Raw genomic sequence first — 144,179 nt, 5'->3', positions numbered from 1 at the left:
TTGAAAGCAATTGTGACTCCCTTCATAAAAGAGGTCAATTTGATGCCCCCCTCATCCTCCTTGAGTAACACCAAATTTGAATAAAATTCCCTGACTAGTGTGGGGTAATAAAAATCTGGATGAGTCAGCATGCTACTCCAGTTCAGTTTGCTGAATCTGGCGCCCACCTTGTAAGCAAGTAATTCTTTCACCACCATGTCCCTCTCCACCAAGATTTTCCTGTTATACAGGTGCTCTCGAAAGATTCCCTCGGTCTTTGCTGATATGAACCTCCCCACATTGTAGGCGGTAGGAGCAGCTGTCACTATGGCTAGTTCTCTCTTTCTTTGTGGGGCCATGAGTATTTCCCTACACACAAGGCACCACCCAAGAAGAAAACAATAGTGAGTTAGATTGGATCAATTGAGATATGAGTGGCAAATGTAGTTATAAATGCAAATGCCTGTGGTGTGGAGATTGTTGGATGAAGAGATTACACAATGAGGAAAATAAGACATGATTACCATAGGAAACATGATTAACTTGGGGGAAAGGAAACAAGATATACAAAATCCATATGAAATTCCTAGATCATAAGCATGAAAGGATGAGATCAATATGAGCAATATATGCTTTTGGCTGCCCTACACCCCAATCTATACCAAACAAACAAGTGATTAAATGAAAAACCCCAACAAAAGACAAGAGATTATTTATTATAGAGAAAAAGGGGATAAATTTCAAGGATTGTACTAATAACCATATGAACAAGGAAATATGCTTGAGGATATGTCAATGAAAGTATTTTCTATGAAATTTTAGGGCATATAAAGAGGTAGACTTGCTTTTGAGAGCTTTCCCAAAGTATTGAAGATTTGAGAATTTTATCCCAATCAAAAATTTAGAAATAATTCATATAATTCAACTAGGCATGGCAAACATGACAACAATTTCTAAAATTCTTGTAAAGACTTTGGAATTCAATAAGAGATACAGTATTCATACAAGAATCCACTAATTTAGTGTCATGGGCTGATTAGGGCTTGATTCAAACCAAAAACCCTAGTCTTAATCGATTTTGGCATGATTTTGATATTTACATGGCTAGGAAAATACAACCTAAGGCAAAAATACAATCACAAACTTGTAATGTTTATCCCTAATCCATGGAAAAGGGGGAGAAGATAAAGAGACATCATCACAAACCCTAGAAATGGAATGGAAGAGAAAATGGAAGGGAGAAATAGGGAGAGAACCTTACCTTGGGAGAGTAAGAGATTGATCCTAGGGCTTTGGATTGCCAAAACCACCAAAGAGGGGCAAGGAATGCTTGAACGGAAGTCCCTTGGGGAAGTTTTTGCCCTACGGTTGTGTCCTTCTCTTTTGGAGCCAAAATGAGTTTGAAAACTCATGGCTCTATTTTTATAAAATTCTGCGAACAAATGCACGAACGGATCCACTTATCGTGATTCCACCCGTGAATCCACTCAACACAAGTTTGTAAATTTTCGCTCTTAAAGCTGCACAAACAACGAACAGACCCACTCTCATGAGCCCGTCCAAAGATCCAATCGCCTCAGTATTTTTATAAAACCTAGTCTTCTGAGAACAGATGAATGAACGGATTCACATTCCACATCCACCCGTTAGTCCGTCCTGCCTATCTTGCGGTGGAGCCATGAACGGACTCATAGCACTGATTCCGCTCGTGGGTCTGTCCATTTTCTTTTAGGATTTTAAGCCCAAATTTTTGAGACCTTTTGACCACATCTATATGTGATGATTATGTGCCTATACCCTAGCTTTAACACCCATGTTGTTTGGCCCATTAGTGATTATTGTTTGATCTAATGGTAAGCTACGATGTCTGACTATTAAGGCCTATGCCAGTCGGGCCAGACAATAAGAAATGGCAGGCATTAGTACATGCTGAGGCTCCCTTCCTGTGAGAGAGAAGGAGAGTTGCCCTTGAGGATGAAAATCCTTAAGCCTCGTGAACGATTGGACCCCCAAGGTAATTTATAGGACCAAATCAATATGAAGGCGAAACCTTAATAGGTGTACCAAATGTAAAATTTGTGTCCAGACTGAGTGAGGAGGGTGACAACCTAATGTCAAGCTTGTTACCCTAGACGACTTAGTTTGAATGACCAATGTAGACCTAGTCTAAATGAGAATCACTCACGACACCCCACAGGTAAGTAGCAATCCTAATTAGAATTTTACTTGGTATATCCAACTCTTTTACTTAGATCCATAGATGGAGTCTTGAGTCGTGTTTAAACTTTCAAAAAAACCTATTATACCGTACCTAAGACTTGCCTAACCTTGTGAATTTACCTAGGTGACAAGTACATCCTTAGGGATATGGGTATAATTATTGAACTTATACTTATGTATATGTGTGAATTAAAAAATAAATAAATAAATATACATTCCTTAAATCTTGAAGTGTGTGGCTAGACTAATTCCCCTACACTATAAATGTGACCTTGCCTTGACCTTACTATGTTCGCTAGTTTGAGCCCCGACCTTGGTCAAGCTGATTGTAGGTTAATGGGCAATGTAATCGATAATGACCGGGTAGGTTAATAAGTAAGGCCTACTTAAAGGAACTGGTGTAGACCGAAACTAGTAAAAGATTGTTTGGATTTCGAAAGAGGACCATTGTAGACTTTCCCTGATAAGTCAACCGGGTTGTAAAGTATAAGGTTGTGAAAGCTGAAACTGAAGGATGTAACAAGACCTTCTCCAACAACAGACATGGATGGGGTAATGGGTCATCAAATGTATTCCCTCCGTACTGGGAGTGAACAATAGGAGATTCCATCAATATTTCAAATCATTCTAAAGTTGGGTTAGGTAATGAGATAACCCGAAGTGAAAGCATTCAGAATATGAATCCTATGCTAGGGGCTAGATAAGGTTAGACCTTGTAACTCAAGAGTGATAGAGTGTAATCCCAACCTGATCTAGGAGATCTAAGGAACCTTTTGATCCTTGTGGCTTAACTTAGTAATTGAGATCCTATTTCCCTTGGGATATTATAACCATCGGCTCTTAACCCAATGGAGCCCAGGGTTACTGTGAACTGCACCCCCTGTGGTAATGCGATCCTAATAAAAATAGGAATGGTAAGTCCTGACTTGCCATGTCACATAGGCACTGCCCCACCTTAATCGGACCCTTGACTTAGTCCATGTAGTGGGTGATTAGAGGTGCTTTTAATTAACAATCCTCACCCATTGAGACCTCTAGGTGCGTCAAATTTCGGGGACGAAATTTTTAATAAGGTTGGGAGAATGTTACACCCGCACCCGAAATATACCCTAATACTCTGGATCAAATTAGACTTTACCAACGGATAATGCCACGGTGGCAATAGTCAATACCAGTGACCTTGAATTTAAAATATTATTATAAGTGTCCCCTCGAAGCCCTAAGAGTACGGGTCAAAGCCCCGTAACTTTCCTTAAGGTTTTGGGCCCTGACAGCAGCAATAGAGTCACGAACGGTCTTACTCGACTGGTTCCGCTAGTGGATCTACCCGTGCTGTTACTTGCCCTTTTGATTTATTTTCCTATGGGACCCACGTCCCCGTGTCCCGGACACCATGACCCAACCTTCGGACAATATGGGCCCTAAAGAGCACATTTATGTGTGAAATCTTAGGGCCATAAAGCATGCATTTTTATACTTGGAACGGAACTACTCGAGGTTTTTGTTTGTGTTTTCAGGTTTTAGATGAATTCTTGTGAAAATGGAGCAAATAACGCTAAAGATCCATTTTTAAGTTATTTAGTGGTGTTTGGCAGTAGCCGAAAGCGCCCAGGAGTCGAGAAAATAAAGTTTGGATTGAGCACTGAAAGAATCATGCCAATTAGTCAAATTTGAATGTGATTATAATGGGCCCCTCAGCATAATTTTGAGGTGTTAATAGTATGGATGCGTAGCCATCGAGTCAGCTTCGTAACAGTTCAAACGACACTTGATTCTAAGTTAAAACGAAGAAGTTGCGGCCGTTTTCATGACGACACGCGAAAATGGTCTATAGGGGTTTATTTGTAATTATTGAAAATCGAATGGGGACAAAGTAAAATGGAAGTTCGGATTCGAGGGGCTTTAGCGTAATTTATAGAAGTTATCTTTTCTGTTAGCTGAAAGATTCCATTTGGAAGGCTCTGGAGCAGTCTAACTTCAACTTGAGATATCTTGAGCTCCCAAACTCCGAATTGGACGAAATTTGGGTTTGTTTTGGGTGATTTTTTACAAGGAATGCAATAGTGAGGCTTATATAAGCACCCCATGCTCCACGTTTTTTGAAGGATAGAATGGGTATTTTATTTATTGTGAATGGAATCCTAGTCAACACCCTTATTCTCTCTCTCCTCCAACTTTCCAAGGGCACTTTTGGAATTGTACTATGGATAGATTTCTTTTGAAAAATATTCTCTTATCCATGGAAGGTTGAAAAGTCAAAGATGCCTTGATCTCATTGCTTGGAGAAGACACCTACAAGGAAAAAGAAGCACAAGTTAGAATTAGAAAATTACTTTTTGATAAATAAAAGGTCTATGTAGCTAGGATTTTTATCTCTTAGTTTCTATTTTTTTTCTTTTTCTTAGGATTCAAGGCATTGTAAAGGAGGAAGGAGAAGAGAATATTCTCTTTTCTTAGGGAATATTTCTCCTACCACTTTCCACTTCTCTCTTCTCCTCTCTTCCCCCTATAAATACTCCTACGCTCTCCTTTGTAATATTGTTCAATTCATTAGTAAAATTTCTTCTTTTCTTCTTCTAGTTTTTGGCTTTCGAAGTTCTAGTTTGATTTCATGCTTTCAATTCCATGATTGTAATGCTTTTGATTCATGCTTTAATTTTATATCTTCAATATGGTTGTAATAATTCTAGTTTAGTTTTAAGCTTCTAGTCTAGGCTTCTAGATTCTAGTGAGAAGATTTAGAAGACTTGGAAGAGGAAGCCATGGTAGGATTATTCAAGTGTTCAAGCTTCTTCAGCTACATTCATGCAAAACCTAATTAGTTCATGGAATTCAACTTTGGTAGAAAGGAGTATCAATTTCTTATTTTTATTTTTTTGTTGTTCTTCTTCTTAACCTCTTAATTCTTCTAGTTTCTAATTTATTCTTCTTATTCTCTACATCTTTCTTCTTCTAGTAGTTTTATTTTATTAGTATTTTCATCTCCATTAATCCCTCCATTCTATTAGAAATTTTCATTCTCCATTATTTTTATTTCCATTCTCATTCTCTATCTCTCTAATTCAATCATGTTTTTAGGACTTTTATTTTTTTTTATTCACTATTATCATCATGCATTGTGGTAGGATTTTAATTTAATTACTTTTTTTTATTTTTCAGATTTGGTAGCGCCATTTCAAGTGTGATATCAACTTCAATCTGGTTCAAGCTTCAATTAGTTAGTTCTATTTCTTTGATTTTTAGTTTTTGATTGTGTGGTTGTGACAATTTAATTCCTCCAATTTCGTCAATCCGTGTTAGATGCATAATAGGTTAGATGGATGTGTGTTAGACCGTAGATGCTTGTGAGTTAAGATCTATTAGTTTAATTGCCGTTAGTTTAATTCAATAATTTAATTAATTTGGTTCACTTTACATTACTTTTAAGTGAGTAAAACAGAGTGGCGTACATCTCCTTGAGTTCGACCCGTCCCTACGATTGATCTGTACGCTTGCGGTTATTATTTTGTGCAAACAAGTTTTTGGCGCCGTTGCCGGGGAGATTATTGTCCATTTTATTTTTTTGATTTTTAAGTAGTTCGAAGTGCTTTAATTTACTCTATTTCTCTTCCTCTTTTTCGAAGAAAAAAAAAAAGTTTTTGAAAACCTCTTCTTGTTTCTCTTTTGTTTCAAATAGTGTACGTCCAATCTAAAGTCCTTCATATGCTTCAACCCTCCATCTTTTGGTGTCCCTCATAAGATTAAGTTATCTATGATGCTACATCTTGACTTGGTTGGGTGGATTGGCATGTGACTTATCTTTGGAGGTGACCACTCATGATAACAGAAAAGCGACATAGTGAGTGATTTTGGAGACAAAAACGTATAGTAGTCCTCCACCCTACATTAGAATCCACTTGGAGTCGCAAGTAGGTGGCTATAGAAGACTATACGGGTTCTCTTGCTGTCAACCTATATGGCATCCTTACAGCTTTAGAACCATTATTTCGATTCTTGAGGGATAGATGCACTATCTACCTTGGACTCCCTCTTGTTTTTGGTGATTTTTTCTAAGTCTTTTATTTTTTCTTTAAATTTTCTAAAGGAGACCTCATATCTATTTAGGTGGCTTCGGTGTGGACTCGTGATTCAAGTAACCGTCTTATTAGAATACCACCTTCTCCACTACCTTTGACCCCACCTTTGACCATGGATGACCAACAACCCAAGACTCTTAAGGATAGGTTCTACCCTACTAGGGCTGCACAGCCTTCTTGCATCAACTTACCACCTATTACAGGAAATAATTATGAACTCAAGACCAACTCCATTAGCATGCTACCCCACTTCCATGGGATGGCCAATGAAGATGCATATCTCTTCCTTAGGGAATTTGAGGAGGTCTGTGTTCTAATTAAGGTCCAGAATTTGACTGATGATGCAGTTAGGCTTAGGTTTATACCCTTTGCCCTGAAAGATCAGGCCAAAAAGTGGCTCTATGGACTGCCTACTAATTCCATTTTCACATGGGATCAGTTTACCATTGTCTTCTTGAGAAAATTTTTACCTCTGTACAAGACCAATAAACTCAAGAGTGACATACTCTAGTTCAGGCAGAAACCACATGAGTCCTTTTCTAAATTCATGGAAAGATTCAAGGACCTCCTCTTAGAATGCCCTCACCATGGTTTTGACTTATGGCAGCTATGCCAAATTATTTATGAGGGTATTGACTTTCAGACCAAGCAACTTGTAGAATCCATGTGTCCTGCAGGCTTTACTTCTTTTTCTGAGAAAAATGATGCATGAACATTCTTAACCAACTTGGCTGAAAAGACTAGGGAGTGGGAATCTTCCCAAGTGGCTGAATGGACCACTAAGGGGTATCTTTTTTAGGGTACAACAGCGAAAGAGGCCAAACTTGATAGCCTCATAAAAAGGTTGGAGTCCATAGTTCTTAAAGAGTCTATACCGATTAACCAGGTCAACCATGTGTCAATATGCAGTTGGTGCCAAACCCCTGGACATCTTTTTGAGGAATGCCCCAACACCTTTGTAGGCAATTCCAACATTGAGAATGTAAGTGCCCTCTACCAAAACAATCTATATAGTAACACTTATAACCCAGGATGGAGAAATCACCCCAATTTCTCCTGGAATCAAGGAAACCAAGCAGGCCCATCCAACTTTCACAATCAAGGCCAGCTTGGCCTCCAAAGGCCCAACTTTGCACCACAGAGCCAAGGTATGTCTCCTCACCCCTTCCCCCCTCGTCCTCATTTAGGACTTTCTATTAATTCTGCTAGGCCTCCTCCCCTTGCACCCTATTAGCCACCCCCAGGGTTTATCAATACAGGAGAAGCAACAAGAATGAATGAGATGAAGAACAAGATAGCCCTTCTCATGACAGGCCACAATATATTGAGAGATAGCTCACCCAGCTTGTCACCATCATACATGAGAGGGAAACAGAAAAGTTACCTAGCCAACCTGAGCCAAATCCTAGGCATCAGGTTCATATTCAGCAAGGTACCCAAGACCCTCGACTTAATGTTGTACAAGGCCAACCGCATCAAGGGCCCTCCAATCAGGTAAATGCAATATACGCTTTACGGAGTGGCCATGAGTATCAATAGGTTAGTACACCTCAATCTCTACCATCTTATACTCCTGTTGATTCTCCTCCTTCTGATGAGGCCAATGAAGTGCCTATTATTCCTGGTTCGTCTGATAAACCTGAAGTAATTCAAGATGATTTGGTTGAGGAAACCAAAGACGATTCTGTTGAGAAAGTGAAAGAGACCACCTCTGAAAGAGTTTATACCCCACCTGCCCCTTTCCCAAATAGGTTGGTTAGCAAGAAGTCTCCTTCTGTGGAGAAAATATTGGATGTTTTTAAACAGGTTCAGGTGAATATTCCTCTACTGAATGCTATAGCTCAGGTCTCCACTTATGCTAAAGTCCTCAAAGACTTGTGCACCCAAAAGCGGACCACTAATGTGCCCAAAAAGGCATTCTTGGCTGCTAATATCAGTTCTCTTATCGCACAGCCGATAGCAGCCAAGCATAAGGACCCTGGAAGCCCCACCATATATCTCTTGCATTATAGGCAATACCACCATTGATCATACCTTATTGGACCTTGGTGCAAGTGTGAACCTGTTACCCTTTTATGTCTACCAACAGTTGGGATTGGGAGAACTGAAATCGACCAGAATTACTCTTCAACTTGCAGATAGGTCAGTTAAAGTTCCCAAGGGGATGGTTAAGGATGTCCTGCTAAAAGTTGAGGAATTTATCTTCCCTGTAGATTTTATTGTCTTGGATACCCAATCTACTAAAAATTTTAAGGACCAAATCCCAATTATTTTGGGTAGACCTTTCCTTGCTACCAGTAATGCTTTTATCAATTATAAGAATGGTCTCATGAAACTGTCTTTTGACAATACTTCTGTCGATTTTAATGTGTTTAGGTTGGGCAAGCAGCATGATATGGATGAAGAGGTACATATGCTTCAAGGATTTTCTGATGATGTTGATACTTTCTTTGAGATTGATTTTGATTCAGGATTTTAGGAATGTATGCAGGAATTGGAAGGTGTTGATGACACCACCTTGTCTGAGGTTTGGAGCATCCAACCACCATTGGAGCCCCTTGGACCCCTATCCACCTCTATTCCTAAACCCTCTATTATTGAGCCCCGCACATTAGAGTTAAAAGTGTTGCCATCCAACCTCAAGTATGCCTTCCTAGGGCAAGATGACACTCTCCCTGTAATTATTGCTTCTGATTTAACTTCTGTACAGGAAAAAGAGTTGATTAAGCTTCTACAGGAACATAAGGAAGCCATAGGTTGGACCATGCCAGACCTCAAAGGTATTAGCCCCTCCATTGTTCAACATCATATTCATCTGATGGAGAGTTCCAAACCTTCTAGGGAACCCCAAAGGAGGGCTAATCCTGTCATGAAAGAAGCAATTAAGAAAGGGATCCTAAAGTGCTTGGATCATGGCATAATTTATCTTATTTCTGATAGCCAATGGGTGAGTCCTGTGCAGGTTGTGCCAAAGAAAGGAGGAGTCACTGTAGTTGAGAATGCTAATAATGAATTGATTCTAACCCGTATCCAAACGGGATGGAGAGTGTGCATTGACCACAAGAAACTGAATGCAGCAACATGGAAGGACCACTTCCCCTTGCCTTTTATTGATCAGATGTTAGAGAGACTAGCTGGCCATGAATACTATTATTTTCTTAATGGATATGCAGGTTATAACCAAATCCCAATTGCTTTGGAGGACCAACATAAGACCACATTCACATGCCCTTATGGAACCTTTACTTACCGGCATACGCCTTTTGGGCTTTGCAATGGCCCTGCTACATTCTAAAGGTGCATGATGAGTATCTTTTCTGATATGATAGAGCACTTCTTAGAGGTGTTTATGGATGATTTTTCTATTCACGGCTCTACCTTTTCTAATTGCTTGCATCACCTTTCCTTAGTTCTCAAAAGATGCATAGAAAAGAACTTGGTCTTGAATTAGGAGAAGTGTCACTTCATGGTGAAGCAAGGCATTGTTCTTGATCACATTGTGTCCAAGGATGGGATAAAGGTTGATAGATCTAAGGTGGACCTCATTGTTAATTTACCACCATCCAAGAGTGTGAAGGACATTAGATCTTTTTTGGGCCATGCAGGTTTTTATAGAAGATTCATCAAGGATTTTAGCCAGATAGCTAGACCTCTCACTTCCCTTTTGGCAAAGGATTGCCCATTTGATATTTCTTCTGAGTGTCATAAGAGTTTTGAGCAATTGAAAAGAGCATTGACCTCAGCCCCCATTATTCAAGCTCCAAATTGGACAGTACCATTTGAGCTTATGTGTGATGCCTCTGATTTTGCTATAGGGGCTATTTTTGGAGAAAGAATCAATAAATTGCCCCATGTGATTTATTATGCAAGTAGGACCCTTGATGATGCACAACTCAATTATACCACCACTGAGAAAGAATTTTTAGCTGTTGTGTTTACTTTAGAGAAGTTTAGGCCTTACTTGATTGAATCACATGTGATTGTTTATATTGACCATGCAGCTATCAAATATCTTATGTAGAAGAAAGATGCTAAGGCTCACCTCATTAGGTGGGTCCTCTTATTGCAGGAATTTGATCTTAAAATTAGGGATAAAAAAGGCATTGAAAATTTGGTTGCAGACCATCTATCCCGACTGCCTAATTCCTTGACTGTTGATTCTCCAGTCAACAAGAACTTTCCTGATGAGTATCTGATGGCGGTGTCTAGTGAACCTTAGTTTGCTGACATTGTTAATTATCTGGTTACGGATGTAACACCTGTACATTGGTCCACCCAAGTTAAGAATCGTTTCTTTTCACAGGTTAAATATTTCTTTTGGGATGATCCTTATCTTTTTAAGACTTGTCTAGATCAGATAATCCAGAGATGTGTTCCTGATCATGAGCAACAATTTGTCTTATCTTTTTGCCATGATCAGGCTTGTGGAGGCCACTTTGGGCCCAATAAGACAGCGGCCAAGGTTTTACAGTGTAGATTTTATTGGCCTACTCTTTTTAGAGACGCTTTTACTTATTGCAAGGCGTGTCCTTCATGCCAATCTTTAGGGCGTCTCACCAGGAGGAATATGATGACCCTCAACCCAATTCTGGTGGTTGAGGTGTTTGATGTATAGGGCATAGATTTCATGGGGCCTTTCCCTAATTCTTTTGGTAACCTGTACATATTACTTGCTGTGGACTATGTGTCCAAATGGATTGAGGCAGTTACTTGTAAGACCAATGATCACAAGGTAGTTGTGAAATTTCTGAAGGAGAACATCTTCTCCCGTTTTGGTACTCTCCGTGCTATCATTAGCGATCGGGGCAAGCATTTTTGTAATTGTCCCTTTGAGGCTCTTATGAGGAAATATAGTGTCATTCACAAGTTGGCCACACCCTACCATCCCCAAACTAGTGGCCAGATTGAGGTTTCAAATAGGTAAATAAAGTAAATTCTTGAGAAAACCATCAATCCGAACCATAAGGATTGGTCTAATCGGTTGGTAGATGCGTTATGGGCCCATAGGACAGCCTTCAAGACCGATCTTGATCAATCTCTGTATCGTCTAGTGTATGGAAAGGTATGTCACTTACCTGTTGAGCTTGAGCACAATGCCTTTTGGGCTATTACAAAGCTTAACTTTGATCTACCCACTGCAGGTGCCCATAGGAAACTCCAACTATCTGAGTTGGAAGAGCGTAGGAATGAGACATATGAGAATGCCCAGATTTACAAAGCAAAAACCAAGGCTTTCCATGATAGGCACATTTTGAGAAAATATTTTGAGGTAGGTCAAAAAGTTTTGTTGTACAATTCTCGTTTGCACATCTTTTCAGGTAAGCTGTGTTCTAGATGGGATAACCCATATATTATTCAAAAAGTTTATCCTCATGGGGCTGTTGAGGTTGTCAATCCTAGTACAGGTGCTACTTTTAAGGTAAATGGTCAACGTTTGAAGTCATACATTGAGATACCTACTCCAGTTGAGGAAGAGGTCATGGATCTCCATGAGCCTCTTTACCTTGAAGACTAATCTCCTGGTATGTATCCCCACCCTATCCTTATTCCTTCTTTTCTCCATGCATAGAGGACATTGCATGAATTAAGTGTGTGGGGGGGGGTGTTGGACTTAATTGGTGAATTTTATGAATTTTGATTGTGACGGTAGTTTTGGTTTTGTGCATACGTCTCTTTGATTGCGAAGTGAGAGAAAGAGAGAATTAGGTGCCCTAGCATGCGAAAAAATAAAAAAAAATCCCTTTTCAAGGACGATAATTTTGTATCCGATGAGAGGGACTGAATTGGAAAATATGAGCGTTATTTTATTTGATGGCTAGATTCCTCTATGTATTTTATGGACCCCTTGATCTTTTGGCCAGTAGGTGAGACCTGTTTGTTTGTGGCAAGGCAAGGCATGAAAGTGAAAGTGAAAAAAAAAAAAAAAAAAAAAAAAAAAAAAAAAAAAAAAAAAAAAAAGAGAAAGGAAAGTAGAATTCCTTGGGACTAGACAGGGCACTGTTGCCTCAGGAAGCAGGGTGACTTGTTCGAAATTCCTTGGAAGGAAACTCAAAAAAAAAACTCTTGCATCAATGTCTCAAAGTCTCTATAGATATATGCAAAAAGCGAAGCTACTAAGTACTTGGGTGTCTGGTGTATGGTCCACCATGTCATTCAGAGAACAGTAGTGGAGTAGAAAGAGAGTTTACTGTTGTGAAAGAAAAGTGTTTTCTACCTTAATGCCTGAAAAGAAAGTATGGTAAAAAATACTCAAAGCCTAAGTTTTTTGTTCCATCGATGCTATGGGGGGGTTTACTTGAAGGTGAGTAGTGTTCAGAAAATATAAGGAGATCCCTTGACCTTGATGCATGCTTGTTACTTGAATTGATGTGGGGTGACAAAATTCAAGTTTGGGGGAACCTTTGGCTCCTTGATCTTTAATTGAGCATTTTTTGGGGATTATGTGCACTTTCCTACTTATGCCATGATTGAAATTTACAGCATTCTTTCTTATTGAATTTTGGGTGTACATTCACTGCAAACACCCATGATACAAAACTCGTCCACTAGGGGTAACCTAGGGGCTTAAAGGCTTGTTGCACATGCTAAGTGCAACCGTGATTCCTACGAAAGTGAGTTAGGATTTTTGCATTTTAGATTAGTTTTTCTTTTTTTTTACTTGAGGACAAGTAACATTCAAGTGTGGGGGAATCTGATGAGCACATTTATGTGTGAAATCTTAGGGCCATAAAGCATGCATTTTTATATTTGGAATGGAACTACTCAAGGTTTTTGTTTGTGCTTTCTGGTTTTAGGTGAATTCTTATGAAAATGGAGCAAATGACGCTAAGGATCCATTTTTAAGCTATTTAGTGGTGTTTGGCAGTAGTCGGAAGCGCCCAAGAGTCGAGAAAATCAAGTTTGGATTGAGCACTGAAAGAATCATGCCAATTAGTCAAATTTGAATGTGATTACAGTGGACCCCTTAGCATAATTTTAAGGTGTTAATAGTATGGATGCGTAGCCTATCGAGTCAGCTTCGTAACGGTTCAAACGGCACTTGATTCCGAGTTGAAACGAAGAAGTTACGGCCGTTTCCGTAACGATGCGCGAAAATGGTCTATAGGGGTTTGTTTATAATTATTGAAAATCGATCGGAGACAAAATAAAGCAGAAATTCGGATTCAAGGGGTTTTAGTGTAATTTATAGAAATTATCTTTTCTGTTAGCCGAAAGATTCCATTTGGAAGGCTCTAGAGCAGTCTAACTTCAACTTGAGATATCTTGGGCTCCCGAACTCCAAATTGGACGAAATTTGGATATATTTTGGGTGATTTTTCACAAAGATTGCAATAGTGAGGCCTATATAAGCACCCCATGCCCCACGTTTTTTGAAGGACAGAATGGTATTTTATTTATTGTGAGTGGAACCCTAGTCATCACCCTTATTCTCTCTCTCCTCCAACTTTCCAATGGCACTTTTGGAATTGTACTACGGATAGATTTCTTTTGAAAAATATTCTCTTATCCATGGAAGGTTGAAAAGTCAAAGATGCCTTGATCTCATTGCTTGGAGAAGACAGCTACAAGGAAAAGGAAACACAAGTTAGAATTAGAAAGTTACTTTTTGATAAATAGAAGATTTATGTAGCTAGGATTTTTATCTCTCTTAGTTTCTATTTTTTTTTATTTTTCTTAGGATTCAAGGCATTGTAAAAGAGGAAGGAGAAGAGAATATTCTCTTTTTTTAGGGAATATTTCTTCTACCACTTCCCTCTTCTCTCTTCTCCTCTCTTCCCCTTATAAATACCCCTACCCTCTCCTTTGTAATATTGTTCAATTCATTAGTGAAATTTCTTCTTTTCTTCTTTTAGTTTTTGGCTTTCTAAGTTCTAGTTTGATTTCATGCTTTCAATTCCATGGTTGTAATGCTTTTGATTCATGCTTTAATTTTATGTCTTCAATATGGTTGTAAATAATTCTAGTTTAGTTTCAAGTTTTCTAGTCTAGGCTTCTAAATTCTAGTGAGAAGATTTAGAAGACTTGAAAGAGGAAGCCATGGTAGGATTATTCAAGTGTTCAAGCTTCTTCAACTACATTCATGCAAAACCTAATTAGTTCATGCAATTCAACTTCGGTAGAAGGGAGTATCAATTTCTTATTTTTATTTGTGTGTTCTTCTTCTTCTTAACCTCTTAATTCTTCTAGTTTCTAATTTCTTCTTCTTATTCTCTACCTCTTTCTTCTTTTAGTAGTTTTATTTTATTAGTATTTTCATCTCCATTAATCCATTCATTCTATTAGGAATTTTTATTCTCCATTATTTTTATTTTCATTCTCATTCTCTATTTCTCTAAATCAATCATATTTTTAGGACTTTTATTTTTTTTTATTCACTATTATCATCATGCATTGTGGTAGGATTTTAATTTAATTACTTTTGTTTATTTTTCAGATTTGGTAGCACCATTTTAAGTGTGATATCAACTTCAATCTGGTTCAAGCTTCAATTAGTTAGTTCTATTTCTTTGATTTTTAGTTTTTGATTGTGTGGTTGTGGCAATTTAATTTCTCCAATTTCGTCAATCTGCATTAGATGCATAATAGGTTAGATGAATATGTGTTAGGCCGTAGATGCTTGTGAGTTAGGATCCGTTAGTTTAATTACTATTAGTTTAATTCAACAATTTAATTAATTTGGTTCACTTTGCATTACTTTTAAGTGAGTAAAATAGAGTGGCGTACATCTCCTTGAGTTCGACCCGTAACTACGATTGATCCGTACACTTGCGGTTATTATTTTGTGCAAACAGACCCCCACCCTTATCATTAATTGGTTAGTTGGGCCATGAAAGTGGGCCCATTAGGCTTAATTTAAATAAATAATGGGTCTTCTATTCTAGCTTAAACCAAACAAAGCCTAAGAACTAATGCACTTTGTAGGACTTAAGGTAGACCCAAACATGTCCTACCTAATTAGACTTAATAGGTTGTGACTTGGGCCAAATAGGTCCTAAAGCCCATTTAAATCTAAAAGACTATTTTGTGTCTTAGGGACACCTAGACAAACTGGCCCTAAGGCCTCTTTTGTCTTTAAAGGATAAAATATAACTTCATATTCCCTTATCTCTCCCCCTCCAAGCCAAACCGTGGAGGAGAAGAGACAAGGAAGAAGAAGAAGAAGAAGAAGTAGGAAGAGGAATGAGAGGGGAAGGGAAGAAGATGGAAGGCATGCCAAAGGGGATTAGTTGCCCTACCTCTCCTCCCCCTGTTGCTCGACCAAGGCTTGAAGAAAAGAAGAAAAAGGGAAGACGGAGAAGAAGAGAAGGAAGGAAAGGAAGAGGAGGTGGATCTTCAAGGCTGACTAGGACTCGGATTGGAGCTCCACTCACCAAGGTAAGCTCTATCTCTTGGTGCTTCTCTCTTTTCCATTCCCACTCTTGAATTTACGTAGATCCCTTGAGCTTGAACTAACCTAGGGTTCCATTTGGGACTTAAGGTGAGGCTTAATCCTTAAATTGAGCTCTAATGGTGATGATCGAACCCTGTTGGAGGTTCCATAAGTTGCCTTGCAGCCATTGCTGCTAATTCCTAGGTTTTAAACTATAAAACCCTACCCTTAGACCAAATGGAGCCAAACCCTTATGTGATCTTGGATCCATGAGGTAAGCCTAGGTTCTAGTGAAACCTAGAACGCCCCTCCATGACCCTGAGTGCCATGTGAACTCCAGACTCCAAGCTGGAGGAAAAACCCTCTGAAATCTCGAAAAAGATTTTCGACGAATGCACGAACAAAGTCACCGTCGTGGTTTCGTCCGTCAGTCCGTCCAGTGTAACCCCAATAACCCGACCTGAACAGATGAAGGAATGGAATGACTCTGTTGCCTCCGCCCGTGGGTCCATTCCCTCTCGGGAATGTCTCAGAGATCGAACCGATGCAGGGACGGATTAAGAAGGCGCTTCAGTCCGTGGATTCCCTCGCTCTCGGGTGTGTCTCAGAAATCGAACGAATGCAGGAATGGATCCAAGCAGAAGTTCTGTCCATGGATTCATCCCTTGTGTTTTGACCTATTGGCTGAACGGAGTCAGGGACGGACTCACCCTATTGCTTCCGTCCATGAGTCCGTCCGTGCTGTCTTGGCTGAGACATAGTTTTAACTTTGGGGGCATAACTTGGGACTCCTCTTTACATCTTTTAATGGTTGCTTTTGTATTCATAGGCTACCCAACTTGATGGATAGCTGGTGCACCAGTGAGATTCATGTCAACCACGCCGGGTGACACCCAATTTTGGTGAGTAGATTTTGGGTGATTTTGTTGGGCTTGAATATATATATATATTAAGCAATCATTAGCATTTTATTATATAAAATATAAGCATTGTGTGCATTGCATTATTTATCTCAAATGTGAACTGTTATGAATGTGATATGATATTACTCTCACTTTGTATTGGGTTACGGTGTCGGGTGTGCCGGTATCGGAACCCTAAAATTTAATTATGAAACCTACTATCTGTCATCATGATCTGTATGTGTCTTACCGTGCTGGTATACGGGTACTAGATGGAATGGGACGTTGATGCACCCAGAATACCTCTCGGGACGATAGGACTTGCATGTAGTATATCTGTGGCTAGGATTCTTGTTCCCTTATGCTACGACCCTTGCCAACAGGGATTTATGTGTTGGATAGTCTGAGCACCTATTGCCTGTGGAGGTGGGAGAGCCCAAGTCAGGGGTAGTGATGGCTATCGGGGTCTGCCACTGGGTGGTCTGATGGCTTCTATCGGCATAGGCTCCCGTGTGATAACTGAGGTTTCCCTGGGGCGATAAGTTAAGTAACCCTCAGCATCTCCCGAATTATCACAGTAACATACACTTGACTTAGAATTGTGTACTAGCTGGAAAATGAATCTAACATTAGCATGCATCATGAGCTGTTTGAAATTGTTTGTGTGTATGTATGTGCATTCCCCTTTGCTCTCTCACTAGCTTGTGGAGCTAACCCCGTTGCGCAACCCCTTTTTAGTTGATATGCAGATAATCTCTTGATGAGCACCTATAGATGCGAATCAAGTGGAGCCGGAGGCTGTGACTTGGATGTCGATGTACACCCAAGGATGGTGCCCTTGTGGCGTAATTTATTTATTTATTTCTGTATTCATCTTCATTCATGTATAAACTTTATGTTTATTTATAAGGAGAGAAATGAATGGTTACGAGATATTGAAATTATATTATGTGTACCATTAGAGAATCGATGCTCTATATTCACATGATTCAATTAAATTTCGATTCCGCTAACTCTGTAATTGAAACTATTTATTCTATTGGGTACGTTCCCTACTATTATCATGACTTGATGATAGGGTGGACTGTGGCTCGGGACACTGTATCTGTGATCCTGGTAGATATTGGGATGACACCTATTGTCCCAGTTAACCCCTATTTAATGTAAAATATATTCATCGACACTTTCTTCTGTTAGGCCTCCATTTAGGAAAGCCATTTTTAGATCCAATTGATTGACAATATAGTGCTCAATAGATGCTATGGAAAGAAGAATCTTTATCATTGCCAAATGGTAGACCGGGGAGTAGATGTCAAAATAATCTATCCCACTCACCTGGGTATAGCCCTTAGTTACTAACCATGCTTTATACCTAGCTATAGATCCGTCTGAATTAAGTTTCTTTTTCAGTACCCACTTACATCCTATTGGCGTAGCCCTTCTAGGCAGATCAACAAGGTGTCAGGTCTCATTCTGCATTAAAGAGCTCATTTCCTCATCAATGGCTTTTTTCCATAGCAGTGAATCCCAAGATCTCATCGCTTCCTTATAGGTGGATGGATCGGCCTCTAGATGGTAGGTCATAAAATTCTCACCAAAATCTGTGGGTACTCTATCTCTAGTAGATACTCTTCTAGACTCTGATTCAATAACCATTATGGATTGAGTGTCAGAAACAATTGGTTCAGTATCCATGGATGATTCTGTAACCATTTCTGTTAGACAATGCAAGGTCATGCCTTTATCTCTGAGGAATTTATCCTAAAAAAATATAACATCCCTAAATTCTATCACCACATTAGTTGATAGATCAAAAAATCGGTCTGCAGCATTGTCTTCTGCACAACCTAGATACACACAAGTGTTTGTTCTAGTTCTCACCTTAGGTTTTTTAGGGTCTTGTATCCTGACATAAGCTATATAACCCCAAATCTTAAAAGTGTCATATCTACAGGGATGGTTATGCCATAGTTTATAAGGTGTAGAAGACAGTTTTGAATGTGGTAGTCTATTTAGAATGTGATTTGCAGTCAACATTGCTTCTCCCCAATAGCAAGAGGGCATGCCAGCTGTTAATAACATGAAGTTTAACATTTCTATTAACATCCTGTTCTTTCTTTCAGCTATGTCATTTGATTGAGGTGAGTAAGGAGCAGTAGTTTCAAGGATTATGCCCGCAAAGGCACAAAATTTCTTGAACTCTGTCAATTTATATTCTCCTCCCCTATCACTTTTAAATCTTTTAGTTTTCAAGTTCAACTGATTTTCTACCATATTCTTGAAAATTTTAAAATTTCCAAATGCTTTATCTTTAGATTTTAACAGGTATAAATGACAATATCTAGAAAAATCGTCTATAAATGTTATCAAATACTTTTGATCTCCTCTAGTTGTGTAGCCTTTAAAGTCACAAATGTCAGAATGTATAAGTTCAAGAAGTTGAGTGCTCCTAGAAATCGGTCTAAAAGGTTTTCTAGTTATTTTGGTTTGAACACACACTTCACATCTGTTAAATCTAATTGAAGTATCTAATAGTAAATTATGAGTTTTGGCTAGTTTGAGCATTTTCTTATAGTTCACATGTCCTAACCTATAGTGTAGTACTTTGGGATCCAGTGAAATATGGTTAACCTGGTCTATTGTCTCATTAGCTATACTCAACCTAAACATACCATTCAAATTATAAGCACATCCAAAATAGAAAGAGTTAACAGACAGAGTTACTCTACCACTATTAAAAGTAATAGACATGCCAGCGTCATGCAAAATTTCAATTGAAATTAAGTTCTTTTCAAAATCAGGAAAGCCTTTAAAATTTTTTAAAGTAAGTATTTTACTTGATGATAGAACCAAGTTCATTATCCTTTATTGAGCCAGTTCCACGATGTCTCCATTTGCAACAGTGACAGTCTCTGCTACTTGAACAACACCAGTTAACAGGTTCTTGTTATTGCAAATATGACAAGTCGCTGCAGAGTCTAACTACCAATCTGAAGATGTACTAGCCAACCCCTTACCCTTGACAACCATGGTAACAAAGTTAGTAGGCCCAGTCTTGTCCATCATCATGCGAACTTTCTTTTTTGGTGTATCAGTGTTCCCTTTCTTAGGTCCCCTACACTCAGATGCATAGTGACTCCACTTTCCACAGTTGTGGCACTTGCTCTTCTTTTTATAGTTAGTCTTTTTGGTCTCCAACTCTTGGGGTTTTTTCTTAGGTGACTTGGATTTCCTAGAATTTTTCTTGGGTTGTGAAATGAAATTGACAGATGTCTGTTGTTGTTTCACCATCTCCAAGTTGTTCGTGGCTCTGTTCTCATCTTCGATTCTAATGAACCGTTTGAGATCATTCAGACCCACTTGTGCTTTCTTCCTATACATCTCAATTTTAAAGGAATACCAAGCAGATGGTAACTTGAAAATAATGACACCTACTAAGAATGCATCAACAGTAGGGATATTTTCTTGGTTTAATTTTGTTCTTAAGTTCTCAAAGTCTGTTACTTGAAGAGTTATTTCATTGTCTTCTTAAAACTTGAAATCTATGAACTTATCAACCAAGTGGGTCTTTGATAGTTGTTCCTCTTTCTTGAATTGAGCTTCTAGGTTTTTCCAAATCTCTTTTGCAGTATTATATTTACTGTAGGTCTCTGTCAACCTATCTGACAGACAGTTCAATAGGTAATCTTTGTAAAAGTCCTCATCACTTATCCATTAGGCTTCAGTTAAGTCTGTGCAATCCAAAAATTTATTTATCACAGTGTAGAAAATATTAAGGTTCTTCAATCCAAACTAAATCCTCATTTTTCAAGAACTAAACTTAAAATCACTAAAGTTTTTCAATTTGATCATCTCAATTTGAACAGTTTGTTTCTTCATTATTATGTGATTTATTTATATTTCTAAAAAAAAAATTTCAAATAAACAAAAATACTCCAAAAAAAACTCACACCTGATGAGAGAAGAGTCAGAAGATACAACATATCAAACGCTGCTGACAAATACCCGATGGATATCCACGGTGACGCTGGTAACAAAACAATAAAGAACTTTGACCTAAGCTTCCGTACAAACAAGTTCTGCAAACTTCTTTTCCAAAGTTTTCTACGAAGACTTGCTTTTGTACCTTATTTTTTTGTGTCAATCAATCAAATCAGAAAGAAGTTTTGTCAAAAGTTCTTTTTAAAACTTCTTTTGCTTTTTTCGTAATCAATCAAAAGGGGATGATGACCAAAACAAAACAGGTGCTAATCTCTTGTAAACCAGAAACGTGAGCGCTCGATCGATCGACCAAAAAAAAACAAGGAATTCTGCATATTCGTTTGACCGTGATTCCGTGAATGAATACGGACACCAAAATCGATCACTTTCAAATAAGAATTCTACATATTTGTTTGACCGTGATTCCGTGAGTAAATACGTGCGCTAAAATCGATCTCTTCCAAATCAAAACCGTGAATGACGATAGAATCGATCACGCAAAATTAGAACTGCATCGTACGATCAAAGACAAAACAAAACTAATACTTTAAGATTGTTAAGGTTTAGGGTTTTAAGCATTGGTTGCTTAAAACATTATATCGTGCGTATCAAGTTTGGAATACTCAGGCTGCTGTCTTCGGATAGTATTTTAAAAGAAACTAGGGTTTAGATTAGATGAACTAATTATTAAATTACCCCTTACAACATGAACCATAACACAAATAGGATTATATTAAAACATATAAAAAAAATATTATCATAATACCCTTACAAAACATACTTGAGAAGAAGAACTCATGTAAGATCATAGAGAGATGGAGTAAAGGGTGTGCTGGAATTTGGGGGGTGGGAGTAAGGTGAAACAAATAGGGTGTGCTGGAATTTGAAAGTTATTGTAGAGAAAAGGAGGATTCCTAGTAACATTGAATTGTCTAATGCAGACGCCATAGCCAAAAGTTTGGGTTCAGATGGGGAAGGTTTCTGCCCTATAACATCATTATGAGTATGAATTTGATTGATTGATAATTACCCTTTTAAGTTACTGTAGAAATGGAACGAGGAAGAAGGGAAGAAAACCCGTGTCACTGTAAGCCAAAAGGAATCAATAAAAACCAATTGACATCTTTCATACAGAGTAATTAACTTAGTTTCAAATGGCCTAGCTGGGGTATAGAAGAAGCCAGTACTATGTTCCATATATTATAAAATTCTACATCTACTACTGCAATTCCCTGATAGAGCATTACTTCTTCGAATTGGCTCCTTTGACCATGAAGTGTTTTCTGTGACACCAATTTACTTTTTCAGAAAGTGTTCATGTTTGGGGCACTGAAATTGTGATCAGCTTCGGAATCTTGATTGTTGAGTTTTGGAAGGCAGGGACAGTTGAACAATTTATTTTATTTTCTTATCATGTCTTCTCTATTGTATAGAGGAACTTCTCCAAAGTATCAACCCAACTCAAACCCAATTTAGGTTAAATTTCTCTATCCACCCCCCAGCCCCGCCCTTCTTATTTTTCTGGGGAGAAATTGGGTCGTGTACTCTATTAGCACCGCAAGGTGAGGGGCGGAAGAGAGGTGAAGGTGTAATACGAAACAGTAACCTTCCACTACTTTCGAGGGTAGGGAGCCCTCCTAAGAGAATCAACATGCCTTTCATTATCAGTAGGTCTCCTTTATATAGGAATAGGTACAACTATTGTAACCAACTTGTAGATAATATTACCTCCATGATATACCCTTACTATAATATTCCCTCACTACTCCACTCATGCATATAGTCACTCACTATAGGATTCCCTTACACATAATCACTCAGCCTAACGGTCCTCTTCCTCTGCCTCACTCTTTCGTAATGTGTCACTTGCGTTATCCATGTCAGCTCCTGGATTCATAACAAGGTGGAATTTGACCTCAGGTCACTAGAAACAATAGGCCAGTTACTTTACTAACTAAACTGGCCAGAACCTTCAACAAGTTCAAATCATCATCATTATCATTGTTCCTTTTCATCAACAAATACCTTCTGTTGTTTAACTGTAATCACTCTTGCCTTCTCTCAGTACTTCAAACCCTTTAAGGAATTACATTTCATATTTGGTACAGATTTAATTTGATCTGCTGTCTTAGTGAAGCTGAGTGGCAATAGCTTGTTTATGATATTCTATTTGAAACAAATTCATTATGCAGTACGTTTTGCAGTTTATAGCAGTTCATTAGGAGGTCATGTTATGTTGATCATGAGGTGGTAAAGTCGATCTAATTGTCTTTGATCACATATATATATACATATATACACGAATGGGAATGTTGTCCATTAGTTTCTAGCATGGTTGTAAATATCGGTATCGTTCGTATTGATATCACTGGAGATAAATACCGATACAGATCAGTTGTACCAGCCAAAACTTACGCTCCAATATTATCTTTGGCTATAATAAGATTAGTGACCTTTCGGGAATGAAATCTTGAATGCTCAAAGATGCCCATATTAATGGGTGATAGAAACCATGTTCCATATATTGTTAGGGGTATAAATGAATAGCCGAAATCCGTTTTCGTATCCGTGTCCATATCTGTTTAGCACTATCCAAATCCATCTGAAAGGTAAACGGATGTGGATACGGATAGGCTATAACTATCCGAAAAGCTATATTTACATGTAAACAGATAAAATATTCGATCCGTATCCGTTTAGCACTATCCGAATCCGTTCGATAGCTAATCGGATGCAGATGCGGACATAGCACTATCCGAGCCGAATCCGATCCATTTACAGCCCTATATATTGTTGCTTCAAGCATCAATTTGTTATTATTATATATTTTAAATTATGTCTTTGTGATTGAAATCATGTTCCAATTAATCAATTTAATATAGATGTGTATAAAATGACATTTTTGTAATTTATATGTCAAACACAATAAATAAAGCTAGTATTTTTACGCATAGCAATGGCATATTAGTAATTTAGGTTATATTAGGTTGGATGGTATTTGGATTTAATTAATTATTTGAGAACATTAATATGGTAATCGTATTATTTTTTTATTATTGGATAAAGTGTCTTGTACTTTTAAATTTAAGGTTTAATAATTGACAGAGACTCAAAGTAACCAAACAGTTTTTCAGATAGATTCTAGATGAATCCAACTGACTTACTCAAGGTAATCAAATAGTTTTTCAGATAGAATCTGGGTGAATCCAACTAACAAACTTAGGGTAACCAAACAATTTTTCATGAAGATTCCTGTCACAAAATCATGAAAATCAAACAGTTTATTTTCTAGAATAACGAATCCACTGATGGTAACTCAGTGGATGACCATCCAGAATCGATGGCGGCTCCAACAGATTTACACAACCAGACACACCTTAGAATTCCTCAATCCCATTCCCCAATGAAGTTTTGTAAACTTGACTACTGGTGTTGGTTTGGTTGGTTACATGACAAAAATCTAGACTAGTATCCAGCGCCCATTGAGATCCTAATGGAGATTTGCTTTCCCTCCCCTTCTTGGAGCATTAGCAAGATATATCTGCACCAATCAAAACTCAAGAAGCTGATGGATTTTGGCTTTGATAACATGAATTGAATTCACTTGGGGGAGTATTTGGGATTGAAGTGAAGGCTGTGGTAACTCGCTTGAACAAAGAGGATATTGCAATAGCGGTCATGGGATTGGGTTTCCTGTTTTTCTCAAGAGTATCAAAACAGGTGAGGTCTTTTATCTATCAAACCCACAACTCTGACTAGATTTAGAAATAGCAAGCAGAACCTCAGAGTGTTTAGACAAAATAGATTTGAAGCTCTGGAAAGTCAACCTCCATGTTGCAGAAAAACCCTGACAGAAGCATATCAGGGATGGCTCCAGATTTTAGACATGTTCAACCAGATCATCCTGATAAGCTACACAGGCTAAAAATCTATGTAGGCTCTGGAAAGTCAACCTCCATGTTGCAGAAAAACCCTGATAGAAGCATATCAGGCACGGCTCCAGATTTTAGACTTGTTCAACCAGATCATCCTGATAAGCTTATACACAGGCTAAAATTCTATGTAGTCATTATCGCTTTTAAAAAAAAATGTTATTATGTAGTCAATAATCAGCTATCCCAGAACGTATGTATATGTCAGGGTAAATATTAGACCCTGCAACATCTAAAAACAGAATTATAATCATAGAATAGTAAAAATGTTCTACATATAAAAATTCTTTTGTAACAAGGAGGAAACCCTTCCTGTCAGTAGATACAAAATTTGGATCAAATCGAAGAGAAGTGCATAGCGACAACCTCCCTAGAGCTCCAAGTGTTTAATGGCTGTTTGAACGTCCTTGTCACCTCTGCCACTGCAGTTCAGCACGACCTTGGTTCCATTTGGCAGCATGGGGCATAGTCTCTCCAAATAAGCCAATGCATGAGATGTCTCCAAAGCTGGTATTATGCCCTCTAGTCGAGATAATCTCTGGAAAGCTGCATTTGTGCAACAAGTGTAATAAATACGAAAAGCCCAAGACAATAAATATGCTTACTGACAAACACACAGACTCTTTTTACACATGCACAGAGTCTAAAATCAAAGCCCAACAGGAAAGGAAACTCACCTGTTGTATGGCAAGCCCTCATTAACAAAAGAGCTGCCTAAGGTCCTGGTGTAATGAAGCCTAGAGAACATAATGTAATTCTAATTTTTCCATGTTTATTCACTGCTTCCAGCATTAGCCAGTTGTCAAAAAGGATTCTGTAAGTCTTTATTTATTCAACCCACACCCATAATGCCATATATCCAGGTCATAGCTCGTGGCTTGCCAACATAAGCAGCAACTCACATGAGTCTAACATCTTTACAAATTCACGAGACAAAATTGCAAACCACAAAAGGAGGACACAGTAAAAAAAGCGAGTGTCAGTTTTTAAAGGATCCCGGTGAGATGGTAAACAATGCTATGTCAGAATTTAATCCAGCTATTACTACATTATACAGAAGAGGATGGAAAACCTCCTCTTTATGGTCCAGGCCCTCAATTCCCTGCATCTCACGCTCCAAAAGTTTACTGAGGCTGAACCAAGAGACTTGAGGTCATTGCATCATAACACCACCAGAAGTTTAGCTAGAAATTAGTTATGAAACAATTATCCTTTAAGCAATTTCCATCAGTAGTGAAGTACGGACAACAGATAGGGATCTTAATCCTGCTGAGGAAAAGTCATTTTATTGGTATCGGGATTAGGGATTAGCGCTAGTTACTAGTGCTAACCCCGATAGCTAGTAAGTCTTTTAGTTGTCTTTTTATTCTTCTTGTTTTCCCCTTATGTTTAGTTAGGGTTATTTCATTATAAATAATAAGTGTTAAATGGAGGAGGATCATATTGATCGACTCCAATTCTCCCGAGTTGACTCTTTTCTCTCCCTCTTTTCTTCAATCTTCATTCTCATTATCAGTTACATGGTACCAGAGCAAGATCCTTAAGTGTTGCTACATACTCACTCAGGATTCATTGTTCATATTTCTTCTTTGATTTAAATTAATATTGATTGAATCAATACAGTTCAAGTTTGCAGTTTCCCTAAATTTTTCGGCTTGAAGGAGGCAAGCACCCTATGCTACTATTTGGTTTCGTTTAGAGACTAGTTCATGAGGAACTAGGTTTTTTTATTATTATTATTATGGTGGTTACTGGTTTATGGAGTGAAGGTTGAAGTCAAATTTCAGAAGTTTCAGGATTTTTTACAGGATCAGCTTTTTCAGGGGTTCTTCACAGAATCGGTTTTGGTTCTTTTGTGGCTTCCTTTGCACTCCAATCTATATTATAATTTCTGGTTCTAGTTGCTTAGTTGCAGATGGGTGATACAAAGAATGTTGTGACTGCGGCGGTATCTTCATCCTCTAATCGAATTACTAAGAAGAAATTAGAAGGAGCTGCGAATTTTCAGCAATAGAAGATTGTTTAATTGGTGTTGACAGGCTGCGACCAACAAGATCACTTGACGAAGACAAAACCTGATGATGATACATCGTGGGACACTATTGATGCACGAATTTTGGGGTAGACGTTAAATTCTATGCAGAACTAGATTGTTGATCTGTGGTAACCATAGTTCAAACTCTCGTTTCGTTTCGGTCGAAATTTTGAATATTTCAAGTATTTCGGTCGAGTCGAAATGAAATGCAACATCGAATTGAAAAAATGCAATATTCAGAAATTTCGGTGAAATTTTGGAAATTTTGGACATCTCGTTTCGGAAATTTCGGTCTAAAAAATGCACTATTTTGTCAAAATTTTGATTATTTTGGCATTTTACACCCACAAATGGCCAAGCAAAACTCATGCAAAAAATACAATATTTCGACGAAATTTTGGTATCTCGGAAATTTCGGTCTAGCCGAAATGGCCTTCCGAAACGAAATATAATACTATGCTGGTAACATATGTTGATACTGTGAAGGAGTTGTGGGAATATGTGACTTTTTGTATTTTGGACAAAACAATCTGTCCCGTATTTATGAGCTGTCACAGGAGTTCTATCGGGTCGATAGAAAGGGTCGCACTTTGACCCAATATTTTGCTGATTTTAAGAGGATGTTTGAAGAGTTAAATCCTCTACTTCCGATCAGTTCTGATGTGAAGCAGATGCAAAACCAGTGGGAGCAACTTGCAGTTATGGGTTTTTTGGGTGGCCTTGGCAAAGAGTACAACTTTGTTCGCTCTCAGATTCTTGGGAGTGATAAGGTAGCCTCTATTGCAAATACCTTCTCACATGTTCTACGAGTATCTCGTGAGAATTATCATGATTATAGTACACCGGTTGATAGTTCAGCCCTTGCTTCTTATATCCCTAACCGTGGGGCTGGTGGTGGGAATGGTAGTGGTGATGGTAATCGTGCTCGTGGGGCTGGTAGTGGTTCTAATAAGGCACCAACTTCTGGTTATTCTGGTACACAAGCTATTTCTACTACTCCGGTTTCTATTAAAACCTGTCATCATTGTGGACGACCAAGTCATATCAAACATTTTTGTTGGAAACTTCATGGCAAACCATCTCAACCATAGTTTGCCAGTTGCTAGTATTGAGCCTGCAGCTACATCATCTCCACACTTCCACAGTCTGAGAATAAGAATGTGATGATGTCTGATGAGGATTATGCACGATATACCCAATTTCACAATTCTCAGTCTTCTCAGCCTCTCACTGCTACTTTTGTTCAAACAAGTAATGCCACTGCATGTTTTTCGTCTACTACCCGTCCTTGGATCATCAATTCAAGTGCGTTAGATCACATGTCTGGTGTTTCAGGTATATTTACCTCCTTTAATTCGTCGTCATCTAGTGTCACCTTAGCTGACAGTTCATTAGCAAAGGTTCATGGCACAGGCACTATTCGTCCCACCTCTTCGTTGTCTTTGTCTTCTGTGCTTTATTTACCATATTTTCCTTTCAACCTTTTATCTATCAACAAGCTTACCAAAGCATACAATTGTTCCATAACCTTTTCCCAAAAATGGAGGGGTATCGCCCCTAGTTTCGCCAGGCCACAAAACCGAGTTCTGCCAAGATCTTGTATTTTTACCCGTCTTAACTAGGTGGTGGGTTTTGATGTCCATATGACCAAGATAGGTCCTGAAACTTGACATCCACCCTATTTTAGGCCTTCTAAACACAATAAAAACATTAGTTTATACAAATTCAAACCCAAAATAGTACTTTGACTTCGGACCCTAAGTTGGTAGTCTACGGCGTACGTGAGGTCTACCCTAGGCTATTCCACACGATATTTAAAAGCAGATTAATAATTCCGCCTCCTTCAATCCATAGATCTGTAGACATTGTATTACATATAATAACTATATAGTCAACAAACAAGTATTGATCATGTTTTATAAAAAAATTTGTTTTTAGAAGTAATTTTTACCTAAAAATGTTCTTGAGATGCAATGCAACTCCCTCTCTTGATGTTGAAGCTTCAATGTTGAATCTACAAGCTTAATCTTCAATTAGAGGTAAGATTTGCCAAAAAGAAAAGCACTAACTATGTGTTTTCCTTTCACAACAGATTGAGAGAGGCGAGACAGAGCAAGATTTCAAGTTTGGGGTCGAAATCTCGTCAAGAGGGTGTATTTATGTTAAAGTTGGTTCGAGTTGAACCAAGACTAAGATAACTCACAAGATCTCAACGAGATACCAAGATCTCGACCGAAATATTGTTCTCGTCTCGAGTCCAGTCCTAGCGAAACCGAGATATTATCAAGATCTCGGTTTATTCAATAGCTTTCCAATCTAGCTCACATGTTTCCAACAATATTCACCGGACCATCCCTAATTGACAACGAGTAAGGAGGAACCCTCCCGGGAACCTCAGCCCAAAATCTCAAAGGGCTATGGTAGTACGCCCTCAGGACTATAGGCCACCAAGATGTGGCGGTACCAATGCCGATTAAACTTCGAATTCAAAGGAAGAGGAGGACACTTGGTGAGATCTCATCGAGATCTTGTACCATGTTCACTCCTAATCCAAACTCTTCCTTTGATGTTTCTGAGTTGGATGATGATCTTCCTATATATATTGTTCAAACTTTAGTTCTGCATGTTGTTTATGCTCCACCACTGCCGCCTCCTCTTCCAAAGGCAGCCATTCACACTGTTTATGATCGTCGTCCTCTTCCAAATGTTGCCCCCCCCCTCTTCAACGGTGTCTGCCTCACCTTCGTTGCTAGCTGATCCTGAGATAAGTATTCCTCCTTCTAACATTGATATTCCTATTGCTTTTTGTAAGGGTGTTCGGAGTTGTACCAACATCCCCTTTTGAATTTTGTATTCTGTTGTAGCTTGTCATCTTCATTTCATTCATTTTTGTCTACTGTTGAGAGTTATCATATTTTTAAGTCTGTTGTAGAGGCATTATCTAGTCCTGGTTGACAAGCGGCTATGACTGAGGAATTGTTGGCTTTGGAGGAGAATCGTACTTGCGATCCAGTGCCTTTATCTGCAGGTAAATTTGCTATTGGTTGTCGATGGGTGTTTGTGGTTATGGTGAACCCTAATGGTTCTTTGGCTTGTTTGAAGGCTAGACTTGTGGTGAACGGTTATGCCCAAGTATATGACATTGATTATTTATACACTTTTTCACCTATGTCTAAACTTGCATTTGTTTATATTTTGATTTCTCTTGCTGCCTCTCACCATTGGTCTTTATATGGATGTTAAAAATGCATTTAATGTAGTCCTAGATTGGTAGGAGACCAACTAGGAGCCAGTACACCAGGATCTGATATGAACTGGTAGTCCAATTGGGGCAGAATATGGTTTTAGGTCAAAATTAGGGTTAAGGTTTGAGGTGTTGGTTATGCTAGGCAGGTGTAGGGAAGTCTATCAGTATTGATCCAGTGATGTTTTGATGAGCGGAAGTGTGAGAAGTCAAAGAACAGCAAATTAGGGTTTCAAGTTTTTGAAAAGATGGAAGTGAGGGGATCTAGGGTTTAGAGATGGAATTAGGGCAGGGGGTTAAAGTCGAGTTCTCCATACGTAGGGAGAGTCTCACTCGGCTAGGGTATGGTGGTCTAATGATGGCTGGATGTAGCTGGGCAGGATTTTAAGGTTTCGGGTTTAATGAAGGTTAAGAGAAATTAGGGTTTTTAATGGTGGGATGGGACAGAAGCCAAGGTCGAGTAGAAGAGGTACTGTGAGGATGCTGTGGTTCAAAATTGGATGAATTCTGATGGTGGGTTATGGCTGTGACTGAATTAGGTTTAGGGAATTGAAGAAAATAAAAGGGGAAAGTTAGGGTTGGGCTGTAGAGGGTTTAGAAGAAGTAGGGGGATGGGGATGCTGTCACACTTACTTGCAGTAGCAGGGAGTAATCGGCAGCAACTTGTAATGGCAGTAGCTTGAAAAAAAAATGGATCTTGGAATTTGAACTTGAAACTAGAACTTGAAGAGAACCACTCGGGCTTCACACCATAGAGTGTCGATTGGATCAAACTCCAATCCCACTAACGAACCACCCGGGCTTCACACCGCAAGCAAGGTTTAAAATCTCGTTTTGTTTCGGCGTTTTGGTCTAACCGAAATTTAGTTGAAATATGGTATTTTTTCTGAGTTTAGCTTGGCCATTGTGGGTGTAAAATGCCAAAATGACCGAGATTTCCGAAATTTCAGCAAAGCAAGATGACCAAAATTACCGAGATTTCCGAAACGAGATGACCGAAAATTTTGAATTATTGCATTTTTTCAATTCGATGTTGCATTTCATTTTGACTCGACCGAAATACTCGAAATATTTTAAATTTTGACCGAAACGAAATGAGATTTTGAACTATGACCATAAGGTGTCGATTGGATCACACACCAATCCCACCTTGCTTTGATCATACACAAAACATATCTTCAGTAGAAGAACAGTTGCAGTAGCTTGCAAGAGAGAAATTTTATAAACAGTGAGGTAAAAAGGAGCCCCACGGTTTGCCTTTATTTATAATGGCCAAAGGCCTAAATTCCTATGCAGCCTAGGAATAATAAATCCCAGGCTGAGTCTAAATACAAAACACTCCCTCTAAAATTCGTGTAGAGGCGTGGACCCTAAAATATGACTTAAGTTAAAAAGTATCTATCCTAAGAGAATATTCTAAAATCACTCAAATTGGACCAGTGGTTTAAAACACAAAAACATGAAAATAAACTAAGTACAGGGCTAATCCCGTATGCAACTTATGTACCCATATTTTAGGCCCAATAAAGTGGCCTATTACATAGAAAACCTAAGGGATCAAAGGCCCAACATGCCCAGAACCCAACCCTAGACTTATTTCTAGAAAAAGAAGCCCAATTTGGTGATAAACCTGCATCAATGTTCCTCCATGGTGATCTCCATGAGGAAGTTTGTATGGAGCAACCTCCGGGTTTTGTTGCTTAGGGGGAGTCTAGTATGGTGTGCAAACTCAAGAAGTCTTTGTATGGGCTGAAGCAGTCCCCTCGAGCGTGGTTTGGCCGATTCACTAAAGTTATTCTAGAGTTTGGCTGACCAGGTATAGCAGTGACCATTCAGTGTTTTATCGGCAATCTAGTGCAGGGAGAATATTTCTTATAGTGCATGTTGATGATATTGTGATTACAGGAGATGAATCTACAGGAATTGAGAGTTTGAAACTACACTTGCAGCAAAAGTTTCAAACTAAAGATTTGGGCAAGTCGAAATATTTTTGGGGAGTTGAGGTGGCTCAGTCAAGGAAAGGCATTTCACTTTCACAGCAAAAGTATGTTCTTGATTTACTTTCAGAGACAGGAATGTTAGGATCCAAACCTTCAGATACTCCAATGGATCCTAATGTGAAACTTACAGTTGATGGTGGAGATGCTCTAGATTTGGTGGGGGTTCAGTTAAAAGAGGGAAGAAATTTGAGAAGGGAATATCAGAGTTACAAGGGAGAGGGTAAATCGTATAAGAAGAAGGGGGGAGGGGAGAAGAAGATCATTAGATCGCACAATCAGTCAAGCCACGTAGGCACTCATAAACACTTCAGTATTCCATTCTTCAAATCTGTCTTTCTCGGTTACTAGCTGGTATTTTAAAGAGGAAAATAAAAAGACTCCAAAGACTCCTAACATAACTCTAAAAGTAAAATAGAACTTGACTCTATCTTGGACTTCAAAAATAAAATCCTGACTCTAACTCTACCACAACTCCATCAACAACAATAAAATAACTTATAAAATAAATCAATGGACCCAAGTACAAGATATACCATAAAGTAAAATATCCTACTGAACCAAAACTCATAATGGACCGGTTCATCTCCATCTGGGTTCCCAAACGGGTTTGGGTTGGTCCAAGGTTGTGCACCTGCATCAAGATGATCCTGAGAAGTATTGAAGGTTAGTTGGAAATTGAACTATTTGACTATGACTCGATCTGATATTGCTTTTCCGGTCAATGTTGTGAGTTAGTTTTTGTCCTCACCTCGCACGTTTCATTGGGATGCAGTTATTCAAAAAGGCTCTAGGACGAGGTTTACTATATTCAAATCATGGACATGAAAGAATTAAGGAGTTCTCAGATGCCGATTGGGCTGGATCCCCTATTGAGTATTGACAGAAGATCCACTACGGGCTATTGTATTTTTGTTGAAGGGAATCTTGTGTTGTGGAAGAGCAAGAAACAGAGTGTAGTGGCGAGATCTAGTGCAAAATCCGAGTATCGGGCCATGGCACATGTCACATGCGAGCTGATGTGGGTAAAAAAGTTATTAGTTGAACTCAGATTTAAGGATCCGTCTCCCATGCAATTGTGGTATGATGACCAAGCAGTGGTTCACATTGCATCAAATCCTATGTTCAAGAGAGGACAAAACACATTCAGGTCAATTTCCATTTTGTTCGAGAGAAGCTACAAGAAGGGACTATTTCTATAGGCCATGTCAAAATAGGGGAACAGCTTGCAGATGTGTGTTCACTAAATCCTTCGGGTATGGAAGAATTGATTATATTTGTAATAAGCTAGGCTTGATTGATATATATGCTCTAGCTTGAGGGGGTGTTATCGGAATTAGGGATTAGTGCTAGTTACTAGCGCTAATCCCGATAGCTAGTAGATCGTTTTAGTAGTCGTTCTTATTCTTTTTATTTTTCCTGTTTTGCCCTTAAGTTTAGTTAGGGTTATTTCATTATAAATAATAAGCGTTAACTGAAGGAGGATCCTATTGATCGACTCCCATTCTCTTGGAGTTGACTGTTTTCTCTCCCTCTTTTCTTTGGTCTTCATTCTCATTTTTGTTTATAGAGATGACCTGCTAAAAACAGATTATGTATGTGGTTTCTTTGAAGGAGAGAAGACACATTGTGCAAACATTTTTACGAAGATGGACAAAGTAAATATTTCTAGCTATATGTTCAAGGGTTGCATTGCAGTTTTTACAGTTAGAAAATAACAACATTCCAATTTTCAAGCAACAAAGTAAAAGCTACAAAAATGATTAGGATTGTGAATTACTTGGTTGACCTCGGCTCATTCATCTACTCCACCCACTTAAGTCGAGCCTGTTAGAGTTGTTAGAATATTTTGTATAAGGGTAGTTCTGTCATTGTCTTGTTATAAGACATGACTAAGTTGTATTTTTTCCTTTCTTTTCTTATTTCCATTTACCTCCCTAGGGAGGTCTGTGTAATTCATAGAAGGTTATTAATGAAGTTAATATGTGTGTTGACAGATATTCTCAACACACAATCGATTCTCTCAACCTCTTCTTCTTCTTCCTCTCTTCTCTTCTCTCCTCCTTGCTGTAAATCTCTTCTCTCTTACTAAAATCGATCCATCCTAAAGTTCTAACTTGGTATCAGAGCCGAGTCCTCTAGTTTGAGAGTCGACCAAGCTCGGTTGTCTTTTCTTTCACCTCTCTTTGGAACCCTAAGAGGATAAAGGGTTTCACTAGAGGTTGTACTATGTGAAGCAATACTCATGCTACATTCTTTGGAGGTCTGCTCCTCAAACCAAGCTACAATGGAGGGAATCTAGAAGCTGTTGAAGGAGATTAAAGCCCTAGAAGCAACCCAGAAATTTCCACCAGCCCTTCCTTCTCAGTTCTGGTTCTGGTTTCGTTTCTGCTTGGTTTGCTATGACACCAAGCCTATTTGGATCGCCCAAGGGTCCCTTTTAAGTCCCCAAGAGCTCGGTTGATAAAGGGGACAGTTAGAGAGCATAGCTTTCTTCTATGCTGCTGCACAGATATCGTTAGCTGTTTTTTTTCTTCTCGGTTAGAAGTTTTTGGATGTTATGTGGTGAGTGGCTGCTGTGAGTTGTGGAGTTACACTACTTAAGTGACTTTGATTGTTATGGAATGAAGTTGGGATGCACATGAAGTGTTTGATTTAGCTTTTTATTAAGGATTTATCCTCGGTTTTTGCTTCTGTGACTGCTTGGAAAGTGTATTGCTCTTTGTTTGCTTGACTCCTTACTTGTGTTTCGGTAGAGTTTACTCCCCATTTGTGCAAGAAACTATTCTGATTTGTTGGATATTGTGGTACCATGTCAACTATGTCTGGGAATGATTCTGAGGTTAGTGGACCAATTTCGGCTAGTGGTCTCCCCACTACCTTTGATAACCTCAACACCCAAATCTCTGTTGTGAAGTTGGACAATACCAACTACTTGGACTGCTTTTGTTCTGTGAAGATGTCCCTAAGAAGTAGGGGGAAATTAGGGTATATTACTGGCTCTATTAAGGAGCCTGCTACTATTGATCCAGGATATTTGAAATGGGAGACTGAGAACTCCACAGTTATGACTTGGTGTTCTCCATGAAACATGAGATAAGTAGGAGATTTATGGACAAGGAGATTGCAAAGGATATGTGGGATAGTGTCGCCCGGACCTTTGATCGAGTTGGTAACTATGCGAAGGTGTAACAAATCCAATAAAAGGTCACCAATATGAAGCAGGGTGATGGGAGAATCTCTGATACTACAACACTATTATTAGCCTGTGGCAGGAATATGAGCACTATAGGTACCTTCGACTGTCTTACTCTGAACATGAAATTAAGGTCTACAAAAACCACGAAGTCAAAAGGATCCAGAGTATGAGCCCATTCGTCTGCAGATTTTAGGGAGGTCTCCCTTCATATCCTTGGATGAAGTGTGTAGTTATTTGCAAAGCGAGGAAACCAGGAGAGCAACCAGGGATATTGCACCATCAATGGAGCGGTCTGCTCTTGTTTCTAGTTCCCACCGAGACTGGAAAAGTGGGGGAAAGGCCAAGGGCCAACTCGTGGAGATCACCGTGAAAGATTTAAATGTGATCACTATGGAAAATTGGGGCAAACTAAGGACAGGTGTTGGGATCTTCATGGGCAGCCCCCTAGTATGCGTGATGCATCATTAGGTGCCCGTGGTGGTAGGGGAGGAGGAGCTAGGGCCCACTTTGTAACATCCGAGACTGAGACATCGGGGTCTTAGCCTACTCCTGACTCTCTTTCCCAAGATGATATTGTAGCTTTCCGCCGGTTGTTGTCACATCTTGGTCAGTCCTCTACTAGTTCTACCCTTGAGGGGTCAACTACTTCTGCCTCAGCTTTGCAGGTCTCTTCTGCACCCTCTACTGCTCCTACTTGGATCATTGACTCAGCCTCCGACCATATGACTGGTATGTCACAGTATTATGATTCCTATTCCATTTGCTCTGTGGCCGGGACAAGGTAATGGTTGCTGATGGTTCCCTTTCTTCTGTCTCTGATAAGGGTGATGTGAGGGTCACTCCTATTTCTCTTAGTCTATTCTTCATGTCCCTGATTTTGCTACTAACCTACTATCAGTGAGTCATCTAACCAAATCCTTAAATTGTCGTGTCATTTTCTTTCCTTCCTATTGTCTTTTTCAGGATTTGGAGACAAAAATGGCTATTGGCAGTGGGACTGAGAAAGGAGGACTTCATCTTCTTGAACCACAGTTACCTAGTTCATCTACTGTTGCAGCTTATGTTTGTGGTCGGAGTGACCGTAGTAATTTGGAGTCTGTAATGCTTTGGCATCAACGTTTGGGTCATCCCTCTTTTTTTTATGAGGAGACAGTTACCCCATTTGTTTACTTCTTTTCCTTCTTATGTTTTCAATGTGAATCATGTATATTTGCTAAACATTGTCGAACATCTTATCCTTATCATGGTAATAGATCTACTGTACAGTTTTCTCTTATTCATTTTGATATTTGAGGGCCTTCTCCCACTACTTCCTTGTCTGGATTCCGTTATTTTGTTTCGTTTGTTGATGACTATTCTAGGTCTACTTGGACTGTTTTGTTGAAACAAAAAAGTAATGTTTCTTATGCTTTTAAAATTTTTTATCAATTTTTCAGTACTCAGTTTGGTACTCGAATTCAAATTGTTAGGTCTGATAAGGGGGGCGGGGGTGAGTACATGTATGGGGGGCTCCAACAGTTCTTTACTGATAATGGCATCATCCATCAACTGGCATGTGTTGATACCACCCAACAAAATAGGGTGGCTAAAAGAAAAAACCGCCACTTGTTGGAAATCACCAGGAGTCTTATCTTTGATATGCATGTGCCTAAAACTCTTTCGTCTGATGCACTTCTTACTGCTGCCTTTCTTATTAACCGGATGCCATCTCCACTCCTTGGCTCCAAATCTCCCTTAGCACTTCTTTCTCCTCAATCCTCAGTCTTTTCTTTGCCTCCAAAAGTGTTTGGTTGTGTTTGTTATGTTCATGTCAACAAATCAGCCCGCACCAAGCTTGACCCCAGAGCCCTCAAGTGCATCTTCTTAGGCTACTCTGATTCAACAAAAGGGTATAAGTGCTATCACCCTCCTCCCTGAAGGCGACTTCTTTCAAAAGATGTCACCTTCTTTGAGTCTATTTCCTTTTTTTTTCTTCTCCTCAGCATCCTCTTCAAGGGGAGAGCATTACTAGAAGTGAATAGGATGCTGATGTCACTCCTTTTTTGTCTCCCTTGCCTACCTCCACTTCCCCATTCCTATTTGATATTGGAAAATACAAAGCGGTAGATGTTGTTCATATTGATGCTAGTGGTGGTGATGATGCTAGCAGGGAAAAAGAGCACAAGGAAAAAAAGTTGCTTGTATTCAGAAGAGGTGAATGCTTAAAGGGAAAAGGAAAGCAGCCCTGCCAAAAGTCCTCTTTGGATCCACATCCTCAGCCTCATCCTCCCCAGTCAGGTAACACTCCTTTTGAATTAGATCTTCCCATTACTATAAGAAAGGGGAAGAGAACCTGTACTAATCCCATAACCCAGTTTGTCTCTTATGACTCTATATCTCTTATAGATATTGTCTTCTCCACTGCCCTTGAGTCTTCTTCCATTCCCAAGAATGTCATAGAGGCCTTATCTAATGTGAATGCAAGCAATGTCTGAGGAAATGGTAGCTCTGGAGAAGAATAGTACTTGGTGTTATACCTGCACCCAAAGTACACCTTAATTCTTCGGGCCACGTCGAACTTTCATTGGTAGATGTTGCGGCGCTGCCAACGGTCAACACCTATGACTTTGGGTTGTGACAGTCAAGGAGATAACTGGAATAAAAGGGTGGAATTTCGATGTGATGGGTGATGTGACCGCGTGAAGGTGAGCATTTAATCCTTAAATATCATGTGTACGTGCTCCCTTCGTAACCCTCGAAAGGTGGACCAAAGCCCGGAGTTTGTTACCTTGGGTTTACCCTATTTCTGCAGGACTGGACCCTGAGTTGGACCCACGGGGGTGAGTCCACACTTGCCATAAGATTTATTGTAGGTAAGTGTCGTGGGCCCCACTATCTCTTTTGTAACTTAGTGATTGGGTCTTAAAATATCTTAGGGACCCACTAGAGACTAATTGAGGGTTTTGGAGTTTTGTGGATTAGTCTCATGATCCACTCAGTAAGCCTCTAATGTTAATCTATCCACTCACCTATTCACTAAGCACCCACTAACTAGCCATTACACTTGGGGTTATGACCATTAAGTGGTCATAACTCATCTAACCTAGCAATCCGTGGATGTGAGGGAGAAAGGAAAAGAAAGGAAAACGAGAAAGGAAAGAAGAAAGAAGAAAAGGGAGAAGAAGAAGAAAGGAAGGAAAGAGAAGGAAGGAAATTGGAAGAACCCTAGGGCTTGTGCAGCTCTCCCCTAGGAGTGTTTGTCTTGGTTGAGGTAGGTCCTTAAATTTATCTCTCTCTCTCTCTCTCTCTCTCTCTCTCTCTCTCTCTTCTTTAATTTCTTTTTGGGTTTGTAGATGAAGCCATTTAGGTTGGGGGTTTTAATCCTAGGGTTCCATTTGGAACCTAAGGATGCTTTTGGGTTAGTATCCTCCCTATTTAGAGGCTTAAAGCTAGCCTTGAGTCTATTCTCTTCCCTTTTCTGGATTTTAATTCTTGGATCTAGGGTTCTTGGTGGAGAAACCCTAGATTTGGGGTTTTGATGAAATTACCTTTTGAACCCAACAACCCTATGATAAGGGTAGGGTATTATGACCCTAGGTGGCTTATAGACCTTTTCCCCTAGTCCTTGTGGGCTGAAACCCAAGAGAAATCGAGTTTGGGAGCTTGCATGTGGTGAATTTCGGATTCAGCTGGACCCTGTGGTGGACTCAGGCCAGGATCCACCTAAGAGTCCAGTCTTGGGTTTTAGAGTATTTTGCCCGGGGTGGACCCAGGCACTGTGCCTCCACTCAAGAGTCCACCTAAACTCTATTGTGTTACCTTTAAGCCTAGACTTCGAGACCCCTCCTACCTTACCTATCTCGCTTTGTCACGCTTCTATAGGCACCATTACTCTTACAGTGAGGCTTATCATACGTTGATCGACAATGAACCCTAATAAACGAATCACGAACTAATAGGTGAGTGGGTGTGGATTTGACTTAATTTGGGAGTGTTTTGCATTATATTATGCTTGTATGCCATTTCTCATGCATACTCATTCTTGGATTATTATAATTATGTTTGTGAAAATTGCGAATGTATGCGTTATGAATATGGTTGTTAATGTCTTCATCATGTTTATAATTGGCCTGTCATGCACCGTGTCATACTGGTACCCAAGTGATAGATGGTATGGGACGTTGATGCACCCGGAACACCTCTCGATACGATAGTATCATATTGCATCATATGGTTAGTGCTATTATATGGTTTGTCATGCGCCGTGTCGTGCTGGTACCCGGGTACTAGATGGTATGGGACGTTGATGCACCCGGAATACCTCTCGACACGATAGTTCATATAGAATGGTTAGGATTACGTTCCCCTTACTACGACCCTTACCAACAGGGGTTTAGGTATTGGGTATCCAAGGCTCCCTGTGTGCCTGAGGAGTGATACGAGGCCAAGTCAAGGATGATCATTGGTTATCGGGGTTTGCCTCTGGGTAGCGAGTGGCTTCTACCGGCGCGAGCCCTAAGGTAACAATTGAGGTTGCATCGTGGTGATAAGATAAGTGATCCATGATGTTTCCCGAGTTGTTGTAGTAGCAAGAACCTAGTAACTTAGACATGTTTGCTAGGTGGCTAATATTGTTAATTAATTCATGCATCATGGATTATGTGTTATTGTTTGCATGTTCCCCATCCCCTTACTGGGCTCAATGGAGCTTACCCCTCTTTGCACAACGTTTTTAGATGTGTTACAAGTGATGTTTTAGTGGAAATCTCTGTGGCTCTTTCTCTTAGATATGTTTTGCTCGATGTTGTTGACGTACAATCGGTGACTTATATCTATGATATTGATTAGATCATGATGATTGTGCCAATGGGGCACTTGGATCGAGACACTTATTTCTTTATTCCTTTTAAGTTTCATCATTTGTATAGTATAAACTCTCTAAAAATTACTGTTGTTCTTAGTTTTATTTAACCTCTTGAGAAATGATGTAATATATTATTTGTCTATCACATAGACTTTTGAACGCTTTTATTATTGCAAACGCTTCCATTCTTTTGCATCTACATTTACTTTTATTGTAAATGTATTTCTTCCCGCACTCTGATGTACATATGAGTTGTATGGAGTTGACTGTGATTCGAGCCACTGCATCGAGATCCTGGCAGTGTGGGGTGACACGTGTCATCCTAATTATACCCCTTTTACTGTATTTTATCCGTTTTTGGGATGGGGGCTTGGACACAGGTTTATCTTTCCAGGGGGAAAGTTCTAGTTGGGTGCAAATGGGTTTATACCATCAAGTATAGATCGGATGGTACAATGGAAAGATATAAAGGTAGGTTGGTTGCAAAAGGGTATAATCAAGTGTATGGCATTGACTCCCAAGAGACTTTTGCCCCTGTAACCAAGCATAACTCAATCAGGGTTCTTCTTTTAGTGGCAGCTAATAAACATTGGCCAATTACCAATTAGGTGCGAAGAATGCATTTCTTCATGGAGATTTAGCACAAGAAGTGTACATGCAGGCCCCACCTAGTTTTAAGTGTCCCTCAGCTAAAGGGAAAGTGTGTCTTTTGAAGAAAGCTCTCTATGGCCTCAAGCAATCTCCCAAGTCCTGGTTTGAGAGATTTAGACAGCCATCCTGAAGAATGGGTATTCTCAAAGTCAAGCTGACCACACTTTGTTTATTAGGAGAGGAAATGGTACAGTCACAGCTCTCATTGTCTATGTTGACGACATTGTAGTAACTGGGAATTATGTTGCTGAGATAAACAGATTGAAGTCTTATCTGGCTAAACAGTTTGAGATCAAAGACCTTGGAGTCTTGAAATACTTCTTCGGTATTGAAGTACCTAGATCAAGGAAAGGAATCAACATCTGCCAGAGGAAATTAGTCTTGGACCTTCTGAAAGAGGACACCCTTGCCAGGTACAGGCTTTAGATATCTCAAGATTAAGGGTCATTCATGTACTGACCATAGTTGTCAAGGCGTCGCCTAGGCGTTCAGGCAACTTGATAGACTTGGTTGCCTAAGCGGTAGCCACGGACGGCTTGGTCGCCTTTTTTGTGCCAACTTGATTTTTTACCCTCTCCACCGCCTTGGGTCGCCTAGACGCCGTGACAACAATGGTACTGACTGACCACGTTAACAACAAAGGCGATATCTAGTCGAGTATGAGATAAATAGATGAGTCTTCCCACGAGCCTCAGGTAGCTACCGTTGTCAACAGGTTCACCATCCTTACTTCTAAGGTGGGAATTAGGCTCAACAGGAGTATCAGCTGGTTTACACCCTAGCATGCCTGTATCTATCAGGGGTGTATTTCCGTTGTAAGAGGGAAATCCCTTGAGTTGAATAGGCTACCTCTATGCCAAGAAAATATCTCAATTTTCCTAGGTCTTTAATCTCAAACTCCGTTCCCAGGAACTTCTTTAAGAAAGAGATCTCTTCAATGCTACTCCTAGTTATGAGACATCATCTACATAAACAATCAAGATAGTAATATGGTCAGCTGTCCTCTTTATGAACAAAGTATGATCTGCATTACTCTGTTTATAACCGATGGAAACCATAACTTTATGAAACCAACCAAACCAGGCCCTGGGTGATTGTTTCAATCCATTCAAAGCTCGGTTAAGCTTACATGATGAATTTTGGGGAATTGAACTTATGTCAATGGGACACAAGCGCTCTCTATTTGTAATGTATCATATGAAGTACAAGTTACAATTATACCCGTAGGGCAACACAAGCTAAACCCTAGTAGACAAATACACCCTTGTACTCATATTACAAGAAGGAGAAACTAGGATAAACAAAATCAGATGGTCGGGATGAACCAAAACTCCAGCCGAGTCTAGCAAAGGGGTAAAAGAATGATTGCTGAAAGTTTGAACCCAATCAGGTGGTCAAATCAGCAAGAATGGGGGTAATCCTAGAAAAAGTAGGAGTGGGGGTAAAATAGTAATTTAGCTAATGAAATTAGTGTTCAGAAATCAAGAAAGGTTAATGGAATCAATCAAGCACACAGACATATAATCAGCACTTAAACCAATTCAGAAATTCAAAATTGATTCAAGGATGAAATAGGTCTGTAATACAGAAGGGTAAAACAGAGATTTCACTATAACAGGCAATCGGCTGATCAGAACAGCCTAAGATTTGGATCAAGTTCCTCATTAGGGTTCTTGAAGTTCGATCAAAATATGAGCAGGTTTTGATGGTCTGTTTGGGTTATTCAGAATTCACTCCAAAAACATGTAACATATGATTTTCTAGAAACAGAGATTCTAGTTGCAGGAACTTCCAGATTTACTTACTTGTTAATGGCAAAAGAATATAGAAGAATAATCAACACAACCAGACCTAGTAGAGCATCATCAGCACAAGAACATTTAAGATTAGAATGATCCACCCAGGCTTCTCATTGTAAGGTGTCGATTGGATCAAACACCAACTCCTTTCCTTGATCACACACAAGGTTCTTCAATGGAGAAGAGATGCAGTGGTGGCAGCAAGTTAGGTTTGTTTCTAAACTCGTGGGCTGGGGAGTAGCCCATGGTTTAATTTTATTAACAATAAAATTCAACGTTAAGAGTATGATTAGGAAACCTCCAACTGACTCTAGCTTAGGAAATAGCTAAAACAGAGTTTGAATTGGAATGGGAGATCCCAAAACCGATTCAGCAAACTGATGTGGATGTTAAGAGTTGTTAGAATATTTGGTGTATAAGGGTAGTTCTGCCACAGTCTTGTTATAAGACATGACTAAGTTGTATTTCTTCTTTGTTTTTCTTATTTCCATTTTCCTCCCTAGGGAGGTCTGTGTAATTTATAGAAGTTTATTAATGAAGCTAATATGTGTGTTGAAAATCACTCAACACACATAATCGATTCTCTCAACCTCTCTTCTTCTTTCTCTCTTCTCTTCTCTTCTTCTTCTTCATCTTGCTGTAAATCTATTTTCTCTTACTAGATCCGATCCATCTTCAAGTTCTAACTGTGGATTCCACTAAGTAATAGCCAAGGAATTAAATAAAACAGTGTAACTTACATTGAACTGACATTGGACCAACATGGACCATGGTTCAATTGAAATTAAATCAAAACAAAAGACATCCAAAAAAAACCTGAGTATAAAAGCATCAAAACAACAAGGCTAGGCCACAGTTTGGCCTTCTTCCTATGGATGTAGGTCTTCAGATCTGCATCAGCATGCTAGTTGGGATTTCACCCAAACTCACTTATGGTAAATGTTTTAGTTATGCTTGCATACTTAGGTTGGAATTTTAGGTTGTGCATGCTAGCATAGGTTTTACATGCTTTCTTAATTTCTATTTTTATAGCATGTTAGCTTAGGTCTTTGTTTTCTTAACTTTATCTTTGCCTTCTCTTTTGTTGTTCATTCCTAATGCTTCATGAGGAATCACTTCACTCATGATTTGGGTTTGGACTTAGATGTATCTTAAATTAAAATAATCTTTGAACAAGTGCACATTTTCCCTCCAACTATGCATGTTAAGAGGTTTTATCTCATTAGTTGGATTGAGCTCCTTTGAGCTTAAAAACTTGGTCTAGATACATCTAGACTAATTTGGTTCCATGAGCCTCCTCAGTAGGTAAATAGCTTATGTCATTGATCTATCTGACATAAAGCTAATTGGTTCTTCGAGATATGCGTTTTTTTTTCTCAGACGTCTTTAATAACCGCCTCCCATAGTTTCATGGTATGACTCATTAGTTTATATGCTTTTAGAGTTGTTGCAGCACTGAATATCAGCTTTATTTTTGTAGATCGGAACTGCAATGCTTCTCCTCCATTCATCAGACATTTTCCTTGTATTAATTATCTTGTTAAACAACTTGGTTCACCAATATACCCCCACACACTCCTAGGGCCTTCCACACTTCTATTGGGATCTCATCTGGGCATGGAGTCTTGCCTATTTTTCATCTTTCTTAAGGCTTCCTTAACTTCAGCCACACCAACCTTTCGTACATAGCTATGACATGTGTTGTCTTGATGAATAGTACAATCATCCGGGATAAGTCTCCTACTAAATATTTCAGCAGCTATAAGGGGATTATTGAGGAGCTCCAGATTCACCAACCACTTAATACTGATCTAGAGCAATTAAAGCTTCAACAGGCTGTGTTCTATGTTGTAAAATTTCTAGCAGGTCTTCATCTTGACTATCAGGCTATCAAAAGTCAACTCCTTACCGGTGAAAGGTACCTTCACTCAATGAAACCTTATCTCATCTTCAACATTTGGTAACTACTCCCAAAATTGATTCGTTCCCCCACTCCTCAGGAAATTTCAGCTTTCACTGCCAACAGAGGACGAGGTAACTTTTTTCCTAGTAGAGGTCATGGCCAAGGGAGAGGCTGTGGTCGTGGATCTAATGGTCATAGTACCAATGGGCAGCAACTTGGTAAGTCTTCTTGCTACTGCACCTTCTGCAACAAACCGAATCATACTATTGACACATGTTGGGCCAAACATGGTCAACGTGATTGCGCTAATGAACTAGCCAATTCAACCATCACTAATAATTCTACCGAGCACGTGGCACATGCACACCAGTGACACCACATCTACTCCTGGGGCATCTACCACTACACCTGTTCCTTGTGATGACTATAATCAGCAACTGAAACGACTCCAACTACTTGAGTCATCAGCTTCTACTTCTACTTCTACCTTAGCACATACAGGTAAATCAGTCTTCTTTACTACCACTCCTTGGATTATTGATTCTGCTGCATCTTCTCATATAACAGGTAAGTTTCACTTATTTACTTCGTTATCTTCTATTTCACATTTTGCTCATGTTATTCTTGTTGATAGTTCCTCTACTCATATTGTTGGTCATGGTACAATATCCCCTGTTACATCCATGACCCTATCATCCGTTCTTTAAATACCTAAATTGCCCCTAAGTCTTTTATTTGTTAGTCAACTAACTAAATCTCTTAATTGTTCTATTACCTTCTATCCATCTTATTGTGTATTTCAGGACCTTCAGACAGGGAGGATAATTGGTGGCGGTCTTGAGCAGGTTGGATTATACAACTTGGATGGCACTGGACCTTCTATTGCAGCTACTACATCTACTGGTGGAACTTCTGCTCTTCAGTGGCATTTTCTTCTGGGTCATCTTTCCTTGTCCATGCTTCAATTGCTAATTCCGAGTTGCAAATCCATTTCTCGGCTTGAATGCGAAGCATGTGAACTTGGCAAACATCATTGATCGTCGTTTCCTCCTCGTTGTGTTCCTAAGAGTCTGTCTTTATTTTCTTTAGTTCATTCTGATATTTGGGAACCATGTCGTGTCAGTTATAGGTTAGGGTTTTCTTACTTCATTACGTTTGAGGACGATTATTCCCACTTGACATGGGTTCATTTGTTAAAAGATAATTCTGAGTTTCTTAATGTTTTTTAGAATTTTTGTCAAGAAATAAAGACTCAATTTGCTACTTCCATTAAGTTTTCAGATTTGATAAGGCCCTTGAATACACTGAATGGGAAATTTCTAAGTTTTGTTTAGAAAATGGAATGCTTCATCAAACGAGTTGTTCGTACACACCTCAACAAAATGGGGTGGCTGAACGAAAGAATAAACATTTTTATCATGATTCATATAAATGTCACTAAACAATATTGGTGTAATGCCGCCCTTACTGCATGTTACTTAATCAATCGGATGCCTTCTTTTTCCTTGATAACCAAGTGTTGTATTCTCTTTTATATCATGATGCACCTTTGTTTACTGTTCCTCCTTGGGTTTTTGATTGTGTGTGTTTTGTTCATATCTTATCATAGTTCGAAAACTCGTTTCATTTCGGTGTTTCGGGCTGACAGAAATATCCGAAATATCCAAAATTTCGGATATTTCGGTCGAAATTTTGCATTTTTCTATTATGTTTCAGTAGGTCATTTCGGTGGGTTTTAGGCCAAGTTAAGGCCTGAAACTTCATGGAAACCCTATTTTAGGCTATATAAACACATTTAAATGTTCAAATTGCAAAAATAGTCACCCAAAGTGGTATTTTGGATTTGCACCATTGATTGGAATGTATTGTTGAATCCTAATGTATAACTTAGTTAATTACACATACACATTGTTTAAGACTTTAAGTACTCGAGGACATAATAAATTAATGATTAATAAGCAATTTAAACAAGAAAATTGACTTGGAAGTTGGAAACATAAAGTAAATGACTTTTAAGTCATAACTTAAGTCATAATATTAAGTATAATAAGTAAATAACAAGTTAAGAATATGATATCAATATGACAATATCCCCAAAGTCCAATACAAGTCAAGTAGTCATCTAGTGACTCAAATGTTTACAAACATTCTAATAATAATTACTCCGATGTCCAGGATCGACCCCACTCATAGTCCGATGGAGCCGACGTGCATTGTTCTCCGACTGTAGGACAAATGAATGCCATGTCATAGTATGGGAGAAGTGAAAGGATGAAGATCAAGGAGAAAAAAATCCAAAAAACCAGAGCTTGTTAAGTCTCGGTCGAAATTTCGACCAAGACTAACGAGTTTAAGTATTTATAAAGCTACTTTTGAAAAAGGAATCTCGATATCTCACGAGAGTTTGATTTTGTCTCGAGATATTGCGAGATGGTCGAAATTTTGACCAAGTTTTTGCATTTTTTATATTCGAGCTGCTGTTTTGTTTCGGTGAGGTCGAGATACTCGAAATATTCGAGAACTCGACCGAGATTTCGCGAGATTTAGTACTATGTCTCTTACAACCTAATATTGATAAACTGTCTCCCTGGGCGGTTAAGTGTATCTTTCTTGGTTATTCTAGGACTCAAAAGGGGTACAAATGCTTTGATCTTACGACTCATAAGCAATTTGTTAGCTCTGATGTCGCCTTCTTTAAAAGTACTCTATTTTATTATAAGCCTTTTCTTCTCCTATTTCTATTGATAGTAATCCTCCTATTCTTGTTATTGTTCCTTTTGATACTACTCCACTGCAGATATATCAGCACTGTTGTACTAAGGCCGTGCCTTTTGCTTCATCTCCAGTTCCAGCTCCACCCGCCATAGAGTCTGATCCTATTCTACCGAATCCTTTAGATCTACCTGTAGCTATTTGCAAAGGTAGTCGCTCTTGTACTTAGAAATCTTTGATTGCCTATCCCATTGATAGTTACGTATCCCTGTCTCATCTTCCATCTCCTCTCATAGTTTTACCCTTTTATTGTCTACAAACTCTCTTTCCAAGAATCATCATGAAGGTCTTTCTCATCCGGGGTGGAAAGCTGCTATGGACATGAAAATTTAGATGCTCTTTTACCTCGCCAGACATGGACTCTGGCGAATTTACCCCAAGGAAAGGATCTTGTTGATTGTCGCCGGGTCTACACAGTTAAATATAATCCTGATGGATCTATTGAGAGCCTCAAGGCTCGGTTAGTTGCAAAGGGGTACACTCAGACATTTGGTGTCCATTACTTTGAAACCTTTTCTCCTGTTACTCGGTTGAACTATGTTCGAGTACTTATATCTTTGGTAGTAAATTTGGGTTGGCCCTTGTATTAGATGGATATCAAGAATGCTTTTCTCTACGGGGATTTACAGGAGGAGATTTATATGGAGCAATCTCCTGGGTATGTTGCTCACGGGGACGATTCTGCTCGTGTCTGCAGGTTACACAAGGCTATTTACGGGTAGAAACAGTCACCTAGAGCATGGTTAGACAAACTCAGCTCCATTGTTACTCGTGATTTTTTCCATGGCTATTCTGACCACTCTGTCTTTGTTCGGCGCCATGGCTCGAAAGTGGTTGTTCTTGTTGTTTATGTCAATGATATTATTATTTTTGGGAACGATACTTCAAGTATAGCATCAGTGTTAGATTTGCTAACTGAAACTAGTATGCTTTCATCGAAACCGATTGATACTCCCATGGACCCACATCAGAAATTGGAAGCTTCTAGCGGTTAGGATTTTGAAGATAAACACCGGTATAGACGCCTTGTTGGGAAACTTATTTATCTTACTGTGACATGGCCAACTATCTCCTTTGTTGTTGGTATTATTAGTTAGTTTATGCAATCTCCTCAAAAGACTCACTAGGAAGCTGCATGTCGTATCCTACGTTATTTGAAGGGAGCTCCAGGTAAACGACTCACGTATCATCCCCATCAAAGTATTGATCTGGTTGGATTCTCTGATGCTGACTGGACTGGATAATCTAATGATAGGCGATCAACCACGGCGTATTGCACATTTGTTGGTGGAAACTTAGTTACCTAGAGAAGTAAAAAGCAGACTACTGTAGCAAGATCCATTGATGAGGCTGAGTATCGAGCTATGGCTCATGCGACAGCTGAGTTGATGTGGTTAAAGTCATTACTTCAATTGTAGGGTTTCCTGTCTCGTCACCGATGAAGATGTTTTGTGATAACCAGATAGCTATCTTTATTGCTAGTAATCCAGTGTTCCACGAAAGAACTAAGCACATTGAATTTGGCTGTCACTTTGTGGGGAATGCCATCATGAACAAGATGACTGTTACTCCATTCATCTCTTCTGCAAATCAACTGGCTGATGTGTTCACTAAACCTCTATTTGGTCCTACTTTCCGACAAGTTTGTTCCAAGCTTGTATGCTCTAGCTTGAGGGGGACTGTTGGAAAGCTAGAGTGTACCTCCCTATCGTGGCTTAGTATTTTGTTGGTAGTTTACCTAGTTATATAGGATTCTAATTTTCCTTGTTTTCCTTATTTCTTAAGACAGGTTTCTAGTAATATTTTGTTTCTAGGATTCCTACTGGTACTCTGAGTATGGATTCCTAGTATGTCTCTACATTGTAAGCCTATTACATATTATAAATACCGGTGGGAGGGAGCTGCTGGACATACAGCCTGCATGCTATTCTCCGCAGTCTCACCCTCTTCTCTCAATCTTTTCTCTCTCTTTCTCTGTGGTTACTGGTATTCAGTTAATGATATTGTAACACTATGCATTTGCTATGTTCAAGTAATTCTTTGTGGTTCATACCTTGCTTATCAAATTTTGTTCAATGTTCCTAGAAAAGGTGCTTTGTGTATTGTTTGCCTTTTGGCTCTTTGCAGTGAAGTGTTTTCATCATCCCAGGTAGGGGGGGAGGAAGAAGAAAAAAAGTCACTAGCTTGCAGAAAATTATCCAGAGCTAAAGCATATGTACCTTCCAGTGCCTCTTCATCAGTAACGCTGTAGTATTCAGCACGCCCAATATCTTTCAAAAAACTATGCTCTGGTCCAACCCCAGGGTAATCCAACCTAATGTCACACAACAGTCATTTACATTCTCCATATGAATGAAAAGAAGAAAAAAGTACCATACAAGAAACAGTATGAATCAATGGCATGGATAGACAATAAGTTCTTATTTTTACCCGGCACTTATAGAATGCGGCTCAACTATTTGTCCATCATCATCCTGCAATAAATAGCTCATAGCTCCATGCAACACCCCTACCTCCCCTTTTGTCAAAGTAGCAGCATGCTTACCACTATCTATGCCAAAACCAGCAGCCTCCACACCAATCAACCTAACATCTGCATCATCAACAAACTCATGAAATAGCCCCATTGCATTTGAACCTCCACCAACACAGGCAACTAGTACATCCGGCCTGCCACCCCATTTCTCCATAGCCTGTTTCCTTGTTTCTTTCCCAATCACAGCATGGAAATCTCTGACCATCATAGGATATGGATGAGGGCCAGCAACAGAACCCAGAATGTAATGAGTCGACTCAACATTAGTTACCCAGTCCCGTATAGCCTCTGATGTGGCATCCTTCAGTGTGGCAGTCCCAGAATGAACAGCTCTAACCTACATTAAATTCCCCACCCCACCCCCCAAAAAAAAATATGAATAATTAAATTAATTTAAAAAAAGAACAGGCAAGAAAACCGTAAACAACTAAGCAATCAACTTGCACAATAAAGCAAAGAGACAGTATATTCACATCTCATCTTCTCAGGCTGAGCAAAGTAACAGAATTACATTAGGCACCCACAAGGAGGAAAACTACTGTGACTATGATTACCAAATTTAATTCATTTGTAACCAAAATATGTATTAAGTATTACACAATGAAGAATCAACCATAAAGGTCAAACATACAGTTCAAGGAGAAAAAAATATTGAAGAGATTATAATATCACTGAACAATAGTAATTTTCTGCGAAAAATTAACTTTAAAAGAAGGCAACAAAATGTGACAGGCAGAACATATCTAAAGCATCATAAACTTTACTGACACAGATTATCTTAACAAATTAGCCAACAGAAGGCATCTTTCGGATTAATATAATTATTGCAGTTATTATCATGGATTAAAGTATCGGTCTGTATCATATCGTATCGGCCGATATGTATCGGTATCGGTCGGTCGATACGATACTGACCAATACATCTCTTTTTTTTAATGTATTGTATCGAGTGTCTCGATATGTATCGACCAATACGTGTCGATACACTCGATACGTACTAATATTACCCTTTTTTGGGTTTTTAAATGTCTCGATACGTATCAATACATATCGGTACGTATCGATATGTATCGGTACGTATCAATATGTATCGGTCGATACATATCGATACGTACCGATATGTATATATCGATACACATGCCTTTTTTCACATTTTACACCAAACACGAACCAGAGAGCACCTGCTGCGGAAAACCCTGTTCCAGCCAAGGAGGAAGCCCAGAAAATTTGGATTTTAAGCCCTTTTTTCACCCAAATCTCTTGAGGGCTTCCACAGCATAGTAAAAAACGATTCAAATAGTGGTGGAACTACATCATTTGCAGCATCTAACAACCCAAAATCGAAGAATGAATGAGTTCTTGAAGGGAAAGGTAGGTTTTTTCAAAAAACTTGATCTTTTGCTTCAAATCTGGCATTCTAGTTCTTTTTTTTGCTATGATTCAAGGAGAAGAGGTTCAACTAACTATTAGATGCATGCATTGTATACATTTGCAAAGATTTGAACTCAAATCTACCAGTTTTGCACCCAAAAATGAAAATGGCTTCCATAAATGATTTTTGTTTTTGTTTTTTTCAAAATTAGAACCTATGCTTATGTGTATAATATATGTAGAACATTATGTACAAATCTATCACCATGAATGTAGTTTATATTTTTACTCTATAATCTGGATTTTTTTTTTCTTTGTTGCTATTTTCTAGAATTAAAAAGTATAGTATTTTTTTCATCTTTATTCTTTCATTATAGTTTGATTAAATGTCCCAATGGCTGAAATGCATGACAAGACTTGGATTGATATTATTTGTATCATAATTTACTATATTATGTCATTTTTTTATTTCTAAAAAATGAAAAAATTTGAAACTAATTGTGAAAAATAAAAAAATGATTAAAGTTTGTTTAATATACTTTGTTAAGTACTTGCAATGCATGAAATGCATCATATAGACATAACTTTACTTCTATAAGTCATTGATGTTTGGATTTTAATATACTTTAATACTTGTGCAGTTATCAACTGATCTTTGGTGTTTAGGACGATGCCGCGACAACAAGACATTGGGTGGTCTTATTGTACCATAATAAACAACAGATTGCATACAATGTGCAACTTCTGTGACACTCAGCATCTTAGAGGTGGGGTAACTCGGCAACCGCAACACATGGCAGGAGGATATGGAAATGTTGCCAAGTGTACAAAGTGCCCTGTAGAGTTAAGCAAGGCAATGCAACAACACCTTAGAGATGCAAAAAAGAAATCCACTAAAGCATAGGAGGATGAGGATGTTTTGGTAATGTAGTCCTAGATAGGTAGGAGACCTACTAGTAGCCAAACAACAAGATCAAATAACAAAAGGGGCTGCTGGTTCGAATGGACAGCACTAGGATTTAGGTCAATTCCTAGGGTTTGGGTTGGATATTGGGAAAGGGGTTTATAGGGTATTAATGGGCAAGTCTAGGGGGTTATTTTGGTATAAAGAAGTTAGGGTTTGGATGAGTTACGAAATTTTGCAATTTTGGGCATAATTGAATTTTAGGGTTTTGGGTTTGGGTTTTAATGGAGCAAGGAGATGAAGGGGTTAGAGTGGGAGTTTGGGGCTGAAACTTGGATCGAGTGTCAACAATGATGTAAGGGATGAATGATGAAAGTTTGGTCTCAAACTGATGGACAGATTCGAAGTTATGGAGGTTTCCTAGTAGAAGTAGGAGAAAGGGGTAAAACTGTAATTTCAGACAATCGGCTGGGTGGATAATGCTGAAATTTGAATCGAGTCTCTCTTAAGGTTTGAGGAAGACTCGAACAAATTTTTAGCAGGTTCTAATGGTTAGATTTGGCTGGGCAGAATTCTCACGAAAATCACCTTGTATGTGACCTTCTAGAAGGAAGAAGAATAGTTGCAGAATTTCTTACTTGTTGCAGGTCTTCAATGGCAGCAGCTTTGAAGATGAACAATGGGGTCTCCCGATCTTCACGATGCAAGGAGTCGATTGGAGATCCACCAATCCCTTCCACCTTGAGATCCACAACGATATACACTCACAAAGAGCAACAACAACAATGGCAGCAAGCATAAAGCTAATTTTTATTAATCAAATTCGTATTCAATGCTGGCCTCCCTTACAAACTTATATAGAAGACTCAAAAATAGACTTAGACACTAAAAAAGAATGGCCTAACCCAATCCTTAACCTATTAACTAACTTAAACTGACTAGGAAACTGAAATAGACTCAACATAGAGTCCTAATCCAGCCCCACTAAACAACTAAAAGAAAAACTAATAAAATCACTTAAATTGAACCATTGGTTGAACCGGTTCAATTTAAAACACCAAATAAAAAGCTAAGTATGGGAGCTAATCCCGTGTGCAACCTATTTACCCATATTTTAGGCCCATAAAAGTGGCCTATTACATTAGAAACACATGGGATCAAAGGCCCAACATGTATGTAATCCAACCCTAGACTTATTCCTAATAAAAGAAGCCCAGTTTGGTGATAAATTTGCATCATTTGGTAGAAAATTTGATGGAAGATTTCGAAGATTATGAAGGATCGGATATGGAAGCAGAGGAGGACCCAGAGTTGGCATGGGCGATGCAACAGTCAAGAAATGAAGCAAGAGAGAAACAATAGAGAGCTGAGCAATTGGTAAGAAGTCAATCAGCTCGACCCCAACGTCAGGGTCATGAAGAAGTTGGTGTTGGCTCCTCTTGTCGTCCATATGTAGGTAAGGGTAAGGAGTCTGCTGGCCTTAGTAGAGCAACTAGTGTCAAGGGAATGTTTGACCAGTTTACTAAGAGTGGTAAGGGAAAGAAAAAGAAGAGCCCAGATATCCGAGACATGGATCCTAATGTCTACAAACTGAGAGATGATGGCCAACAGAGGATTGAAGAAAGCTTTCAGCCCAAAACATTGAGTAAAAGGATAGGTAAAGCAATCTCCAGATGGTTCCACAGTTCCATGTTTCCACCACACAAGGCCAAAGATCCTCACTTCAAGGCTATAGTAAAGGAGATTCAACATTGTGGGAAAAATGTTAAACCACCCACGCCTTATGAGATTGTTGGGCCTTACTTGGATGATATTGTGCAAGAGGTACATGCGTATATTGAGAAGTTCAAGGAGAAGTGACATTTATATGGAGTGACCATCATGTGTGATGGGTGGAGTAGACCGACAAGATCATACATAATCAATTTCCTTGTATATTGTGACGGTCGAACGATCTTCCACAAGTCAGTCAATGCATCTAGTGAAATCAAAGATGCCCATTACTTGTATAATTTAATGGATAAAGTTGTGGAGGAGGCAGGAGACGATAATGTTGTTCAGATGGTAACTAATAATGCAGCAAATTTCAAAAAGGTCGGCCAGTTGCTTGTATTAAAGAGGAAGCATCTTTTGGACACCATGTGCAACTCATTGTATAGTGTGATGTTTAAGGACATAAGAGAATTGCCAAAGGTCCAACGAGTGGTTGCTAATGCAAGGAAGATCATCAACTTTATTTATAATCGCAGTTGGGTTTTGGCATTGATGAGGAGGCACACAAAAGGGGATTTAGTTACGCCTGCAACCACAAGATTTGCAACAAATTATATTGCAATTGATAGCCTCCTTTCCCGAAAGGATAGGCTGCTTAAAATGTACACCTCTTCTGATTGGTTGACTAGCAGTTATGCAAGGTCTAAAGTTGGGAGATATGTTCAAGACCTTGTCACCTCCTCAAGGTTTTGGGACATGATGTGCCGACTTGATAATATTATGATGCCACTCTTTTGTCTTATTCGAGAGGTTGATGGAGATAAAGAGCAAACCATGGGTAAGATGATAGAGGCCATGGAATTAGTTAAGAAGAATATACATGATAATAACCCAATACCAAACAAGAAGTATTTGAAAATTATAAACAAGCGATGGAAAAAGATGTTCGTTCAAGAAGTTCATTGGGTAGGTAATCTTATAACTCATCCTTGTGTAGATGACTTTGGTTTCATTTTAAACAATTACTATGTTACTATTTATTTATTAGTATTCTAGGTTTTAAACCATGTGCAGCATATTAATTGAATCCGTATATTCAATACACCAATAATATAGGGTGTAGACCGGATCTATTGGAAGCCCTAAAGAGAGTTGTCAACAGATGGAGCCAGATGTGGCCAAGGCCACACTTGCCATGGAAGAGGTTAGTAATACATTAATGTATAAAAAGATTGAGACCAAGAATATATCAAAGAACAATTTCAATGGTTAACTAATAATTTAATACCTCTCTAGTCTAAGTATTTTCGGGAGGCCACTCATGGTTTTACTGATAGAATGACTATCCATGCTAGGGGCACACAACACCCAGGTAAGTAAAGTTTAATAATTTATTATGTTATTTAAAATTTGTTTCAAACTTTTGTTTTTTAAAATTTCAATTATTATTGTGCAACTAATTGGTGGCTCAATTATGGGGGTACTAATGCTCCACACTTAACGACAATTGCAATTCGGGTGTTATCCCGAACAACATCCTTTAGTGGCTGCGAATTGTTGAAATAGGCTGCTTACCCGATTAGGGTAAGCAGTCCTAGTTTGATTAGGATTAGTCCTACTAGTCCTAGTCATGTTAGGAGTAGTACTAGTCAGATTAGATTCTTTTCTTTTATTTTATTTTTATTGTTTTACCCTCAGTCGAGTCCTATTCTGGCATTCCTAGTTGTAGTAGGAATTCCTAGTAGGACTAGGACTGAGGTGTTATTATTCCTATTTGTACTTTCATCAGATTTATTTCAAGTTATTATAAATAAAGGGGCTTGGGTGATCGATTCTAATCACTCAAGCATTCATATCAAAGCTGTTTACATGGTATCAGAGCCATCTCTGATCTGAAGAGCAGCCTCCCCCTCGATTTTTTCTGGTTTTCTGCTCCAACTCTCTCGGCTACTGGTTTCCTTCTTCTCCAACTCTCTCAGACTCTCTATTTCATTCAAGGCAGCATCTTTGAGGTGATTCAATGAAGCAAGGTACTAAAACTCGGGCCTCGGTGCCAACTCGACTCTTGGAAAAACCGAGACGAGTCGAGATCTCGCCGAGTTGGTGCATTTTTTTTTTTTCAACTCGAAGCCTCAACTTTGGGTCAACCCAAGATCTGGACCCGAGATCCGAGATCTTGCCGAGATATGTCGAGTTTTGTCCAATTAGGTAAGGTATTTAAGTGGTAGGTGGGTTAAAATAATGGGTTGAAACCGAGATCCAACCGAGATCCGAGATATTACACTTTTGAGACTCGCAGGCAATCTCGTCTCGAGATTTCAAAAATCCGAGAAACTCGGCGAGATCTCGCGAGTTCTCGAACCTTGCAATAAAGAATTAGTTGCTGCCCTCAATGACACCTCACTGAAGATTATACAAACACTGGTGTGATCTGAAACTGCCGCAGGTTTCCTCCAACCCTTCGAGGTCAAGATGCTACATTATTCAAGCTGGATTGCTGTTTTTTTTTTTTGGAGATTGATCCCTGCACTTGCTGATCTACACCTTACATATTTCACATTGCAGATCTGAATCCAATCCACATCTGATTCAAACCTGCAATTACCTACATTCAAATATACCTAAATTTTTTTTAAATTTAGGGCTTTTTATTGGCTCATCCAAAGGGGCCAATTTTTTGAGGGAATCTTCTCCACTACAAGGGAGATACTCGATCCTTGTTTCAGCCTGTTCTGACGGCTGAAATTCACGCAGTTTCAAAACCCAGGGTTTCACTTGATACTGTAACCAGCCCTGTTAGGGTTTCTTATTGCATCATCAGAATTTTCTGATTTTTTGCAGGCTTATTCTCCACCACTTGCAGGGCATTCGATCCAAGTTTCAACCTATTTTGACGGCTGCAATTGCTGCCACTTCAAAAACTATACTTCAGATCTGATTCAGTTTTTTGAAGATTTGGTTTTTTTTCAAATTTGTGGATTGGTTTCTACCCGAACTATGGGTGATTCAGATACAACTACTGCTACTTCTGGAGGGGATGGTCAGACTAGGAATGACTTCCTTCCCTATGCTGCTGCCATCAAGCTTGATGGTACAAATTATTTAATCTGGGCCACATCACTATCCTTGACTGTGGCTGGTAGAAGATTCACTGGCCATCTTACTGGCACCACCAAACAACCAGCTGAAGAAGGTGATGCCCGTAATAAATGGGCTGCGAATGATGCTATGGTGATGTCATTTGTTTTAAATTCTATGACCACTGATCTATCCAGTCAATATCTCCTCCTTGACACTGCTACTCAGATATGGACTGCTGTCAAGGGAACTTATGGTCGATCAGGAAGTGGTGCTCAGGTTTATGAAATCAGGAAGACACTCCAAACCACTACTCAGAAGGAGATGTCTGTTACTAAATACTATGCTTCCCTCAAGTGTTTATGGCAACAATTGGATCATTATGCTCGATTCCATCCTACTACTACTACTGCTGATATTACTGCCTACCACACCTATGTAAACCAATTCCATGTCTATGATTTTCTGGCTGGCCTCAATGATGACTATGACCCTATTCGGGTGCAAGTCCTTGGACGAGTTCCTTTCCCCACTTCAGAGGAGACTTTTTCTTATGTTCACAGTGAAGAGACACGAAGGGCTGCCATGATGATTACTCCTAAAGTTGAGAGATCAGCCTTACAGACTGCTGGTCCCACTCCTATTGCTTCTTCTGATAGTGTTGCTGCTTCCACTACTACTACCAAAGAGCCTGTTAAGTGTGAGCATTGTCACAAACCATATCACACTAAGGCTCAATATTGGAAATTACATGGGAAGCCAGCTGATTATGAGGCCAAACGTGGTCGTGCTAAGTCTAAAAACAAAGCCAATCATACTAAAAGTGTAGCTCCAACTCCCACTGCTGACATTGGTTTCTCCCATGAAGAACTCCAGGCTTTGTGTCGTATGTTGAACACATCAACTGCCTCTACTACGTCTGCTGCCAATTCAGGTTCCTTCTTTGCCCGTACAGGTATTTCTTTTGCTGGTCATTGTGCATCAGTAGTATCCACTCCATGGATCATAGACTCCGGTGCTACTGATCACATGACAGTTCTTCTAGCCTTTTAATACATATTCTCCTGCCTCCGGTAAGGATAAAGTCAAAATTGTTGATGGGTCCCTCTCCTCCATCTCAGGGAAAGGATCCATTGGTTGTTCTCCTTCCCTTACACTGTCATCTGTGTTGCATATTCCCAAATTTACAACTACCCTTCTTTTCATTAGCAGTATCACTAAATCTCTGAATTGTAAAGTGACCTTTTTTCCCACTCACTGTGTTTTTCAGGAACTTGACTCGGGGAAGACGATTGGATCAGGTAAAGTACATGGCGGATTGTACCTGCTTGATGGTGATCCTACTCAGGCTTTACCTTCGGCATCTTTCTCTTCTGATTTACATAAATGGCACTCTAGACTAGGCCATCCCCCCTTAGGTACTTTCTCAAATTTATTTCCAGCATCAGTTAAAGACTGTAATAAGGAAGAATTTTTTTGTGAGCCTTGTGTCTTGGCTAAAACAGACGCATTCAACTTATCCTATTTCTAATAAAAGATCCTCTTCCTTATTTCATATTGTTCATACTGATGTGTGGGGGCCTAGTAGGAAAGCTTCCCTAACTGGCCATCAGTGGTATGTCACTTTCATTGACTGCTATTCTAAGTTCACTTAGGTATACCTTATGCACACAAAGAGTGAAGTTTTTTTATGTTTTCAACACTTTCATCAACTGATTAAGACCCAGTTTAATGCCACTCTTCAAATTTTGAGGAGTGACAATGGGAAAGAGTATATGGACGGTCAGTTCCAAAAATAACTTGTTGTACATGGAATCCTCCATCAGACCAACTGTGTCGACACTCCAGCCCAAAATGGTGTGGCTGAGAGAAAAAACCGCCACCTCCGGCCCTAATGTTTGCTCGTACTGTCCTTTCCCTTTATTGGGGGGATGCTATCCTTATTAAATAGGCTGCCCAGTCGGGTTCTTCTTTCAAAAGCCCTTATTGAGCTATTATCATCTTTTTCCTTTATAGTCCCACCTAAGGTGTTTGGCTGCATTTGTTATGCTAGGGATACAAGGTACCCTGGTAAACTTGACCCCCGTAGCCTCCGCTACATTTTCTTGGGTTACTCTGCTACCCAAAAGTGATACAAATGTTACTACCCTCCATCCCTCAGGACTTTTGTTAGTATGGATGTTGTCTTTCATGAAAATGTTCCATATTATGTGTCCCCACCTCTTCAGGGGGAGAGTGTTAGTGAAGATGTGCTGACTATTGACTCTCCACCTCCACTTCAGTCTGTTTACCATGAGTCTGAACCAGTTCGGCCTGCCCCTAGTACTCCCCCTGAGTCAGGGGGAGAGGTTCCTATACAGGGGGAGACAATTTCTATTCAGGGGGAGCAATCTACCCCGGTCCAGACTCCTATCCAGAGAACTATTAGTGAATTTCAGAGGAAGATTGATGCCAGTAATGTGAAGACCTATGCAGGGAAACATAAGCAAGTTCAATCAACTGTTGCTCCAGTACCCATCCAATTGCCGAACCCGGATCCAGAACCTGCCTCTCCACCTGGTAATGATCCTGACTTACCTATTGCTCTTCGGAAAGGTGTCAGAACTTGCACTCAGCATCCCATATCTCATGTTGTTTCTTATGATTCCCTTTCCCCATCCTTTCATGCCTTTGTTTCCTCTCTTTCTTTTGTTCGTATTCCTAACAATTGGCAGGAAGCTTTATCAGACGGAAAGTGGAAGGCAGCTATGATGGAAGAAATGGACGCCTTGAAGAAAAATAACATATGGGAGCTTGTGGTTCTTCCACCTGGGAAGAAAACCGTTGGATGTAAATGGGTGTTTGTGGTGAAACAGAAGGTGGATGGCACTGTAGATAGGTATAAGGCACGACTCATGGCCAAGGGGTTCACTCAAATATACGGCATTGATTACCAAGAAACTTTTACACCTGTTGCAAAGTTAAATACTATTTGTGTGTTATTATCTTGTGCAGTCAACCTTGGATGGGATTTGCAGCAGCTAGATGTAAAAAATGCCTTCCTAAATGGAACACTGGATGAGGAGGTGTATATGGACATTCCACCAGGGTTCTCTTGTGAAGAAACCAAGGAAAAGTATGTAGACTAAAGCGTGCACTTTATGGTCTGAAGCAGTCACCTCGAGCAGGGTTTGGCCGGTTCCACAAGGCAATGATTTCTGTGGGCCATAAGCAGAGTAATGCTGATCACACACTCTTTATAAAGAGGGTTGGTGAAAAACTCACTGTTCTTATAGTCTACGTTGATGATATAGTGGTTACTGGCAATGATGGTGATGAGATCAGACGGTTGAAGACCTTCCTTGGACAAGAATTTGAGATTAAAGATCTAGGGAAACTACGATACTTTCTTGGGATTGAAGTAGCCAGATCTTCTAAAGGCATTTTTCTCTCCCAAAGGAAGTATGTCCTAGACTTATTGGCTGAGACCGGGTTGGTAGGCTGTCATCCTTCAGATACTCCTATGGACCCTACTGTTCAACTCAAGGAGAAAGAGGGTGAGCCTGTAGATAAAGGCCGGTACCAAAGACTTGTAGGGAAGCTGATTTATCTTTCACACACGCGTCCTGACATTGCTGTCGCCGTGAGTACTGTGAGCCAGTTTATGCATGATCCCTACTCTTCTTATATGGAGGTTGTTCTTCGTATCTTGCACTATTTGAAGTCAGCTCCTGGAAAAGGAATTCTTTTGTCTACTCATGGTCATCTATGGATAGAAGCATACACTGATGCTGATTGGGCTGGTTCTGCAGATCGGAAGTCTATTTCTGGGTATTGCTCCTTTGTAGGTGGAAATCTTGTCATATGGCGTAGCAAGAAGCAAAATGTAGTTGCTCGTTCTAGTGCCGAAGCTGAGTTTCGAGCTATGGCACAAGGTATTTGTGAGTTACTATGGCTTAAAAGTTTGCTACAAGATCTTGGTGTTCCTATTCGTCTTCCTATGATCTGTCTTGCGGACAACAAGGCTGCCATCAAGATAGCACACAACCCAAGATCAGACATGATCGTACCAAGCATGTTAAGGTGGATAAGCATTTCATCAAAGAGAAGTTAAAAGCTGGGCTGATTTGTATTCCCTTTGTGACATCTGCGGATCAACTTGCTGATATCTTCACCAAGGGATTGTCTGGAAAATTGTTTCATCCCAATCTAGTCAAGTTGGGCATGATCGACATCTTTGCTCCAACTTGAGGGGGAGTATTGAAATAGGTTGCTTACCCAATTGGGTACCCCAGTCCTAGTTTGATTAGGATTAGTCCTACTAGTCCTAGCTGATTAGGATTAGTCCTAGTCATGTTAGGAGTAGTACTAGTCAGATTAGATTCTTTTCTTTTATTTTATTTTTATTGTTTTACCCTCAGCCGAGTCCTATTCTGGCATTCCTAGTTGTATTAGGAATTCCAAGTAGGACTAGGACTGAGGTGTTATTATTCCTATTTGTACTTTGATCAGATTTACTTCAAGTTATTATAAATAAAGGGGCTTGGGTAATCGATTCTAATCACTCAAGCATTCATATCAAAGCTGTTTACACGAACGTAACTGGAGTACATTCGGATTGTTACACACCAAACCCCACAATCGTCTCAGTTATTTGGAGTTGGAGAAGTTAGTCTATGTCCATTACAATATGAAATTGAAGCTGAAATATTTAGAGTTGGAAAGAGAAGGGGATGAAGTAGATATCAACCACCTACTTGACTAAGAAGATCCAGTTAGAGCATAGATAGAAGACACTAATAAGGTATTGGTGATGGATCAGTTAAGTGAGGATCGTAAGACTACCACATTTTATCCAATCATAGAGAACATCATTCGACAATTTGATGACAATGAAACACAGGCACCATCACAAGAACAAGATCATAATGTTGAAGAGGATGTCAGTAGCCCTGATGAAGGTATAATTAGGAGGATGAGGTCAAGTCATCCGTATGGAGGAACTTAACCTGATCTTGATGATGATGATGTGGTGGTGGTGGTAGCCATGGTGGTAGTAGTGGTGCTGGAGGTAGTGGTGGTGCTGGTGGTGGCCGTGGGGCTTCACAATATTATGTTGGGATGCAGTACACATGTGAGGGAGGATACACACATGCTACCCAAGATACTTGATAAACATATTTATATGTGAATTTAAGCCTTTATATTCTTGTATTTTCATGCTTGAACAGAGCTACTCGAGGTGTTTTTATGTGTTTTCAGGTTTTAGGTCCATGCTTGAAAGAGAAGCCCAAATTATGCTAAGAAGCCTTTATGGAGCTTAATGCAAGGAATCAAGTTTTAAAGAAGCCCATGTCCATAGGCCCAAGAATTAATTTCATATATGGGCTGGACCATTGGGCCATGAAGACCCAAGCAAGCAAATTCAAAATTCAATAGGGGCAGCCCATATTCCCATCGAAAATGCCAAGGGGTATTTTTGTCCAAGTGCATTGTTGGTGACATCTAGCATTTTCAATTGTGGAGTAGAGCCCAAGTCAAAGCAAGCTACTCAAATCTTGGAAGATTGGAAAGATTTTCATGGTGATTTGATTAAGATCTTCTATTTTTGGAGTTATGGATCCAATCTCCACCTCACTCTCTATTCTTGGAGAAAAATCTCAATCTCTCTCTCTCTTTCTTCTTTAAAAAAATCAAATTTAGAATTTCTTGGCTGGCCGAATTAGGAAAGAGAGAGGAAGGCTGGCCGAATTTAGCAAGAGGGATTGGGGGTTGTGTTTATAAATAGGGGGTCTTCTCCCCCTTGAAAGGCATTCATTCTCTCTTTAGTCTTTTGTTTTAGTATTCTTTCTCTTGTTTTTTCCTTTCTAGTTAATGTCATTTTATCTTTTTCATTCCTAGATCTAATGTAATTTAGGACTTTTAATCCCCATCCCCTTCTTACATTGGTGTAATTCAAAGTGTTGATTCAAGTTTAAGGCTGGAAATTTTTCTTCAATGGTTCAAGTTCTACACAAGCTAAGTTCTCTAATCTTTTGATTTTATTTTTATAGTTAAGTTTTAATGTTATCGTCATCAACTCCCTCTCCTTCCATCGATTTTCCCATGCCAACTAAACCCTCAACTCTTAGGGTAGGATGAAGCCATAATGGAAGGATGAATTGATGATTTGCATGCTTGTGGATTAATGGATATGTTCATTGTTTGGGCTCACAATTGTTGACCGCCGCATTGTGCATGTCATCCTAATGGACTATATGCAATATTGCCGCCGTAGCCATTATGACACCATTCATGTTCATGATTTTTAAGATCTAATTGTGTATTGAATGTGTACTACTCATAGGATATGTTAGCCTTTTTCGCCACATCTCCTATAAACCTAGACCATGATATATGCAATGCTTTGATGTGTTGATCATTGACTTACCCTAACCTTGTGGTGGATTCCATCCCCAAGAACCCATCTCAATTTGAATCTAACCCATCTCATTCTCTTACTTTTGGGTTAATTCTGTTTGCCCTAGTTTAGCCTAGTTTCTTAATTTGATAGTTGATCTTGGTATTTTTCTTAGTTTTAAGTTTAGAGATATAAATTGCTTGTTGAGTACACTTTGCCTAAATTGAGAGTAAAGATTTAAGCAACCCAACCTCCCTGAGTTTGACCCGTACCTACAGCTGATACTGTGCACTTGCGGTTATTTTTCTTATCAAACAAGTTTTTGGCGCCGTTGCCGAGGAGGACGATGTTTGTTTAGTTTTCACTTTCAATTGATTCGAAGTGTTTTTCATTTACTTTTATTAATTTTGAAAGAAAAAAAAATGAACTTCTTTGCATTGTTAGTTTTTTTTTTTTTTAATGTTTGATCTTGATTCACTTTGAGCTAGTTATCTTATCTCATCTATATTTGTGGATCGTGAACTTCTTTCTTTGCACCTCCGATTCGTTTTGTTGGGGAAGTACAATTGACGGTCCAATCCTGATCATGATGTGGTGATGAGGGATGCTGGCTACCTAATCACCAAAGGGAATAATGACCAATAGCTACGAGGGTAACGGCATTGTTTCCTAAGGTGGTTCTAGGTATGACCGATCTACAAGCCATTGATCGTCAGGAGGTTTTGCATTGACCCCGATTCGAAATGAATCCAGCAATTCACATCGAATTTAGAGGAAAAAGAAAGAATTGATATTGCTGTCATCTTGTTTCTTTTATTTATAATATTGCTGCCATCTTGTTTCTTTTATTTTTGTTTGATATTGAGGACTATGTATGGTTGGTTAGACTCATAACTCTAAAAACCCTTTAGAGCGAATAGAATTACCAATCATGGCTAAGACTCTTAGGGATAGGTTTTATCCCGCCCGGGCGGCACAACCTTCATGCATACGTTTGCCAGACGCCACGGGCAATAACTTTGAACTCAAATCTCAGTTCATCACCATGTTACCCCATTTCCATGGACTGCCTTTTGAGGATACCTACCTCTTCCTTAGGGCATTTGAGGAAGTGTGTGTTCTCATCAAGATGCAACAACTTACGGATGATGCTGTGAAACTGAGATTCATCACCTTCTCGCTCAAAGATGGAGCAAAGAAATGGTTGTATGGATTGCCCACTAATTCTATCACCACATGGGAGGAATTCACCGTTGAATTTTTGAAGAAATTCTTCCCAATGCACAAGGCCAACAAAATTAGGAATAACATCCTACAGTTTAGGCAAAAACCCAATGAATCCTTTTCCAAGCTCATGGAGAGATTCAAGGACTTGCTCCAAGAGTGTCCTCACCACGGACTTGACACATAGCATTTATGCCAAATTATTTATGAGGGCATTGACTATCAAACCAAGCAATTGTTGGAATCAATGTGCCCAACAGGCTTTACATCATTCACAGATGACAACGAAGCTTGGGAATTTTTGCTTGACTTGGCTAAAAGGACCCGTAAGTGGGAATCAACTCAGAATAGTGAAAGAGCCATGATGGGAAAGGGATTCTTTGTTGAGGGAACTGTAGCCAAGGAGGCTCAGTAGGATAGTCTCATCAAGAGACTAGAGGCCATAGTTGTTTATGGACCTTCCCCAGTAAATCAGGTAAGTCATAATGTACCTATGTGTAGTTGGTGCCAATCTCCAGCCCATGTGATGGAGGAATGCCCTCATATCTCTAGTATGCATGGAACCCATGAGAATATGAATGTCATGTTTCAAAACAATCCATACAACAATACCAACAACCCAAGTTGGAGGAACCATCCCAATTTCTCATGAACCCAAGGCAACAACCAAGTAGGACCATTTACTTTCCCACTTCAAAGTCAAGGTCAGTTTGCTCCCCAGCAAACCAACCAAAGGTTTGTCCCCTTACCCAACAACATAAGACCACCTCCTCCACCACCTCAACTTGTAAATCAGCAACCCCCCTGGGTTTCCGAAACCAAGTGGTGACTCATCTAGGATCAGTTCCTTGGAGAAAAGTATGGAGCTTCTCATGAGCACTATCATGACTAGTCAGCATAATATGGAGAAGCAGATTTCCCAACTTGCTACAACCCTACATGAAAGGGAGAAAGGCAAGATGCCAAGTCAACCAGATCCAAACCCTAGGACCTCTGTGCCCCATCCACCTCATACTCAGCTGAACTCTATCCATCAAACTCCACACCACTCAAAACACTCTAGTCAATGTAATGCCATATATGCTCTGAGGAGTGAACGTGAGTACCAACAAGAGGTTCCAATTCAACTAACTCCTGTAACTTCTGAACCTCCTGTTGATGTTGTGAATGTTCCCCATCCACCACCCATTGTAAGTGCCCCACATGACCCTTCCTTAGTTGTGAATGACCAGCCCCCTGTCCAAGGTTCGTCTGATGAACCTATAGTAGTTAATGAAGAGAACCTTGAAGAGCCACCTGAGAAGACTTATGCCCCAAAGGCTCCATTTCCCAATAGGCTTAAAAGCAATAAAAAGGATGCAATAACTGAAAAGGTTTTAAATGTCTTCAAAAATGTGCAAGTTAACATCCCTCTTTTAGATGTTATTTCCTAGGTAGGTACCTATGCAAAAGTCCTCAAGGACTTGTGTACTCAGAAAAGGAAAACCAATGTACCTAAGAAAGCCTTTCTGACTGCCAACGTTGGCTCAATTCTGTCACAACAGATAGTGGCTAAGTATAAGGATCCCGGTTGCCCAACTATCTCATGTAAGATTGGTAACACTAGAATTGACCATGCCCTTCTTGATCTAGGAGCTAGTGTCAATTTATTGTCATATTCAGTGTACCAACGAGGCGTGCCATATATCTATCCACAGTGCCATCCACCTTCTGTTTCACCACAAACACCCACTTGCATCCAATAGTCCTTTTCCCTGGTGGAAGAGTCACAAGCTCCCAGTTGTCATTTTTTTTTCAAGGCTTTCATTTCTTCCATCATTGCTACCTTCCACTTTCCATCTGAAAGAGTTTCCTACCAATTTTGAGGAATACAAATAGAAGAAAGAGAAGACACAAAAGCACGAACAGATGGAGAACGGGAATCATAAGAAACAACATAAGATATAGGGTGTTGAGTGCAAGCCCTAACACCTTTGCGAACACCAATAGATAAGTCAAGAGAAGAAATATTACCAGGTGGAGAAGTAGGTTCCAGATTCGGAGTTAGAAACTGGATGGGTACTTATGTCATAGTAGATTGAAGCTGCTTATGTCTGGTTCTGCTCTTTGCATAAACCTTCAAATTTGACGCATCAATCCTCCGCTGAAATTCACCAATGGTTTTCTGGACTGGAGTGATCTACCCCTGAGTAGGAATTACGGTGATCTCCCCCTGTACAGGAATATCTCCCCCTCCCACTGAAGAAGAAGAAGGGACAAGAGCAAGAACCTCTCCTTATATAAGAACAGAAGGGGGAGGACCAGGAGAAGGAATAGGAGCAGACTCACCATACAAATCTCTAAGAGGGGGGTCTATGGTCAACACATCTTCACTAGAATTCTCCCCCTGAAGAGGTGGGGACGAATAATAGGAGAGAGAGAGTCTCATGAAAAACCCCATCCATACTGACCATGGTATGTCGGACAGGAGGATAATAGCACTTATACCCCTTTTGGGTAGTAGAATAACCTAAGAAAATGCAGCGAGGACCACGGGGCTCAAGCTTACCAAGGGATTTCGTATCCCTAGCATAACAGACACAGCTAAACACTTTAGGGGAAACAATAAAGGAAGAAGAGCCATGTGATAGCTCAACAGGGGACTTGAAGCCAAAAACCCGAGTGGGCAGCCTATTAATTAAATAGGCTACAGTGAGGACAGCATCCCCCCCAATAAAAGGATGGAACATTTCGAGCAAACATAAGTGCTTTAGCCACCTCTAAGAGATGGCGATTTTTCCTCTCAGCCACACCATTTTGGGCTGGAGTATCAACACAGCTAGTCTGATGTAAAATCCCATGGGCAGCAAGGTATTTTTAGACCTGACCTTCCATATACTCTATCCCATTGTCACTTCTCAAGACTTTGAGAGTGGCATTAAATTGGGTTTGAACCATTTTATGAAAATGCTGAAAACAGGAAAAAAACCTCATTTTTTGTATGCATCAAATAGACCCAAGTGGATCTAGAATAACAGTGTATGAATGTCACAAACCACCGATGACCAGAAAAAGAAACTTTACGACTAGGACCCCACAGTATGAAGCAAGTGAAATAAAGAATAACTTCTTTTATTAGAAATAGGATAATTTAAACGTGTCTATTTGGCCAAGACACAAGCCTCACAAAAAAAATCCTCCTTATTACAATGCTTAATCAAAGTGGGAAATAAATGGGGCCCAGTTCCTAAGGGGGGTGTCCTAATCTAGAATGCCATTGGTGTAATTCAGAGGAGAAAGAAGATGTCTGACAGAGTTGGGAAGGTAATGCTCTTGGAGGAAGAAGCCCATCATCAAGCAGGTACAATCCACCATGCACTTTACCCGATCCAATCGTCTTCCCAATTCCAGTTCCTAAAAAACACAATGAGTTGGAAAAAAAGTTACTTTGCAATTCATATTTTTTTTCATGCTACTAATAGAGAAAAGATTAGTAGTAAAATTGGGAATATGCAAAACAGAGGACAAGGTAAGAGAAGGGAAGCAGCTAATGGATCCTTTTCCGCAAACTGATGAAAGGGAGCCATCAGCTACTTTGACTTTATCTTTGCCAGAAGTAGGGGAATAGGTATTAAAAAGGCTAGAAGAATATGTCGTGTGATCAGTGGCACCGGAGTCTATGTGATGCAGATTCGTCACCGAAATGGGCTTATTTCTTTAGAAATAAGTCTAGGGTTGGGTTATATGTATATTGGGCCTTTGATCCCATGGGTTTTCTATGTAATAGGCCACTTTTCTGGGCCTAAAAGAGGGGTACATAGGTTGCATACGGGATTAGCCCAATATTTAGTCTATTTTTATGTTTTAATTGAACCGGTTTAAATTGGTTGCATCCAATTGATTCAATTGGTTTAATTTAAGTGAAGTGCTCCTATTGGCTAAGAGGTTCTTATATCCTATTGGCTAATAGGGAATCTTCTTTATTTTAAGTAGTTTAAGTTGTTTTTAAGTCATTAGGACTCTATTTTGAGTCTATTTTAGTTTCCTAGTCAGTTTAAGTTATCTAATAGGTTAGGGATTGGGTTAGGCCTTTCCTTTTTAGAGTAGAAGTCTATTTTTGAGTCTTTTATATAAGGTTGTAAGGGTTCAAAGCCTTGAACACGAATTTGATTAATGAAAAGCTTTTTGTTTGCTGCCATAGCTGCTGCCCTGCTCTGTTGAGTGTGCATCCTTGTGGTTCTATCAAGGTGGAAAGGGACTGGTGGAATCCGGTTGACTCCTTACGCCGTAACGGCTGGGAGGATCTTCTTCAATTCGAAGGTGGTTCTATCTTTCACATCTGTTTAAGCTGCTGCCAGTGGAATCTCCAGTAAGTTTGACACCCAATTTCTTTTTCTAACCCTCTAATCCTTTCCCCCAATTGATCCCCTTTATTTTTTGTTTAAATCCCATAAACCCTAACTCCATTAAAGCCCAAAACCTGCAACTCAATTCTGTCCAAAATTGCAGAATTTCAAAACTCATCCAAACCCTAACTTTTTTTATTCCATAATAGCCCTCTAGACCTGCCCATTAATACCCTATAAACCCCATTCCCAAATTCCCATCCTAAACCCTAATTTTGCCCTAAAACAGCCCCTAATCAGCCCCAAACAGCAGGCTTGTCCAGACCTTGCTTTTATCTGGCTCCTAGTAGGATTATCTCCTATTCTAGGACTACATTAATTGGTATCAAAGCTATGGCGGAGGGAAGCTCCAACCAAGCCTCGAAAGACCCACCTCCATTCGTTTTTAAGACCCGAGTTCGTCTACCTAATGGGAGCACAACCATATTAATTGTTGATGAGAGGCGACGTAACAACATTATTTCACAATCCGTGGTGGATATGTTGTCCCAATCAGGAGAGATTTGCATCATGCCTACAGGTAAAGTCTGTGTTGAATTTGGGTGTTCTTCATACCATGATGGTGCTTGGTGTCAACCGATACCACATTCAAAGAGTTTTATTGCAGTAGGTGGTGATTGGTTGGACGAGCGACAAGGTTGGATTGAACCTGAAAACAACTCGTGTGTCCTACCTGATCAACACCGTCTATACCATTTATTTACTCTAAAAGGATTACAACCAAAGGTGACCACATCGACTGTACAGCCACAGGGACTACCGAACATGTCAACTCAAATGCAAGTGGCATCGACTATGTTAGAAGTTTCACCAACGGCTGATGCGCCAACAGAAGATTCTACTAAAGCAGTCAATGTTGAAGAAAACAAAGTAGACAAAGCTGAAATAGCAGAAGATGAAGAGGTGGTTGACAGCACTCCACGGGAAATCGTTGGCATTCAAGATGTTGTTCTTGAAGAGGTACAGCTTGTGCCTGAAGTTTTAGATGAGAAGGTTATCAACGTTGAAGACTCTATGACCACGACATACATAGTTGATATTGATTCAAAGGTGGAACACATAGAGTTTGTTATGCCACCATGGGTCTTTGAAGAGAAAGCTCCACGCCTTGAAGACTTCATCCCTAATGTTCCTGCATCACCAGAATTTTGTTTGGGAATGGTTGAAGCTGTTACGCATATGTTGTTTCCCCCTCATCACTGCAAAATTCGAGGACGAATTTTTTCAAGTTGGGGAGAGTTGATGCAGATTCGTCACCGAAATGGGCTTATTTCTTTAGAAATAAGTCTACGGTTGGGTTATATGTATGTTGGGCCTTTGATCCCATGGGTTTTCTATATAATAGGCCACTTTTCTGGGCCTAAAAGAGGGGTACATAGGTTGCATACGGGATAAGCCCAATATTTAGTCTATTTTTATGTTTTAATTGAACCGGTTTAAATTGGTTGCATCCAATTGGTTTAATTTAAGTGAAGTGCTCCTATTGGCTAAGAGGTTCTTATATCCTATTGGCTAGTAGGGAATCTTCTTTATTTTAAGTAGTTTAAGTTGTTTTTAAGTCATTAGGACTCTATTTTGAGTCTATTTTAGTTTCCTAGTCAGTTTAAGTTATCTAATAGGTTAGGGATTGAGTTAGGCCTTTCCTTTTTAGAGTAGAAGTCTATTTTTAGTCTTTTATATAAGGTTGTAAGGGTTCAAAGCCTTGAACACGAATTTGATTAATGAAAAGCTTTTTGTTTGCTGCCATAGCTGCTGCCCTGCTCTGTTGAGTGTGCATCCTTGTGGTTCTATCAAGGTGGAAAGGGACTGGCGGAATCCGGTTGACTCCTTACGCCGTGACGGCTGGGAGGATCTTCTTCAATTCGAAGGTGGTTCTATCTTTCACATCTATTCAAGCTGCTGCCAGTGGAATCTCCAGTAAGTTTGACACCTAATTTCTTCTTCTAACCCTCTAATCCTTTCCCCCAATTGATCCCCTTTATTTTTTGTTTGAATCCCATAAACCCTAACTCCATTAAAGCCCAAAACCTGCAACTCAATTCTGTCCAGAATTGCAGAATTTCAAAACTCATCCAAACCCTAACTTTTTTTATACCATAATAGCCCTCTAGACCTGCCCATTAATACCCTATAAACCCCAGTCCCAAATTCCCATTCTAAACCCTAATTTTGCCCTAAAACAGCCCCTAATCAGCCCCAAACAGCAGGTTTGTCCAGACCTTGCTTTTATCTGGCTCCTAGTAGGATTATCTCCTATTCTAGGACTACATTACTATGATCCATGGAGTGGAGACAACCGATGCACAGTGACCATCAAAAGAAATACCTAAACGGGGAAAGTGAGAACCTAATGGAGTGGAGTAACCAGCAGGAAGAGATGTAGTAGAGGCAGCGGAAGTCTATAGCATACGCCTACAAACCTGTAATTCTTCCTAGGAGCATGGTACTAAATCTCGTTTCGTTTCGGTGTTTCGGTCTGACCGAAATTTCGTCGAAATATGGTATTTTTCTGTGGGTGTAAAATGCCAAAAATGACCAAGATTTCCGAAATTTTCGAAACGAGATGACTGAAATTACCGAGATTTCCGAAATTTCCGAAACGAGATGATCGAAATTTCCGAAATATTCAAAATATTGCATTTTTTCATATCGGACTTGCGTTTCGTTTCGGATAGGTCGAGATACTCGAAATATTCGATATCTAGACCGAAATTTCGCGAGTTTTAATACTATGCTTGGGAGAGACCATGTTCAGCAGTCAGGCTTTCAATGTGATTAGCCTTGTTTTTAGTTTTAGCACGAGCACATTTGGCCTCAAAATCAGCAGGCTTCCCATGTAATTTCCAGCAATTAGCCTTAGTGTGATATAGTTTGTTGCAATGGTCACACTTAACAGGCTCTTTTGCCGAAGTAGCTGAAGCATTACCCTCAGATGGAGGAATAGGGCTGGAACCAGCAGCTTGTAAAGCTGATCTCTCAACTGTATGAGTGATCAACATGGCAGCCGACAGGTCTCCTTAGTGTGAACAAAAGCAAAGGCCTGCTCCAATGTGGGGAAAGGTACCCGACCAGGAACTTGCACACTAATTAGATCATATTCAGCATTAAGACCAGCTAAAAAATCATAAACACGAATCTGGTCCACATATTTGCGATAGGCAACAATGTCCGCAGCGGTAGAAGGCTGGAAACGAGAGTAGTGATCCAATTGTTGCCATAAACTCTTGAGGGCAGCATAATATTTGGAGACAAATAACTCCTTCTGAGTAGTAGTATGGAGTGTCTTACGGATCTCATAAACTTAGGCATCAATCCCCAACTATCCATAGGTTTCCTTGGCAGCAGTCCATATTTGTGTGGCTATTTCAAGGAGGAGATACTGACTAGAGAGATCAGATCGCATAGAGTTCAACAAAAAAGACATAACCATACTATCATTAGCAATCCATCGAGCCTGAAGGGGACCCTCATCAGGGGGCTGTGTAGAAATGCCAGTAAGATGGCCAGTAAGTCCTCTTCCAGCCCGCAGTCAAGGAGAGAGATCTGGCCCACATTAAATAATTTGTACCATCCGACTTAATAGCAGCCGCATAAGGGAGAAATTCAATCCTAGACTGACCATCACCTCCAGAAGTAGCCGTGGTAAGATCAAACATCATGAGGGAATCGAGGTACTCAAGCAGCCAGCCAATCAAAGCTCCAGAAAACCAGATTGATATGGGCAGAAATATGGGAAACTTGATGTCTTCAAAAAACTTCAATAGAATGGGCTGGAATTGAGATCGAGTATACCAAAAATAGAGGGAAAGCTTCCCTCAAAAAAATTCTGCAGTCAGATGGCTGCAACCCTAAGATCGATATAGTAAACCCTAACAGTCGAGATCGATGTAGGGGAATGGGCTGCAACTTGAAAAGTCTTCAATTGCCGATGCAGAAACTTGATAGATGCTGTCCAAAGTCTGCTAGTGAAGTTCCAAAGTGAACAATCAACCTCCCAAGTTGATAGGGTTGATTTTCAAAAAAGAGGAGCATTTCAAAAAATTGCAAAAGAGAAAAAAAAACAACAGCTATCGAATGAAAAATCAGATCATCTATGGTGAGATGGGATGGAGGGCAGCATCTAGATCATAATATGATCACCTCATTAGTGCTGCCCTTGAAGGATGGAGAGAACCAAGAAGAGAAGAAGAAGAGAGATCGAGAAAGAGAGAAAGGAAGGTGGAATTGATGGAGAAAACAGGTTTTGTATAACCTAGATCAGAGAATTGACTCTGATGCCATGTTAAACAAAACAAATTGAATGAGAATGCTTGAATGATCGATTTGATCAAACAAGCCTTATATTTATAATATGAAGAATTACATTCTAATGACAATAATACCCCTAGCTTAGCCGACTTAACTAGGCAGTACATAAACATAAAAATAAAGCTGTAAAATGACCAGAATACCCCCATGGTATTCTGGTGTACATTATTCAACATTAAGTGTTAAGACTTATGGCATTGTGTGGCAGTGTACAGAGTGCTGTTGTCATTGTTGGCAACAGTGCAGTGGGTGAAGTGTTTGAGCTGATTTGATAGTCTTTGACAGTGTTCCAAGCTCGTGTGGCAGTTGGCATGTGTACAGGCAGTGTATGTTGTGTACAGCATGGTTTTAGTATGATGTGATAGGCTCTGGGATGTGTCTAATGTGCACGGATGGTTTGTGATGAATACAGCATGACTGGGGTATGGTTCTGGTATGTCAGTGTATGTGTGTGACATGTGTACAGTCACTGGTGATGTGACAGACATGTCTGTGATGTGGCTTGTATGTGTGTTGTATGTTGACGTCATGATGGTGATGTATCTTGCACATGTGGAATGGCATGATGATGTGTAGCTGCATGTGAATGTATGACAATTATGAGAGATGATGTACCTGCATGTATAATGTTGCATAATGGCATGTGGATGAGGTGCACAAGTATGGTGGGATCATACATGTTGATAGCTTAATGCATTGTGATGATTATGATGTGGCAGCATGTATGGTCATGCATGATAACAGTGTGTGTATGAATTATGAGGTGGCATGATCATGAAATAATAGCATGTATAATATGAACATGATTTTAGTATGCATGGTCTTATGTATATGAGGTTTTGATGGCGTGGCAAGGTGTCTTGGCTAAGGTAGTAATGGTCTAATCATGGTGGCATACAGCTTTGTACGCTCGAAGGGCCATATGGCCAGCAAGCAAGAAACACAGCACCATGCCGTGGCCAAGCAATGGCATGCCGCAGCCAGAAGACAAGCTGCAAGGGCCATGGCAAGGCCGCGTGCGTGCATGGCTTATGGTAAGGCATACGAGTGGTGTTGTAAGAAAATCCTCAGTATGGAAATGTATCCAATGTGTTCGGTGAATTGTCCTAGAATGGAGATTTTTATGTTAGCCTCTGTGAGTATTATCTTGTCATGGGCATAGAGTTGTGATTATGAAAAATCGGGAGGTTAAAAATAAATTTAAAAAGATGAAAGGGCCGTTATGTGAATCTCAAAAATGCCATTGACGCACTTGATTCCTGTATGAGAGGTGTGAGTGGATGGGAGCATGGGATCTCATACTATGGCACTACATAGGATCAAGTTTCAAACTCAAAATAGCACATGCTCAATTAGTAGTAGATTCTGATTTCTGAGATCCGAAGCGTTCATTTCTATTCTAATCTATCGGCCCTTGTACAATCCCGTGATTTGGTGTGGCGTATGTGTATATTACAATGGACAAAGATACCATCTCCTTGAATCTCATTGGCCCTCTAAATCAAGAAATTTGTCAGGCAATTCTTGAGATCTAAGGATTAAAATTTAATCCGAGATTTTGAAGGACCATCCAATGGCCAGAATTGCGGCCAACAGACTCGTGATACGCAGACAAGCCATGACAACCAGTAGTGAAGCACCCAATGTCACGAATCTTTCCAAAAAGGATAGAATTTCCCCTGTACACGTAAATGGTCATATCTTGGTCATTTGGGATCCAAATGAGGTGGTGTTTTTTTGGCATTGGAACCCAGAGAATGAGAGCTAGCTGTTGAAAGTGCTTGTGGAGCTCAGGAGTGCCAAAATTTGCTCAGAATTGCATTTTTGTGAGGATGTGTGCATTGTGAGCATTGATCATGGTGTGTGTTGATTGAATATCCTTAAACTCTTGGAGCTATGCTTGGAGGTGTGATTGAGCTGTGGAGTGAGTTCTACAAGTGGCCAAACCACTTTGGTGATCTCTAAACTCAAATCCCTATATCTTGTAACTAGTATAGGATGATTGTTGATATATTGCACTAGTTGCATGTTTTTGGGCTGGGATTTGTAATCTTGCATTGATATTGTAAATTGTATGGGCTGTTGAGTGGGTGCTCAACAGGTATTTGATGAATTGCCGATTATAGACCTAGGTTGCATAGTAGGTGCTATGGTGTGTTGAGGTTGTAGCCCTATGTTCTTGTATTACGACAGAACCAACTGTAGAAGCAATATACTGTAGACCCAGATTGGTAGAAGACCAACTAGAAGCCAGTAAACCAGGATCTGTTATGAACAGGTGAATCGGCTAGGTAAAAATACGATTTTTGCTAAAATTAGGGTTAGGGTTTAATGGGACCTAGGGTTTGATGGTAGGGTTAGGTCAAATTGATGTAGGGGGTCTATCAATGAAGATCCTGAGATGTTTTGCCGGATGGAGTTGTGTAAACTTGAATAGACAGCAAGTTAGGGTTAGGGTTTTGGGTTTTTGAAAAAGAGGAAAAGAGAGGGATCTAGGGTTTAGGATGGGAATATGGGGCTAGGGTTTGGATCGATTATTCCTAGTGTAGGGAATGAAATTTGATTCAGGGATGGTGTGTTGCTAATGATTGGATTGGTCTGTGAAGAATTTGGGTAATGGGATGATCTCCAGAAATAGGTGGAATGTTGTGGTTTGAATGAAGTAATGAAAACAGCTTGGTTCAAGTATTCCAATTGGGCAAGAGAATACTCGATCCAATTATGTGAAGGTGTTGTTAGCTGAATGGTTTGTTAAGAATTTTGGGAGATGGGTGGGAAAATTAGGGTTTTGGGGTGGTTTAGAGGATTAGGAGAAGAATGGGTATTGATGAGATGATTCAAACTTACTATTGTTGCAAGGGCAGCTCAGTTGGTTAGAAGATCTTAAATAAATCTTGAATCTTGATCTTGAACTTGAAGGAGAGCTTCAAAAGAACCACCCGGGCTTCACACCGCAAGGTGTCGATTGGATCAAACACCAATCCCACCAACGAACCACCCGGGCTTCCCACTGTAAGGTGTCAATCGGATCAAACACCAATCCTACCAGTCTTGAACAAACATAGGACAAAAATCTTCAATGGAGAAGAAGAGCAGCAAAAGCTTTTCATTAATATCAAAATCCGTGTTCCATGTTTTGCCCACTTACAATCTTACATAAAAGATTCAAAAATAGACTCCTACATCTAAAAAGGAAAGCCCTAACCCAATCCTTAACCTATTAGGTAATTTAAACTGTCTAGGAAATTGAAATAGACTCAAAACAAAGTCTTGATCCAGCCAAACTAGATACTTAAATTAAAGTCCTAGATAATAAAAAAGAATATTCTAACTTCAATTAAATTGAACCACTGGTCAAACCAGTTTTGGACCGGTTCAGTTTAAAACATAAAATAAAACTATGGGAAATAAAACATTTAAACCCGTATGCAACCCTATTACCCATACTTTAGGTCCATAAAAGTGACCTATTACATCCAAAACCCATAGGATCAAAGGCCAAACATTTATAGAACCCAACCCTAGACTTATTCCTAATAAAACAAACCTATTTTGCTTATGAATCTGCATCACAGTAATTGGTGAGTAAAGTGCAAATACGACACCCATTATAGGTATTGCACCGTGGATGTAGGCACATTGTTGAACCATGTAAAAATTTGCGTTGTGTGGTTGTGATTGGCTTGCGTAGAAGTGAATTTGATTTTCTAGGATGGACATGCATCTCCTGGTACGCTTGACCATTCTTGGTTGAAGGTGGGAGTACAGGTGAACTATAGTTGGCCAAAATTGGGCAGCCACAACTGGTGGTGTTTACATATTGTCAATTGGATTGTTTTTGTAAGAAATTTTTTATAAGCACTGATTCACCCCCCCTCCCCTTTTAGTGTCGAAGCCTATCATTAAGTTGCAAGGGATTCTCCCTACCATACGTAGGGGTTTCCTATTTTGCTTATTTCATTGAAGTTAAAAATAAAGAGTCGGGATTATACTACCCCCACCGATTTTGATAAAACTCTATGGCTGTTATGTGGTTTTCCTCTTGTGTGAAGCAAGAACTTCTGTGAGATGCAAAAAAACCCTAGTGAGAGACTAGTGTAGCTGGTGAGAAGCTAGCAAGGCTTTGGTGAAAATCTCTTGGCATACTCTATCATCTATTGGTTTGTTTTTGTTGAGAAAATAAAAAAGTAGAGATAGACAGGAAGAGATAGAGATGAGGAAGGAGGACAAAATAATGTAACGTGGTTCAGTTTACGATAAACCTACATCCACGACAATAGCAATTCTCATTTTGTTATTTATTCCATAGCATTAGGTCCTTATTTATAGATGATTTACAATGGTTATGATTGACGGTTCCTCCATTACAGGAAGTAGGAGGTGCCAAGAGAACATTTAAGGAAGCAGGAGGTGTCATGAGTAATCCAATATTCTTATCACTTATTCTCCTTCCAACGTTAACCTTTTCTACTGAAGGTAAACCTTGCTGGTCCTTTGTGGATGGAATCCTTTGAGATAAATCATCTCCTTTAATTGGGAGATTGTCTTGCTGATTCTTAGAGGATTGAATCCCTTGAGATAAATCATCTCCGTTGATGGAGGGATTGGTTCTAATACGCCCCCTCAAACTCAAGGGCACTTTAGTGACATTGAGGTTGGATACCAAGAATTCAAAACGAGCATATAAAAGCAGTTTCGTGAAGATATCCGCAACCTGGTCTTTGGTAGAAATATAGTGTACATCAAGATTTCCTTTGGCGACTTTGTCACGCACAAAGTGGAAATCGATCTCAACGTGCTTTGTGCGTGCATGGAACACCAGGTTGGCAGTAAGATAGGTGGCCCCGACATTATTGCACCATAGAATAGGAGCTGTTGGGAGGAAGATGTGAAGCTCCTTAAGTAACGATTGTAGCCAAGTAACTTCCGCACCGGTGTTGGCGATAGCCTTGTATTCGGCCTCTGTTCTCGAATGGACGACTATTGCTTTCTTACGGGAGCTCCATGAAATGAGATTACATCCATTAAAAATGGCAAATCCACCGGTGGACTTGCGATCTTCAGGGCAGCCAGCCCAATCAGCGTCAGAGAAGGCATAGAGCTGCATTTTGGATTGACGTTAAAAAAGAAGCCCATGATCTACCGTTGATTGGAGATACCGTAAGATGCGTTTTACCGCTACCCAATGATCAGTGGTAGGGCGGTGCATAAACTGACACTTTATTGACAACAAATTGAATGTCAAGGCATGTTAAAGTGGCATATTGAAGGGCGCCGACGGTGCTTCGATACAAAGTCAAATCATCCATTAAGGTACCGAAGAACTGTGTGAGCTGAGTAGACGTGGCCATCGGCATGGAGAGAGGCTTGCAAGTGGCCATGTTTAATTTGCGTAGTAAGTCAAAGATGTATTGGCGCTGTGAGAGAAGTAACCCCTGTGCCACGGGCACCACATTAATCCCCAAAAAATAGTGAAGCGACCCAAGGTCTCTTTAATGGCAAAGGCAGTTGCCATTTGACTAATGAAGCGAGTAAGGGCAGCATCATTGCTTCCGGTAATTATAATATCATCAACGTATATTAATATGTAGATGGTGACATCCTTGCAATAATAGATAAAAAGAGAGGTGTCAGTTTTGGAACTAGTAAAGCCAATTTCAAGTAAGAAAGAACTTAGCTTCTCGAACCAAGCACGAGGGGCTTGTTTTAAGCCATATAAGGACTTGTGAAGCCTGCACACATAATTAGGATGGAGAGGGTCAGTAAAGCCTGGGGGTTGGGACACAAAAACTTCCTCTTGTAAGACACCATGCAGGAAGGCATTTTGGACATCAAGTTGGCGAATAGGCCACGAATGAGAGGTTGCAAGGGAGAGGGCGAGATGAATCGTTGTGGGTTTAACCACGGGAGTAAAAGCATAGTTCGACAACTCGCGAGATCTCGGCGAGTTTCTCGGTTTTTTGAGAAACCGAGATGAGTTGGCATACGAGTTGCAAAAGTGCAACAACTCGACCGAGATCTCGAGATCTTGAGAATCTCAACCCAAACTCCTTTATATGAGTGCCAAATCTCGAGATCTTGGTGGAAAATCTGGTTATACAGACACCTATCTATGCAAACCTTGGTATACAGACACTTATTTAGGCCAGGAACTAAGACAGACACTTATTTATGCCTAATATCATTTAAGTAAATAAACATTTACTTAAGATATTATTCATAAATAAGCAAATATCCCCCTATTTGAATCCAATAAAAATAGTTACAAAATCAAATTTCAAAAAGAAAAAAAGTCAACCCCCCCAGTTCAAGAACAAAAATTGGATTTCCGGCAGTAGGTGCAATTTTCAACTTTCTAATGCGAGGGTTTTTTTCAAATCTAAAAATTCCATAAATCTTAATATAGTAAAACATTGCTAAAAACCAAAAGTGCGGTAAAATATTCATTTGTTTTGATGTCCAAGAAAATATTTTCATTCAGAGTGATTTTGACAGCATTCGTACACACCAAATTAAGTTTGACCGGTACATAACTCCTATTTGGACTTGGTTTTTGCAAAACTGATAGTGCCATTGTGTTTGAATGGCCTAAAATAAGCTGATTACCAAGTTTCAAACCCAAACTAGGTCTAAAACCCACCGAGTTGAGGCTTCGAGTCGGAAAAAAAAAAAAAGACACCAACTCGACGAGATCTCGACTTGACTCGGTTTTTCAAGGGACCGAGTTGGTACCGAGTTCCGAGTTTTAGTACCTTGGCTAAAAGTCTCATTATAATCAAGGCCTTCTTGTTGGTTATACCCTTTTGCAACCAAGCGGGCTTTATAGCGGTCAAGAGTGCCATCCGCTTTTCGTTTGACATGAAACACCCATTTGTAACCAATGACATTCATGGAGGGTTGAGGTGGAGTAAGGGACCAAGTGCCATTTTTTATTAGGGCTGTAAACTCAATATTCATAGCCTGTCGCCATTGGGGATTTCGATTGGCCATAGTGAAAGAGGTAGGTTCAACGAGATCTGTGGAAGATTGTGGTAGAGTTGCAGCAAGTACACATGGTTTTCGAGTACCATCTTGAGTGCAGGTCACCATGTGATGGCATGAGGTAGGTGGGTTCTCAATTGGAAGATCGACAAATAGATCTACAGTGGGCAGTGTAGAAGGCGCTGCAGGGGTTGGGTTGTTGGTAGTCGATAATGAGGGTGAAGGGAGAGGTAGGGATGGGGAGGGTGAATGAGAGTTGATGGAAACAGCCACTGGATGGTGAGGTTGTGTAGGCGAAGAGGCTGACGGTAGTGAGGGCAGCCATTGTATGAGGGGAGGCGGCCCAAGTATAGATGGTTGAGAAGGGACTACAGAGGACAAACATGGTGAGGGCGAGCGGAAGGGAAAAAGTTCTTCATCAAAGATGACATGCCTCGAATAATAACACACCTAGATTGAACATCGAAACAAATATAGCCTCTGTGGCGAGAGCAATATCCAAGAAATGCATGGATGCTAGATCTGAAATCAAGTTTGTGGTGATTAAAAGGCCTTAATAAAGGGTAACAAGCGCATCCAAAAATACGTAGGCGATCATAGGTGGAGTGAGTTCCATACAATTTAAAAAGGGGGGATACATTTCCAATTACAGGGGTGGGAAGTCGATTTATTAAAAAAACTGCAGTTTCAAATGCATAGTGCCAAAAATCCCTAGGCACGAAAGCATGAGAGAGTAATGCTAGACCCGTTTCGACAATGTGTCGATGTCGGCCTTCAACCGACCCATTTTGTTCATAGGTATGTGGGCAAGAGATGCGATGTTCAATACCTGCAAGTTCAAGAAATCAAGAAACATTGCAAAATTCACCGCCCCAGTCACTATGGAAGCGTTTAATTTTTCGATCAAAAAGATTTTCAACTAGCAATTTAAATTTTTGAAAAACATTAAAAACTTCTGATTTATGAGTCAAGGGATACAACCATATGAACTTAGCAAAATCATCAAGGAATAACACATAAAAGCGATGACCACCAGTAAAAGTAATTGGGAAGGGCCCCCACACATCAGAAAAGATGAGATCTAAAAGGCCAGTTGAGACCGAGGTGGATGCAACAAAGGGGAGCTTGTGACTTTTTCCCTGTTGACAAGCATTGCACACCGAAAATTCTTTCTAATTGGTCACAGGCAACTGAAAAGAACTAATTACGCTACGAACAGTACGAAGGGCAGGGTGCCCCAAACGATTGTGCCAGTTGGTAAGAGAGGTGCGTTCTCCAACAAATGCCTATGGAGAAGGCTTATTTGGCAATTTATTTACTACTAGTTGATAAAGTCCATCCTTAGATTTTCCCCAAAGTAGGCAGTTCCCCGTGCGATGATCCTTCACAAGAAAGTTATCAGGGTGAAACTCAAATAAAACGTTATTGTCGTTAGTAAATTGAGAAATACACAACAAATTATGATTAATTGAAGGAACATGCAATATATTATGTAAGAGTAAAGGAGGGGAGGAACTAGAAATAGATGCATTACCAGTGTGGTGAATAGCCATACCTACGCCATTGCCAAGTTGCACTTGATCAGTACCCGAGTAAGGCTTTGAAAAATTAAGATAGTCTAGGGCATTTGAAATATGGCGTGTAGCGCCCAAATCGGGTAGCCAAACATTATCGGGAGCCGCCAATAGGGGAAATGCAGTGAAGTTTGCAGCAGGGGGAGGAGTGTACCCATTAAAGTAGGCATGGTTGTAACGTTGACGACAATCAATGGTCTTATGGCTCATTCGATTGCAAATCTAACATTGATCAGCACCATGAGAGGAATTGTTACTGTGATTAAAACCAGATCCAGAGTGCGATGCATTGTGGTAGCCATAGTGAGAAGGGCAACATTAACCAGACCTTCCACGGTAGTAGCGGCCGCGGTTATTGGCACGACCACGATAGTTGGTATTTCCACGGGTGTTAGAACGTCCACCACGAGAATCGGCAGAGGCAGCGGTGAAGTGAGCTGCTGGTGATGAGATATGAAGGGAGGGAAATTCATCTTTTAGGCGGAGCTCTTGTGTAAGGAGCATGCCGCGCAGGTCGCTGTAAGCAGCCGGAGTGCCGCGGGTGGATATTGATGTAACAAAACCCGCATATTCTGGGCCAAGGCCATTTAAAACATGTAAACAAAAGTCCTCATCGACCACTGGACGCAGCGGCTGCAAGCTGATCAGCAGTAGTTTTAAGTTGCAGAAGATAGTCATGGATAGAGGATGCACCTCGTTTGGTTTGCTGGAGCTGTAACCTCAGCTGCATAATACGGGCTGTGGACGGAGTTGAATATAAACGTTCAAGAGTACTCCAAACTTCATAAGAAGTGACACAACCTATCACCTGGGCATGCACAGCCTCTGTAAGTGAGGCAATAAGCCAGCATAACAAAATCTGATCCTGCCTATTCCATGCTATGTAAGCTGGATTGGGATCAGTGGTGGCAGCAGATGTGGCAGTGGAGTCATCAGCAGCAGCAGGGAGAGTGGGGGAGGGACATGGTTTCGTGCCATCCACAAATCCAATGAGATCATAACTGCGCAGGAGAGGGAGCAGCTGTGATCGCCAAAACAGATAGTTGGTGTCCGAAAGCTTGATGGAGATCAAATTATTGAAAGTGGGATAAGCTCCAGCAGTGAGGGTGGAGGAACCATTAACAGTGGAGGGAAGAATTGATCCCAAGGACCCCTAGTTCTCTGATGCCATGTTGAGAAAATAAAGAAGAAGTAGAGATAGAGATGAGGAAGGAGGACACAATAATGTAACATGGTTCGGTTTAAGGTAAACCTACATCCACGGCAATAGCAATTCTCTTTTTGTTATTTATTCCATAGCATTAGGCATGGTAAAGTATCGACTGATACGTATCGGTATCGGTCGATACCGATACAATACATACTGATACGTCTCCCTTTTTTAAAAAAAAATGAACTGTCTCAAATTGTATCGAAATGTATCGACCGATACAGGCCGATACGATACGATACGACCGATACGTATCGATACCATCGATATGTCCAGTAAAGAGTTATGTGGGTGGTTTAATACATATCGATACATAGTCGATACGGCTCAATACATACCGATACGCACCAATACGTACCAATACCATCAATACATTCCATAAAAAAGCCATTTTCACACACAGACTCTATACAACTCCTAATCTAACAAAAAAATGAAGGAAAACTCTCAACCAAGAGTCTAAAATCTTGCATTTAATCTTGGTTTTTCACACTTTTAAACTAAAAAAACAAATCAAAGAGTGCTACAACATCATCCTTTGCATCATCCAATGCTCTTTATGGCTATAGACGATTACAACATGCAAGAAACCTCATCTCTTATAACAATTTCAATTTAATGCACTTGTTTGGTTATACATTATTTACCATTTTAGGTTTTATGCATGGCACTTATTATATATTGTTTATTTATATTGTTTTTTGTTCCAAAAGTGTATTTCCATGTGTATTTTTATCATTTTTATGCGTAATTGTATTGTTCGATACGTATCTACAAAACGATACGATACGATACGATACGTCTCTTAAAATCACCCGACCGATACGATACCCGATACCGATACTTTAAACCTTGGCATTAGGTCCTTATTTATAGATGATTTACAATGGTTATGAGTGACGGTTCCTCCATTAAAGGAAGTAGGAGGTGTCATGAGAACATTTAAGGAAGCAGGAGGTGTCATGAGTAATCCAATATTCTTATCACTTATTCTCCTTCCAACGTTAACCTTTTCTATGGAAGGTAAGCCTTGCTGGTCCTTTGTGGCTGGAATCCTTTGAGATAAATCATCTCCTTTGATTGGGAGATTGTCTTGTTGATTCTTAGAGGATTGAATCCCTTGAGATAAATCATTTCCGTTGATGGAGGGATTGGTTCTAATAGTTTCTATCCTTTCAACTCAGTTCTAAGCATGCAAGTAAGAAGTGAGATTGTTTTCTTTGATTTAAGATTGTTTGAAGGCTGACTGACATTATAATCGCTGGTGCCACATATCTATTTGAAGTCTGAAGTTCTGTTGGTCACAAACTTACTGGAGGTTCTCTGCTTCAGCAGCTATTTGGCTGCAAATTTGAAGTACTTTTATCTCACATTTGGCCCTTCTAATACTGAGATATTTTAGAGTTCCTAGTTGATGTTCATACACTGTGATGCAAATTTATAACCAAACTGGGCTTCTTTGCTTAGGAATTAGTCTAAGGTTGGGTTATATACATGTTGGGCCTTTGATCCCATGGGCTTTCTATGTAATAGGCCACTTTTATGGGCCTAAAATATGAGTAATTAGGTTACATACGGGATTAGTTATTTTAGTTCCATAGTTTTATTTTGGTGTTTTTGTTCATAAATTGAACCAGTTCAACCAATGGTTCAATTTAAGTTATTTTAGTAGTTTTCTTTTAAGTGTTTAGTGGGAGGCTGGATTAGGACTCTGTTTTGAGTATATTTCAGTTTCCTAACAGTTAAGTTACCTAATAGATTAAGGATTGGCTTAGACCTTTCCTTTTTAGTGTAGGAGTCTATTTTTTAGTCTTTTATATAAGGTTGTAAGGGGGACAAGTATTGAACACATATATTGATATTAATGAAAAGTTTATGTTGTTCTTCATCTCTTTTGAAGATTTTTGTCTTGTGTTTGATCAAGGCCGGTGGGATCAGTGTTTGATCCGATTGACACCTTGTGGTGGGAAGCCCGAGTGGTTTCCGTTGGTGGGATTGGTGTTTGATCCAATCGACACCTTGCGGTGTGAAGCCCGGGTGGTTCTTTTGAAGTTCCCCTTCAAGTGCTTTGAAAGATCTCCTTCAAGTTCTTGTTAAAGATTCAATTTTTATTCAAGATCTACAATCAAACAAGCTGCTGCCAAGGAAATTCTAAAACAAACCACCAAACCCTAACATTCCCCATTTTTGTTTTCACTTTTCCCAATACCTAAATTCTGTCCAGACCAAACCAGCCAGCAAAATCCCTCCTTTTTTGGATTGAACTCTCCTCTCACCAGAAGGAAAACTCGATCCAAGTTGCTCTCTCATCTGACCATCATAAACCCTAAAAATCCATCTTTTCCTCTTTTCAAAAACCAAAAAACCTAACCCTAACCTTGCTGCCCATTCAAGTTTACATACCTAACTGGCTAACTCATCAAAACATCTCAGGACTTTCACTGATAGACTCCTCTAGCTCAACTCGACATAACCCCTACATCAAACCTTAACCCTAATTTCATCAAAAACCTATTTTTGACTTAGCCGATTCACCTGTTCATAATAGATCCTGGTTTACAGGCTCCTAGTTGGTCTCCTACCAATCTAGGACTACATTACACTGCCTTCGACCCAAGTTGGGGTTTGATCTGCCCTGTGGACAGGAAACTACTGGTGGTTACTAAATTCTGTTATCTAGTTTCTATTATGTCGGTTTGCTGAACTGTGAAATCCAGCCATTGGTTTAAGTTGATTCTTACATATAGTTTTCTATATGATGAGTGGAGAATGTGATCTTTGTTTTGTGCTGTTCTGCTGTGTGGTTGTGGAGTGTAGCTTTGTTTCTAATTCTAGAACATAATTTCTTTTTATTCACTTGCCCATATCTTTATATCCAACCATTGGATTGGAATAAAACTTTAAGGGTTTGAAATACTAGGGGAGAACTAGTTTCGGTAGTAATTTGGAACTGATCTGAGTTCTATTTTGAGAGTTATCGAAGATTTCCTACTGCTGATTTTAGTTTCTACGATTCTGCTTGTGGATGGGATTCTAAAATCTACTACGGTTTTAGATTGCATGCATCAAAAGGATTTCTCCACTGCAAAAGAAAATAGAGATTGAACAAGAATACTTGACGGCTCAAATCAAGATACAGCTAAACATTAAAGAAGAAATACTAAAACGCTCAAACCATTAATTGATGGAACAAATCAATTAAGGATGACACCAAACCTCAGCCCCAAGAAGCCGCATTCTGAAAACATTAAGGGCTTGCCTCTCCGTGTCTAGAGCACCCATGTAGATAACGCATTGCAAACCGAACCTAGCACATACAGTAGCTGTTGCAACTCCATGTTGACCAGCACCGGTCTCAGCAATTATGCGTTTTTTCCCCAAGCGCTTAGCAAGCAGAGCTTGGGCAACCGCATTGTTGATCTTGTGGGCCCCTGTGTGATTGAGATCTTCCCTCTTCAGGTATATGTGAGGCCCTTCACCATTTGGGCGCTTATAGTGCTCTGTGAGCCGCTCCGCAAAGTACAGAGGGCTTTCCCGCCCAACATAGTCCCTCAAAAGTCCATCTAGTTCTTTCTGCGATTAAATAAGGCATCACTAAACTTCAAAATAACGAACTGCAATGAAATTTAGTTTGAAATTACTAAATTCTAAGCAACCCAAATAAAATCATCAAAATGAAACTTTTACGTTCAAAGAGTCAGACAGTCCAATCCAAAAATCTGTTAATTTTGTTCAGAAGGCTAATCAATAATCAATGAGGAAAATTGAAAAAGGGAAACAGGAAAATAAAATGGAATGAACAAACCTTGAATTCCTCATCCCCAGCAAGTGACCGGAACGCTGACTCGAGCTCCGTCAGAGCATACATCAGGGTTTCCGGTACATATTTCCCCCCAAACTTCCCAAATCGACCGAACGAATCTGGTCTCTGAAAATCCTTCAATTTGTTCTCTTTCACCTCCATTTGAGCTGATTCACTAGTCATAACACAGGAAATCGAAGCAGGTTTAATGGAGGAAGAACCAGACTGGAATTTCTCAATTTTGAAGGGTTCCCGAGTATGAATGGAGCAAGAAACGGAATTCTTGTAAAGGGACATTAGATTTTGGGAACTGGGGCTTGTGGAGATCGACATTTGAGCACGGCGACGGTTAAAGAGAGCAGATATGGTTACTAATAATCTCAGTGAAAGAGAGAACTTTGGAATTCCCGCTTCCTATTGAATACACAATGGCGATTTCGCAATTAATTAGAAAATCTTCGCCCTTTGCGACACGGCGTATCCGTATAGATATGATCGCTTGGGATTCTGAATCCCTCGTGTGTGGATTGTAGAGGATTACGGCTATGTCGCTCTCCAAACCACGCAAAATGGTACGATGACTCTTTCGGCGGGGAACTGGGCATTGGGGAACTTCTTTGGGTTTGGTTGGGTTGGGTTGGGTTGGGATGGGAGGGGAGGGAAGGGGAGGGGGTTGGGGTGGGTTTACTGGTGATCGGGCGGATTCAGATCCTCTACTGCTGAGCTGCCCAACTGCCCGGCAAGACCGTCGTGCTGCCCAGACATGGTGAGGTGTGCAATGACCACTTTACCCCCACTCGAGCAAGGCGCTTGGGCAAAAGAGAGCAGATATGGTTACTAATAATCTCAGTGAAAGAGAGAACTTTGGAATTCCCGCTTCCTATTGAATACACAATGGCGATTTCGCAATTAATTAGAAAATCTTCGCCCTTTGCGACACGGCGTATCCGTATAGATATGATCGCTTGGGATTCTGAATCCCTCGTGTGTGGATTGTAGAGGATTACGGCTATGTCGCTCTCCAAACCACGCAAAATGGTACGATGACTCTTTCGGCGGGGAACTGGGCATTGGGGAACTTCTTTGGGTTTGGTTGGGTTGGGTTGGGTTGGGTTGGGTTGGGATGGGAGGGGAGGGAAGGGGAGGGGGTTGGGGTGGGTTTACTGGTGATCGGGCGGATTCAGATCCTCTACTGCTGAGCTGCCCGGCAAGACCGTCGTGCTGCCCAGACATGGTGAGGTGTGCAATGACCACTTTACCCCCACTCGAGCAAGGCGCTTGGGCAAGGATAAGGCAGCTATTGCACGCCTCACTGTGTCTAGACAGTACAGTCCTACCAGACAGCTCGATAGTAGAGGATTCAAATTGAGAGTCGGCCAGGCAGGGAACCGGAGGAGAGAATGATATGTGACACTTTTTTTTTTTATGAGAGAGAGAGTGGCCAATGAGGAGGCTCAATAAGAACAAGTCATAGGATCATCTTGGGTTGCCTATGGAACCCAATTGAATCCTAATTGAGGTTTGGTATAAAATTTTGCACCAAACCATCTATTTTCTTGTCCAATAAAATTATGGAATCCACAAGAATCGAGAAGGTCATTTTCTTTCTATCCCATGGAAAGAGATATCTATCACATACCCGAATGCGCAGCGGAAAATAGATCGATTCGGATTTCTTTCACATCCCATGATTACCAAATAATTAAAAACATTTAATACATAAGATAAACATCAAGATTTGTTAACCTGTAGAGCCTCAAGTGTTGCTCCTCATCCATATAATGGTTCTTCCCCTAATGAGCCCTTCAGGAAAGCTCCAACTTAAATCTCCTTGATGCAGTAGAAGATCCTTAGGCCAAACTAGAATTTCTTCTCAAAAAACCTAGGGTTTCCAAAACCCTAACCAATCTCATAATTCAAGAGAACAAGAGAGCAATGGGGAAGAGAGAGGCAGTGGGCGAATTTTCCTGTGGGGGGAGCAAAAAATTCATCCAAGGAGCAATGTATTCTGCGTCCCCTTGGTGGTCTAATTATATAGGCCTCACTCTCAGTGAGAGTCTGACACTTTCTCTTCCGTTAGGCTTAAAACCCTTATGGGCTTTCCTGATGGGCTTCTAAATAGTGAAAAAGCAGAATCTAAAAGGCTTTGTTTGGATGTCAAGGTAATGTAAATTTTTTAGGTAAAGTGAAATTTATTTTACATGGAGAATTTTTTTAAGTGTTTGGATGTCAGTGAAATCTAATTTACATGGAGAGTAAATTCCCCTTGTAAAGAGAAATTGCATTTTTTATTTCCGACCAAAATTGGAAGTAAAATTAAAACCCGAGCTTGAGTCGTGTCTCTCGACTCCTCGCAGTTTTATTTCTTTCTTTGAGAAGCTCAAAAGCTCTGAGGCATTGATTCTTTCTCTCTGAAGCTTAAAGCTCTCCACGGAAGATCAACCTTTCTGAAGGGCCCTGATTCTCTCTCTCTCTCTCTCTGAAGCTTAAAGCTTTCCAAGGAAGATCAACCTCTCTGAAGGGCGCTGGTTTTCTCCCTCTACGAAGCTCGGAAGCTGCTCTGAGCAAGATAAGTTCAGTAACTCTATCCTAATTAGGAATAGATCATTTGTATTTTTTTGATTTGAATCTAAATAGAATAAATCGATTTCAATGAGTGAAAAAAACCCTAGGTTTCCCCACTGCTGTCATCTCTTTCCTTTCCTTCTTCTTCTTTTTCACGTTCCATACTTTGGGTTTCCTGTTGTTTGCTTTTATTGTATATACCGTATAAAATATGTAAAGCACTAAAGCCGGTTACAATTTTATGTGAGAAATGGTACTTCTTCCACTTGATTCTCTAAAAGAAACTTGTTATTCACCCTAGTGCTATAAAGCTGCATTCCGTCTATGGTGGTTACCATAATCTCTGTGTTGGCAGGCATAAAAAGAACAGAACCTTCTGAAATCATTTCTCCAGATAAGCCTGTGCCTGTTTGCATTTTCCCCTCTCCTGTTGTGACTAGGAAAAGGGATGGGCCTTGTACACGAAGTGTAGCTTATTTTTTATTCATACAGGAAAAAAAAAATAGAGGAAATCTAATAGCGGAGTAATCAAAAAACAAGAAGGATTGAAGGTCATAACCAATGTGAATAAAATAAGAGCAGATGAGCATGTTCTCTTTCCTTCTGTATTTAATTTCGTGGTGGTTTTATTTATTTAGATGTTAATCTTTAGAGTCTATAGTTGATAAATGCAGGAGCAGAACACATAATTTAGCAAACAGAGCCTCTTCTATGGAATACCCAGATAAGAAACCTCATGGGTTTTCTATGAATCTGATGCAGAACAAAGTACAAAAAGTAGAGATTAAAGACAGAGAATAGTCACTAATCAATGGCTAGGATCCATTAGCATCCAGCAGTATTAGGCATCTCTTGTTAGAATAAGCAAGGTTTTGCCAAACCTGAATCCATCCCCATACAGATATCTAGAACACGATTGAATCTAAAACAGTAAGAAAATAAAGTGTACCTTGTACCACATTTATTGATGTAGAAGAGATAAGAATCCACGAACAGCAGCAATCCGTCAGTTGATGTTTGCAAATAACCACGATGGGGATCTTCTACAGTCTCCTAGACTCTCCCACTGAGTTCTCTCTCTTGTGGAGAAAAGAGAAAAGAGAATAGAATAGTGACTGCAGGGACCCCATTATTAGTATTTATAATACTCCCCAAACCCTAACCCACTTCCACAATGGGCCAGGCCGATCCGGTCCATCTCAATAAAATAGTAGCAAGCCACGTCAACCCTTGTATTTCTTGATCCCCATCAATGATCAACCTGATAATTAATTACGCCCACTCGTCGCAATTTGGAAAATTTCTAACAATCTCCCACTTGAGCTAGATTAATTATAAGGTTATCATTATCAGATGTGGCCATTGAATCTCAATACAACAATAATGCTACTAAACCATTATCCAGTTAGCAAATATATCGATGTCGAACAATAACAAAGAATACACCTCAACATACAGCATATCACTTTTTGTCAGCTACAAACAAAGATTTACTTACTAACATGAACCACCTTGAGATAATTTTGTATAAGGAATGTCGTACATGTCTGTGATCACATAAATGTCGTTATCATTCCTTGTGGGTCCTCGAACGTATTATGAGCATCGTACGACTCATAGATTACCTTTGAATATCGTCATATTCGTCGGTAATCGAACGACTTGGTTTATCACCAATCGAACATCCATGGCTAGAAATAGCCGAACGACTTGGCTCATCGCCAATCGAACATCCTTAGACCAAAAGGCCTTCAACACATCAAACAACATATGCATGCATGCAAGTGCTATTCATCACATCAAACAGAAGCATTATAATTAAAACGAAACATATATCCTTTCAAACACTCCCACTAAACAAGCATATCAAATATAAAACTCCCACTGATCAAGCAAAAACAAACAAATCATCAAAAGTCTGAAAATAAACATTAAACTAAAAGTACTTGCATGAAATAATTTAATTCAACTAAAAATTTATTCACCTTTTTTGCCATCTTCTGCACCGTCCTTCTTTTTCAGCCGGGCCTTCGTTGCATTACAGTCTATTTTCATGTGTCCCTTCTGATCACACCAGTAACATGAAATTTCACCAACACTCCTCCTTTCTTTATTGTATGGATGATACCTACTTTTCTTGAAAAATCTTGGATTCCCTTTCTTTGTTTTACTTCTAGACGCTCCTTTGTTCTCAGTCAGATTCGCACTCTCAATAGTCATCTTCTTCATGTTTCCTTCTTCTTATGCGTGGATAGATATCAATTCTTTTATGATCCATTTGTCCTTCTGAGTAGCATTCACAAACTTTATATTCGCATACACATTTGGGAGAGATTTAAGTGCAAGATGCAATAAAAGTTCTTCTTTTATAGGCATCCCAAGATCCCTCAACTTGTTCGCAGTGGAAGCCATCTTCAATAAATGTTCTCTGACACTCTCAGTACCATCAAATACAGCCGACGTAATCTGATTCATTAGATCCCCTTTCTCAACCTTCTGAGACACCTCAAAAACAACCTTTATCTCACTCAGGAACTTTGTGGCAGTATCTTTCACTTCAACATTGTCATGCAACGACTCAGGAATGGATTTCTTCATAACCAATATGCACTTCCAATTAGTTGTAACCCATTTTTCCATCTTAACTCTCTCAGCATTCGTACTCGCATCCGTCAGATCAGCAGGTTTTGGTTCTCGAAGAGCCATATCAAGATCGAGCAATCCCAGATTAATTTCTAGGTCCTCTACCCATCTCTTGTAATTGTTCCCAGAAAGAACAGGAATAGATGCTAAAAGACTATTTGGGAGAGACATCCTGTGGGAGAAAATTCATTCATGCAGATAAACAAGAATATATATACATTCCAATAACAACATGATCATATTAAATCAGCTAGCAAATGCAAATAATTCACACAAACTACTAGCAAACACAAACAATGATCATCATCACATTGTATTTTGCCCTCTCGGGTCAAATGCACATGTCTTTATCGCGCCGCAAATACCGTGAGATAGCAACAACTTTTGGAAATCTCCCTCCACCTTTGGGTGATAGAGAAATTGTCACACCCTCATCTTATTAAAAGATAAAATACTATAAACGGAGTATGATAGGTTGCTTACCAACATCCTAACCGCTACTAGGATCTCGATACAGTGGCCAACGCACAGTCTTACACTAATATTAACTTATAGTAATATTAGAAAGCGAAAAGTAAAGGAATATTCTATTCCAAAAGATCAGAAATGAGCGGATGCATTACAAATACAAAAGGTTCAAGTCTACATGATAGATAGTTTAATGTTTTACATTTCAACCCATAATGAATAACTAGAAACTGAAATAGTAGGAATACTACTAAATATATACAATGCTCATAATAAACAAAATAAAAAGATATAATTGTGCCCCAATGGAACAGTCCAGGAGTACACGCCATGATCAAGGTCCAAAATCATGGGCTCTGATCAGTCCGCATCAAAAGGATCACCATCATACATCACCTACATACAACTAAAAAGGGGTTGCGCAACGGGGGTAAGCTCCACTAAGCCCAGTGAGGGGATGGGGAGTGCACATACACACATTCACATGTAGTCCATGATGCATAAAATGTTAAATATATTTTCCACCTAACAAACAGTCTAAGTCATGGTATATGCTACTGTGATAACTCGGGAGACACGGAGGGTCACTTACCCTATCGCCCCAGTGAAACCTCAATTATCATAAGGGATCTACGCCGGTAGAAGCCATCATGACCACCCAGTGACAGACCCCATATAGTCGTTACTACCCTTGACCTGGCCTCTCCCACCTCCACAGACATCAGGTGCTCCGACTATCCAACACCTAAATCCCTGTTGGCAAGGATCGTAGCATAAAGGAGCATAAATCCTAGTCAAAGATCCTAGCATCCCGATAGGTATTCTGGGTGCATCAACGTCCCATTCCATCTAGTACCTGGGTACTAGCACGGCACAACGCATACAGACCAAGATGGCAAGCAATGAATATCATAAGCATTTCGGGGGTTCCGACACTGGCATACCCGGCATCGTAACCCGATATAATGAAATAAAGTAAACATATACACATTTCATCAATTCATATCCAACATAGTTTATATGCAAGAATGCAACATGTTAAGTATGGATGCAAGAATACATAATTATATGATCTATATAATTATATATATATATATATATATATATATATATATATATATATATATATATATATATATATATATATATATATATATATATATATATATATATATAGCAAGCCCAAACATCACCCAAAACCCACTCACAGTTTGCAGGCTTGTCGTTTGGTGTGTTTGGTAAGGTTTGATTTGGTGCACGCACTCCCGGACAGATTTCGAAGTCTAAGGACGCGTGAGAATAATGTTAGAAGCGTATAGGTGGGTCCCATGAAGAATCCCAATAATTTATTTGAAGTCTGGGTTAAGACAGCAAGGGCGGATGAAGGAACGGAGTCAGCCAGGTGAGTTCGGTCGTTCTCCCGCCACCATTCTTTTGAAATCTGAGAAGATTTTCACCTTCAGCCTTTCGTCCATGGGACCACAAGGGTCTCAGGGTTAGGGAGGTAAGTCCAATCCTTCATTGGAGGTCCAAAATACATATTCCTTTATAGGACTTAGAGCATCCAAGGGATTGGATCCAATTCCAAGGTTTTCCCCAAGTGTTACTATTGTTAAGTTTGCCAAATTACAACACAACTTCCTAAGTCAATCACTTTCAATCTTCTCTCCTATAGGTGTTATGACTTTTAGGACCCTAAAAGAATCACTTTGAGGTCCAATAAGACCCCCAAGGCCTAGTCTAAGCATTAGTCTTGGGATTCAAGGGTTTAGAATCTCTTTAGGATTTTTCCAAATCTAGGATGAGGTCACAAGTCCCTTAGGACAGCAAGGGGGTTTTGAGGGCATCAAGGGTAGACCTTGGTACCTCGATAGATCAATTAACTAATATATTTAGGGAGCTACTTTAGGTGGTAATTAACCCTCAATAATATTTATTAAGTCTTACACAAGCAGCCACAATGTGGGCGAGGTCATCGGATTAAAATCATGCTCCTAAGTTGCTGTCAAAATATATCAGCTAGGTTTAGGCTCACTTTTGAGGATCTTTTATTTGGATTGGATCCACGGTTCCTTCATAGAAAATGTATCCCTTTGAGTCTATTTTACAACACAACTTCAATTACGTCGATACGATATATATAGTCAAAGTTATGGCCAAAATACTGAACATTGGTCATGCTGTAAACTGCGGGCGGATTCACGAACGGTTTTTGTTGTGTGAGTCCGTCCGTGCATCCATTAAAACCCTAAGACACACCCGAGAGGGCATGTCCATGGGCGGATGCACGATTCTGAGTCCGCCCCTGAGTCCGCTCTCAGCTGGAATAGGTTTTTCAAGTCCGAACTTCATCCAAATTGATCCCCAATGGCTTCAAGGGCTGGTAGGGATGACTTCCAAGGTTCATTAGGGTCCCAAATATCCAAATGACATAAAGCATTAAGCCATCTATGGTCTATATCCAAGTCCTCAGCCTAAACTTGAGTTTTTGGATGAAATCTATAGGTTTTCATGGCTTGGGTTGCATAGCACACCATTGGGAGGATTAAGGATGTGCAATGGCACCCAAAGGGACTAAGAACAAGCCCCAACACAAGAGCATTGGGTCCCAAGTGGAACCCAAGCTACTCCCAATTTCAAAATCCAGAACCTAAATTAATAAATAGAGAAATGGAGGAGGAGAGATAGCTTACCTTCAATGGAGGCAGCAAGCACAAGGCTAGGTGAGCCTTCTTTAACCTTCTTCCTTCTACTTCTCCTTCTCCTCTTCTTCCTTTCCTTTCCTTTTCTTCTTCTCCTTCTTCCTTTCTTTCCTTTCCTTCTCCGGACAGCAAGAGGGGAGGGAGGAGATGAGGTGTAGGAGGAGAGGATAGCAGCTTCCCCTCTTCTCCCTTCCCTTCTCTTCTTCTTCTTCTTTTCCTCTTCCTTTTTCTCCACAGTTTCAGCAATTGGGAGAAATGGGAATGAGCTAAAGAGCTCATACCCATAAATAACTAAAAGGGGCCTTAGGGTCTGTTTGCCTAGGTCCCTAAACTTAAGAATCCCTTTAATTCAAGTTGGGCCTTAGGGTCAATTTGGTTAGGTGCCCTTAAACACTTAGTGGCCTCTAGCTTTAAATGGGTTTTAGTTGGGCTTTAAGTCTTGTTTAGCCCATGTCTTTACCCATTAGGTGTAGTTAGTTAATTAGGACATGTTTGGTTTAGCCTTAAGTCTTAGAAGACCTATTAGTCCTTAGGCTTTGTTTGATTTAAGCCTTTAACACTAAAACTCAGTAAAATCATATTTGGGCCTTGTAGGCCCACATGCAAGGTTCAAAATGCAACAGAAGGTAAGGGTGGGGGTCCATTTGGTCCAAGGGTCTGATTATAGTGTCCGGGATACAGGAATGTGAATCCCACAAAAAAATAAACCAAAAGGGCAGGTAACAGCACGGGCGGATTCTCGAGCGATTTCAGTTCGAGTGAGTCCAATCGTGACTCCGGTGCTGCTGTCAGGGTCCAAACTTCAAGGAAAGCTACGGGGCTTTGACCCGTACTTCTAGGACTTTAAGGGGACACTTAAAATAATATACTAGGTTCAATGTCATTAATGTTGACCATTAGCACCATGGCATTACCCTTTGGGTAAGGTCTAAATTGTCCCGGGATATTAGGATATATTTTGGGTACGGGTGTAACATCCCCCCAACCTTATTAAAAATTTCGTCCTCAAAATTAGACGTGTCTGGGGTTCCGAATAGATGAGGATACTCCGACCACCTTCTGTCTTCTCATCACCCAAAAGCTCCTTGCTTAAAATGCTTACTCCACGGTACCTTCACAATGAAATAGTATGGTTGTGGAGACTGAGCTTATTGCACCCTAAGTTCTCTTCAGGTATTCACCATAGGTCAAGATGGCAATAAGTTCAGGTCATTCCCAAATAAAACATTAGCTGAGTCTAGGATGTACCTCCTCAGTATCAGTGTATGGAATACATCATGGACTCCTGCCAATTAAAAGTAGTGCCAACCTTTACATCTTTGGTTAATGATCTTCTCAACTCTACCCTGTTCAGACTAGTAAAGGGGTATTCGAACCAGCTGGGCTGGTTCAAGATTGAGTTTAATTTTCCTTCTTGGCCCTTAGCCATTCAAATTGCAATAGTGCTTTAGGATGACTGAGTTGGATCTCCACGTGGTGTGCTATCATTTTGGGCCTGCATCACGATCCCTCCAGAAGGTTCTCTGGGCGGTTACGGGCAGCATGTGGGGGCGCACCACTCCTCTAAGGAGCGGGGAGGCGCAACGGCGCACGATAACATCCTATATAAGGGAGTTCCCAGGAGGAAAAGGGGTCCAGACATTTTTTTGGTTTTCCTTTTCTTCTTCCCAACGTCTTCTGATTCGATTTGGAAGCTAGGGTTTCTAGGTTTTATGAGGGTTTCAGTATCTTGTAATTTCCTCCAGTTCATTTCTTCTATATTCAATTGAGTCTTGAAATCGGCCTCCAAGGTAAGAATTTTCTTTGACTTTTTAGATAAATGTTTCTACTCAGATTTGTTATTCTACTTTTAGCTATTAATTGTTTATGGTCATATTTGTTACCTTCTCTATTTTCGATTGATTGCGCGCTATTTTTTACTTCAATTGTATGATTGTGCGTACCTATCATATTCTCTGTTTTTATTGCATCCTATAATTGTGTAATTGTTTCTAATTTTTCCTTGATTGTGCATAGCTTTAATTTAAGTTATTTCGTATTCTAATCTTCCTTATATGAATCTTGTTCTCTTTAGCTTTGCTTGTGAGTTCTTTGTTATTTCCTCTGAAAATTTTGTCCCTTATTCTTGTCTATTATAATTCTTTTTGTTTTCTTGTGAGTTCTCTGTTATCTTTTTTTGTAACTTTGCCTCTTAGTTTTGCTTATAAGTCATTTGCTTTGTCCTCTTTTGATACATGTCTTTGATTGTCTACCTCCAATATGGTATACACGGTCTAATGTCCAATACTCTATTTTTTTTTTATTTTTTATGTTTACATTGCTGATCTTACTTATACATCTCCATTCCTTTAAACTGAATTTCAATTCAGTGGTTCATGCTTTATTTCAAAATACGGTTTGATGTTCACCTCTATATCTCTAATCTTTTGCTTTTGCTTGATGATATTCGTGGCTAAGTAGGTTCAATATCAATCTTGCATGACTCCCTGTAAGATCTTTTTTATTTCATTTTTCTCTCTTGTCAATGTTCCTTTAAATTTTTTGTTTAGCCTATTTTCTGAGTTTTGGTTTAGACCATGCTGTTACGTCTAGAAGGTTAATCCTTTTTCATTATTTAAATCTTGAGATTGCTCTTGTATTTTGTTTTAGGTTCTAGTTTCATTAAATACAGTTTTTTCTTTCTTAAAATTTCTCCACTTTTGATGTTTCATCAAGTTTATATATACCTCAATGCTTTACTTTTTTTTTTGGACAGTTTAGAGTGGAAATATTCATTGACTTCTTCACTGTTTTTCCTATTTTAGAATAGAAACATTTATAACCCTGTTGTTGAAATCTCAGTTTAGAATGGAAATGTGTGACTTCCCCATATTTTTTTCCCATTTTCTGAATGGATGAGCTCATGACTCTTATGCTAAATTATGATTGTGAAAATAGGCATGTTCATCATCTCCTTACTAACTTTTCATTAATGCATTTATGACCTCTTTGTCGAATTCTCATCTTAGGATGGATGTTCTGATGAGTTTTTCTTTGATTTTTGATTTTTAGTGTAAGCATTTATGATTTTCTACTGATTTTTTCATATGAGTTTATTGATTTGAGTCTAGTTATTTTGTTTTGATTTGGGATTAGATAGACCTTTTCTTGGGTCAATGGTCTCGTTCTTTTCTTTTGTTGTTTTGTTGCCAAATTATTTTAATAAAGCCAAAAAAAAAAAAAATTGTTTTTTTAGCCTTGGATATTTTGGGCTAGATCTTTCTTGATCCATAGCATTATATCATTTGGCTTACATCAAATATGACCTTAGTCTATAAACAATAACAAGTTGGGTATTAGAGTTGGCCTATTTGGCCCGGAAACCTTGTTCTCCAATCATCATGATCCGACGGGCTGTAGGTTTAGAGTCAGCCCATTCACCGGGGCTTTAGTCCCCTTTCTTTTTCATATTTTTTTTTGAGTTTCGATTGTGTATCGGGTTTGGTCATAGACCCAATCAAGTATATTAGCTACATATCAGTATATACATGCATATATACTTATATGGACATAACCCCTTATATATTTATAACCATCTAATATTTATTATTGTTTAAATATTCATATTACGAGCCTTCACAGCATACAATCTAACCGTTGAGATTTAGGTTTAACCAAAGTGAAATTAGATTATTCAGAATTAAACAATTCTTTTCATATCTCATGTGAAATAGAATATAGTTAATTAAAAGAAATTTAACCAATTAGATTAATTAGAGTCTAATAATCCTATCATCAATTTAATTAGGATCAAGCCATGATTATTTTTTTATTAGATCACAATAGGGCATTATAACCTTTTAATTAAATTACTCAACTTTTATTTCATATATATGCCTTAGGATAGTAAAATTTAGAAATTTGGTTTAGGACAACATCATATCATATCATATCTAGATACCTAACATAGGGCAAGTAACCTATTCAATAGGATATCTGCAATGTTAGATCCAAATACAAAGAGACTGACCCTATGGTCGGGCAGGTAGGGTGCCTAACACCTTCCCAACCTGTAATCTGACACCCACCTAGAGATTTGGACACATATTCAGCACCCAAGCCCATTGAGTCATTAATTTACCTATACTGAAAAGGAGAGATGTATAGTGGGCCCTAGGCCCTAACCTAGGTTGCGACTCCCCGTATTTGATTAGATACGCCCTCTTGCGACTTTCGGGTGGTGTATCCTGAGATATTGATCTTAAAACTCTAGAAATGGATTTGGATTCTTTCTGAAGTATTGTTGGCAATGAAGAACAACTTTCCTCAAATCTTAAATTGACCGAATAAAAATTAATTTTTTCCAAACACTGCCAGGTAAGATTCCAAAAGTTTATTCCTCAGATCTTAACAAAAAATGGTTTGGTGAGATTTCAAAAGATTTTGAGAACATATGGTTTGAAGAAACCAGCACATCGGTTAACTTTTTACCACTTTCCTCGGATTTAATATCGATGGACATAAATAATTTTGCCAAAAAAGATAAGATGAGTTTGAATGTCGTATGGAATATTGTGGGCGTTGAAGAACAATGTTCCTATGATCTTAAAGTCAACGATTGTATTTTTCCCAAATCTGCCAAGTAAGATTCCAAAAAATATATTTCCTTAGATCTTAAATATTGACAAAAATAAATCATATTTTTCCAAAAATTTAGAGGTAAGATTTAAAAAGATCTTGACACAATTTGGATTGAGGAAACCTGCTTATTGGTTTGCTGGTTACCACTTTCTACTACTTCTATATTAAGGGTGCCCATGCTAGATTGTTTACCCATCAAGTTTAGTAGCTTAAACCATTTTCAGTCCCCATGCCTTCTTAAAGAATTGTTATCACCATTAACAAACCGATAGTTTTTGTTTTCAAATTCACCTATATGCTTCATGGAATTTAAGTTTGAAAATATTTAGATGGCTAGAAAATGCAGCTTATGTACGAGATTGGTACCTCTCTCTCTCTCTCTCTCTATCTATTGTATATGAGTTTGTTTTTACTTGTGTTTTGTCTACAAAAAGGATGCACTTGCTTAAAAAAATATTTTATTTTTAAACTAAAAAGAGCTATGAATATTACTGAATTTGTTGGTTTGCGTTTTTTTTTTCCTGGTTCAGTCAGAGAACTGCCAATTAACATTATGACAACAAATGCTACCAGACCAACAGATGAGTTCCAAAATCATGTAAAGGTGATAGAGGCAACTTACATTGGATCAACGATTTACCAAATTTTAGAGTGAGTATATCATTAGAATTTCCTTCCTATAATTTCATCTGTTTTTGTGCGTATATGAATAGATTATAGATTTTTTCAGCAGGTATAAATTATAAATTATAGATTTTGAGAGAAAAAAGTAATATGATAGCATTTTTTCTACTGACCTGGCAAATTTAACTTCTATTCCATCCAATTAGCTACCATTTTGAACAATTGGATCGTATACTATTGTTTTCAAATTCAATCTGGGTTGTATATGCAAGAAAAATCCCATTTATGTATACTTGTATTATGAAGTATTGGGTCCTATCATAATCTATAAAACTATGATGCGAGCTGTGATCTTCCACTATTGGTTAACAAAACGCTGTTGGAAACTAGTTTTGATAGACTATTTTTTGGATGAATATAGAATTTTACTTAACGAAGCCCAAAGAATACAAGACACCCAAGAGGGAAATCTATAAGGAATAAAAAAGGTGGAAGAGGGAGGAATGGGGCTAAGCTCCATTTTTGTTCGAAGATACAAACAGGTCTTAGGGATGGCCAACATATAAGTACCACCCTTTTCCAAATTGAATAAGAGTAGGGGCGCTCGAAGAACAGGTGCTCAACTGTCTCAATGCCAGTCTAGCAGAGGTTGCAGGACGAAGTAGATTATACCTGCCTATATTGAAGCAAAGCCATTGTGGGGGAGTGCTTGGGAAAGAGCTAGCCAAGAAAAAATAGTGTGTATTAACTCCCAGGCAGATTTGGATGAGAATCTCCCCGATGAAGTGGTCTCTCAGGAAAAAATGTCTTCACCTCCATCCGTCCTCCTAACGGAAAGAAAGAGTCACCCAAGCAACCTGAATCAGAGTAGACCAGACGGAATCGACCCCCCAACCAACCACCCTCAATAATCTCTGATATGAGAGCCAAGCAATCCGATCCAGCAACCAATCTGTTATAGTCCCTGTAGGTGTCAAGAAGCACCCCGTGGGGGTGCCTAGGATCTAGCCAAAGGAAAGTTGAGTCACCATTACCAATGTTGCTATTTCTTTTTGTCTATTTTTTTAATTGTTGTCTGTTATTTTCTTTCTTAACATGTCTATATCAGGATTTATTGTTCATCCATTTCTTGTAGCTATCCATGTATGTGTTATGTTTCTTATGATGTCTTTTCATGTATTTTTAATCTGTCAGGATAAGAAAGAGAAATGTCGATTCCACATTTGCCCCCAAGATTTATATTCATGGCCACTGATACCGAGCTGCTCCATTTGCTCAAAAACAAGCTTTTGGGTCATCTTGAATCTACTTCTAGTTTTATTCTAGACAATATCGATCCCTATGGAAAGAAGCTCAGAAGAGTGGTAGTAGAAGCCATTTCTCACCGGAAAGTATTAGCAGTGCGTGACAGTGAAGAAGAGTGAAGAGTGAGGAGTGGAGGGGGGGAGAAGAAAAGGGGGGTTTAGGCAAGAAAGAAGAAGAATCAGAAGAATGAAGACACAGAATTTATGACTTTACAGTAGAATCCCGCGTAGCCAAAGCGTTGCAGCATATCAATTTTTGGACTGAGTAGAAGAAGAAATAACGCCGTTCTCAGCATCAACAGGTCCAACAGGAGTCATGGTAGCCACCATAAATGAAGCAATATCATCGTTGTTAGCATCAGCTAGTCCAACTGGAACCATGGAAGCCTCCATAAAGGAAGAAGGGTTTTTCATATGGTTATTCATCCATACCAAAGTGTAATGTTACAAGCAATATTAGGACTCCAAAATGTTCTGAAAGCTTCAGAAACTGTTCAGGTAGCATATGAGTTGATGTCCAAGAGTGTTTCCTTATAAGATATCATACTAAAAAAAAATGAACAACTCAATATCCTTTAGAAAATTTTTGGGAATTAAGACTAACTTTGAAGCTGAATTCTTGGCACTCATTTTAGGATTGGAACATGCAAGGATCTTGGCACCAACATGTTGTGTATAGAATGAAACTCAATGGCAGTATCTATCTTGGTTTCCCAAAGAAAGGTTCCTTGGTTTGTTTAGCAATGCTGGTCTGGTCTCTAGTCCTTCCTTCAGTCTATCGAGTGGAAGATATCACATTGTTTTAGAGAAGCAAACCCGGTTGTTGATTTCTTTGCCAAGTTAACGGCTAGAATGATGGACTCGTCTTCGATGGTGGCCCTATCCCCTTCAATGCGAAACAACTTGCTGATAGATATGAAATGTAGACCAATTTGTCGTATCTCTTATGCTTAGCTTTTTCTGTTTGTTAGCGGATTTGCTTTTCTGCTGATGACAATGCTGAAGGTCGGAGAGTAAGTCTTAGCTTTTTCTGTTGATGTATCTGGGCTAATCCAACCTCCTTTTGTACTCTTCTATTCTTTTCTTATTAATTTAAAGAGTAAATTACTCCCCCCTCCCGTCGATTATGCTCTAATGACAAACCCCTCCCCTAGGTTTTGCGTAATGATTCTCCCCTTCCCTGCATTAACAAGATTCTATCATCCGTACCCATTCCGTAAAAAATAGCTGTTAAGTGATGACATCACCCTAAATATTTTCATTTAAACCCACAAATACCCTTATGATTATGATATCCCAAGATTACCCTCCCTAATGCCCTTCTTCTTCTTATTTACCAAAAAAAAAAATGCCCTTCTTCTTCTTCTTCTTCTACCCGCAACGTCATTTGCCCCCAACCCAGATGAACAATCAAACAACACCAACTGGTTTCCAGCTTATGAAAATGGTAAATCAGCTTCCACGAGCACAGCGACGGTCGTTTCAGCAGGAACAAGGCATACACCTCCATCGAAGCCTACCTCAGCACCCATTTCTCCACACAAGCCAAGCGACTCAAAGCCGATATCACCACCAACTCTGCAAAACTGGTTCTCAACCTCGATAACCACGAGGAAGTCACCGATCATTTTGAAGGGGTCAAGATCTGGTGGAAAGCCCATGTCTCCACCACCAACCGTCAAAACCCTTTCTACGACGATAATTACTCCAAGGAAAAGCGTTCTTTCAGGCTCTCCTTTCACAAGCGCCACCGATATCTCGTCATTAATTCCGGCCAAAATTTATTGGTCAATTTTGAAGAACATCCAAGAGATGATGGAGCAACAGAAGTGAGAGTTTCTTCATTGGAAGAAAATTCTTTGGGGCAAGGGTTTGATGGTGGCAGAGCAGAAGGCTTGGGAATATCATCAGATAATTTTGGCAAAACTTTCTTTGAGAAGTGCTTCTGGAAAGACTTAGACAGGTGAGATGCAACTGCTGTCGGCTGGGGAAGAGCATTAGATGATGTCTCATTGGGCAATGAAAGTTTGCAGGCAGTGACTGTGCTTGAGAGTGCTTTCTGTTTTGCTCGGTTGAAGGGCTCTGGCAATGTTTCCCCTGGAATTTCATTCCCCTGAAGAAGATTGTAATATCATTAACTCAACATAAGATGATTTGTTCTAAAAGAATGAAAGCTAAAACAGTAAACCAACTCACCCGCATTGATCTGCAAATGTGAAAAAAAAAGGAAGTAAGCTAACTTATTCAGAGAGAATTATATGCGATTAACACTCCCACGGAACCTACATAAACCTAACTTACTATCTTCTCATTAAAAAAATCTCATAGAATTGGAACGTTACTACGCCAAGATCGGCAAAGTTTGGAAGAGGGGTTACTTGCTGTACGGCCCTCCAGGTACCGGAAAGACCACCATGATCGCCGCCATGGCAAATCTCTTGAACTACGGCATCTATGACCTCGAACTCACCGCCGTGAAGAACAAGACGGAGCTGCAAAAGCTCTTAATTGAGACCTCTGGCAAGTCCGTCATTGTCATCGAAGACATCGATTGTTCGCTCGATCTCACCGGCAAGAGGAAGAAGGAGAAGGAACAGGAGAAGAAGATGACATAGGGAACACAAGCAAATTATTGGACATTGTCGTTTGATTGTTCTCCCTACTTTCACACATTCGAGTTTCTCTTTTCCAATGGTTGAAGACGATAGGGAAAGGAGAGAGAGTAGAATGTTTTAAGACACTAGGGTAATATGGTCTTTCTGTAAGACTTAACTCTTCTCAGAGGATAATATGATCTCTTACTAAAACTTAACTTTCAAAGGGTAATATGGTCTTTTTATAGCACTTAACAGTCATTTTTAACGGAATGGGTACGATTGATAGAATCTTGTTAATGCAGGGAGGGAAGAGTCATTATGCAATACCCAGGGGAGGGGTTTTCCATTAGAGCATAATCGAGGGGAGGGGGGAGAAATTTACTCTAATTTAAATGAACTTTTAGTAAAACAAAAAAATGGGTAATTTACACATACCACCCCTGAGGTTTAACAAAAGTATAATTTGTGGTCCCCCTGCATCGCTGGAATGACCCTACACGACGCCCTCGCTCGAAGCCCTGACCCGACGGCATCGTGCGCGGCTGCGGCCGCGCTGCAACACCGCTCTCGGTAGCGGTGCCGCCGGGTACCCAAAGTGAAAATTTTTTTTTCCGACAACGGTGCCGTTTTCGCCGTGGCGCCACTAGACGAAAATTTTGCCTACAAATACCCCCCATCCCTCATTTCAACAAGTTCCAAGTTGAGGAGAGGGGGGACCCCAGAGCTCCAGTTTTCATTTTTTTTCCCCTTTTTTCCTAGTTTCGGGGCCCTACCCTTGCCCGATTTCGAGCTTTCAAGCCTCGTCCCTCTATATGGAGTCTAGGTCCTCCAGACCCGCCTTTCCTAACCTGTTTCCACCCAAAACCCCGAAGCCTCCCATGGCCTAGTCACCCTGCCCGACGTCCTAATTCCTAGTTTTTGAAGCGCTTTTTGACGCCGTTATTCGATCCCAGGTCCTAGTACCCAACACCCGTGCGCTGTTATTCTGCCCGATCTTTGAAGAAGCCTAGTTTCCAACGCTTTTTGACACCATTATTCTGTCCGAGGTCACTGTACCCGACATCCGTACGCCATTATGCTGCCCGACATCTGGGTGATTACTCTCCAAATATTTTTCGATGCCGTTATTTTGTCCAACGAAGGACAAAGCCAGTCTTTTGCCTTCACCTGAGCTGGGGGGACGTGATTCGTTTCGTATAATTGCATTGGTTTAACACATACAGGTATTTAGTCCTTTCATCGCATTTCAATTCCATAACAATGTAGATTTTTAAATTATGCCCGTGTAGTGTATAGTAGTTAATTTAATTAAACAGTTTGTCCATCATTTTAGCTATACATGTGAAAATAAGACATTTAATGAAGGAAGAATATTCGAAAACAAGAATCTAGTAGAAAGATCGGTTTTTTCTGGATGAGGTGGGTGCCTAACACCTTCCCATTCTCGTAACCTTACCACTTACCCTGAATCTCTGACCAGACCAAATGAAGTCCCGTAGCCCTTCACAAGGCTACACCAATGGGTCCTAGGCCGTAATCCTAGGTGGCGACTCCATTTCACTTGATTGTATGACCCCCAACCCTCGATAAATCATAACCTTCGAGAAGACGCATTCTTTCTCACTCTCCAACCGAGGAGCATAACCCAACCCCCCGTCCGAACCAAGCGCCCCAAGAGGGAACACAGGCGCGGTTCTGAAAACGAATCCTCACAACTCCCTAAACCATCTGAGCTTCTAATCAGGGTTTAGAAATCCAGAATCGGGATCTGGATTATTCCTGGCCGATTCTGATCCAGATCAGAACGGAATTGGCCGGAATCAGCCATGATAACCCTAGAATCAGCCCTGTAGATCCCTAACTTTACCGATTCAGTTAGGATCTGCCTCCGCTGATTCCAATCCAGAATGGCTGATCAGATGAGATTTTTAGATCCTTGCTTTTAATACAATTTAGCATTTAAAACAACAACTTTTATTTCCACATGAAACTAATGAGCGACTATTCAAGATTCAAGAGACCTTTTATTTTATTTTATTTTTAATCATGCTCTTTAATTTTTTCATATTTAAATGTTTCTGGTTTTGTTTCATCCCACCTTTCATATGAAGGCATCTTTGAGTAGTTTGAGAATTGTTCCTTTATCCTGTAAACAACTAAGAACTTATGGATTTTCATAAAAAAAAACCTAAGAACTTATGGATAACACAGACACCCAACAATAATTCTACTAAGAATTAAGGATATTCTAGATTTTCATTTATTCTTCCATTGAGACTGTCTTCAATTAACACATACTTCTACCCCATTTATGTTGAATATATGAATTATGGTTATATAAAAAGAAAGTCAACTCTTAGAACTTTTCTTTTTTTTGCAAGGCTTTCATATATGTTCCTTACCTATAAACAACCAGAGTTACAGAAAAATATAGTGGAAATACAGAATAAATACATAATTTATGAACATGTGTATATTAAAAAATGCATCACTGTATGGAAGTCCCGAGTATTTTTTGATGGCAATGCACAACTGAGAGTGATCAAGCCCCTATAATGATACATCATTCATGGCAACCTCATCACCATGATTGTTAAGTCCAACTCAGTAAGACATTTATCCATCAAGTAATAGAATTCTGTTTGTGTGTAGGGGAACCCAAGTAATGAACCTTCAAATGGAGAGAAATCAAACATGACTGGATATATTTGTATAAGCCTGAGTCTTGGGCCAGCATTTTGTTGCTCCTACCTTGCTCCTCTAAGACATGTAAAATATGTATCCAGTTTTGGCAGTCTTACCACTAGCTGATCCAATTTCAAGGTATCAATACTGACATTATCTCAAAACTCGAGTAACCAGTATGGAAATTCGACTAAATTTTAGGTAGCCAGTGATCTGTGGTCAAAAGCTTATCTCATTTTTTTTCCTGTATTGGAGTGGATAGTGAGTTCTCTGTCTACAAGGTTAAGGTTCCCCATTAGATTGTAACTCTTTTTTATGTAGCCATTAGATTGTAATTGATATGATTTTCTTTATTTTTGTTTTTGCATCTTACTTTTGAGTTCTTTTTTTTGTTAAGTTGTAGTATGATTGCAAGCTGATATTCTGACTAGAAGAACACCGTCATTGCATCACCTTAGGTATTAGATAAAAGTTGTGTAAGGATGAGAGAAGACATCTTTCAGTGTCATTGTGTGGGAGACTGCATTGATTCTCTCTGAAAGAAAACCATGAATTGAGATCACTGTCTTTGCCAAGGGAATGAATACATCAGACTCAGATCTCTCTCTCTCTCTCTCAACAAAAACTATGAGAATAAGGAAAGTTTTTCCTTTTTCAAGAATGCTAGAAGTACAAATTCAAAAATCGAAAAAAAAAAATGAAGATGGATTGATGGAGTCTAGTGTGTACCCTCATGCTTTCTTTTTCCTAGCCATTTTTGCTCCTGCGGCATTCATTGAAGTAGGAGTCCTGCTCCTGCCCCCGTTTGGCACAAGCCCACGCAGAACCGCAAGGATAGCAAAACCCAAGAACGGGGAATACAACGTGAGGAGCTTGCCCGATGCCTTTCCCGAACCCATCAGTTCCCCTAAAATCGCAATCTGAGAATGCCCAACATAATAAACAGAGAATAATTGAGAGTCAGAGTCTTAACGTTGGACCAGAATTTCTCGATCAGCGATCTGTTCAACTATAAACATACCATGGAAGTGGAAGTGGAGACGCCATAGATCAAGCAAGTGGTGCTCAGCCAGGACTTCCTGGTGAGAATGGCGTAAAGGTTGGCAATGCAGAGGGGCCATTGGAGAAGAAGCTCTAGCCAAACGAGGCCTACGAAGAAATCGGGCTTCTCAACTATCAGGTAATCACCGTACTCACGGGCATACCAGGATTTGAGGTCGACGAGGAAATCGGGAAACAATTGCACTGGTAGACAAGTCTGGGAGTCCATGAGTGGAGCTACCACTGCTACAACCAGGAAGAAGAGGAGAAGGATCGCATCCACCAGCTTGCACAATCCCATAATCTCTTCTTCTTGTTCTTCCCCTTTTTGAATTCTGTTCAGTTCGGCAGAGATGAACAGCCAAAGAAATATTCTCCTTTTTTCGGTTTTTGTTTTTCTGTTTTTTTGTTTTTCTTTCTGTTCAGCTTATTGGAGGACTATCCAAAGTATTTCTGATAGACGGTCAGGATGCGACGTGGTGCATACGTGCACGGTGCACGTCCGTAGCAAAGCTTGACGGATTCCATAACTGGACGAACGGATGAAGAAGAAAACAGAGCCCTAAGCCCTTTCCTGGGTCCCGTAGTAGTGAAGAGAAGAAGAAAGGGAAGGGAAGATGAGTTCGACTCCGGTTCCAAGGAGAGAGAGTCCAAGGGGAATGCCCGATGGAGACAATCGCCAACCTCAGGCACATAGGTGTAATGATCGAGCTGAGGATGTAATCCAGGTATTTGATGATATGAGATGCTCCCTATTAACCACTGGTTTTACTTCTATCAGGAGTCATTTTTCTTTTGCTGCATTCCTTTATCATGGAGTCTACACTAAGCTTTTCTGTGATTTTGTGAGTTTTTTCGCACTACATGGAAATTTAGAGAGAGAGAGAGAGAGAGAGGCCCAAATTCTTTAAGGCATTCAACTGTGTGCAGGATTGATGAGAAGCCCAAATTCTTTAAGGCTTTTGTTGCAGTGGGTGTTCTCCCACTCGAGCAGCTTTTGTGGCGCCAATGTGTTTTGAGGGGTAGGAATTTAGTTTAATGCCAATTGAATTTACCAATAAATTGTAGATTTAATGGACTGGAGTGAGGAGTGATTTCTCTGTTATACTGGATTTTAATTGCATTCATTGGAGTGGAGGTTCAGCGTGATAGCGATAGAACTATGGTAGGCCATTTAAATTCCAACAGTTACTTTTATCTGATCAGAATAGTTGAATTGATCTGAGCTGCAGATTATACTTCTGACCTTGAGATTTAGTGCTAGTCCTCCTTTAATAACATTTTTTCGTTGTAGTAAGATGACGCTGATACAGGTTTAGTGGTTTACCCTCTTCAATCTTTGAGTCTGTTTCAGTAAGATGACTCTGACATGGTATACCCTATTCAATCTTTGAGGATGATTTTAATGGACTGCCCTCTGATGAAGGATGACTAAGCCCTAGGTAGTCCCACATGTTGGGCATGTCTTTTATTTCTTGATCATGTAGGGTGATTTTAGTGGACTATCAGTTGTTTGTTAAATACACATTAGATTATGATAGATTTGGTGACTTAGTACAGTCTTTTATTGGATTAGAAGGAACATTTTTGGTCCTCCAGTCGGTGGTATACATGGTGATACATCCAAATTTTTGGATCTTATGGTGGTCTCTAATATGAGCTTTGATCCTGGCAAGGATACTGTGGGATGTTGTGTGTAAGGATCGAAGATAGACTACCTATACTTTAGCATTCAAATCTTGCTTTTTAAGCAGCCTTTATCTCTGTCCATTTCAGACAATGTCACTCCTTTTGTATTTGCAAGCCTATATAATTGTTTTTACCGCAGGTGCTAAGTTGGGCATCCTGCCATCCTGTATCAAAACCTTACACTAACAACCGTATCCTTGTCCTTGTGTTTAGATCCCAAAATGGTTCGGTCTGGGAATAAACCCAACGACCCAGGAATTGGCCGGTTCTAGACGGCTAACAGTAATCTGGCCCAAAGAAGCTGTTACGACCCATGACAAGATTGGCCCAGGGAGTTTGGAGTGAGTAGGGCTCTTAGTAGCAGTTATCAATGAGTGGACGGTTGGAGCTAGTAGTAGTGCGCCTTGGAAAGTGGACACAACGGACAAGAGGGCTGAATGAACTGTGTTAAGGGAAACATAAAGAGTCCAGATGCTATAAATTAGAGGCGAAGAGAAAGACCTTCAACTGATTATCCAAAATCTTGCATTTAATTTCTGTCTAGGAGTAGGAGTAACTTAGAGTAGCATAGTCGAGTTCTTTCCTTTGTTGCAAGGATTGTTGATGTACTGTTCATCATTCTGCGCAGTTGTTTTCAATAGAATACTCTGTTTTTCTTTTGAAGATTGAGTTATTCTATTGTTCCTTGCCTTTGTGTGTATTCCAAAACTCCTTGGAGCAATCGAGGCAGAGGTAGAATCCATTTGTTGCCTGAAGAAGGGTGGGACGATCCCTATCCCCAGCGTCTCAGTGGTTTTCGGTCAGTAGACGGGAATTTTGCGGAAACATTTTTTGGCATGCCCGGTGGGACCCTCCCGATGAGTAGAGTGGTCACAAGATCGATGAATCGTAATGGAGGAAGCGGCGATGACCCTCCCGTGCCAGAAGATGGTGCGCAGCCAGAGGGCACGCCGACGCCACCTGCTCCTGAAGCAGGAACTGGTCTTGTTCAACAGATGATGGCGGCGATGAAGGATTACTCGTGTGCCTCAACAGAAGAAATGCGGCAAATCATATATCTGTCATGCAAAGTAGCTAACAAGAGCTCAAAGCATCAAAGGGACTTCTGGTTTCATTCCACAATAACCAAGACATACATAACCCTTTCATTCGCATGCACTAAGAGACATCCAAGGCAGCCAGCTAGCAAGAAATAGCAACCAAAGGGCAAAAAAACAGAGCAGGCGATACCTATTCAGCAGCCAAAAAAGGAGCACCACTCTCCAGCTTTCACTCTTCTTGAACCAAGTCCTTGGGGCTTCATAAAGGCACCTCTAGGCGACTCAAAGGAGCCTAGCTTCAAGGCCAAACAGTCTGCCATGGGCAGAATAAAAAGACAAGGAGTGGCTGGCGGAAATTTCTGGGAGCACTTCTAGGGCTAAAAGCACTTTCAACAGCTTCTAGACTCCCTCCATTACAAATAGATGTGAGAAATATAACTTCAAAGAATGTAGGGAATGTATGATTTACATAACACAGCCTCTAGTGGAACCCTTTATGCTCTTAGGGTTCCAAGAGAGGTGAAAGAAGAGTCAACTAGGCTGAGTTGACTCTCACACTAGAGGGCTGTGCTCTGATACCAAGTTAGAACTCTAGGTTGGATCGATTCTACGTAATAGAGAGGTGACTTGCAGCAAGAAGAAGAAGAAGAAGAAGAAGAAGAAGAGAGGAAGAAGATGAGAGGAGGAAGAAGAAAGATTGAGAGAATCGTGAGTTAGAGAGAAACCCTCTCCTAACTCCTATATTCACTTCACTAATAACTCTTAGGAAATTACATAGAACACCCTAAGGAGGTAAAAGATAAGAGAATAAAATGGAAAATTAAAACTCTATGGCTTATAATAAAGATAGAGACAAATATACCCCTAATACATAAACTCTAACAGGGGAAAATTAAGAGGAAAGGAAATCTAGGGTTTGGGGGATTCAAACTTACTTGTTTAATGATGAAAAAACTTGAAAACAAAATTGTTGTTGTTGAAGGATCCTTGGAACCAGAACTTGAATGTAGAACAGTAATGAAGAAGACAAGTAATGTAGTCCTAGATAGGTAGAAGACCTACTAGGAGCCAGGTGAAATCAGACCCTTGCAGCCTACTAGTCGTTTGGCAGTTTTGAGGCTGTTTAGGTCAAAACTAGGGTTAGGTTTAGGTGAATGAGGTAGGGTTTTATTTAGTAAAGTTAGGCAGGCCTAGGGGAAGCTAACAATGTAGGTTGAATGATGTCTAATTGAAGAAATTGAATTTCAGAAATTTAGGGTTAGGGTTTCGGGTTTTGGAAATTAGGAAAAGGGATGAAATTAGGGTTTTGAGTTGGAGTTTGGGCTAGGACTGTTGGCCGAGTGTTAGAAACAGTGAGGAGGCGATTCGGTTGTGATATGGGTAGATTTTGATGGCTAAAAGTGATAGATCAGTAATTCTAGGGTTTTGGATTAATGGAGGTGGAAGGGGGAATTACGGTCTAAGAGCTGAGATGGGCTTGGGGTTAAGGTCGAGTGAAGGGAATTAGGTATGGCTGCTGTGGTTGAATTTTGGAGGAAAACTGATGGTAAAATTGGGCTGGACAGCTTAGTGAATATTTAGGGTTTATAGGGATTGATGGGGATTAATGGAGGGATGAAGCTGTAGGTGATTTAAGGTTAAGGGATTCAAATAAAATAAAAGGTGGGGAATGTTAGGGTAGGCTGTAGAGGATTAGGAGAAGAAGGTAATTGCAGAAAATTAAAGGGTTTAATATACGTACCCCCTTATAATGCACCCAATATTCCTCATGCCCCCCTAAGGTTCTGACAAGTCCACACGCACCCCCTGAAAATTCCACGTACCACCCCTACTTTACCCCCCTAAAGGCATTTAAGTCCAAATCGTTAACTTTAGGCGTTAAATGCAAAAAACTGACCAAACTACCCTTTCTTCTATCTGTTCTAAAATCTGAAATTACCTAATTGCCCTAACCTATTGGTTCATTACTTGGAAAGACATTTTTACCCTCCCAGAGTGTGCCAACGTTCACGACTTCCTTCTCCGGCGATGACGACCTTCTGCAGGTAACATCTCCTCAGCTTCTCCTTTTTCTGCTTCTTCTTCTCTGCGCTTTCTTCTCTGCTCCATGTTCTCTAGCAAGGCGTCCACCTCTCTGCTTCTTCTTCTGCTCCTTCTCTGCTCCATCCTTCTCTGATCGATCTTCTTTTCTGCTTCTTCTTCTCTGATCAATCTTCTTCTCTGCTCCATCCTTCTCTGCTTCTTCTTCTCTGATCTATCTTCTTCTCTGCTCCATCCTTCTCTGCTTCTTCTTCTCTGATCGATCTTCTTCTCTGTTTAACACACTCATGGCCTTTAATTAGAGAATATCAGTAATATTCAATAGAAAATATATAATTGGTTTCATTTCGATGGTCATTGGGCCACATACACATCTTAAAGCCATTTATTAAGAATGCAAATAGAAGAAGACGAAGCAGTGGATGGTTTACTAACTCCTTCGTTATCACTCGGTTGTTCAAAAAACCTCACCAAGAATCGATTCCTCTAATATGTTTCGAAACCCTTGCTTTCCTATAAACACTAATCACAGTTAATGATGTTGAGTTCACACCAAAACAAGGCTGTTTCAGAGGAAGAATCATTGATTGACCACACCAAAAGTTCAATCTCGTGATTTCTTTTACATAAAAATTCAAACTTGCAGATTTTTTCTCTATCGCGTTCAACGACCGGAGAAGATGAAGGGGAGCTCCAAGCCTATATCACGTTCAACGATTGGGGAAGATGACAAGGGGCGCCGCTGGTTGAGGGAGTTCGATTTTGCGAAAGAGAAAAATTAGGGTTGAGTGAGTTCGATTGCGAAAGGGTAGGGGTGGGGGCAATAGGGTATTTTCAACTTAGGTTAGGGTAAAAATGTCTTTCCAAGTGATAACTAATAGGTTAGGGCAATTAGGTAATTTCAGATTTTAGAAAAGATAGAAGAAGGGGTAGTTTGGTCAGTTTTTTGCATTTAATGCCTAAAGTTAATGATTTGAACTTAAATGGCTTTAGGGGGGTAAAGTAAGGGTGGTACGTGGAATTTTCAGTGCGTGTGGACTTGTTAGAACCTTAGGGGGGCATGAGGAATATTGGGTGCATTATAGGGGGGTATGTGTATTTAACCCAAAATTAAATAACTTACTGGTTTAAGAAGTTCGTCAATGGCTGCAACCTTGAAGACAGCTTTGAAGAAGAACCTCCTGATCTACAAGATGCAAGGAGTCACTGGAGATCCACCAGCCCTTCACCTTGATGTTACTCACAAGGCAACCTTGATGTTACTCACAAGGCACACTCATGCAGAGCTCAACAGCAGCAGCAAAACAAACGAAAATTTCAAAGTCTAATTGTGGGGGAGCCTCCCACGATTTCATTAATAAATAATATGGCCTAAGGCCCAATCCTATTACAAATATAAAACCTCTCCCCTCTAAAAATCGTGGAGGGGGGTTAATTAGCTTAAAAAAAACAAATAACTTAAATGATCCTCTAAGGACCAATAGAAATAAAACAATTCTAGCCAATAGGAAGACATCACTTAAATTGGACCATTGGTTGGACCGGTTCAATTTAATAGCTAAAAAAAAAACTAAGTATAGAATGAACTAAAGCTAAAATAAACTAAGTATAAACTAAACTAAGGCTCTAACTATGGCCCTATGGTTATGGCAGCTTGTATTCCTTGCGGATGCTTGGATCTGCACCAACAAGTAACCAAACGAACCACCCGGGCTTCCCACCGCAAGGTGTCAATTGGATCAAACATCGATTCGGTCAGCCTTGATCAAACACAATACAAAAGATCTACTTGAAGAAGACAAGTTGCAGAGCAGCAGCTTTGAGAGTTAATTTTTTCACATTGTGAGGTAAAGAGGAGCCCCACGATTGTCTTTATTTAAAGGCCCTAAAGGCCAATTCCTCTTCAGCCTAGGAGTGGGAAACCCCCCCCCTAGCCGACTCTATTACAAAACACATCCTCCCTATGAACCGTGGGGAGGAGTGGATGACTTAAGTTGTCACATGATCACTAAAACAAATTAAAAGAAATCTAATTAATTCGCTTAAATTGAACCACTGGTTCATACCAGCTTTGGACCCGTTTAATTTAAAACACAAAAACATGAAAATAAAAAACTACTAAAGATCTCTTGGACTGCTTGGACTTCTTCTTCTTCTTACAGATAAATCTTCAGATCTGCATCAACAACTTAAAATAAACTAAGTATAAGAAACTAACTAACTAATCCGGTATACAACCTTATTACCCATACTTTAGGCCCATAAAAGTGGCCTATTACATTGAAAACCCATGGGCCAAAGGCCCAAAATGTATACAACCCAACCCTAGACCTATTCCTAGGCAAGCAAGCCCAGTTTGGTGGCAAATCTGCATCACATTTTATTGAATATTTTGGATATTTTATCTGAGGTTCATCTGTCACTAGGCTCTACTTGACCATAAAACGATTAATATATCCTAACAATGAAAGAATAGTCTTACTTTATCTATCGCTACTTTATCAAAATTGAACAAAAAAAGGGCTTACACAGTGCACGAGGCTCTAGCCACTGCGGGGTCTGTGGAGGGTCATAATGTACGCAGCCTTATGCCCCGCCTCATGAAGAGGCTGTTTCTCAACTCGAACCCATGCCCACTACGTCGCAATGTAGCAACCTTGCCATGATGAAAAAAAATGACTCTTCGTGTTTTTTATTGAAATAAATGATGAGTTGATTCAGAGGAGGGAAAAAATAATAGTGAAAAACCTACGTTTGTGCAGTTGATCTTTGTATTTGTTTTCTTGTCTCTTCATTGCAGAGTCTTCGGATCCTTGATGTGACTGTTAGCAATAAAGAACATGCTAATGATGGGATTTGAATCATATAGATGGTTGTTGAGATTTGAGCAGACTGCTATATTTGACCTTCTATAAGACTGGCATTTCATTCCTCTTTTTCCCCAATAAGCTCAAAAAATGTTTCCAATGGTCTTTCTAAATCTGGTTTGTGTACCATATGTATCATGGTACACGGGGGATATTTCTTCCCTTAGCTTTTTGCATGCTAAGCTTTTTGCATGCTTTTTTTGTGAAGGTTTTATCATCTTTTTCATCATATGGTGTTGTTGTTGTAACACTTTTTCCGTTTGAAAATTATCTAGGCTTGCTAAAGGAAATCCATTTAAAACAGTTCCAGGTCCTTTCAAGCTCTTCTGGCAATGCATGTGTTCGAAACCAGGGTATGCTTGTGCTCGTCTACCAGGAATTTATTTAAAATAATATTTAGAATTTAGGAAATGTCTACAGGACCACAGTTTCCTTTCACTAGAGGACTTGCATATGTGATTGGATGTGACGGTATCTGCTTTAAATGAAAAATAAGATGAAATTCCCACCTCTGCCCTAGAACTGGAAAGTACCCAATCAGATGTTGAGGGTCTTCTAGATAAGGAACTCTGTGGTCCTCCTTGCAATGGTCTTAGAACTTCAATTTAAAACACACAGCTGTGAGGTGTTTGAATGGCTTGTTAACATAAGGTCAATTGCAGTTTTCAAATAAGTTGGTTTGCTTTCTTGAAGCTTCATTGACTATGAGTTGAGTCTATAACCTGGATGAATCTCGGACCTTAAATGTGTCAATTGTTGGCATAGTACTTTTCAACTTAAAACAACTTTGAAAGTTGATATAACCATTACAAGAGGGTATCTTGTGTTACAAATTATGGAAATTTAGCACCAAAATCTCCCCATAAATGTTTTTTTTTTCCTTTCTAAAACTGAAGTTGGTTTATTAGCCTAAACAGGTCTTGCGTGATTGACAAAACTCAAAAGGAATACCTTACAACATGAAAATGTTTCAGTTGTGTTATGATTTATTCTTTAAGAGGAAATGTTCCATGTGCTGCCAGGGAGGAATGGAATCGCCCATAACCGTTCAGTCTTTCTGCTACTGCATCTCTCTCTCTTTCTTTCTACACTGCCACTGCACCCGGCACATCTCTCTCCTCCTCCACCATCATCACCCCTGTCGCCACTGGCTCTCCCACCACGTCGTCCCCTTCTACTCGTGTGCCCTCACCTCCTCCATTGCCATCCATAGTCCTCCAACACAAGCCACAAACATCCACCTCTGCCATCATCATCCTCATCCAAGTCGAAAGCTTCAGAATCTCCCTGTTTGATAGGCACAGAACTCATTTTGGAGGCTGGAGATCTTTCTTTCAGTATAAGTGCAATCGTTGATATCGTTTTTCCCAATCCCTGATCATCAGCAAGAATTCCTCCAGAGCAGTGAAAACTGGCTGTCTCTTTCTGCGCCATCCATGACAAGGCTATTCTCTGATGCCTCAAGAGGGGAACTGCCAAAACAAGGTCACAAGTGAAGCTAATCTTTCTATTCTAGTATACCATGGAACCAATAGAACAAAAGATCTTTATGAGCTGGCCAAGTATGATGTTGTGCTAACAACATATTCCATTGTAAGCATGGAGGTTCCAAAGAAGCCTCCTATGGATAAGGATGATGATGAGAAAGGGAAGAATGAACCTGATGGAATACCACATATGGGACTGTCTAGCAGAAAGCGGAAATATCCTCCAAGTTCTGATAAAAAAAGTCTGAAGCATAAGAAAGGAACTGATGGTGAGTTGCTTGAATCTGTTGCTCGCCCTCTTGCAAGGGTTGGATGGTTTAGGGTAATATTGGATGAAGCACAGAGCATTAAAAATCACAGAACTCAAGTGGCAAGAGCCTGCTGGGGACTTCGAACCAAAAGGAGGTGGTGTTTGTCTGGGACACCTATCCAGAATGCTGTTGACGATCTGTATAGCTACTTTAGATTTCTCAGATATGATCCATATGCTGTCTACAAATCATTCTGCTCAATGATTAAGATACCAGTTACTAAGCATCCAACAATGGGCTACAAGAAGCTACAAGCGGTCCTGAAAACAATAATGCTGCGTCGCACAAAAGGCACTGTTATTGATGGCCAACCGATTATAAACTTGCCCCCCAAAACAATAGAATTAAGAAAGGCCGACCTTGTAGGAAAGGGAGGAAACAATATGTATATCATACAGGAGCTCTAACACGGCGGACTATCCAAAGGGGGACACGGGTGGATAAAATAATTCAACACCTTCCCGCTCCCAGGGGGATTCGATACCGTGACCTCTGCCTACTCTGATACCATGTAGAAACCGCTTCCTCTAAAAGGCCGACCTTGTAGGAAAGGGAGGAAACAATATGTATATCATATAGGAGCTCTAACACGGTAGACTATCCAAAGGGGGACACGGGTGGATAAAATAATTCAACACTTTCTTTCCTCAGCTTTATTAAAATCCTTCCCTTCCTCTCCGTGTTTTTTATTTCTCTACAGTCCACACTCGCGACCTTCATAAACTAATCTCCCTCAGAACGTAGAATAAACACAATGGCTAGTATCACCCCTGCTCTGTTTTTGCCATCCCATCCTTGACCGTCTTAAAGGCCTGAGCAACGGCCATAGTGGGCACCGCCGCCAAGGTTGGGTCCACCCCTACCCCCATGGTCGCCGGTGTGAAGACGTCACTAAAATAGGTGGGAGTGGCTGTTGTGTGGCCATTGCCACAAGCGCAATGCTTGCCAGCAATGCCATGGCGATCAAGACCTTGCTGCTTAGAGACGATGGGTCATTGCCATTCGTGCCCAGCAGCTTGAGCACCTTCAAGAACAATGTTTGGTTCCCCCAAAATGTAGTGTTCGACGAGGTCAAGATCCTAGCTGGCATCAAAGCTTCAGCCATCTCCACGAGTGAGAGGAAGATCTCAACGGCCCTGGTGAGACCTACTCAGTCACCCTCAACGAGAAGGTTACCTATGCTTTCTACTGCTCCCCTCACCAAGCTGCACGCGGGGATCAGAGGAGGCTGCATGCGGGGATCACTCAGCAGCCAGTGTTGGAAGGGGAAGTAGGAGGGGGCTTGCATAGATGGGGGCCAGCGGCTTTGAGGACCAGAGGCGACGGTGGGGATACTTGCGTCAGAGTCTCTGTTGTTGCGTGAGAGAGAGAGAGACAGAGAGAAGGGGAGATGCAAGGAGTGGTGGGTCACAGCGGCGAGCCGAGGAAGAGAGGGTCTAGCAGCATTGGAGAGAGAGATTTAATGTGAACTGATTGAATGGTTTGGATCTTTTTCTGCCCGTCTGACGGTCAATAAAATGCTGGTGTAGGAGCGTAGGAGATTCCATTCCACCCTGGCAGCCAATAGAACCTATTCTTAATTACCACTTGATGTTACTATTATTCTTCTTTGTTCTGTGCAGGGAGGAGCCCACAGATCCATTTTACTATTTGCAGCTTGATCCCCCAAAAAGAGAAGAAATCAAATTTGAGTAAAGCATTTATAGGGTTGTTGTCAGTGTTTAAGTCCATAAATCCTAAAGTTATATTCAGGACTTGCTGTTTTCTTCTCTCTCTTTTGGTGGTATACATCCATAATCAAAGACTCTGTTGGGAGAGTTCTGCTAGGAATTCAACTAAGTGATTACTTTCCATTATTTGTTGGAGAGTTAGTCATCAAATTAGTTCTCTCTAATAAAAGTAACAGAACTGAGCTGTATTGGCATTGTAAATTGTAACCAATGTTGGCTAGTAAATTGGTTTCTTCCAAAATAGTAACCTCTTCTAGGTATGGATTAGAGTAGGCTTTGGTAAACCAGGCTTGTGAAATATGCACATTTTTCAGGATACAGAAGAAGCCATATTTTTTGTAGTTAAGTTAGTATTGCAAACATTTGTTATATAGACTTCTTATATTATTTCATATTTGTTGTCTTTATAATTAATTACATGCATATTATAGGAGAAAACATTGTAAAATTAGTATAAGAGGAAATATTAGTATATTAGTAGTAGGATTTTTCAACATATTTTGAAGGACCATACTGAATTGTACCCGACTGAGTGTCACACACCAGAGTCCATATTTACCATGATTGTGGAACTGCTTTCCAATGGGTTTCCCTTGGAGATTCGGTGGGGAAATAGACGAGTTTTACATTTGGTTGTGGGATTTTATTTTCTCCTAAATGGTTGGACCAATGGCTTGAGTCACATACCAATGGTTAAGGGTAGGTCTAAGTAGGGGGGGTGGTGGTTACATTCTTTAGATATCTTAAATACATGAAAATTTGTTCGTCATTGAATGATGTACGAGATTAGAATTAACTCGCGATTCTCATAAGTAGGCATCTGAGTAATCTTTCTATGACATGCTTCACATCTATTCTAATTCTGTTCCAGGTCTTCATGCTTGTTTCATCCCCGTACATGTATCTAGGTTGAAGTAAAATCCTACAAGCATTTTTTTTTATGGATTTAGTGAAACTTATATCTTAAAAATAGAAATTTTAAAATTAAACATGCTACTTTTCTTACATGTTGGTTCTTGATATTAACAATGTTCACCATTTCTTGATAGTATCTATCCCTTTATTAGTGATTCTAGCTCAAGCACAAAATTATCCATGTAGTCCATACAAGAAGAGCCTTGAAAAGGCATTGCAAGTACCACCTCATTACTGCATGTAGATGTAGAATTGTAGGATATTCCACTGTCATTTTTACTGCTTTGGGCCATAATGCCTAAGAAGTATTCTTTGAAGTTCTGATCTACCAAAACCTTCCTACCATGCCTTAGTCATTAATGAATTATTTCCTCCTACGTAGTATTGTAATTGAAGAACTGTGATGGATCATGTCCTGATGGGAGTGGTGCATGAAGAAGTGAAGTCTTCTTCAATTTCCTCCTACGTAGTATTGTAATTGAAGAACTGTGATGGATCATGTCCTGATGGGAGTGGTGGACATGAAGAAGTGAAGTCTTCTTCAAAGTTCAGATCAATGTTCCAATCCATCCAATATTTCTCTTTGAGCGAACCATTGCGATATACTAACTTGTCATTCGACAGGTAATCTCAACAACTACTTAGTGATTACACCAGTTTTTTTTTTCCTGATAAAGGTAACTACGATTAGATTAAGTTGAAATCAGAAATACAAACAGCAGTCTTAGTACATCTTGCTTTAGTTGCTAACTTATGAGCTAAATAAACACAAGGTCTGTCTTTTTTGGAAAGCACAAAATTATTGAACTTTCCCAAAAAAATGTTTAATGTCCCACAAGATAGTAAACATCTCCCATGGCCATTGTGAATTTGGGGGGGGTTCAACCAATGAACAATATCCTTGCAATCAGTCCAGATGGTGAGAGTTGTGCTTTGAGACTCCTCTATTTGTTGCAGTCCGAGTAGCACTCCTTGAGCTTCTGCCGCTTGTGCTGTTCCTGTATGACCAAAGTTAGAGCATGCATATATGAATGAGTCATTGTGGAATAGAAGTGCCGCCCAACCAGCCTCCTTAGTTTCTGCTAGAAAACTTCCATCACAAATTATTGTTAGAGAATTATGTGGTAAGGATAGAAGCAAGTCATGTGTACTAGGACACACAAAGGTTAGGTTGGGAGTGATGTCGGAAAGACTTAAAGGTAAGAGGTTAAGTTCATGGGTCCATTTATTTACATTGTGCATTATTGCCAAAGGGTTGGGGGGTGTGTGATTAATCCAACATCTGTTCTGTTCATTCCAAATGAAATAGCAAGCAATTGCAAATAGGGAGAGGAACAGTTTTGGATTAAGGTTAGGCCAGGGTGATTGAATAATGAGGGAAGTGCAAACATGAAGGATGGATTCGGCTGGTAGGAATTCAGATCTAAGCCTCAGCGGCCCAGCAAGCCAGATATGTTTGGAGATATCACAGGATAGGAAAAGGTGCCAAAGTGTTTCCGTGGAGTTCCCGCAGAGAGCACAAGCACCATTGATATTGAGAAATTTGGTTAGGGTTGCTCTAGTCCCAATGCCATTTTGTAGGAGTTTCCAACAGAAAATTTTGAATTTTGGGTGGATTTTTAAAGACGATATAGTATTCCAAAGCTTCCTGGAAGAGGTGGTAGCTTGAGGGTTGGGAGTTCTAGGTGATGGAGTGTTGAGGATTCGAGTAGCAGTTTTGGTGGTAATGGTACCATTTTTGGAAGGGGGGCAGTAGAGGAAGTCATTATAAGGGTGGAGAGCTATGGGAAAGGTGGAAATTTGAGATGCTAGATTAGATGAAAAGATGGATTGCATAAGAGGTAGGTTCCAACTTCTATCACACATGATGTCGGAGACAACTTGTAAAGGTGGCCTGGTATGGTTCTAATTCGGCCAGTATGGTGGTGAATGACTCGGAATCCAATTTCCATCCCAAAGTGAAACCATTGAGCCAGTACCAATTTTCCATTTTGTCATGTGCCTGATTTGGGGTAGGACATGACCAATAGTATTCCAAGTCCAAGAGCCAGCTTTTGGTTTAAAAGCTTTATGCAAGATGGATGTATGAGGGAAGTATTTAGCTTTAAGAATTTTGCACCAAAGAGAGTTGGGATTGGTAAGAAGACGCCCAATTAGGAGAGCTTTATTATGGATGGAAGAGAGTCTGATACTCAAACCTCCCTCAGACTTGTGTTTGCAAATTGCCTTCCATGGAATTAAGGAGAGTTTTTTCTCATTTGTTTTTGCACATTTCCAGAATCTGGAGTTGATGGAGTCAAGATTGGAGTGTATGGATTTTGGAAGAAGGAAGCAGGACATAAGGTAAGTGGGCATGGAGCAAATGACAGATTTGAGTAGAAGAATACGTGCTACTTGAGAAAGCATGGATGATTTTGAGGAGGATAGTTTCCTTTGGACCTTAGAGATAAGGTTTTGACAATGGGTGCTCTTCCTCCAAGATATAGATAAGGGAGTGCCAAGGTAGATTGAATCGGGAGTCATTTCTTGCATCTGAAGGCGTCTACAGATTTGGCTTCGGGTCTCAGGAGGTGTATTTTTACTGAAAAATATCTCACTTTTGTTCTAATTAATGGATAGCCCAGAAAGGTCCTCAAAAAGCTGTAGAATGGCTTGAATTGTGTCAATAACTTCCATCGAGGCCCGACAGAAGATCATAGTGTCATCCGCAAAGAGAAGATGGGTGATTTCGGGAGTCTGTCTAGAAATGCGGATTCCTTTGAAAAGATTAAGGTCTTGGAAGGTGGCCAAAAGTTGAGAGACCTTCCATAGCAAGAATGAACAGGTAGGGGCTTAGAGGGCATCCTTGGCTGATCCCTCTCGAAGGCTCAAAATAATCAAAAGCACCCCCACGTAATTTGATGGAGTAGGAAACAGAGGACATGTCACAGCAGTTAGAACAGAATCCCAGAAAGGAGAAGAGATTCTGGATAAAGCTCCATTCCACTCGGTCATAGGCCTTGGACATGTCAAGTTTGATAGTGACCCATCCCTGTTTTCCTATGCATTTTCTTAAATAGTGAGCAACTTCGTGTGCAATGATGATGTTGTTAGAGATCTGATGGCCCTTAACAAAGACAGATTGGAAGAGGGAGATGAATGAATCAAGATGTTTGCGAAGTCTACCTGCGAGGATTTTTACAATGATTTTGTTAGAGACCGTACAAAGACTAATATGTCTAAAATCCGTAGGTACAACGACATTATCCTTTTTGGGAATGAGGGTGATGAGAGTGTGGTTTGTTTTTTGAGGGAGGGAACCATTAGTGAAAAAAGTGTGAACAAAGTTAAGGATGTCAAATTGTAGAATGTCCCAGTTCTTATGAAAGAAGATAATCGAGGACCCATCATTGTTAGTAAGTTCAGGTACAAAAAAAAAAGAAGAAGGTAGATATACTTAGGTATAAAACGGAGAAGACGATAAAAACACTTAAAAAATATGTATTATAATAATATGATACACATTTAATATATGTTTTGTTACACCTGCGCCCCAAATATACCCCTATACCCTAGGGCAGTGTAGACCTTTACCTGGAGGGCAATGCCACGGTGGCATTGGCCAACACTTGTAACCTCAGACTTAGAATATTACTAAAAGTATCCCATCGAAGACCTGGAAGTGTGGGCCAAAGGCCCGTAATTTTTCTTGAAGTTTGGGCCTTGACAGTAGCACCGGAGTCACGAACGGACTCACTCTTATTGAATCCGCTCGAGGATCCGTCCGTGCTGTCATCTGCCTTTTTGGTAATTCTTCTGGTGAGATCCACATCCCCGTGTCTCGGACACCCTAATTGAACCTTTGGACCATGTGGACTCCTACCATTACCATTAGTTGGGTAAGTAGGCCATAAAGGTAGGGCCCACGAAGCCTAACTTAATTAAATAATGGATTTTAATAATCTAACTAAAACCAAACAAGGCTTAAGGGCTAATAGGTCTAGTGAGGCTTGGACCCAACCCAAACAGACCCTAACTAATTATATGGACCTAAGGGTCATGACTTGGACCAAACATGGCCTAAAACTTAACCCAAAACCCATTTAAAGCCTAAAAGACTAAACTACATTCTAAAGACCCCTAACTAAACACAACCTAAGGTCCCTTCTACCCCTTAAAGATAAGAGAATCCCCTTTATTCCCTTATCTCTCCCCCTCCCAAACAAATCGTGGAGGAGAAGAGACAAGAGAAGAAGGAGGAGGAGGAAGGAAAGGGAAGAAATAGAAGTGGAACAGGAATGAGAGGGGAAGGGAAGAAGATGGGAGCTATGGGAAGAAGATGGGAGCTATGCCAAAATGGCTGGCTGGCCCTCATCTCCTTCTCTTGCTGTCCCGACGAAGGGAGAAGAAGAAGGTAAAGGAGAAGAGATGGAAAGGAAGGGAGGAGACCAAGAAGGCTCACCTAGCCTTGGATTCCACTTATCCACTGGAGGATCTCACCAAGGTAAAACCTGAAACTGGTTCTCCTCCATTTTCCCTTTTGTTTTGGTCGATTCCTTGAGCTTGGCCTGAGCGGACAAAGACACGGATTCACACTGTTTGCCTTTGCCTGGGGCCTGTTGCTCTCGGGTCTGTCTCAGGAAATCGAACGGATGCAGGGGCAGACCTAAGAAGCACATCCGCCAGTTGATCCTCTCCCTTTTAGCGGTGTCTCAGGTGTTGAACGGATGCACCACCGGATCCAAGAGAAAAGTTTCGCTCGTGGGTCCACTCGCTTTGTTTTCACCTTTTGGGCTGAACGTTGGGCTATAAATGGAAAATCGAAAATCCGAATTCGATCCGCATCCATATCCGTTTAGGGGCATCCGTATTCGATTAGAGATATTCGGAAAAAAATCCGAATAATCTGATAAAAATCCGAATCCGAATACTTAATTATAAAAGATTAAGTAAATAATGATCTTGTGGGTTTTTGAAGATTCAACAGGTTCTAGAATATGAGGAGAAGAGAATCATGATCTAAAACTATGGATTGAGAGTGAATTGTATCCACTAGGGGGAGGAAGGTTCGGGTTACATAAAGCAGCGGTGTAAACGGATGGTCGAAAATCCGAATTCGATCCGCATCCGAATCCGTTTACAGGCCTACGGGGCTGAACGGAGTCAGGGGTGGATGCACCTTTGCTGAAACCGCCCATGAGTCCGCTGGTGCTGTCTTGGTTGAAACTTGATTTTAACCTTCGGGGCCTAGCATGGGACCGTTCTATAACTGTTTTAATGATTTCTTTTGTATGTTTAGGTTGGTGCACCGGTGAGATTCATGTGAACCACGTCGGATGACACCCGATGCCCGGGGAGATTCATGCCAATCACGCCGGACTACACCCGTGTTAGGTGAGTGGGTTCTGGGTGACTTTGATGTGTTTGATTATTATAAAATTGGCAGTACTAAGCATGCTATTGTATATATATAAGCATTATGCGCATTGTATTGATTATCTTAGATGTGAACTGTTATGAATGTGATAGTATGCTCACCCTTGTTTCGGGCTACGGTGCCGGGTATGCCGGTATCGAAACCCCAATTTATTTAATTATGAAAACTGTTATATGTCATCCTGATCTGTATGTGCCGTGTCGTGCTGGTACCCGGGTACTAGATGGAATGGGACGTTGAAGCACCCGAAATACCTCTTGGGATGATAGGACTTGCACATAGTATATCTGTGGCTAAGATGCTTGTTCCCTTATGCTACAACCCTTGCCAACAGGGGTTTATGTGTTGGATAGTCTGAGCATCTGTGGTCTGTGGAGGTGGAAGAGGCCAGGACAGAGGTAGTGATGGCTATAGGGGTCTGCCACTGGGTGGTCATGATGGCTTCTACTAGCGTAGGTCCCCTTGTGATAATTGAGGTTTTACTGGGGCGATAAGATAAGTGACCCTCAGTGTCTCCCGAGTTATCACAGTAGCATATACTTGATTGATAGAATTGTTTTAGGTGGAAAATGAATCTAACATTAGCATGCATCATTCTGATTGATATTGTCGTATGATGTATGCGTATTCCCCTTTGCTCCCTCACTAGCTAGTGTAGCTAACCTTGTTGTACAACCACTTTTTTTAGTTTATATGTAGATAACCTCTTAACAAACGCCTTGGGATGCGAATCAAGTGGAGCCGGTGATTGTGACTTGGATGTAGATATACACCCAAGAATGAGGCCCTTGGGGTAATTATTTATTATTTACTTTTTGTATCCTTCCCACAATCATGTATAAACTGTATGTTTATTTATTAGGAGAGATTGAATGGTTACGAACATTGTTATTGTACTATGTGTTATCATTAGAGGACCGATGCTCTATAATTTCACATACTTTAATTTGATTTCGCTTCCGCTAACTCTGTGATTGGAACAATTTATTCCTTTTGGTACGTTCCTTTTTGTCGTCATAACGTGACGGTAGGGTGGACTGTGGCTTGGGACACTGTATCTGTGATCCTGGTAGGTGTTGAGATGATGTGTGATTGTCCCAATCATGCCCTTGTGTGGTAAAATATCTTACATCGGGATAGAGACGTGACATGTTTGATACGATTTTTCTGAAAAACCTGGGAGAAAAAATACGAACATACATTCACTCTACAGTCGACATATTCATCACCTAATAAATAGAATAATAGCATGTATACTATGATTATATCAATTTGAAGTCTCACAACTAAAATAAATACAATATAATAGTTGAATACTTAATCCCTTATTACATCTCATAAGATTATCATAAAATACATCAATGTATTAGCAACATATCATCCTATCAAACATAAAAGTAATGTGTAATCTATGTTGTAGGATTATAAAAATCTCACAAAATATTAGTCATAATAAAAAAAGATAAAGTTTTTATTGACTCTATATACTATGAAAAGAGAGTGAGAATCTTAGACCCAAAAAAAAAAGAAAGAGAAACATACCTGGTTTTACTCTGTTGAATAGTTCAATGATTATAACCAAGTCATCAAGGTCCGAGAGACGAAAGAAGGGTGAAGGAAGAGAAGAAGGGTTTACAATTTGCAACGGTGGAACGGTGGAACTGTGGGGATGAAGGGAGGCTTGGAGGACCTGGTTTTACACTACATCAATTAGTGACCCATTAACTGCAATGTAGGGAAGCTCGGTTGAAGGAATAGGATGGTTTGCAACGGCAGAAGAATGAAGGGATGAAAGCCGGAGGATTTTTGGTACTTGGATTTTGAGAAAAGGTTGGCGAAGGGCTTTTAATAATTTTGTTCTTATGTTTTTTTTCTATTTGGTAAAAAATTTGTTCTGTTGTAAACAATAAAAAACGTGTATATTATATTTTAAAATTGGGAAGCAGTTTTCTTTACGGGAGTGTGGCCTACGCCAGCACTCCCATGTGTCTATCTCTCTTCTCCTTAAAACAAGGGGGCAATGTGTCTTTTCACATGGGGAGGAGAGAGATAAACTCATGGGAGTGCTGGCGTAGGCCACACTCCCGGACAGAGAACTTTTTCCCCTTAAAATTAAACGATATAATATAAAGTGCAGGACAAGAGCTCTATTTTAATACGGGATAATATAAAGCAAATACAGCTTTCATATAATCTAATGAAGGCAATTTGCCTATGAGCTTTCTTTTTCTTTTTTGGGGAAAGTCTATTTCCCTTCTTGAGCTCTATTATCTTTTCTCCCCAACATGGGCTCCTCTTATTCCCAGGGAGAATAATAGCGTGCCTGACTCCCTGGCCCAGAGAGCTTTGTCAGTTGCGTGTCGGACATCTTAGCTCATTTCCACTCCTTGGCTATCAGAATTATGTTATTCTGATTGGCTCCACATGTAGATTACTGCCCTTTCTTTTTCTTCTTGATTCCCCCAATCTAATTTCTTCCACTTTCCAGCCCATTGCTAAAGGCTTGTCGAACCACCTTTTTGGCCAAATCAATGTAAAGTTGACGTTACAAATCTATGATCAGGTCACCCTCTCTAAAAGTTGTTTGGTTCGACTGTCTGAGCACTCCCAAAGGGAAGAACTTAGTGAAGTCTAAATAGTATTCCTTCTAACTTTTATTGTATGTCGAGGCCTGAGCATGGTTTGAGGAATTATCGAATCGGCCAATTCGTATTGGTATCAAAAGAGACTGATATCTATCAAATATCGGTGGATCGGTATAGACCAAAGTTAAAGATGTTTTCAATTTTTAAAGAAAACAGGGGTAAATCTGTCCAATTCAGACCGATACAGACCATCCGAATCAGTATCGGATTAGTATCGGCCGCCAGATTTATAAACCCCTGGGCCTGAGAGCATCAAATAGACTTTCTTTTGCACACCTACACTTTCACGTTAGTTTATAGAATTCTGACCCAATCAATTGATCCAATCAGGTTTATTGTCTAACCCCAACCCGGTTTGGAAATAGAGCAATTTATGTTTGTTTGGACTTTGGATCAATAAGATTGAGTTAGCTATTGTTATTATATGATTCCTTTCATGTGGTTTTTTCTAATCTTTTTTATAACATAACATTTCCTGAATAATTTTTTCAAGTAGAATCAATCCATTGAGGTTTGTTTGATTATTGGCACGATTTAGATGTGAATGAAAAAGATGGCCAAAAAAAAAAAGAGGGTGCAAGGTCTTCCTAATCTGCACGTACGAGAAATTTTGACCATTGAAAATTTAGAAAATGATTTTATATATAAAAAAAGGTTAAATACACATAACCCTCTAAAATGGACCCAATATTCCGCACGCACTCCTAAGGGATTTCCATCTTTCCATGGAGGTGTGGCACTCATTTCACGTGGCCCTATTTTTGCACCCAAGAGCTATGCTCCGCATGCTACTAGGTAGTGATCTTTGTCCCTTTTTTATTTTATTTATGAGAAAAAAAATGCTAACCGATAGTGTGGTTAGCATGGTTATTTATTTTCTTTTTTTTCTGTTGTGTCCTTGCCAAACTAAGACAATGAAACTAGTATTTAATGGGAATTTTTCTCCTCTCAGGTTCCCTGCACGGTCAGGTTCGTAGGTTCCTCTCATAGGGAGGGCGAAAATGACGACCTCACCCCTGACTCAGGTAGTGTGTTCGGGCAGGGGGTGAGGTCGTTATTTCCGATCCCCTATGAGAGGAACCTAAGAACCTGACCGGACAAGGAACCTGAGAGGAGTCCTATTTAATGAGACTCTAAAATGAGCTTTAATCTTTCAATTAGTCCCTGATTTAAAATGACCACAACCTCAATTATTTAACAAAAATAAACCATTAAAAGATCAAATGTGGCCCCATTACTACTTTATATTTCAACACGGAAAATCAAATCAAGTATGTGATCTTTGTTACTACTTTATATTTTATTTCATTTTGAAAATTGATGGCTCCCCTTCTCTGGATGGGGGTACATGGCTGTCTCCCTCCTATCCAAGATTCTAAATCCCAAAATGAGAAAAAGGAACCCAACCCACTAACACAAATATCCATTATAAGTCAGACACCTGATCCCTATCTCTTTTCTACAGGGACTAGTTACAGAGTCATATTGCTATGTACATGTTTGATTACATTTCATTTAATGGATTGCCTGCCTCCCTTGAGAAAGAAGTGCAATGATAATAATACACAAAGAAGACCCATTCACCTTCTCAGAAAACTCAGAAGTCGATGATGGGTTCTCCGACAGTCAGATTCCTCTGTACTGTCCATGGCAAGTTGAAAAGCTTGGCAGTGATGAATTTGAAGATCTTGTTCACATTAATGTTATGCGTCGCACTTGAGAAGAAGAGTGTCGCCTTCATGGCTTGCGCGTATGCCCTTGCCTGTATATTCCAATTAAAAATTACAACTTAATGAAGAGAAACTTCCATTTTATAGTGTAACTAAGGGTGTCAAATGAGACAGTACGTTCCTTATCGGTGTCGGTCTTAAGGGGTCAATCCCAGAACTGTTCCATTTACTAAATAGTCCCAAAATTAGGATTCGGTCTTGTTTAATAGTGGGACAGTTCGGTTCTGATTTCTTAACGGTTCTAAGCATTTAAAGTCTCAAATAGTCAAATATGTGCAAAATTCCTATGTATACAAATAAACTTCCCGTACACTGTAACACCCCGCCCCCATTAGGCCAGCGATATGACTGGATATTCTCAAATATCCAACTAGATCTACCAAGATCCACACGTGTAGTGTTCTAGGCTCACAAACCCACACATTATAAGCCAATTCAATAAATAGCAATGGAAGCAATATAATAATAAGGAATCATATTTAAGGGTTAACTAAGGTGATAAGAGTAATTTAACAGTATTATCCCAAAATTCAAGTATCAAGACGTAACCATTAATTACATATTCCAGTAAATACAATCCAAAGAATTCAAATATCCAAAATATCCAAAAAGAAGTATGAACATTATCACGCCATGGTCTCGGTGCTTCATAAGCACAGCTATAAGCATACAAATAATTGAATATATTTCTAAGCATAAAATAATCAAACATCAATTCTTAAGGATACAAACACTCAACTAAGCCCAAAATAATTGATAACCCTTGGTTTTTCTTTGTAATTACATCTTAACTCTTATATAAGTTATAAATATTAACTAGTCCTAAATAAGTAATTTAGATGTGTTAAACAAGTCCTAGTAGTTCTAGTTCTAGTCAATTCCTTATTGAGCTTTCGGTTCTAGATCTATTGGGGAAACTCGTCCCCAAGAACCATCTAATCCCATTGAATAATCGATCCCAGAACCATCCCATTTAGTAGGGGTGTCAATTGTTCTGGTTCTGGGCTATCGGTCCAGTTCTCTAGCGGTTCCGGCTCTAAGATGTCAAGACCAGATCCAGACCAATAAGCTCACCGGTTCCAAATCTGAGATCCAGGATCATTAAGTAATGGGTGGTCTGGTTCCGGTTCCTAAGCGGGTCCAAACATTATTATAATGTAGAGTCCAAAACAAGGACAATAGGAGTTGCTCTAGAAAAACGGTAGACATTCCAATGTGTCAATGTATATATTATCATCTCATGCGAACAGATATGTTAGACTTGAACTAATTTTGATATACAACTTTCACATAATTCCTCATATTTAGACTTTGTTTATGCAGAAGAAGAGAGAGAGAGTTTAGAAATAACAAACTATTATAATAATTCGCCATCTGTCATCACCAATTTGGTAGTTCGTGAATAAAGATTTTTATTGAAATAATATTCTATGCATTGCAGTTGTTAGGTATGAGTAGAGACAATACAAAAAACACAGCTTCTAAAGTTGTTTTTCTTTTGTATGACATCATTTGTCAAATTTTATTAGATGATAATCCAATCTTGGACATTTCTTCCGGTTCTAACGGTTCTTTAACTGTTCCTGGGACCAGACTAGATTCGGACCAATAAACTATTGGGTGGATCGTTTTCGGTTCCTAGCGGGACGGTTTCGATCCAAAATTGACACCCTTACCATTTAGCAATGTGATGGGTCGGTTATGGGTTTTAGCGGGACGGTTGTCAATTTCAGACCCAAATTTACACCCTTAAAAGTGAAACCCACCCACTCTTCCAACTGAAGTAATTAACCAAACTAAGAGCTTGACCCATCAACAATAACAGTAAGAATTCCATGGTCTTGCAGTTCATACATTCAAAGATAGCTAATGGGTCACCTTCTCAAGCTCATATACCAGTTTCCACAGCTCAAATTTCACCTTTAAAAGTGATTCTTTCCACAAAAAAAAATGCTTCCTAGAAATCAGAAACTGATACCAAACGTGGCCTTTGATTTAAGGCTTTGAATTGATCGTTTCCAATATGTAGATGTCATTGCGTGTGGGGTTGTGTGGGGACTGAGAAGAGGGAGAAATTTTCTATGGTAGCAAAATTTTCAGAAAATTTGTCTGATTTAATATATGATTGACCAGTTCACATTCTTGTCCATCACTCCCCATGTACACATTACCCTTTTACGCTAAGGCACTGTTTGGTAACAATTTCTACCAACTCAGCTAAAACTTGAAGATTCAAACTAATAAGTGGAGACAAAAAGCAGAGCCAAGCGGCGTTCCCAATGTCTGAGTTCTGAATCCAATAGGCAGGCGCTTAAGTATTTCAAATTTTTTAAAATTTCAACGAAGCTAATGCTTTTCATGGCATCTAAAATGAAAAAAGAATTCAAGATCAAATGACAAAACAGTCAAAAAGTTTAAAACTGAATCACCAGTTCTGATGATTCCAGTAATCTAAAAAGTTATTACCTGGGTAACGATTGTCCATTGCATATCAAGAGGAAGTCGCACGAAATCATCAAATTTGGTTCCGATTAGTATCGGAATCGCCGTCTGAAACAAGAAAAACCAACAGATGAAGAAGAAGAAGAAGAAGAAGACCCACGATATGTTAAAAACTGTTGATTCTCTAATTCTGATTTTAAGTATTCAATCCAATTGAATAACCAGAGCCTTTTTGTTTAAGTACCTGATTCCACTTTCTCGCTTGCTGATACCACCCAAGAACGCTGCGATCAAAACAGAATTTTTTCAGAACAGAGACTTTAATTTAGATCACAATAACAATCCAAAACAGAGTAATTAATAATAGACCTGTTTAGTGTACATCGACTTGTGAGATCGAACATGACCAAGATGGCTACAGCATCTTTACAGGCGATGGGAACATGATTAAGAGAAGAATGATCTCCTCCTACATCCCAAATACTAAAAGCAATTTTTGCTCCTTTAACTGAAAATACTTTATCCATTAAATTCAATCCTGACATCTGCAAGCACCTCTGTTCTTGTTCATCTCCTACATACTTAACCTTCAACAATAGAACAAACGGGAAAAAAAAAAAAGGGGGGGGGGGTGTTTCAGTGAAACTCATAAACATGAAAAAATGAAAAATGATTTCTTTTACTCCACAATTGAAGTTCAAAGTAGGCATTAAGTACTTACAACGAAACTAGTTTTGCCAATGTGACAATCGCCCAAAATACTGATCTTCAGCGTCACCGAATCGGATTCCATATCGAAATTCCAAGAGGTAGAGGTGAGGTCGCCGGACGGTAAACCGCACTCGATATTAGCAGGAGAGATGGAAGACAAGTTACGCTGCAATCGCCGGTAACTGAAGGACTTCCCAGGGTAGCAAGCAAGAATCTTATCCCAAATGAACCGAAAAAATCGCCGGAAGAAGGTGAGCCGGTGGGAGATGTTCAATTGCAGGTCTAGGTGAAGAATCTTACGGCAAAGATGAGTTATTTTTCTGATGGCTTCGATTCCCCTTTGGTCATGGAAGCTCAAGCTCGTTCCTTTCTCTATCATATTCGAGATTTTTTTTTTCCTGGGGGGCAATTTCTCTATTTTTTGGGTTTTCTCGTCTTTCTTCTTCTCGTTATTCCCTGTAAAAACGAAGGTGGACTACTGCTCCTTCGGTGATGGTTGACTGCGTTTTATATTTAGCCGCAACGGTCTATATTGCCGGCTATTGGATGTTAAATCCTACGTGGCTGTTCTCTATTATTTTGTACCTGTAGTTCCGTAACGAAGATATGATGGTCATTTGGGTCATTTCGGTAATTTTTAGGGTACGTTGGTCTTTTAGCTCCCCAGACCCTGACAGAGCAGAGCAGAGCAGAGCAGAGGAGAGGAGAAGGAAGGAGCAAGAGAACTTTCTTTGAGACTCGGTCTGAGCATGTCGTGATTATTTATTTATTTTTTTTGATAAAAAGAAATTTATTAACGAAGAAACAAAGTTCCAATAGAGTCAGAGTATAGTAAAGGAGACATAGAGGGAGGGGGTGAAGGCCAAGTATGAGAAGCTTGGGAAGAAACTGCTAGTGAAGCAAGAGAACCAGCAAGAGCATTGGCTTCCCTTAGAACATGAAAAAATCTGACGTCCTCGAAATGATGAAGCATTCGTTAATAATTGGGGCTGATATAGTATAAAATCACCTCACCAATCAGAAGCCGGCACGTGGCCGAGCCGGGGTCATCCCAAGAACCGAGCCGAGCTGAATCAAAAATCTGGTCGACCTGGTCTCCGTCAGGTCGCATGGCTGGGCCGAGCACCTTGCTGAGCCCGCGACACATCACCCATGCCGACCTCCTTGGCCGAGCATACACAGGACGGATAAGGCCGAGGTGACTGCCGAGATCGACCTCCCATGGCCGACCTCCATGGCCGAGCCCTCCACCAAGGTCATCACAACGGCATGCTAGGACTCGCGGAGCCACGTCAACACCGCCCGAGTATCCCGGGATAAGGATCGAGCCAAGATCCCTACACGATATTGAATCATACTCCCATTAGGACTCTTACCTTAACAGGAGTCCGACCCCAAAAATGGCTCTCCACTCCGCTCTACATGGAAGAGCCTTCCACGAGAAGAACTCCTACCATATCAGGACTCCTCCAATCGCCTCATCTCCCTCTATAAATACCCTGGTATGGAGCACAATTCCACATCTTACTTTCACTAGCTGTTACGCTATCGCATTGAAGACCTGACTTGAGCGTCGGAGATTCCTAGGCCAGAGCTACACCGGCTCTCTTGCGCTCACTCGATTTTTGCAAGCTCATCCGTGGGCGAACCGGGCACCGGAGGTTTCCACACGCAACAGGGGCAATCCTCCAGGGGGTCGCATCGGAGGACCCATTTAAAAGACGTATGAGCAGAAGATTATCGCTCTCCATGATGACCTTTCTGAAATTGAGAGATATAGCAATATTTAATGCCGATCTAGCTGCAGACGCTTCAGCTCCAAGTGCATAATTCCAACAAACTCCATCAGCGAAGCCATAGAGAAAAGTGGAATCCGAATAACGACAAACCCCTCCAATGCCTGCAAGACCTGGGTTCCTGAGACTGGCACCGTCGACGTTAAACTTAATGAAGTGGGGAGGGGGGGGGGAACCCATTTGACCAACCTACTCGTCCTGACCACAGTGAACTGAAATGTTTGATCACCTCTTTAGCCCCCGAAATGGAGTTGAGAGCGATAAGCCTGGGGATAAAGTGTTGTCTTGAAAATGTCCAATTCTAATAACCAACCCAAATATTCCATAAAATGCTGCAATAGTATACAGTTAGCAAAACATTATCCCTGCTAGCACTATTTTGACCTCTCAGAAGATTTGTGACAAGGTGCAAGATAGAATTATTGTGAAGGAGATGTAACAAGCCCGCTTGCTGCCATATTTGTTGAGTCCAAGCGCACTCCATGAAGAGATGTTCCATAGTCTGAGGATGATCATGACACAAAGAACATAAAGGATTAAGGAGCATACCCCCGATTGATAAGAAGATCAGGTAACTGCAATCTCTGATGTAGTAGTTTCCAAATAAGATGTTGCACTTTTGGGGCAGTTGGAAGGTGCCAAATCTTTAACCAAAGCTGCGAGTGAGCTAGATTCGTCCCATGAATGGCAATGCTGTAAGCCGAAGCAAATGAGAAAACACCATTTGAGGTCACAGCCCAAATAAACTTATCCTTAGCAGGGAAAATGGGGATAGGAATGGATATTATCCTGAAAGCAAAATCTGAGGGCCACCAATGAAATATCAAATCTCTTTTCCAAGTTCACAGCTGAAAATCAATAAAATCCGAAACCCACATAGGAGCTTCACTTAGTAAAGGGTAGGGAGCCGAAGACGGCGGCAGAGAAGGAATCCAATAATTAAGCTATGGATTGATTGAGTGACCATTTCCTAGTTGAATAAAAAGACCCTGTCGTATGAGGTCCCTTGCCGAGTAGATTGATTTCCAACCCCAAGATGCTGTGGCAGGGCAATTGGCATTCAGAAATGTCGTATTGGGGAAATACTTACCCTTCATAATCTTGCCCCATAAGGAGTTAGGAAGTAAAAGCTCCCAAGCCTTCTTTGCTAGAAGCGCTTGATTCATGATGGTTGACTGTTTAACATTGAGACCTCCAAACACTTCGGGGAACAGATAGTATTCCAAGAGATTGTATGTACAATACTCTTGTTGCCATTAGACCACAAGAACTTCCTACTTGTTTCATCCAATGTTTTATGAACTGAGGCGGGGATCTTGAAACAAGACATGACATATAATGACATTGCAGAAAGAGTTGATTGGATCATGACTAGTTTGCTTGCTGGATTGAGAAACTAAGATTTCCACAGCAAGAGCTTCTTATTGACTCTTTCGATCAGATTCGGACAATGATATTTAGAGAACTTACCCCCCACATAAGAAATCCCTAAATAATTATCAATGGAGGAGGAAGGGCACACCTTAAAGAATTCCTGCATTTGTCTTTTCACCTCTGATGCCACATTCGCACTAAAGTGAGCTCTCGTCTTGTTGAGATTGATGGCTTGACCGAAAAAATTGCAATAATCCTGAAGAATCCCATTCAAATCCCTCGGCTCTACCATCGATGTCTCCCCAAACAGGATCAAATCTTCTGCAAAGGCCATATGAGAAATACTTTCTCCTCCTCTATTAATTTGTATGCCCTTGATTTTCTTATCTTGTAAAGTGATTGCCAATTTGGTAGAGAGAACTTCTGCACATAAGACAAATAGGTAAGAGGAAAGAGGATCTCTCTGTCTGATGCCTTTGGTAGGCTGAAAAAAAGGAAGAGGAGAGCCATTCAGTAGGATGCTCATCTGGGTATTCTTGACACAAAACATAACTTTCTGCACCCAACTATTATCGAACCCATAACTGAGTAAAGTGCTTTTAAGAAAGGACCATTCCACTTTATCATATGCTTTTAGGAGGCAGTATGGTTCAGTTGCAACCTCTCCTTTGTTACACAAGTGGTGAAGAAGCTAAGCTAGCGACATTATTACAAATGTGGGATCGATTAAATTTCCCAAGCAAGAAGATTGGAGCTGAAGTTCTTAGTCGTTTTGCTTTCGTTTGTTGGCATTTATGGCTTGCAAGGAATGATCATAACTCAAGCATAAATTGTGGTCTCTCGTGGAAGTTTTTACCAAAGCCCAAGGTGCCTTTGATGAGTTTTGGTCATCCATGAATGATCGTGTCGTTATGTGATAAAAAAACAAACCCTAATTAAAACTAATAGAACAGTGATAAGTAGGGGATCGAATCTACGGGGAACTGGAAGGCTAAAATGCTAAAGATGAAATATAGTTGTTTCAGGTTTTGATAAAACTAAACAAAAAGCAATAACTATAAGGGATACTAAAAATCAATTTGAGAGATGAAAGAAAGAGACTGTCTTCAGGTTTTAAATCCACATTGATTCATTAGTTAATTTATGGCATACACTTACGGCTCATTATAGCTACAAGCCTAATGACACCACAGAATGATAAATTGCAATTCGACCTAGTTATAACCTATCTTGTCGATCACTATTGTCTTTCGCTTTTGGCTTGGCACGCTTAGTTCGATCAGTTATAGACTATCATCAGTTTCAATTATAATCACAAGAATAGCATTGCTTGAATAGAGAAGATAAATCACAGAAACAAATTCTCTAAACTAGATTTAACAATAAAATCCATTCAATGAAATAAAATTATAAGTCTTAACATCAATCAATCAAATGTATCATCCATAAATAAACTAAAAGAAATCAATATTTCATCTAAACCTAAAAACATAAACGAATTTAGCTACTCATGGTGCTAATGAACATGAAGACGCTTTGGAGATGATGATCCATGGTGTGCAAAACGCAAGAGGTTGGTGTTGCAATGAGATCGATGGTGCTTCGATGGAGGCAGCGACTGGAGAAATGATGGTGCGACAACTAGCGACGCGATGAAGGATGCAGCTGATGTGCGTAATGAGGTTATGCATTATGCGATGAAAAGGTTGCTGGTTCGGTGGTGACTCCCCCTTTCTTTTCTCCTCTGTCACTTTTTATTTGTGCAATTCTAAATCCCTAAGTGCGACCCACCGAGAGCGAGAAAGATAGATAGTTTTAAAATAGAGGGAGTTAGATGAGAGATGGGAGACAGAATCGTGAGAGAAAGAAAGATGTGAGAAATAGAATTTGAGTTTGAAAGGAACATGTGGCTAAAAATGATATGAGATAGAGAAATTATGGTAGAAACTGGGGTTGGGAACCATGGAAGGGTTTGGGAAAAATAAAATAAAAACAAAAAGTGAATTGGAAAGTGGATGGGAGAGAGAGAGAACCGTGGGAAATTCTAGCTAAGATGGGATTTTAGAATAGGATTTTGGTAGAGTTGGGAAAACCGTGGGCAGTATGTGAGAGGAGAGAAAAGTTAAGGAAAAAAAGAGAGGTTTTAGTGGAGAGGAATTAGGAGAGAGATGGCAGTTGGGATTTTAGGAGAGGTTTTAGGAAAGAGGGAGATAAGAGAGGGAGTTAGAGAAGAGTTGGGAGAGAGAGAATCGTGGGTAGCATATGCTTGTTGGACAAGTGTGTGTCCATCAAACCCGGTTCGGTCCGGTTCAACCCGATTCACCTTTGTATTGAACATTTATACATTTTAGTTTAATATTGTCACATGCGATATAAACTTTTTGAGCATTATGTGTCCCTAAGTTTTACTTAAAATGGTAGTCACGACTAGGGTTTGGGCTAGACACCCTTATCATATGGTCGTCGCATTGGGTATGCCTAGACATGTGATGTCAGGGTACAAATGCGAGTGCTCACATGTTTGATGTGTGCATTGGCGAAAAATCTACTTTGTCGATTCCCTCATGTATTACTGCTAGATGTAGGAAGGGATAGACATGTGTCACCGACACCCTGTGCCTGAGGGAACCTTGTTACTGCAAAGTGTGATCGCATTCTTTGGTTCATCAATGATTGAGACTCAAGCGAGTCAAAGCCGGTGTTCTGGGAATGCGTGAACACTTTGTGAGTGAAGGAGTTATCCAACACGGTCACCACTGCTCGATTGGGGAACACCAAGATAGAGACTGTCTGTGCATGGTTGGATCAGAATCTGGATCCAGTGCCGTTTTGGAAATGGTTTTGCAAAAATCTATTTTACATAAAATGATATATTATTTATAATTATTTGAACAAAGTATTTTATCGAATTTTGCGGGACCCGATCAGATGCACAGACGCTCGTATATGGACATGTACTATAGATTGGGGTTTGGCAGTACATGTGTACATGCCCTAGATTCCAAAATGATGGTGTTGATTAGTGGGGGGGGGGGTTGCATATGATAAATTGTTATCATATAGGGAGTTATTTAGAATTTGCTAATTTAATTGGCTCTTTATTTAATTAATGGATTTGATGCTAATTGTAATTATCCATTAATAATTAAATAAAGAATCTAATTAATACTTTCCCTATTAGATTCTGCTTCTTTACTTGTGTAGCACTTTGAGTTTAAACAGAATTGCCAAATAAAGAGAGAGAGAGTCAGACTCTCAAAGGGATTGAATTTTATCCATTCATGGTTTTTAATTAAACCCTATTATTATAAATAGGGGACCAACACGCAGGAGGGAGGAGAAGCTCTCCACATTTTTTGGAGCAGACACTCTCTCTCTCCCTCTTGTGATCCCTCTTCTTCTTCTTGCTTCTCTCACCTGTGTTTGAGAGTTAGGGTTTGTGAAACCCTAGATCTGTGCTGAGGAGTTTGAAGGCATCTGGGATTGGCGTGTAGAACCTTGGTAACACCATTGGAGGTTCAGATCTGTTTGCTTGGAGCGCTCACTGGAGGAAGAACCACTGTGTATTGGAGGAGTAACACTTGAGGCTCACCAGGTTAGCAGTTCTTTATTAATTCCTTTAGTTTATTGATTATTAATATTCATGGGATGCGAAAGAAACTCGAATCGATTTAATTTTGCTGCGCATTCGAGTATGGGATGGAACCCTCTTGCTATGTGATGGACTAGAGATGAATTTCTCCGTCCCCATTGTGATAATTAATCTTATGGGACGCAATAGGGAAGGAGAAATCCTAATAGGGATGCACCAGGGTTCCCATGGGCGACCATGGGAAACCCTAAAATTTAATGGGGCACCCATAGGACACCATGGGATAACCCAGGGCGTGCAAAACCCTAATTTTTTTGTATATTGGTTTTCCTAGGGAACCATGGTTTGATCCCTGGACCGTTGTTTGACCAACAGTGTGGTATCGGAGCCACCTTTCCCACCCATGAATATTGAATAATTAATGGTTAATATGATTATCATGAATGGGATGCAAGTTGGCACATGGGTGGTTAGAATATGGTTGTTGTAACAACCTTCCCATGTGCATATGGGTAGTTACAAGGTTATTAGTGTAACAACCTCCCCATGTGATGATGGATTTGGTTTGTTTTATTTATTCCAATTATTGAAGCATGTATCCAATTAGGTTGTGATTACTAATTTTTAATTTAAAATTTTTTTAATCATGTTCTATATGTGGGGGTGGGGGGGGGGGGCGCACGCTGCCAAGCCTCTGTGCACGCCCTCCCCCATGAACCTACCCTTGTGTGCATCCCCTTGCGGGCTACTGCCTGTGGGCTGCGGGCCTGCAGGCTGCTGTCCGTGGGCCTTGTGCCTATGGGCTGCGCAGGGAGTGCCTGCAGCCTACGCATGTGGGCTGCATGCACCCCCCTTGTTTTCCCTCTAGTTTAACAATAAAAAAAAAAAAAAAAAGATTTTTCAAAACAGAATTTTATTCATTTGTTTTGTTTTTTGGAGGATGAAGATGGGTGAAGGGATTCCCCCCTTTACCCACTTGTAATTAAAATTGTGATTTTAATTTTATGGGCTTGGATATATGTTATCAAATGTGATGTGGTGGTTCAATAATTGATGGAATCCATGTTATAATTTTTGGTTACTTGCTTTAATGTCCATGCATGAAATTATATTATGATGTGATTATGAGAATGACATTCTAATAAATGGATGGATTGTTTATGTATGTGATACATGAGGTTATGGGTGGATATGATGCTTCTCTCTCTTTCTCTCTCTCTCCCTATCTTTTTTATAAGCAAATGTACTTCACCCCATGGGCAGCCCAAATGGTGGGTTGATTTCTCCATACGGGGTTTCTTTATTATTATGAAAAGGAAAGTATATAGAATTTTTTCCTAAGTTTCCATTGTAATTTTAGAGGAGTTAGGACTCCCAGGGCATGTAGATGGTGATCCACATGTGGCGCTCAAAGCTTATGGAGATGCAAGTCACCTACTTTGAAGACCTGATCGGGCGGAGGAGATGATCGAGGCGTGGCATCCATGGCATGATAAATGCACCCAAAGTTATTAGTTTTATTTTTATTGGGAGGGTTCTTTAATTGCTTCTGAAAAAAATGCCGCCATCCCATAATCACTTTTAATTAATGTTGATTAATTATGTTATTTTATTCCATCCATGATATGTATGTGAGAGTTTCTTAATCCCTCTTTAATCATAATACATGTATGATATTGACTAGTCTTAATCGGTAGACATGTCCATGGCCTCCTATTGAAGATAAATGTAGAGATTGTGTGATATGCCCCGCATACGCCGACAGGACATTGCCAGGACCATTGTCACATTTATCTATATTTACCTCTATCAAGATACGTTAGGGTATGGATAGTGAGAGGGCACTGCGACAGTGGGCCATCTTTCATGATTCTATGATTCTAACTAATGCGATAGGTAAGTACAAGACTTGGGTGTGTGTCAGCCGACAGGATCTAGACATGGCACCCAGGTGGCCAAAAATATTGGAAGCCCATGAGGCGAACAGCTTAGTCAACACTACTACGGTGTGTATAATGACTCCCGACAGAGTAAGTTATGCATGCAAGGGTTGTAGGTATCCAATTCATCTTTTGGGTTATGAGGGAAACCCAAATCATGAAAGACCATTGATGTGTGTGCTCAATTTATTATTTTCAATGGTCATTAATTGGCATGTGGTTATTTACTTGTGCATGTGTAGATTAATATACGATGGCTGCCGTTAATTCCAACTTGTTAACACTCATTAGCGAATCAAACTTAATGGTACAAACTATGTCGATTGGTACCGGAGCATTAAGTTGCTCCTGACTGCTGAAGGACTGTACACAGTTCTAGATGAACAAGTTCCTCCTCAACCCGACCCAAACAATTTTGAGGCAAATGAAGAGATGCAAGAGTTCCTCATGAGGGATTCTAAGGCATCACTCTATATCCTAGGATCGTTGGAAAAGTCAGTTGTAGACTCAGTCAAAGATATACGCACTGCTGGGGGTAAAATGGATAAGCTTGCTGAATTGTTCAACAGGTAGTTGACACACGCACATTCTGATGCGGTGAGTCAAATCCATAACTCCAAGATGTCCCAGGGGACTCCAGTGATGGATCATATAATAAAAATGATCAATCTGTTTGAAAAACTGGAATCCATGGGGACTGATTACAGCCTGCGATACAAGACTGATGTGATCTTAGCGTCACTCACTTCTGCCTATGCACCTTTTAGGATGTCCTATAGGATGTCTGAGAAGGAGATGGAGCTCACCGAACTTGCTAATGCACTGGTAGAGGCTAAAGCGTCCTTGAAAAAGGACAAGGCTGAGGTCAATGCAACTGAGGCAAAGCCTTATTCAAATGGGAAGAAGAAGAAAAAGGGAAGTAAGGGCAAGACCCTGAAAGCTAAGGGTGGGAAGTCTGGCAATAAAGGCAAAGGCAAGTGCTTCTATTGCAAGAAGGAAGGTTACTGGAAAAGAAACTGTCGTGCTTACCTAGCAACTTTGAAAGATAAGAAACCGGATGAAACAGAGGCTGATAAAGAAGGTACATGTGATGTTCACATTCTTTATGAGTCTAATTTGTCTTTTGAACCGACCAATTCTTGGTTGGTGGATAGTGGATCCACTGTTCACATTTGCAATGATTTGCAGGGGTTCAAGGAGACAAGGAACCTGGAAAAAAATGAAGTACGTCTTCGGATGGGCATTGGAGCTGAGACCATGGCGATAGCTGTGGAAACTTTTATTTTAAATTTTAGTTCTGCTGATTTAGTTTTAAAGGATTGCTATTATGTACCCTCTTTCAAGAGGAAGATAATTTCAGTTTCAAAACTTGTTTTGGACGGATATAGTTTTTCCTTTAATTCTAAATTGATTATTCGTTTTAATAATTCCTTTGTGGCATCCGGATATATGCAAAGTGGTTTGTATTTCTTAGATTCCCCTGTTAGAACGAATGTAGTTTCAAATGTTGATTTGAAACGGAAAGCAGCTCCAGTGAACTCAACATATCTGTGGCATTTAAGATTGAGTCACATTAATGTGGACCAAATCAGTAGATTGGTGAGGGATGGGCCCTTAGAGAGTCTGAGGGTGGAACCATTCCCCACCTATGAGTCATGCCTTCAGGGTAAAATGACCAAGAAACCCTTTAGCAGTAAAGGTGCTAGAGCCACAGATCTGTTGGAGTTGATACACACTGACGTGTGTGGACCCATAAACATACAAGCAAGATATGGGTATGAGTACTTTATCACGTTCATTGATGGTTACTCTAGATATGGTTACATATACTTGATACGTAGGAAATCGGAAGCCTTTGATAAATTCAAAGAATTCCAAGCCGAGGTCGAAAGACAGCTCGATAAACGCATCAAGTCCTTACGATCAGATCGTGGAGGGGAGTATCTATCTGATGAGTTTAAAGAACATCTCATATCCCAAGGGATAGTTAGTTAGCTAACTAATTCAGGCACACCATAGCAAAATGGTGTATCCGAACGACGCAATCGGACCCTATTGGATATGGTCAGGACGATGCTCATACCTCTTTCTTTTTGGGGGTACGGTTTAGAGACGGCGATATATATCTTGAATAGGATTCCATCTAAGTCTGTAGCCAAGACACCCTTTCAGTTGTGGAAAGGGCGAAAGCCCAGTATTCAACATCTTAGGGTATGGGGTTGCATAGCACATGTGCGAAAGCAACAGACAGACAAGTTGAAATCCAAGACTTCGAGATGCTATTTCTTAGGCTACCCCAAAGGCACGATAGGCTATTATTTCTATAACCCGGTTGACCAAAAGGTCATTGTAAGCAAACACGTCACATTTCTGGAGGAAGAAATGATGACCCAGAGGTCCGAACCAGTAGTCATTAAGGAGCTATCAGATAGCTCAAAAACGTTACTTCTTGAAGTGAGATCAATTGGCATACCCGCTGAAATACCAACACCTGAAGAACCTCGACGCTGTGGGAGGACTATTAGACCACCCACCAGGCTTACTCTTTTAACCAAAGAGGAAACTGTGGAAGAGTTCCACATGGTATCGATTGAATCGGATGATGATCCGATGACATACTCTAAGGCTCTAAAGGATGTTGATGCCACTAGGTGGCTGGAGGCAATGCGCTCTGAAATCGATTCGATGCATTCCAACAAGGTCTGGACTCTAGTCGATCCACCTCTTGGCGTTAAGCCGATTGGATGTAAATAGATCTTCAAGAGAAAGAAGGGCGCAGATGGAAAGGTCAAAAGATTCAAAGCGAGACTGGTGGCAAAGGGCTATACCCAGAAAGA

At 40.0% G+C, this 144,179-nt stretch overlaps 3 protein-coding genes, 1 long non-coding RNA gene and 1 other non-coding gene across 5 annotated transcripts; all 5 read right to left on the bottom strand.

Annotated features, from left to right (window-relative positions):
• Window positions 1-6,762: 6,762 nt before the first annotated feature.
• Window positions 6,763-6,869, bottom strand: LOC122644398. The gene has a single exon (XR_006330329.1). It is a non-coding gene; the product is annotated as a small nucleolar RNA R71 (small nucleolar RNA).
• Window positions 6,870-24,749: 17,880 nt separating this feature from the next.
• Window positions 24,750-86,701, bottom strand: LOC122643144 (tryptophan synthase beta chain 1). Its single transcript, XM_043836787.1, has 5 exons — window positions 86,372-86,701; window positions 85,783-86,139; window positions 49,334-49,776; window positions 49,123-49,217; window positions 24,750-25,006 (listed from the first exon to the last, which is right to left on the bottom strand). The coding sequence occupies exons 1-5, from the start codon at window positions 86,699-86,701 to the stop codon at window positions 24,831-24,833; spliced, it is 1,401 nt and encodes a 466-aa protein (XP_043692722.1). The 3' UTR covers window positions 24,750-24,830.
• Window positions 86,702-93,494: 6,793 nt separating this feature from the next.
• LOC122642855 lies at window positions 93,495-103,910 on the bottom strand. The gene is made up of 3 exons (XR_006330117.1): window positions 103,632-103,910; window positions 102,711-102,718; window positions 93,495-93,508 (listed from the first exon to the last, which is right to left on the bottom strand). It is a non-coding gene; the product is annotated as an uncharacterized LOC122642855 (long non-coding RNA).
• Window positions 103,911-107,200: 3,290 nt separating this feature from the next.
• LOC122642794 (sigma intracellular receptor 2-like) lies at window positions 107,201-107,938 on the bottom strand. Its single transcript, XM_043836389.1, has 2 exons — window positions 107,598-107,938; window positions 107,201-107,496 (listed from the first exon to the last, which is right to left on the bottom strand). The coding sequence occupies exons 1-2, from the start codon at window positions 107,916-107,918 to the stop codon at window positions 107,308-107,310; spliced, it is 510 nt and encodes a 169-aa protein (XP_043692324.1). The 5' UTR covers window positions 107,919-107,938; the 3' UTR covers window positions 107,201-107,307.
• A 21,289-nt stretch (window positions 107,939-129,227) lies between these two features.
• Window positions 129,228-133,113, bottom strand: LOC122641721 (septum-promoting GTP-binding protein 1-like). Its single transcript, XM_043835011.1, has 5 exons — window positions 132,651-133,113; window positions 132,299-132,516; window positions 132,174-132,213; window positions 131,954-132,037; window positions 129,228-129,519 (listed from the first exon to the last, which is right to left on the bottom strand). Exons 1-5 carry the CDS (start codon window positions 133,017-133,019, stop codon window positions 129,355-129,357), a joined length of 876 nt encoding a protein of 291 aa, XP_043690946.1. The 5' UTR covers window positions 133,020-133,113; the 3' UTR covers window positions 129,228-129,354.
• Between the last annotated feature and the right edge of the window lie 11,066 nt (window positions 133,114-144,179).

Source organism: Telopea speciosissima, chromosome 10 (assembly GCF_018873765.1).
Source record: "Telopea speciosissima isolate NSW1024214 ecotype Mountain lineage chromosome 10, Tspe_v1, whole genome shotgun sequence".
In the NCBI taxonomy this organism is placed as follows: domain Eukaryota; kingdom Viridiplantae; phylum Streptophyta; class Magnoliopsida; order Proteales; family Proteaceae; genus Telopea; species Telopea speciosissima.
The sequence above is the reverse complement of the archived record's forward strand: the minus strand, read 5'-3'. Positions and strand labels throughout refer to the sequence as shown.

Excerpts from the sequence above, each read along its gene's own strand:
- LOC122641721 (XM_043835011.1), bottom strand. The coding sequence starts at position 133,019 with ATGATAGAGAAAGGAACGAGCTTGAGCTTCCATGACCAAAGGGGAATC. Across the intron at positions 132,214-132,298 it reads AGTCGATGTACACTAAACAG|CGTTCTTGGGTGGTATCAGC; the intron begins GTCTATTATTAA and ends TTTTGATCGCAG. Across the intron at positions 132,038-132,173 it reads AAGCGAGAAAGTGGAATCAG|ACGGCGATTCCGATACTAAT; the intron begins GTACTTAAACAA and ends TTCTTGTTTCAG.
- LOC122643144 (XM_043836787.1), bottom strand. The coding sequence starts at position 86,701 with ATGTCGATCTCCACAAGCCCCAGTTCCCAAAATCTAATGTCCCTTTAC. Across the intron at positions 49,777-85,782 it reads TGCGGCTTCTTGGGGCTGAG|GTTAGAGCTGTTCATTCTGG; the intron begins GTTTGGTGTCAT and ends AATTTAATGTAG. Across the intron at positions 25,007-49,122 it reads TGATGAAGAGGCACTGGAAG|CTTTCCAGAGATTATCTCGA; the intron begins GTACATATGCTT and ends GCACAAATGCAG.
- LOC122642794 (XM_043836389.1), bottom strand. The coding sequence starts at position 107,918 with ATGGGATTGTGCAAGCTGGTGGATGCGATCCTTCTCCTCTTCTTCCTG. Across the intron at positions 107,497-107,597 it reads TCTCCACTTCCACTTCCATG|ATTGCGATTTTAGGGGAACT; the intron begins GTATGTTTATAG and ends GGGCATTCTCAG.